We start from the raw sequence: 135237 nt of genomic DNA, 5'->3' as shown, positions 1-135237 counted from the left end.
AAAATGTGTAAAGTAGTCTAGTAAATGACTCCTGCTTCAGTCAAAAGGTGATCTGGGCTAGTTAGTTTATAAATGCAGGACATTATCTGTGGGAAATTGCTCATCTAAATGTTTCTCTTGACGGCATGCCCTGTACCCTTGAGATATGCCAAAAATTAAAGGTACATGAGTGACCATTTGGACAACTCTCAGTAATTACTTGTTTAGGTTTGTCCGAACCCGAGCGTGTGGCATTTGGTTACTGGTGGCTAAAGAAATTGGATGCTGCCCTAGGGAGTCCTAATCTGAGGGTGCTTGAGGTTATCTCATGTCTAATAAATTAAAGGGGTAGTGCGGCATTTAAAATTTATTCACTAAATAACACACATTACAAAGTTATACAACTTTGTAATGTAAAGGGAACCAATCATGCAAAAAATCACCCTAATGATAAGGAAACGTGCTGGCACATCACCCAGCACGCTTCCCAAACATCACCCTGTACCCTCCTTGCCCCCCTCTATTAGACCGTATTCTTACTTTTATGATGTCCCACGCTGTATGTAAATGCCGGGCAAGTAGTCACGGTGGGCGGATCTAGTCACGGTCCTGGGCGGTGGAATAGCTGTAATCACGCCCAGAGGGGCGTGATTGAAAGACCTGCATCACCCGGGGCTTGCGTGACACGTCGGCGGCACGGCGACATCTTTAGCACGCCGCGCATGCGCTGTACGGCGGGAGAAGATTCTGGCGTATGCGCGGCATCCTGAAGACATCGGCACGCTGCCGCCGTGGAACGCAGGCCCCGGGTGATGTCGGCAGAACGCAGGTCTTTCAATCACGTCCCTTCGGGCGTGATTACAGCTATTCCACCGCCCAGGACCGTGACTAGATGCGCCCAGGACCGCCCACCGGGACTACTTGCCCGGCATTTACATACAGCGCGGGACATCAAAAAAGTAAGAATACGATCTAATAGAGGGGGGCAAGGAGGGTACAGGGTGATGTTTGGGAAGCGTGCTGGGTGATGTGCCAGCACGTTTTCTTATCATTAGGGTGATTTTCTGCGCCCCCTCTGCCGAGTCATCAGCTGCTTAGCCGCGATTGGCTGAGCATAACTGTGCTCAGCCAATCGCGGCTGAGCAGCTGATATTACGGCAGAGGGGGCCCGGCATGAGGGACGGCTGGAGCGGTTTGGCCGGCCTCCCGAAGATGATGTCGACGACCCAAGATGGGGGCCAGGGTAGACAGCAATTCAGTAAGTGTAATGCACCACACTTCCAGGGTGGGGAGAACACAGGGAAGGGGGCCATTCACTTACATAACACACATTACAAAGTTGTATAACTTTGTAATGTATGTTATTTAGTGAATATATGTTAAACGCCGCACTACCCCTTTGTACAGGGACCAGTAGTTTAGGAGCCACATGTGTGTTTGATCCCCTATAATGTGGCTTGCTATAGAAATTCTATGCTATGACCATATGCTCAGGCAGTTGACTCTAAACAGTGCACTTAAATGGCAACACAAACAATACAGTAACTGTTCCTGCAACCTGCCATACGATCAATTAAGCTTTTTACAAGACAGCACATCAGACAGTGTAAAAGGGCCCTTAGAGCTGGCTCAACTTTCTTCAAGTATTTATCAAATCCAGTCTCATCCATTAGACTGCCAGACAGCAAAAAGTGATTTGCACTCCACAGAACACGTTTGCATTGTGTTGGCATGATTTATACCACTCCATCTGATGCTTGGCTTTGTGCTTGGTGATGTAAAGCTTGCATGCAGCTGCATCCTCATGGTAACCCATGTCATAAAGCTTCTAGCGCACAGTTTTTATGCAGATTATAATGGCTGATGAGGTTTGGGCTTTTGCAGTTATTAAGCCAGCAGAGCACAGCTGATTTTTCTGCTCTATGCACCTTAGTACATAAGGAATAGAGATGAGCGAACCGGGTTCGGGTCCATCCGAACCCGAACTTTCGGCATTTGATTAGCGGGGGCTGCTGAACTTGGATAAAGCTCTAAGGTTGTCTGGAAAACATGGATACAGCCAATGACTATATCCATGTTTTCCACATAGCCTTAGGGCTTTATCCAACTTCAGCAGCCACCGCTAATCAAATGCCAAAAGTAAGGCTTTGGATGGACTCGAGCATGCTCCAGGTTCGCTCATCTCTAATAAGGAACCTTCTCTCTACCTTTATAGTTTGTCGCTGAATTGTTTCGTTCCACTTTTTAGTAATCTCTCTCAGTTGACTGTGGAAGATCTAGGAGGGAAGAAATTTTACAAACTTGCAACTGTGGCATCCTATTAAATTTCGACTTTTTTGCAAATTTTTTATTTTAACCCCTTAAAGACTGGGCCTGAAATTACATTAAGGACCGGGCCAATTGTCACTTTTTTGCGTTTTTGTTTTTTCCTACTGCCCTTCTAAAACCCATAACACTTTCATTTTTCCACCTACAGGGCCATGTGAGGGCTTGTTTTTTTTCAGGAACAGATGTACTTTGTAATGGCATCTATCAATCTGCCATAAAATGAATGACAAAACCCCCCAAAATATCATTTAGGGGGGAATTTGGGTCAAAGAATGCAATTCCGCAAATTTTGAGGGGGCATTTTTTCTCTATTCTATACGTCAGTCTGAACACAGCGATATGCATGTTTACTAGGTTTTGTAACATTGTACTATTTTTATTAGCAGTAAGACTTTTTTTTGCAAAAAGGTAAGTTTAAAATGGCCCTATTGTGACTCCTATATCGCTTTTATTTTTTCACCTACGGGGTCATATAGGGCATCTTTTTTTGCGCCAGGATCTCTAGTTTTTATTCTAGATCAGACGTATTGATCACTTTTTATAAATTTTTTTATACATAAAAAGTAATTTTTAAACCTTTTGCCGTTCAGGAACAATAATGTTTTATTTTAATAGAACGGATGATTACGCACGCTACGGTATATTATATGTCAATAAACTTCATAATTTTTATAAGTTTTATGTATAAAATGGGAAGGGGGGTGATTTCACTTTTATCGGGGGAGGGGCTTTGGGACCTTTTATTAAAACTTTTATTGATTTTTTTTTTTTTTTTTTTTTACACTTTGATTGTCCCATTAGGGGACTTTTACTTACATACATTAGATTGAATACACTAATCACTGCTCTGTAATAGCATAGCAGGGATCAGTGTAATCTGCGATCTTCTAATAGAGCCTGCCTGTGGCAGACTCTACCAGAAGATCGGACTGCATGGAGGTAAGCAGCAGTCCTCCAGCAGTCAGGCAGTGCGATCGGGACCCCCGCAGAAACGCTGCAGGGGTCCCGATCGGTAAGTGACCGGAGATGCTGTGGTCATTTAAGGGGTTAATGCCGGGCGTCCGCAAGATCACGGTCGCCCACCCCTGAGGGTGAGGGCATGTCTAGATAGCAGCCGGTCCTCACCGGCTATGGAGCGAGCTCAGCTCGTGAGCCCGCTCCATAGCCCAGGACTGCAGCTGGGAGTACATTTACACCCTCCTGCCTTAAAGCACAGGAAGTGGGGGCGTAAATGTTTGCCCGTTGTCCCCTTTTAATTTGACCCAGGGATAGATAGATTGACACCATCACAGGGAACCCGGTGCCGTGGTCCGTTTTTTGAACCGCGGCCCAGTTCCTGTGTACGGTGCCGTTTTATCCACGGGTCCCAAGCCGCAGCTGAAGCACAGAAGGCGGGGCGGCCCGCCCCCAGTGGGAGGGAATTCCCTCCCCTGTATGACGCAGCTTCATAAGAATCAATGGAGCTGTGTCATACAGGGGCGGAATCCCCCGCCCCTGGATGACACAGCTCCATTGATTCTTATGAAGCTGCGTCATACAGGGGCGGGGATTCCGCCCACCGGGGACAGGCCGGCCTGCCTCCTGTGCTTCAGCTCAGGCCCGGGACCCGTGGATAGAACGCCGCCATATACAGGAACCAGAAGTGTGGACAGCGCTCCATGGTGTAAGGTCTGATGGCAGATAAATGAAACGGGAGTAAAAGGAGACTCTCACCTGTTGTGGTTGTGCATGTAGGAGGCACAACACTCTGTAGCGTGTGTAAGTGAACCGCAGCCACTCCCAGAGACCAAACCGGTTCACAAATAGTCAGATCCTCCACTCCAAACCCTGGGTATGATCGGGCGCAGGTCCAAGATAGGCAATATACATGGAAAAAAAACTAGAAATTTTTTTATTAAAACAATGACACAACGCGCTTCGAAGTCGTGCCGACTTCTTTCTCAAGTGTCTCATACAAAGTGTATTCTAAGATCTATAAAAAGGGGAAGTGCACATGCTCTGGAGGAGCTTTGGCACAGGTGATTTCTAATTACATGCAAAAGAAACACAAATGTAACAAATGTAATTAGAAATCACCTGTGCCAAAGCTCCTCCCGAGCATGTGCACTTCCCCTTTTTATAGATCTTAGAATACACTTTGTATGAGACACTTGAGAAAGAAGTCGGCACGACTTCGAAACGCGTTGTGTCATTGTTTTAATAAAAAATTTTCTAGTTTTATTTCCATGTATATTGCCTATCTTGGACCTGCGCCCGATCATACCCAGGGTTTGGAGTGGAGGATCTGACTATATATACAGGAACCAGGCCGCAGTTCCTAAAACGGATCGCGGCACTGGCTTCCCCGTGAAGGCGCCGATCTATCCCTGGGTTAGATTAAAGAGGATGTACCTGATGGTACATCCTCTTTAGAGGGTTAAATTATGTTTTTCTGTAATGCAGCAGGGTATTTTTTACCTTGAATCTGTCATTTTTACAATTATTCCATGTGCAGCTCTGATGTGTTATTTGATTTCCACATAATATACCTAGTAAATAAGATCGATGGAAATATTACAAAATCCTCACTCAGTTTGAACCACCACATAATTCAGTTTAAAATTATTAAAGGGAACCTGTCACCCCGGACTAGGGACAGAGCTGATACTTACCGGCTCCTGGCTGCCCGCTGCGGAGGAATCAGTGCATGACAGTCTGCACACTCAATATGCAAAATAGAAGGGGTTGGCTCGTCCTTAAAGTGTGGGATGGAGGACTCTGAAAATCTACATTCGTTATGGAGTTGTCCTATGTACAGCAGTTTTGGGAAAGAATAATTGAAATAATAGAGGAGAAGCTGTGCTGTAAAAATCCCCCACACTCCAAAATGTGTAATTATAGGGGATTTTTTCATACATTAAACACGTTACAAAGTTACAGTTGCTAAACTGCTCCTTATTGCTCATATACGGGTCATGAGGGTGTGGATACTGGCAGTAGAGCAATGGAGAAATCTTGTTCGGGTATGAGCCAATTAATTATTCTAATAGTGAAAAGGGAAGAAAGAAATTCAATCTGATCTGGGATGTATGGCTTGAATAGCATTTCCTCCACACAGATAGGGTCTAGTATGTTTTATATTATCCTTTTATTTTATTTTATTTAGTTTTTTCCTTTTCTTCGTCCTCTCTTCTCTGGCCCTGCCTTCTACAAATGGCAGGGATTGGGTGGTTGAGGGTGGGAGTGTAAATATATAGGTGATGCATGCCCAAATTATATTATTGAGAAAGTTACAGGTATACGGAGAATAGAGGAGATTTAGAGGAGAAGGGGTACACTTTTTTTATATGAGGAGTCCGAACAATTGTCAGTTCATTTCAAGACATGGAAGTATATGTGTGTAATTTACCCTGCTGACATGTAATACATATATTATGAAGTAAGGCACACAGGCATGGGAGGCGGTGCAGGGACACACCACAGAGGCGGCGCTGACCCGGCAACCATGGCGCTGAGGGCGGAACGAAAGGCAGGGGGAGGCGAGACCAAGACCACACAGGCGGCGCTTCCCCTGGGCACGAACACTCTTGACCCCGCCTCTTAGACACGGCATATACTGAAGTAAACTTTTCAGCCGAAAGAAAGTACAAACAGAGTGGACAAACATACCAGGAGAAAACACTTCAGATAAGCTACAAGCAGGTATAAGTAGTTGGGGGGGGGGGGGGAATCTGTGGATACAGAGTCGCTTTAATTCTAAAAGAGGTCCCTGGTTCTAATGGAGATCTACTGGCCAGTCTTTCCTTTCTGACCTGTTCTCTGTTTATAGTCTGTTCCTGGGTTTGGCTTCAAATCTTTGGCAGATAATCTGTCGTCAGATCTTTTGGTGGAATAGGGCCATTAGGGTCCTATTCCACGGCCCGATCAACGATGTAAACGAGCGCCGATCTGCTAGATGGGCGCTCGTTTACTGGGCCTATTCCACGGCCTGATTATTGTTTAGCGAGGGCTGCAAGCACAACGTTACCAATGTCCTTGCAGCCCTTGTTTCATACATTACCTGTCCAGGCGCAGGTCTTCTTCTTTCTCCCGGTCCCGCGCCGCAGCACCTTCGGAGCGGTCTGTTCGAACTGACAGACCGCGGCGGTCCTGGCCAGTGATTGGCTGGGCGGTCCTGGCCAGTGATTGGCTGGGCGGTCCGTCAGTTCAGAAAGGCCCCTCCGAAGCTGCTGCGGCCTGGGACCGGTAGGAAGAAGGAGAAGACCTGCAGCCTGGACAGGTAATGTATGGTGCTGCTGAAATTGTCGGTCGCCTGCCGCACCCACTATTCCACGTAGTGATGCGCGGGTGGCAACCGATGATTTTAGGTCTGAACCTAAATGAACGATCAGCCGATGACACAATCGTTTCTTCTATTCCACGGAGCGATAATCGGTCGAATCAGGACGATTCGGCCGATTATCGCTAGGTGGAATAGGCCCCTTAGGGATGTATGAGGACTAAGCATGTCTATAGGACAATTGACAAGTCTGCAAAAGGCTTTCAAGGTTCCTAAATATATTTCAGAAGTGATCATCTTCCTATTAGCTACAAAGGCAAAAACCACTAAATCAGAGAAACCCCTGTCTAACAACAGTCTCCTCTAAACAGCCAGGGTGTCAGATAAAGATTCTGTAAACTACTAGGCCCAGAAGATCTGGCAACTCCAGAAATATCCACATCTTGGCTATTAAGAGTTTGTGAAGCCAGGTAAACCAAACCATTGCATGCCCAAAAAATTGCTACTACAATAACCCAATTTCTGTCCTCCCTGCTTTTCCTCAGACCCCTGGGAATCATTCTGATAGGAGGACAGGCATATAGGAGCCCTTTGTTCTAACACTGGGAAATGGCATCTACTCCTGATGAAACATTCACGGGATTCAAGGAATAACATCTGTAAAAAAAAACTGCCACAGAGCCTCGAAAATGCCAGAAAGGAGAAAAAAAAACACCACCTCAAAAACATAAGAGAAACAGATTGCTGAACTCAGGGAGACCAGCCAAACGACAACACTGCCGGCTGCTAGTAAAAGCACTTTATGCAGTGAAGTCCTAGGTGCATTGCCCCCTGGGAAACATGAAGATGCAAAACAGGAGCCCATGGAGCCTCATTGAAGAGTCTCAAAACACAGGACTAGCCAGATATCCCTCCGGGAAGGATTCAGCCAAGGGGCAGCTCCTGTTAGGAAACCACCAAATCCACCATATTAAGTGGCCCTATAAGTCAATGTAATGACAAGGGATAAACCAAGGCTAGGTTACCATCCACATACAGTTGTTTCAGGGTGTTGCCCCTCATCAGTGTGGAGCAGGATTCTGGCTAGGTGGGAGCCATGCCTAGTAGAGCCATAAGAGAAACAGATTGCTGAACTCAGGGAGACCAGCCAAACGACAACACCACCGGCTGCTAGTGAAAGCGCTCAATGCAGTGAAGTCCTAGGTGCATTGCCCCCTGGGAAACATGAATATGCAAAAGAGGACCCCGTGGAGCCTCATTGAAGAGTCTCAAAACACAGGACTAGCCAGATATCCCTCCGGGAAGGACCCAGCCAAGGGGCAGCTCCTGTTAGGAAACCACCAAAACCACCATATTAAGTGGCCCTATAATTCAATGTAATGACAAGGGATAAACCAAGGCTAGGTTACCATCCACATACAGCTGTTTCGGGGTGTTGCCCCTCATCAGTGTGGAGCAGGATTCTGGCTAGGTGGAAGCAATGCATAGTAGAACCTCAAAAACATGCTATGTGTGTTAGACATATCCTAAACTTTAATTGACTTTCAGCTAACATCTGTCCGCTTGTGTTTTTGCAAAAAAAACATGGTGTTTTTATTGGCATTTTTTCCAGTATTTTAAGACAGTGTGAAGCCAGCCTTATGCTAGTATTATTTGGTACATGTCCTTTTAAGGGGTACTCCGGTGAAAATCTTTTGATTTCAAATCAACTGGTTTCAGAATTTTTTTTAAATCTCAAGTCTTTCAGCTGCTGTATGACCTGCAGGAAGTTGTGTTTTCTTTTCAGTCTGACACAGTGCTCTCTGCTGCCATCTCTGTCCAGGTCAGGAACTGTCCAGAGCAGGAGAGGTTTCCTATGGGCATTTTCTGCTGCTCTGGACAGTTCCTTTCTCGGACAGAGATGTCAGCAGAGTGCTCTGTGTCAGACTGAAAAAATACACCACTTCCTGCAGGACATACAGCATCAGATAAGTACTGGAAGACTTGAGAAATAGAAGTAAATTACAAATCTATTTAACGTTCTGAAACCAGTTGATTTAAAATAAAAAGATTTTAGCTGAAATACCCCTTTAATGTTTGTAGGATGTTAAAAGGTAGAGGTTAAACAGCAAATTTCGCCCTAAAATTTGAAGTAGATTTGAGGGGCCTATATATTAGGGTGCCTTTACACAAAGAGATTTATCTGACAGATTTTTGAAGCCAAAGTCAGGACTATAGACAGAGAACAGGTCATAAAAGAAAGACTGAGATTTCTCCTCTTTTCAAATCCATTCCTGGCTTTAGCTTAAAAAATCTGTTAGATAAATCTCTCTGTGTAAACGCACCCCGATGGTGCGTTTACACAGAGAGATTTATCTGACAGATTTTTTAAGCCAAAACCTGGAACAGACTATAAACAGAGATCAGGTCATAAAGGAAAGACTAAGGGGGACATTTATTAAGTCCGGAGGACTTAAAAACGTCCCCGCATCTCCAGCGCTACGGGGATTTATGTAGAGGCGGACTGCCTCTACATAAATCCCGTGGGCTCGTCCGAAAACCTACGCCAGCTGAGGACTGGAGTAGGTTTTTGGCGTATCTTTTGGCGGAACGGATGGTGAATCGCGCGGACTCTGAGTCCGCGCCCTCCGTTCCGCCCCCTTCACACCCCCTCCCCGGCGTACTCGGCGGAAAGTGCCGATTTGCGAATACTTTATTCGCAAATCGGCCATTTGCGAATAAAATAATACGCAAATCGGCACTTTCCGCCGAAAATCATCCGTACGCCGGATGATACATGTCCCCCTAAAATTTCTTATCTTCTCAAATCCATTCCTGACTTTGGCTTCCAAAATCTGTCAGATAAATCTGTCTGTGTAAACGCACCATTAGAAACCCACATGAATGTTCCCATTTGAATCACTGCACCCCTCATTGCCAGTATTAATAATGGCATTTACAAAGTTGGGTAGGCCCTTTAGGTATTGGACAGAAATTAAGGCAAAATTAAGGATTTTAAAATGTCATTTTAAGACTTTGTGTGATTATTTACATTGCCCTGACCCCCAACTGCAGATGTCTGATATTAAATAATAAAAGAAACTCACAAAAAGTGACCCCATTTTGGAAACTACACCCCCAGGCATTTATAAAGGTTTAAAATGAACATTTTTGACCCCACCAATATTTTCAGAAAATAAATGTAAAGCGGAAACTGCCATTTACTGCAGATATGCCATCTTATTGCCCAATATGCTCAGATACATACTTTAGAAGTTATTACGCAGGTTCTGTATGTGCCCTGTATGTGAATGTACAATACTATTTGGTCTCACTACAGAGCTCAGTGGCTTTTTGAGTGCCGATTTTGAGAGGCACTTTAGAAAATTTCTGTCATTATGACATTCAAAAGTTTTGATCAGTGGGGTCCGATTGATGAGACCTCCACTGATCTCCAAAATAAAATGGGCACAAGTGTTTACCTGAGTTCTTTGCTATTTTATTCTGCTCAGAATCTACCCTGCTGAAATGTCACTATAGGGCATGGGGTGAAGAGGATGAAGGTAATTTTCTTACCGTCATTGTTGGTGCCGTTCTGTGTATTTTGTAGTTTAATTCCTACGCTAATGAGGTGTTCTGGTGTACTGGGACGGGACTGCTACTGCCGATAATTTTCCTTTAACTGTAGGGAACTGGCAAAGTTTTTAATACTTTGGGAGGGGTGTTCTCTGTACAGGCTAAATCATGAGATACTTTTTGATTGTTTGAGTCATTGATACTTGATTGCTTGAGTCATTATGTATGTGATGATACTAAATAAGTGTACCTTTTTGTCTTTTTCTATACTCATTTGTAATGTGGGAAATGTTTATTTTTTGTGTCTTTTTTTTACCTTACTAGGGGATTAGACTATATGATTTTAGGCAAAATACACTGTAGTACAAATCCGTACTGCAGTGTATTATACCTGTCAGTGTTACACTGACAAATATAGCAGATCTGCTTCTGGAGCCAGCATTCGATCGATACACAGTGCTTTAATGTCGAGAGATTTCTTTGTTGAAGTCAATGGGATTGATGCTAGTTGTGTAACTTACAAAATTAGGCTTCTTTTGGCTTCCTAACCATTTCTGGTGGCCACAAACAGGCTGGAGGGGAGCAGGAAGCCCTTGATCAGAAGATAGGTGCCAGTCTCAGGGGACACTTATGTGTACCCCTTTAGGACTGCAACCTAGAAATTTCACTATATAAACTAGACATCCACATACACAGCAAAGTTCCAATGGGTACTATGGAAAACAGCAGCCAGACACGTATTGTATTATTACATTACATATTTTGGTAAGTATACAGTGTCTCTGGCCTACCTGTCAGTAACAATTTTTTTACCATCATAAACATAGTCCATTATACTATGCACTAAAGACCATAAACGTCTTTTTTGATGTACATCATAAAAACACAGTCTGGTCTTGGCAAAGCTAAAGCAACTATACAGTGTTCCAAAATATCCAGACATTACTACTTATTAAATTCAGTTGTTTTAATTTGAAGTGGCATATATCTTTGAGCAACAAACCATTTCCTAAGACTGTCATGCTAAATAATACAAAGTCAGAACTTTACTGTTGGTGACATTAAATAGGGCTCGCAATGTAGTGGTGTGATCTGTGGTTGAGCAAGATGTTTGACAGCAACATATAGGATGTGAAAGTATAACAGCTGCAAAATACAGGGGCTGTGAACTCTCCATGGTAATAGGAAATAACTAAACTTTTTCATTGTAGTTGAATTTTCAGTGTGCAGGATATATTTTTAGAGCATGTAGTATAGTACCTGATAGTGGCTGAAATTTGCAGTACTGGATAGATGAATTTTAGAACATAATGGTAACCTTAAAGGACCATTCTGAATAAAACAGATACTCTGTGTTATGTTTAATACAGGGTTTCCTTCACATGACGCTATATTTCTTTTTTTTTTTTTTTTTTTTTATTTCAAAAATATTTTATTTTCAATACATTCTTGAAAAAAGACACATAGTCATCAACACAAAAGGAACCGAGCATAAATCAACCTCCTTGGCAATATTATCAGGTCACCAAGCTATTTTCCTGATACTTCCATAAACAGCTTGTAACAAGGGGTCAGAAGGCAAAACAAATTTCATCCAGATAATCATTTACGCCAGAGGACCCATCCTGCTAGGCACCTTTACATCACTATCTACTACTATTTACAACTATGTTCACCCCTTTCTCACACCCACCCTCAAAATAACCTTGCTACGATTCCACGAACCTGGTCATGCTCTGATCGGCGTGACACCCCCTTTCCTGAATATTATATCTATTTATATATATATATATATATATATATATATAAATTTTTTTTATATTTACACTGTCTTTATAAAGACATCAACTTAAGAACCAGCACTACCAAACACAGCCATACCAGCAGAGCTTTTGGGCTTCTTGCTCCCTGTTGGGGAACCTCAGCACCATCAGATCCACTATATTCCAATTTCCCATGGTGCCCGTGACCCAGCTCTTGCGAGGCCACTCACACCACCCCGACTCCCCTGACTGATCCCCCTAACCATTTATAAAGGCCAGGCGGGCCGCACAAGGCAATCAGGTCATACCACACACATCTCTGGCTCAGAAAACGAAGAAAGGTGTTCATACTTCGTTTTACGTCGTATATACTATATAGATCAGTGTACACGCCATCCATTGCACAAACAGGTTGTCCCGAAGTCCCCGCCCTTTTTATTTACCCCAAAGGGTAACATGAAGAGCCTGCCCCTCTACCTTTATATTTCGGTGCCCAGTGGAATGGTCCCCCATTCACAAATTCTCCCTGGCCCCTTGTTCCCTATTATCATTATCTCTAGTCCAATTTAACTTATTACTTCCATCCTATATTGCCTTTGCCGGTTCCAACTACAATTCTATCCCAAGCCCACCCCCCACCCTCCACACCCTCCCGCCATCGGTGGAGAACAAACAATAAAAAAAAAAAAAACACTAACATTTTAACCAATATTTAACCCATAATTCATTATACTCCTTTAATTTGATATACCATTTCTTTTTCCTATTATGCCACAGTTCGTACCTCAAAATCATACTCACTACTTCCTTCCATCCTTTACATGTTGGTGGTTCTGCCAAAGTCCAGTTTCTAACTATTACCTATCTCGCAGCTAAAAATAACTTATACAGTACTCCTTTTTTAACCTTCGGAATCTGTTGTCCCTCCAGTACCCCCAGTATAGCACATAAGAAGTTATCGTTAGGCTTAAACCCATAAATCTTACTTACACTTTCAAAAATATCTTCCCAAAATTTACCCAACTCTCGACTCGCCCACCAGTGATGATCAAGGTCAACATTTTCAATACCACATCTAGCAGATCCCATAACTTTATTCCTACCCCATTTATTCATATCAGCAGTCGAATAGTATAATCTGTGCATATAAAAAAAACTGTGTAACCTTGTGCTTTTTATCTGTAATATTATCCCTTGCATTAATATATACATCTTGCCAAAATTCTTCTGATCTATAGCCAATTACTTTTTTCCACTTTTTCTGTGAACACATAGAAATTTAATTTGCCCATGTTTCTGATAATAGTTTATATATTTTCCCTATTAACCCTTTTTTAATTGTGTCAATCTGAACTATACGGTGAATTATTCTTGAGTTACCTATTACCCATCTATTCCCTTCCTTAACTGACCTAACAATATCTCTCAGTTGATAATACATTAATTCACATATTTTACAATTTGTACTAGTGCCCAACTCGTGACCTCAAAATCCCATTCTGAAAACAATGCCCAACATAGTACAGTCCCTTCTGTTTCCAATACCTCGAGTCCACCACCTCCTTAAACTCCGGATATTGACTATTATCAAACAAGGGGGTAAATTCCAAAGGTCCTGTAACTTTTTCAGCTTTCCTAAGGTATAACCATACATTTATTACCATCCTATAAAGTGAGTTTTTTGGATATCTGGTTTGGGCCATTACCTCCAAAAATTCAAATATATTCCGCACTCTAGCCTTCTGTTCCGCAATCCACAATACCATAAAACCAACTTCTCTCCATTTTACTAACCACGGAAGTACTGCGTCCACATAGTACTTAAAAAAATCTGGAATAGCCAGCCCCCCCCCCCTTTTCTTCTGTAAACGTTAAAGGGGTTGTCCGGCGAAAAAAAATTATTCACAGAATAACACACATTACAAAGTTATACAACTTTGTAATGTATGTTATGTCTGTGAATGGCCCCCTTCCCCGTGTCCCACCACCCCCACCCGTTTACCCGGAAGTGTGGTGCGCTATACATTACCTGTCGCGTGCCGACCACGGTCTCCGATCGTCAGCAGTGACGTCTTCTTCGGGAGCTTGGCGGATCTTCCCGAGTGCCGGCCGCCCTCTGCAGCGTCATCCGAAGCTCAGCCGCGATTGGCTGAGCATAACTGTGCTCAGCCAATCGCGGCTGAGCAGCTGATGACGTGGCCGCGTCATCAGCCGCTCAGCCGCGATTGGCTGAGCACAGTTATGCTCAGCCAATCGCGGCTGAGCTTCGGATGACGCTGCAGAGGGTGGCCGGCACTCGGGAAGATCCGCCAAGCTCCCGAAGAAGACGTCACTGCTGACGATCGGAGACCGTGGACGACACGACATGCGGTGAGTATAATGCACCACACTTCCGGGTCTAGCGTGGGTGGGGGGAAACACGGGGAAGGGGGCCATTCACAGACATAACATACATTACAAAGTTGTATAACTTTGTAATGTGTGTTATTCTGTGAATAATTTTTTTTCGCCGGACAACCCCTTTAAGTACCTTAATTTAAGCGAACTCTCTTCCGATTCCAGAACAACTCATTAATAAGGGCCTCTATTCTGCCAAACACCCTCTTATTCAGTCAGACAGGAGCATTACCCAACACATAATTTAATTTAGGAAGCCAAACCATCTTAATAAGTGCAAGTTTATTGGCCCTCGTCAAAGGGAGCCTATTCCATATCTGGGCTTGCTGCTTTAATTTTGCTAACTTTGGGGTGATATTCAGTTCCTCAAACCTTTCTAGGTCTGAGGCAATCCATACGCCTAAGTATTTAAAAAAGCCCCGCGGTGTCAGCACCTCTAGATCTATCTGAGGTACATCACTCACTGCTTGGTCCAGAGGTAAAAGTGTAGACTTTCCCCAGTTGACCTTTAGGCCCGAATACTGGCTGTATCTCATCACTTCCCCCGTTACCTGTTCCAAGCTATTCTTTGTATCTCCCAAAAAAACAACAAATCGTCGGCATATAATGCAATTTTGTCCTCTCTCCCCATTGCTCCAAACCCCGCTATCAACCTATTATTTTTTATGGCTTTTGCCAAGGGTTCAATCGCCTGGGCAAAAAGCAAAGGGGGGAGAGGACAACCCTGTCTTGTCCCCCTACCAAGTTCAAAGTACTCAGATGCTTCCCCATTAACCAGAATTCTCGCTTTTGGACTTGGATATATTATTTCTATGCACCTCAAAAAAACATCCCCGAAGCGAAACGCTCTCAGGGTCTTCTCCAGGAAGGACCACTCCACACTATCAAACGCTTTAGCAGCGTCCAATGAGAGTATGGGGTGCCCCCCCTTCCTTCCTTAACTGAATGTTAGCATAGACCCTCAGGATATGCTCATGAGTTTATTTACCCTGGACAAATCCACACTGTTCCTTACCCACCAGATTACTAACTAATTTAGCCAACCTGTTTGCCCATACCCTGGTCAATAACTTCATGTCCAAATTTAGCAAGGATATCGGTCTATATGAATCTGGTTCTATGTCTTTTTCTGCCTTGGGTATCAATGTAATGTCTGCTTCATACAATGAGTCCGGTAGTCGACCTTGTTTATATGAGTCCAAAAGGACTTGTCCAAATGCAGCTGTCCAATTAGACATTTTTCATAGTGTTTATACACCTCAGCGGGCAGACCATCCGGGCCCGGCGTTTTCTCGGAATGCATATTTCTCAGAGCTTGGATTAACTCCTCCTTCTCAATGGGTCTATCCATCCACACTTTCTGATCCCCTGTTACCTTAGGCAGAGTCAAGAAGACCAAATTTTTCTCCGTTTCCTCCTCCGAACCTTTCACCCTAGAGCTATACAAATCTTTATAAAACTCCACAAAAACCTTCATGATATCCTTGGTCTCCCTTACAATATCTCCATTCCTAGTTTTTATACCAGCAATCAGCCTCTGACTATCTTTCCCCTTTATCATGTTTGCCAATAGTTTACCTGGCCTACCACCCTGAGAGTAATATTGGGCACCTTTAACCCCTTAACGACATCGGGCGTAAATTTACGCCCTGATGCCGGTAAGGACGTTCAGAGCGGGGCCGCGCGGCGACCCCGCTCTGAACCGCGGCGGTCCCGGGTGCCGCTTGTAGCCCGGGACCGTAGGTATTACGGCGATCGGACCGTGCCCGCTAATTCAGTAATCAGATGCAGCTGTCAAACATGACAGCTGCATCCGATTACCGGATTCAGCTGTTCCCTGGTGTCTAGTGGCGGAGATCGCTCCCCCGGGATGTTATCCCGGAGGAGCGATCTCCTTTTCTGAAGCCGGCCGGGGACCGCTCCAAGATGGCGCCGTCCCCTGCTCGGCACTCAGTTACTTCCGGCTGCAGCAGCCGGAAGTAAACGAGTGCCTATCTCATGGATCTCTGCAGCATATCTATGCTGCAGAGATCTCTATGAGAGATCAAAGTGTATATAATAGAAGTCCCCTAGGGGGGCTTCTAGTATAAGTGTTAAAGTAAAAAAAAAAGTGTTGTTAATAGAAAAAAGCCCCCTCCACTAATAAAAGTCTGAATCACCCCCCTTTTCCCAGGTTATAAATAAAAGTAAATAAATAAACAAACATGTTTGCTATCGCCGCGTGCGTAATCGCCCGAACTATTAATTAATCACATTCCTGATCTCGCACGGTAAACGGCGTCAGCGCAAAAAAATCCCAAAGTACAAAATTGCGCATTTTTGGTCGCATCAAATCCAGAAAAATTGTAATAAAAAGCGATCAAAAAGTCATATATGCGCAATCAAGGTACCGATAGAAAGAACACATCATGGCGCAAAAAATGACACCTCACACAGCCCCATAGACCAAAGGATAAAAGCGCTATAAGCCTGGGAATGGAGCGATTTTAAGTGACGTATATTTGTTGACAATGGTTTACATTTTTTACAGGCCATCAGATACAATATAAGTTATACATGTTACATATCGTTTTAATCGTAACGACTTGAGGAACATATATAACAAGTCAGTTTTACCCCAGGGCGAATGGCGTAAAAACACATTTCCCTCAAATAAACAAAATGCTTTTTTTTTTTCAATTTCACCACACTTTGAATTTTTTTCTGGTTTCGCAGTGTACTTTATGCAAAAATTCAGCCTGTCATTGCAAAGTACAATTAGTGACGCAAAAAATAAGGGCTCATGTGGGTTTCTAGGTGGAAAAATGCAAGTGCTATGGCCTTTTAAGCACAAGGAGGAAAAAACTAAAACGCAAAAATCGAAATTGGCTCTGTCCTTAAGGGGTTAAACCTGGTCTGATTAAGAGACTTTTCCTGTAGAAATCCCTTCAAAGCTTCCACCGCCATCTGCCATCGAACCTTTGAATCTGCTGAGTTACTTCTAATGTGATCTTTCTCTGTATTTACAACTTCTTTCCTTAAAGCCTCCTCCCATTCACCCAATTTCTTTCTCTTCCTACCTACTTCCCTTATTAATAACCCCCTTAGATATCTCACCTCCGCGGATCCCTTATTGTCTACAAAAAAACTATCCATATCCTGGGTAAATGAGTATCCATCAAATTCAGCCAGTGTGGCTTACATCTGAACTTTCTTACTCTATTGATCTTATGACTACCCAAGACATCCACCTCTACTTTTACCGAAACCTGATCTGATAGGCTGTGAGTTCCATGCTCAACGCACTTGATATTCATGATAGCCCTATCATTTACTAATATCATATCCAGTCTTGAAAAGACTCCATATGATGCTTTATAGCATGTGAACTCGAAGCCCTCCGGATTCAAATACCTCCAGGCATCCCACCAGTTAAACTCCTCCATCAATTTCAATAAGGGGGATTTACCATATGATCCATGATAGTCCACCTCTCTTTTCCGGTCCAACTGCTCGTTGACTACGCAGTTAAAGTCCCCCATTATCATCTGAATACTTTCGGGGTATTTCAATGAAAATTTATAAAATTGCACGCAAACATCCGCGGAGAATGGCGGAGGTATATACACAAATCCAAGAACAACCAGGCGGGTCTCTAGTTTACAGGCAATAAAAAGATATCTACCTTCCACATCTATTTCAATCTCAACAGGCTCAAAGGCAATATCCTGATGGATTAGCACACTGACCCCCCTGGAATAAGTTGTAAATACCGAATGATACTGGTATAACACCCAGCGTCTATCTAGCATCCTAACCCTATCCCTATCCATGTGTGTTTCTATCATACAGATGATTGCGGGTAATTGCCTAAATAATTCCTTCAAAATTGCATAACGTTTTTCATCAATACCTCTGGTATTCCAAAATATGATCTTTACCATTTAATCAGACAAAAAGGAGAGAAGAAAAAAAAAAACATACAAACCCCACCGATGCAGCGCCCCACCCCCCTTCCCCACTTGCCCACTGACCCAAACAAAGTCAGATTGCCCTAACCTACGTGCCTTCTCGCCAATGCTGCGTACCTACTAATACATTTGCTACTGTCTATTTCATTCCCTGTGTGTCCAGCCATTCCATTACATCTGCCAGGTTCTCAAAAAAATGTGTCTGCTGGAGGTGTACCAACCGTAACTTTGCTGGATACAGAATTGCATACTTAAAGTGACACTGTCATCTCCTTTGTGCATTTTGACATCTCTACACAGATGTAAAGGGTAAATTTAGCGGTCTTCATACCTTATTTTATATCATACGTCATGGTGCTTGTTCAAGTAAAAAGGCATCTTTTATCAACTGCAGATTGTGTTAAGTGGGCGGGGCCCCCTCGCCGGCCATTGGAACAGGCTGGCCGAAAGGTCTAGACCCCACCCCCTTTACGTCAGCCAACCAATGGGCATCAAGGGGTGGGGCCAACGTTGTGAGCGGGGCTAAGTGGCATTAATGCTGCGAGGCCACGCCCACTTAATACAATCTGCTGTTGATAAAAGGACACTTTTTACTTGAACAAGCACCATGACGTATGATATGAAATAAGGTATGAAAAACGCTAAATTTACCCTTTACACCTGTGTAGAGATGTCAGAATGCACAAAGGGGATGACAGTGTCACTTTAAGTTCATTCTGTCTAAGTCTCCGCTTTACCTTTGTAAATGTTTCCCGTTGCTTTTGTGTTGCAGTAGAATAATCTGAATAGAAATAAATTTTTGATCCGTTAATCTCTCTAGGGGGGGCCTCTATTAACCTCCTCAATATCTGATCTTTGTACCTTGCACAATGAATTTTGGCTAATATGGGCCTAGGATGCTCCCCCACTGGCTTCCGTCTAGTTGTTATCCTATGCGCTCTTTCAACACAAAAATGGTTGGACATACCTTCCATACCCACATTCTCCTTTAACCAGTCCTGAATAAATGTGGTACACTTTTTCCCCTCTGTACCTTCCGGTACCCCCTACTATTCTGATGTTCGACCTTCTGTTTCTATCCTCCATTTCAACCAATTTTGTTTGCAAGACTTTTTTCTCTTTTTTGAATTCCTCTTCCGCTGACTCCATTTTCGCTATTTTAGCTTCCATGATGTCTATTTTCTGTTCCGTCACTGTCACCCTCTCTCTCACCGTATTCATGTCTAACCGAATAAGAGAAATATCTGTCTTAATCTCCCCTATTTGCGTTGTTATCTCCGTCAGTGCCACATTAGAGCGATTAACCGCCGCCAATATCTCTGTCAAAGTTGGCTCCTCACTTCTTTCCTCCACCTCCATAATACTGCCATTTCCTCCTCCTTTACTCCTGGCTCCTTCACTTAGTCTGGATGTAGCTCCCTTCCCCTGCATTGTAGGGCTCAAAAATCTCTCTGTTTTATCCTCCTTTTCAGTTCTTTTTTCCTAACCGAAGGTGATTTCACTGGTTTAGTGGAGTTAGCTGGATCCTTCAGTTTCACCGCACCCATAAAGAGGCCACAGCTCAGACCTAATCCTCTGTATTACAGTTTTCTAATGTCCTAATCTTGTTTCAAAGTACACCCTCTTCACCACCTTAAATCCAATTTCCCTTTCAGACACCGATTTGTTAGATCTTTCAAAGTCCCATCAATTTCACATCCGAAAATACACCTTTTTGAGTCTTTTCAGTGCCATATAAATATCAAATGTAAGATATCAATTTGTTAGTAAGGAATCAATTCCTTACATCCTGCAGTGCGCCAGTCATATCCCATATAGGCATTTACAGTAGTTCATTAACTCCTTTCGCACCAAACCACTCACAAAGGTTTAATATATTTTTTTAGATCTCTCAAGGTCCCCTCAATGTCTATTGAGTCTTTCCAGTATCACCTCGATATCCTATGTGAGATATCAGTTTATTAGTAAGGAATCAGTTGATTAGATCCGTCACTGTTAGTAAAGAATCAATTCATTAAGTACTTCACTACACTAGCCGTAACCTGTATGAACTTTTAGTTCATTAACTCCTTTCGCGCTGGTGCCCAAAGGTACAGTCTATTATCACATTCATTGTCCCATGAGTGTATTAAGGCCCTATTCCACCAACAGATCTGACGACAGATTATCTGCCAAAGATTTGAAGCCAAACCCAGGAGTGGATTTGAAAATAGGAGAAATCCAGTCTTTATGACCTGTTCTCTGATTATAGTCTGTTCCTGGGTTTGGCTTCAAATCTTTGGCAGATAATCTGTCATCAGATCTGTTGGTGGAATAGGGCCTTTATATGCTGATGCAAGTAACTAGGCCACTCAAAAAAAGAGGGACCTGTATTTGTTAATAATGTTAATAATCGGTGTGATGGAGAGGGATCATGTTACTCTTCCAGCATCACAAATAAGCAACATCAGAACATTCCTACCCAGCGGCTGTTCTATTCCTCCTTCAGTCCTACAGCAGCCTCTCATACATCACAATCCTCTCCACAACTTCCACAGCGTCCACTTTCTCCTCCTCAGGCTCTCCAGCCTTGCCGTCTACTCGCGGTCTTACCCGTCCTCCTCGAGTCCGATAGTACCGCTCTCCCACAGGTTCCCCGACTCCGTCACTGCCCGTACCGGCCCACAGCGAGCTCTTATATCGATGTACCCCTCGTGCTGTCCCTTCATCGTGTCACGCAGCGCGTCCCAGATCTCCACCAGCACAGCTAGTTACGGCCCCACTGAGGGATCCAAGACACCTCCTGGCTCACCATCACCGAACAGCCAAGCAATCAGTAGCACAGCTCCGGACACACATCACATGGCCTGCAGCATCGTGAGAAGCTCGGTGCGCGTGCGTCTTGCCTCATCACGCCAGCGCGTCCCCTTCCATGACCCTATATTTCTTCTGTAAGCAATTACAAATCCGTAATTACAGCTGCATAGAACCTTTTGGTTTGTGTGTGGCAATGCACACAACCGTTTTTTCCCCGGTGCTATGTATTTTCAGAAAGTCCATGAACATAGGACATGCAGTTATATGGTCCATATTTGCGGAACTGACTTGCCAATTTTTTATTTTTTTTTTGCAGTTTGGTAATCTGTAAAGCATGCATGGTCGTGTGAAGGAGTCCTAAAGCTCTGTGCATGACCCATGGATTCTCTTTTAGGTGTTGTCTGTGGCCATGGACATATGTTTTTTCTTTAAGTTTTTTTGTGGGAAGTTAATATGTTCAAAAATAATTTTGTCAAGTTTACATTTAGTTTTTATTTTTTCAATTTACAACTTTGCATTAAAATGTTTTCTTTTGGTATATAATATGTAATATCAGCTGAATGGGCAGTTAGAGCCATGCTTTTGGTAGTTTGGTTTAGTTTTTACACTTATGTACGTATATTATTTTTTCACTTAGAATTCCCCCCATGAGGTCATAAAAGATGTGGGGACATTTGACAATCTATTTTTCTCTTTAACCCCTTAGCGACCCATGACGTATCTGATGTCATGGTGCCATGCAGGGTGTTCAGAGAGGGGTCCCGCCGGGACCTCGCTCTGAACGGCACCGATCCCGGCTGCAATCTGCCGGCTAATTAAGCACTTCAATGCAGCTGTCAAACCTGACAGCTGCATTGAAGTGCTTTATGCACAACATCCCTGGTGTCTAGTGGCACGGATCTCCGGAATGACGCTGATCCCGGCTCGGCAATAGATTGCTATGGCCTGCAGCAGGCCATAGCAATCTATCACCGATCTAATCGATCTTTGCTGTGTATATACACAGCATTGATCTCTATGAGAGATCAGTGCTGTCTATATACAAGTCCCCCAGGGGGACTTTTAGTTTATGTAAAAAAAAAGTAAAAAAAAGTGTTTTTATTAATAAAAAAAATCCCCTCCCCTCCCCTAATAAAAGTCCAAAAGTCCAAAAACCCCTTTTCCCATTTTATAAATATAAATTATTGAATAAACAAATAAATAAACATATTTGGTATCGCCGCGCCCAAACTATTAATTAATCACATTCCTGATCTCGCACGGTAAACGGCGTAAGCGGCAAAAAATTCCAAAGTGCAAAATTGCGCATTTTTGGTCGCATCAAATCCAGAAATTTTTTTATAAAAAGTGATCAAAAAGTCGTATATGCGCAATCAAGGTACCGATAGAAATTACATGTCATGGTGCAAAAAATGACACCTCACACAGCCCCATAGAGCAAAGGATAAAAGCGTTATAAGCCTGGGAATGGAGCGATTTTAAGGAACATATATTTGTTAACAATGGTTTGAATTTTTTAAAAGCCATCAGATAAAAGAAAAGTTATACATGTTACATATCATTGTAATCGTAACGACTTGAGGAACATGCATAACCAGTCAGTTTTACCATAGGGCGAATGGCGTAAATGCAAAACTCCCCGAAATCAAAACAAATTCGTTTTTTTTTTTTCAATTTGACAGCGCAAATGATTTTTTCCCGGTTTCGCAGCATATTTTATGGAAAAATAATGCCTGTCATTGCAAAGTACAATTGGTTTCGCAAAAAAATAAGTGCTCATATAAGTTTCTAGGTGAAAAAATGCAAGCAAAAGCGCAAAAACGAAAATTGGCTTTGACCTTAAGGGGTTAAAACTTTTAAGTTTCCCATTGAAACTTGAGCATCCATAGGAGCCCTCTTTCATGACATTGTTCATAAGCAAATAATGTAAGACCCAGCAGCTCTGCTATCCCAAGATGCACCTGGAGATTACATGACCACCATTCTCAAAAGAGACAGCGGCAATGTCACCTCCTCTGAGTGTTGACAAGATACACAGGTGAAGGCAGTGCAAACAATACATCTTTCACTTGGTCATTCTTATGCCCCTATTCCACGAGTCGTTTGGAGGAGCAAACGAGCGCTATTAGCGCTATGAGTGCGGGAGGGGCTGCTCGGAGGATCGCTGATCGTCCGGGCAGCCCATAGGATATAGCAGCATCTGCTGCCGACGCTCCTATTCAACGGAGCGACGGCAGCTGATCGCTGCTATATCAGTCGCTTGTTTTTCAACATGTTGAAAAACAAGCGACTGCAACGATCAGCCGACATGAACGATGTCGGCTGATCGTTGCACTCTATTCCACGGGACGAATATCGTTCGTAGCGGCTGATATCGGCCGAATACGAACGATATTGCTCCTTTAAACGACCCGTGGAATAGGGGCATTAGGGTCCTATTCCAGGGCCGAGGAGGGCCCGATCAACTATGTAAACGAGCGGTGATCTGCTAGATCGCCGCTCGTTTACTGGGCCTATTCCACGGCCCGATGATCGTTGAGCAAGGGTTACAAGGACATCCTTACCGATGTCCTTGCAGCCCTTGCAGCATCATACATTACCTGCAGGGCTTCTTCTCTGCGCTGTCTTCATCCCAGGGTCCCGCGCGCTCTATCTTCTGAATGGCCGGTCAGCTGGCAGGCCACACTCAGCCGATCACAGGCCGCGGCGGTCCCGGCCTGTGATTGGCTAAGCGCTCCCTCAGCTGACCGGCCATTCGGAAGATAGAGCGTGCGGGACCCGGGGATGAAGACAGCGCGGAGGAGAAGCCTGGACAGGTAATGTATGATGCTGCTGCGCTTCTGAAATCGTTGGTCGCCCGCCGCGTACCGCTATTCAACCGTGGCGATGCGCGGTGGGGGAACGATGATTTTAGGTCTGACCCTAAATGAACGATCAGCTGATGACAAGATCCCTTAGTGCGTATGCTTTAAAAATGTGCGACATTGAATGTGTAGGCATACTAAGCATGTAAATGCGGGATCCCAGCAGAATAAACAGGCATACAATTAAAAGGTATATAATTAAAGTAGATCTGTCGTTCACACTTTTTTTTTCTAAGCAGCATATTTTAGTAAAAGGTCACCTTGGGCTAGTATGGTTAACCCCTTCCCTTTTCATACATTTTTTTGCGGGACAAGTTGTAATTTTTATTGGTACCATTTTAAAATATGTTTGACTTCCTTTATTATTCTTAACAGTTTTTTGTGGGGAACAAAATACAGGAATCCTAGAGTCTTTATTACTGTGTTTACTATGTGGCATAATTAAATAATTTTATTGTTCAGGTCGTAACGGACGCAGTAATACCTTATATGTTTATTTTTATTTATTTTATAGAAGGGAAGGGAAAATGTATTATTTTATGTACTTTTTTTATTTATTTATTTTTTTCACTTTTTTCATGTCCTACAAGGAGACTTTTACATTGATCGTCCAATCAATACTGTAATACACTGCTCTAGTCTAGGCAGGAAACACACATGGAAGTTTTTTTGAAGACTGACACTACAGTTTTTGTGCCAAAACCAGAACTGAATCCAACAGAAAAGTACAAGTCCTCCCTTTATATTTTCCATCCCATTTGAATCCACTTCAGGTTTGGACACAACTGCAGTGGCAGCTTTCCATAAAATTGCCAGCCTAAAAGATATGTAGTGCAACAAATTCTTCATGATCTATTTTGTTGTATTTTCCCAGTGTACCATATATTATTATATTCTATTTTCTTTACAGCATTATGAGGGAAGCCATCTATCCGGAGCTGCTGCAACAGCAGTTCCAGAGATTTTTTTTTTATCAAGATGCACCCGCAAGAACTAACAAAATTACCAATTGACTTTTATGTAAGGGTGTTGTGAGCATGCTGTCTGCCATCTGCAGAGGTTACTGTGTTGGGAGGGCTAAGTAGCTAAGCTGTTTCCATTACATATTGTCAATAGTGTAGTCCTATGTATCTGTCTTCAACTTTATACTAGAGGTCTATCATTGATGATAATTATAAAGCTGCCTTTAGTGTACACAGCATCAACTAAACAGGGGCAGTAAGTGTCATTTTATTTGAAAATGTGTTGGAAAGTAGTAGGAATGATCACAAAAATGGTGAAAAACAAATGTGTGACAATATTATAAGTATTATAGGTAATAAGTAATTTTCTTACGATTGCTTTTAGTTTTTTTTTTCACCGGATTTACTCAGTTAAGGAATCTAGGATACTACACACCAGAATGCTTGGGGCGGTAGAATAGTCTCATGCCTATGTAATAATTAGCATATAAGATTTCTTGGTGCAATAAAGGTCCAATATATTGAAGATTCTGTAACCCCTTAGCACAACTTCACATACATGTACGTCTCGTATTGTTGCTCATTAGCTCAACCCCACGTACATTTATGTGAATGAGTTAAAGCGACTCAGTACACACAATCTCAACCCCCCCCCCCCCCCAAACCGATTGTACCTTCCGATAGCTGCTTTGAATCCAAGATTTGTCCTGCGGTCCGTTTGGTAGGTCATGCAGTTATTGTCCTAAAAAACAACTCTAAAACTTGCAGCCCCATGCCCAACGGGCGTGGCCTAGATTGTGTATGCATTAGGCTGGCACAACCTCTCTGTCCCTCCTCCCCGCCCTCCTCATCATTAGGCACGGGCTGCAAGTTTTTAAGTTGTTTTTTAGGACAATAACTGCATCACCTGCCAAACAGACCCCAGGACAGATCTTGGATTAAAAGCAGCTATCCAAAGGTACAAGTGGTTTGGGGGGGGGGGTCAGATTGTGGGTACAGAGTCGCTTTGAGCTGTTTAAATCTGAGTGATGTCAGGGAGTGGTGACGGGCACTAGCAACCACACAGGGACGTATCATGACTCACCTCGACGGGATAGTTGAGATTGATCTGTCTTTACAGGCGGACCAATCACAGTGAGAATGACAGTCCAACTTCTGACAGCATTCTCAACCTGATCTCCGATGTGTGTGGGAGGAGTTCAGAGCTGGGAGACAGTAGCCCTGGCAGAGTACTGTAAGGTAAACCTACCCAGTACCCTGGATCCTACCCTGATTGTTGCCTCTGTCCCCTTGCTGTATCTAATCGTCGCCCCTGACCCCCTTGCTCTGCCTAATAGTCACACTCGTCCCCTGTTGCTGTACGTAATAGTCATCTCTGTCCCCTGTTGCTGTACCTCATAGTGTCTTCTGTCCCCTGTTGCTGTACCTAATAGTTTCTTCTGTCCCCTGTTGCTGTATCTGCTAGTCTACAATGTCCACTGTTGCTGTACCTTACAGTCTCCATTATCCCCTATTACTGGCAATAGTGCTGACCACTAAGCCCCCATACTGCTGAGATGCCACTATTTCATTATTGAAGACAAAGAAAAAAAAAATCTATATCTAGATTTGAACCAAAGATCCCAGAATTGTAGGAGAACAGCACTAACCACTGAGACAGACATTTCCTGCCTATGGTACAGTAGGTGGAGCTAGATTTAGAGAGTAGGGGGTGGAGCTATAGGCTTGCAGAACTGTGATGTCACTGCTGCCCCCTGTGACCAGGAAGTTTTATATGTAAATAAACAAACACAAATACAAAAAGCAGATAAAGAGGAGGCAAGAAAAAAGCCTAGAGGAAAGGGACAAATTCCTAATGATTCGCTATTCTAATAAGAAAAATTGGTCAAACAACCTCTTTAAGCTTTATTAAAATTTTGCATTGTTCCATTCAGGAGAATTGACCATGTTTGATCACTGGTATAATACACTGCACTACTTCCGTATTGCAGTGTGTTATCAGTGTATTATCTGTCGGCATATGTCGGATTAACACAGTAAGTTGTGGCAGAAGTTCAACTGTGTATAAGCTGTGCTTCTGAAACTGATCTTATGGGTACAGTGCAGTATGCACAAGATCAGGATGATGTATACATGTGTATACACTACGTTTTTGCAATCCGTTTTTTGCCCAAAAAAAAACATCAAAAACTGATGAAATAAACAGATGCAATGGATGCACACAGTTGCATCCATTTTTTTCATCAGTTTTGCAAATAACGGATTGCAAAAACGTAGTGTGAACCCAGCATAAGAATTTTTCTGACTGGGGTGATTTACAATATCCTAAAAATAATGATTGGATTTATCGCTTTCTTTTCTTCTTTTCCAATGGTCTGTTACGTAGGGGTAGACAATAGATCCGCATTGGAATAGTTCTAAAATAACTGGATACCCAAGGCCTAGAAGAGAACAAAAACAAAACCTTGATACCCACAATATGACCATATACCATAGATACCATAAAAAAATGAAAATGGCTTTCACATGCTTATTGACTGCGGAGTAAGAAAACATCTGTGGTAATAAACATTGCTTTTTGCAATCTGAGACGCTGACTAGTAAAAACCTTTGACAAACCTCTGTGAAGTAAAAAAAAAAGACACAAATAGTATATTTATATTATATAATATTATACATTAAATATATACTTTTTAAAAATGAAAAGTGGTATTGGTGTGATGGCCATTTTTTTTGTGCTTTTAAATAGAGATTATGTTGGAACCCCTGATGCCCAGTTTGTAGGCTTAGTATTAGAAAGGCCAGTGTCAGTATAGGACCAACTCTCTGAGGTCAACTTAACATGGTGAGATGGTACACTCTGTTTGATCAAATCTTTTGCTAAGAACCTGATTTAAAAAAAAAGGTTTTTCTAATGACAGGTAGAATTCAAGGGCATATAGATATATCTTTACATCAGCTGTATATACTATAGGTAACAATAATCTGAACAACAATATTTTGGCTCTACTAAATTTTCCTGTGTTGTCAGTGGAGAAGTTATCAACATTTGAAAGGTTAACAACTTAACAACAATGGGCGTAAATGTATGCCATGGAAATCTGTGCCTAAATGAGCCATAGCATACATTTATGCCATAATCTGCAGGGGCTCTATGGAGCAAGTTCAGGGGCTGACATAGCAGGCCGGTCCTCACCGTTAATGATATAACAATACTATTTCTATATATTTCTATATGGTGAACAGCGTAAGCGAAAAGAGGGAAAAACTACAGGATTGCAGATTTTTGTCACAATATTTATCAGAAAAAGAATATAACAAAAAAATATGATTCTTATAAAAACTAGAGATTTTGGCGCATAAAATGACAAACAGCCCCAAACAGCCCTGTAGGTGATAAAATGAAAGCGCTATCACTCTTAGAAGGAGGAGGGAAAAGTGAAAAGAGGAAAAAAATGTCATTCCACTGTGTCCTTAGGGGTTAAACCTGTTGAACATGTGACTTTTCTCAGTCTAAAGGTCCCCATACACCTTTTACTCATGTCAGGTGAATGCATCGCTAAGGCAAATGGGGCTCTCAAGAGCAATCACGAACAGATGATAGGGGTCAGGTGTGATGGAAATTCAGGGGCGCTCTCACTGTGGTTTACCCCTGCCCATAGAGAACACAGGAACAATCAGTGGTGCCCAGCACTCCTGTGTGTGGAGAGAGCGGATAGCGAGTGGGAGAGATAACTGGCCGTTGAATGATCATTCGGCTGTCAATTATTGAAAGTGCATACTACATATCATAGATCTACAGACTGATATACCCTACACCAAACATATCCATTTATACAAAATAATACTTTAATTCTTTATTGTTCTATTTTATGTTTTAGTTTATATGTTAACTCTTACTCTTATATGTAAGCCTTACTTGCTTAGACATTGGTTGACAGTTAACAAATTCAGATTCCTCCATCTTTCTCTGTTTTCTTCTTGTTGAATGTATTCTTGCTCCAACTCTTTTCTCTCCGTCACCTTTCTCTGTTCTTCAATGATGGCAAGCTTTATAAAATAAAGACATGTCAGGAGGGTATAATATAAGAATCTGAACATTTATTATGTAACAGGGAGAGGCCATTTATTTTGACCAGTCTGACACTGAACTGGTTTTCCCGTTCTCAGTAGATGTGGAAGTAGATGTTACAAAATCTTTATGTGCGAGCTTCACATCTTACTTTTATGTCTAAATATGTCTGCCTGAAATCACCAAGGTTGTAGAACTAAGAAATCTTATTATATCTCCCCTTCCATTTTCAGGTCAGCTACTGATACAGTGTTCATGGAAAACTTGTGTAAAGCCAATAACCCAATAATTTCACCTTAATGTTTACATCATGTCTGCTGCTAATACCTCCAATCGGTCTTTCCCAGACCAAGTCTACCATTATTCATTAATTCAAAAGAGGTAGTTTCTATCATGGGAGGTCAAAAGCTCCCTATACAGGGAGGAAATGATACTCCTGGCACAGGGGCAACAGCTGAGTGGAAAACAATAGTCAAAAATGTTAGATTGTGTGTTCATAGCGTGGCACAACTGCAAGTATGTATAAAATGCTGAGTGAGACAAATCAAACTCTACATGTAACTCTTTAAAAATCTGGAAGATACAATCCTGAAACCATTTCTCCAATGAGTTGAGCTCATTAAGTCCATTACTATGCCATAGAAGAGTATACATCATACAACCTAGCAGTCTAGCAAGGATTTCAGTTTCCTCCAGATCTCTCACATCAGAACAATAGAGATGGTATTCTTAGGTGGTCTAGTTTGGGATCCATTAAAAAAATGATAGAAACCCTCCCTTCTGAGAAGATTATTACTAAAGATGAGCGAACCGGGTTCGGGTTAGAGTCCATCCGAACCCGAACGTTTGGCATTTGATTAGCTGGGGCTGCTGAACTTGGATAAAGCTCTAAGGTTGTCTGGAAAACATGGATACAGCCAATGACTATATCCATGATTTCCACATAGCCTTAGGGCTTTATCCAACTTCAGCAGCCACCGCTAATCAAATGCCGAACGTTCGGGTTTGGATGGACTCGAGCATGCTCCAGGTTCGCTCATCTCTAATTATTCCTAATCTGTCAGGCCTAGTGTGTCCCCTAACCTGTTGGACTTGAGCCTCTACAGTGCACAGCTTAGGGTTAGGGACACCAACAACCTATTTTCCTTTTCCTTTAAAGGGTTTCTAAACAGACCTCACCAGACACCCATATCTATATCATGTCTCTCTTGGGTGGTTGCAAGACTCTCTGTAGCAGTATGAACAATCCCTTGTCTTTGCCACACCCTAATAACCTTACCAAAGAGAAACAAGAGGTTATTAAGGCTTTGCAATGTTATCCTCATATGATATGTCAGACAGACAAGGGAGGAGCAGTTGTAGTATTTTATTGTAGATTGTATGCCAACATGGCACTCACTATCTTATGCAATGAAAATATATTGAGAAAACTCAATATTGGTCCAATGAATATGAAGGAGCTGCTAACAGCCTTATATGCATTATAGTAGTGATTGGTTCCTTTTAATTCATTCTGAGTTATTGACATTTTTAGACACTTTTCCACTGTGCCCAACAAAAATGAGGTGTGGTCTCTGTAAAAGAAAAATTTTTAGGGCCCTATCACATGTAGGGATAATTGGCCACATCAAGCCAATGTCGCTCCATGTAGTAAGGGACAGAAAGTATAGCACCATAAAGACAGCCCTTTGTAATAAATGTGAAAAAATAGGCTTGATTTGTACAGTTGATAAATAAATGTTTCAGTGTACTGCATATAAAGGTTTATATTGCCACATGTTATTGTTTTATATGGTAATTTATTGCAGACCATAATTCGGCACAATATCTTACTTTGTAAAGGGGGTCATCACTACCGGTTACCAAATAAACATGAATTCATAGGGGAACATTTATGAAATCTGCGCCACTGGCGTATTCCAGGGAAAAAGCACAGATCTGCTATTGGGCCGATGGGCAGGTGGAGGGGTAGCAAGGCGGTGAGGGGCGTGGCCTCTTCCCGCACCTAATTTATCATGCTTTACGCCTGTGAGCAGGTGTAAATCATGATACAAATCTACACCTGTTAGAAGGAGAGGGCAGGTTCCGATCCGTACAGCCGCATGAGGTTAGCCTCTCATCAAACACACGCCACTGTGAGTACAATATACAAAAGGGAATGGTATGCATAGTACCAACTTCTCCTGACGAAGTTGCATTGTGCAATGTAATGTGTTGGGCCTTTCTCAAATCCCTATCCATTCTCTTTACTACATCAAAGGTTGTATGGACTTGTTATCATTTTATCCTGGCGATTCATGCATGATAGGTTGTGATATTGTTGATTTTGACTGTTTACATGTGATACTTTATGGTTGCCCAGCCACTTGCATTTTTTATCCCCAAAAGTGGGATTCCTAAACTGGTTGGCAGGGGTGACAGCACACCTGATTGAGGCTGTGCTTGGAGTGTATGTTTTTAAATGTTTTTATTGATTCCCATGTACCGATAAAACCTATGTTTTTACATTTATTACAGAGTGCTGTCTTCATGATGCTATACTTTCTGTCCTTTTTAATGAGTTTTAGCCCTATAGCACCGCAGCACCCATTTTTTTTTTATTTATGAGTACTAAAGTGCCACCCTCCCCATGTTGTTTCTATAGCTCCATTTAATTAGAACAACGATCAGCCGAAGAGCCAATCATTGGCTAATCATTGTCTTTTGGCAAGTTCAAAAATTATTGGCCGCCATCCACTCATCGCTAAATGTATTAGGTAGTGCGACTGACAGCTGATGATTGTGTGTAAAAAACAATAAAGCTTTAACTCACCTATCCAGACTACCGCAAGCTACCACAGCTGCAGCTCTGGTCCTATCTCTGAAGTGACAGGCCGCTCAGGCAATTACTGGCCAAGACAAGACAGCTCCGTGGCCAGTGATGGGGCCAGAATTGAGAGCTGCAGCTGCAGAGACCTGGGAATCCCACAGGCAAGGCCTGAGGACTCTGGGGAACATGATCAAGTAAGTATATATCTTTATTATTTACACCAAAGCAAGGACTGCACAGACACTGCTAAAGATGTCCAGGCAGCCCTTGCTGCACGATAATTGAGCCGTGTAATAGGCTCTGTAAGCTAGTGGCAATCTAGCAGATTGGTGCTCGCTTATCGTGAATATCGGGCCTTGTAATACGGCCCTTAGATGCTTCAGATTTATTAGTCTCCCTTATACACTTAGAAATACACTGATAAATCTGGTGTATTTTGAAGACTCTTGGTAGACTAATGTATATTCAGCATTATCATTATTTTCCACATTAAATTTACAAGATATAATACGTTTATCAGCAGAAGCTGGGCTTACCTCTTCTAAATAACTAAAGGATCCTGCAATGACTTTTGTTTGCACTAACTTGCTTGATGCTTTGATGGTTTCTGACCTAGAAAAGAACAGAAAAGGTAATAATTATGTCATGCGTTTTCCCCATCCTCATCTGATCATTGTCATTTTACCACTAGGTGATTATCGGCCACAGGAGCGTTTCTAGCAACGCTCCTGGCTGCTGATTGGTCAGTGTAAAAGGTCCTTAAGTCAACACAGTCTTAATAGATTAATATATCTCTCACTATACACAAATAGGAAGAGATCTTTCAGCCAGGTTCAGCAGGGTGGTTACACCGGTGCAAATGTCAGCTTGTCCCTGTTTTATGGTGCCTGTAGGTTGGACAGTTGTAATCATAGTTACTGAGGCCAAAGCTCACCCAAATCGTACCCACTAGATATAAAAGTAGTGACATGTATACCCTATATACAGTATAGAGTATTTTCTGTATCCACCCAATCAGTAGTCGTTGGCATACTGGGATCATGCACAGTATTACATAATAGCTAGAGGTAATAGTGAGTTTTAATTCACTCGCAAATACTTTTTACCTAGAGAGCTATTAAAAGTTATATTTTATTTCTAGGGGACACGGTGTGGGTGAGCTTTGGGCTTTTGACCCTAGAGGGTTGATGGTATATTCAAATCTACTCATACATACCATTAGTTTGTCTATTTGTTGGAGTAGGGCTTATATTTAAAGCATACTCCAAAAAAATGCAAATTAATACTAGGTCTTATTTTCGGGTTAGGGCTACATAGATCTATAATTGACTTCTATTTGAAAATCTGAAATCTTCCAGTACTTATTAGCTGCTGTTTGTCCTGCAGGAAGCGGTATATTCTTTCCTGTCTGGCAAAGTGCTCTCTGCTGCCACCTCTGTCAGTTACAGGAACTATCCAAAGCAGTAGAAAATCCCCCTTATACATTGATTATTCCCGGAGGGTTATCTAAGGTTAAGCTGCTGCTGACCTCACTGTTAATAAATCCTCCTGGCATTACAGAGTGCAGAGACAGACAGTAAGGCTGTTTACATTAGCTTTGCATGAGCCATCTCAAACAGAAGGGGGGGGGGGGGGGTGATAGAGTGAACAGCTCACACAGTTTTTGGTGTCTTAAGCAACAGCAGCAGCTCTGAACTGGGGGAAGGAGAAAAATAAGGTAATGACAAGTATGGGGGGATAATTCAACATGTTTTTTACCTAACCCGATAACCAGTTATGATGTGTAGGCAGAATGGTGTAATGAATGGTGTGAAGGTATAGAGGTAGCAGGATGGTACGATAAGTCCAGTAAAATGTCTGTCAGGATTTGGATTACATGTCCTTGACATAGCTTGGGGGAAATAAAGTGTAAATAAATCAAACAGAAAATGTAATAATCCTGTCCAGATCATTGTAATGTTTAGGGTACCATCTGTTACATTTAAGAAAATGCCTTTTGATAGATATTGTATGGACCTCTGTCACAGCTGACATGATACGGTAGGAACACAATTACTTTGGCCGTGGTGGTGCAGAAATTTCTTCCTTTGTCTGTCTCATGTCCGGGTGCAGAATACTTGAATGCGAATCACACAATATTTTCCTCTGGTCCTGTGAGTGACAGCACTACAAAACAAAGGGGATGAAAAGAAAGTGTGTTGGAGCATTTATATAACACCAGTGAGGCGTCCCCTAGTTGTTGGTGAGGCCCAGCTGGGGAGCCAATTTTTACAAATGTAACTATGATCTGCACAGTCCTTTTGCTGTTTGCAAAAATCTCCATTTTACCAACATTATTAATTTATTTCATACTTGCTTTATTATTATATAGAGCTTGGGAGACAGGTGAAAGGTAGCCCTGGCATTACTTTCAGCTTTTAAATGGACTTCCACCACAGATGGTGAGGCCCAGGCACCCTCTTGGTCAGCCTAGTGAGGCCCATGAGTTGCCTTGGTCTGTTGGGTGAGGCTCCAGTAGGACAAGTTTGAGAAGCACTGATATAACACATACTATATTACTATATGTTAGGAAGCTGATTTTGTGGGTAGAAGATGTTTGAAGACCATAATTTGCATACACAGTGCAGTGATGAGCTGGTACTGAGTACAGTACAAATAATCATACTATCATCTTCTGATAAAGTAGAAAAAGTAATCTGGTTAGAAGGTTAAAAATAGAGTAATGTCTGGTTATTGTTGTAGATACTGTGATAAGAAAAGGATGACCTCATTTAGTTCCACCATGTATTATAGCCTGGAATATAACAGAGCAGCCCACTACTCTATGTTCTCTCGGAAATAACCTTCACTAACTGTTTGCTCATAGTCTGAACTGGACCTCTTCAAATCATAGAATATAACAAAATCAGGAGTGCTATATTTCCAAAATCTCTCACACGTTAGCTGTACTTCACGCAAAAATTTAACACGGCATTCAAATATTAGAGGGTAAAGATGTAAGACATATATTTACTGCAGCTGGCTAGTTACAATTTAAGTTTTGTTACATTGTATATAAAAGAAAATAAATAAAAAGTGATCAAAACATCCGAGCTACACAAATATGATGTTAATAAAAAGTAAAGATCATGGTGCAAAAAAACGACACCCCATACAGCCCCATAGGTGAAAAACTAAAACCGTTATAATAGTCACAATATGGCCATTTTATTAATAATTAATTGCAAAAAAACAAAGGATTTCATAACAAAACAAAAAAAAAATAACTGAGAATTGAGAATCTGTGTAAACCTGCATGTGGTTGTGTTCAGACTGACCTAGAGAATAATGGTATCATGTGGCTTTTACCGTATAGTGTCTTGAATAGACACAGGAACCCCCCAAAGATTACCATATTGCATTTTTTTCCAATTTATATTTTCATAAATAATATTTTGGGGGTTCCATCATACATTTTATGGCAGAATGAAAGACGCCATTACAAAGTACACCTATTCTTGTAAAAAACAAGCCATCACATGGCCTTGTAGATAGAAAAATGAAAGTGCTAGAGCTCCTAGAAGGGGAGGAGGAAAAAAAAAGAAAACCAAAAATAAAAATTGGCGCGGTCCACTAAGTCATTTTGGGCTTGGTCCGCAAAGGGTTAAACATGGTAAGGTTGCAAAAATTAAAAATCACTCGGGTTAACAGAAAATTAAATTGTTGCTGATAACAGTACAATAAAAGACGATCAAGCTGAAAAACAGCACTAAATACTATCTGTGACATAAACAACTGACCAAAATCAGCTGACATACGGCAAGTAGCAAATTATTTATGATATTCCTGACAGCATTTGTAAGGCAAAGCACACTGACATAAATGTGTTCCTGCTACTTTTCCCAGACAACATCCTGCCCTAGAGACAAGTGGGGATGTCCTGGCCACTTAATTCTGCACTGGTTTATCGGAAGAACCAAGATTGTCACTTAGGTTTCTACAAACCCAAATCCATGCATCCCAAGCAAAAATCCACTAATGGTAGTGAACAAATATCTGTACACCCCCTAAAAGCAACAACTGTTACCTGGTAGTCATCTGCTGCCTAGAAGCTGAGAGTTTCTAGTGTCCCACAAAGAGATAACATGTAGCCATTGCTTATATACTGCACCCTCCTCCTTTACACAGTTGAGGGAAGATGATACTGAGCCATAGTGACTGAAAAGAGGCTGCTAAAGGATTGTTAGTCAGCTTTCTGGCCCTATTCCAACGTCACTGGATAGACAATAGACTGTCTGTCTGTCTGTCTGTCTATTAATCTGTCACCTATAAAGTCAATCACATGATTGTTTTGTAAATTAGGATTTTTTTTATTGCTGATTGTAGTGCTTTAATTGTGGCTTGGTAGTGCTTAAATTTTGATGGAACAACCCCCTCTGGATTCACCTGTTTTGTATATATGGTCTGTTAGCAGACTATATGTCATGCACTGAACTGTTGGAACTCCCTGCATCATAATCCACAGCTGTTTCAGTACTGTAGCATGGAGCTTTAACTGTTTCAGTGCTCACTGCATCATAAATTAAAATGCTGGGACTTCTGACAGTTCAGTCTGTGACATATAGACTGCTTACGGACTGTATTTACGGAACATGTGAATCCAGCCTTACATGCCTTAATAAACTATGGGGGGAAATTTGCAGCCACAAATTCAGCAGCCAGACCTAAATTAACACTGAAGGAGTGATTGTCCCATAAGGACAATCCTTTGAAAATCCTATTAAAAATGAATGCTATGCTTGAGCCATTATTTATGGAGTCCAGTCTGTAATAAAGTAGAAGGGTACTATACGATTTATTAGCATTACTCCATGCCTCCAATGGCAGATGAATTTCCCCTGATATTTTGTGATTTTTATATTCTGAAGATGCTCAGACAATAGTTACTGCGGGTGTCTGACTGCAACTGTCCAAGGTGTCAGCCTTTTAACTGGAGGGAATGTGCGAGCAAATTCCCTAGATGACCTCAGTGAATCTAAAAATATAGAAAGAACTGGGCTCATATTGTTCAGCTTCCTGTCACAACATAGAGGACAACTAACACTCAATTGCCCTAGGCCCCAGGGAAGCTACTATTTTTCTATTTGTGACAACCCTTTTGAGGCCTGATTATTCTGAATTGTAGATGTGCATGTACCAATGAATTCAGCAATGTCCAAACTATTGTCCTACATCTTCTCCAGACTAAATGCCGTATACACATATTTTAACCAGTTGAACATGTGTTCCTTTTTTTGTTTATATAATAAACAAGTTGTATCCCTGACATTCCTATTTGGAAAATAAATGTAAAATGGTGTTATGGTTTTACATGTTTTGATAGCTCACACAGTTCTGTACAATAGTCTGGAAGAAAGCAACACTCAATGTTAAGGTGGTCCAAGCAATCCACACCTTAAGGGTGCTAACACACACGACCGATGCGCAGCAGATTTGATGGTGCAGATTTGATGCTGTGTTCAGTTATTTACATCAAATCTACTGCGTATCTGCTGCGTATAGCAGCAGAAAATTCACTGCGATACGGTGTGTGTGAAGCTACCCTGACCAAGAACCTTATTGTAGAACTGTTACAGCACTCCTCCCACTTCAAAGCAAGCAACTGTAATGTATTCTGTCCTGTTCTAAGCAACGATTCAGCCCAAAAAAACTCAGGTCTAAAGAAAAAAGATACAGACAAATAGCAACAAGGTCATGGAAAGAAAGCTGAATATACCTCATAGTGTAGTGTTGGAAGCCTGTGGCACAGCAGTAAAACCATTTTGGAGCATGATTCACAAGGTAACTATGCAAAGACAGCTGTGCAAGACTTACAGGCTCATACTGCTTAGCTGGCAGCGAATGTGCAATTGTCTAGGTATTTGCACAGTTGCTGCTTCATGTAAAAGTGACGAAAAGCTATCAACTTTTGGGAAAAAAATATTTCCTAGCTAGTTTCTTATAGGCATATGTTTAATAATTAGCTATCTTCTGTGGTCCATAAGGTGCTTGACCAATTCTACCTGCTACTAGTGATCTTGGTGTCTTGTCGCCAACGTACATCCTGCTTCTCCTGATGGGTGCGCAGAGTGGCGTAGCAAGGGGGGGAGCCAGATTTACACTTGCATACATGTACGCTGATCTTAATAAATTCCCCCATGTGTAAGTGAAGCAGCAATATTAGATGACCTTTAGTGATTAATAACTTACAATTATAACTTAAGTTATTCATTGCGGATTCCATTAAGGCATTGTTACCCTTACTGTATTTTAAACTGGGGGGAAAAACATTTAAAACATATATGTGCTCCACTAAGTCTATACAGTCCATAGTAATGTCTAGGATATATGATAACCCTTTATATAATGAAGTCCTAAACTTAAACCTGTGTAAATGTTAATGTGTTTATACAGTGATAAAGTCTCGGTATTACTCAGTATAATAGGGTGTTATATACCGTATTTTCTGGCGTATAAGACGTCTGGGTGTATAACACGACCCCCAACTATTCCAGTTAAAATATAGAGTTTGGGATATATTCGCCGTATAAGACTACACCTCTTTCAACACACACCAAATAAAAATTAATAAAAAACATGAGACAGCAGCGATATCTGAGAGGCAGAGAAGGAGGTACAGTAATACAGGCAGGATACAAGGGCAGCCAGACGGGTGAGAGGGGTGTGTTTTTCTAGGCACAGCTCCTTATCTCTTTTTTCCATACCCCGGACACCTGCAGCTTGCTCTTCCCTTCATATGGTCGCCGCAGACCCTCATCTGGTTCTGAAGCTTTTCAGCACCCGCCCTATAAGACAGCACCCGGCGTATAAGATGATCCCTGACTTTTGAGAAGATTTTCATGGGTTAAAAAGTAGTCCTATAGGCAGGAAAATACTGTATATTGTTAAAATGAGGTGATATATATATCAAGCGAACAAGGTTGGGTCTGCGGAAACACTCTATTGGATGCACAGTCCTCAGGAGGTTTGGCTCTTCACCCCAAAATTCATACAAAAAAGCAGACGGAGGACAGAATCTTCTTCAAACAAGGGTTATAACTTTATTGTGCCAGTTCGCATAGTACAGTGCAACGTTTCAGCATGTCATCCCGAGCCTTTTTCATGTATGCATGAAAAAGGCTCGCTTTGACGAGCTGAAACGTTGCACTGTACTATGCGAACTGGCACAATAAAGTTATAACACTTGTTTAAAGAAGATGCTGTCCTCCACCTGCTTTTTTTTGTGTGTATATATATATATATATATATATATATATATATATATATGCAGTGTCTTTGAGTTATCTTTGAAGAAAAGAAAATGCAGGCCTTCATTAAAAAATTGTCATATCACATGTACAGTAGTCCATTAATGAGAATGGAGAAGGTGGTAAAACTCCTGACTTGTCAGCTTTTGTCTCCTGGGAGAGATGAAAATAAAGAATTTGTGATACTTAATGCCCATTGAATAATTGCTGAATTGTGAGCTTAAAGTCTTTTTGAATAAGTGAATACATTATACATGGACATCACTAAGAAGCAGCAGTTCAGGTTGCCTTGTCTGCAGTCATACAATCTGTTCTCATTGAATATTCTCTGTTATGTAATGGAATCTCTTATTTCCTGTGTATTGCTCTGGTTACTTACACCAGTGTTGTCGGTGAAGTGAGGCACATAATACACGATACTCACAGAAACACCAGGAGTGAAACATTACACAGTTTTACAGAATACATTATCATACAGTTACTATCTCTAATAGTCCATGCATGTCCTATGGAAAGTATGTAATGCCTCTAGCCACATTCAGCACTTTTAAAATTTTATTTATTATGTGTCAGCATTAAATCAAAGTGAAATCAGTTAGGCTGATCAACAAAGTGACAGCAACAAGAAGGTCACTCTAGGGCAGTGCTTCTCTATTCCAGTCCTCAGGCCTCACCAACAGGTCTTGTTTTGAGCACTTCCTTAGTATTTCACAGGTGCATCACTCAGTGCATCAGGTATTATCGCAGGTGTACTTTGTATGTAAAATCCTCAAAACTTGACCTGTTGGTGGGCCATGAGGACTGGAATTGAGAAGCACTTCTCTAGGGAATGCAGAAGATTTTAAGCTACCAAGCAACGGGGGTGGGGGGGGGGGAGGCATAAATGTTCTAGTGTGGTGCCCTGTAAGAGCCTGATACTGTCATTGGGATATGTGGAGTGATATATTGTGCTGAAGGACCCTTATTGGTGTTAAAATGGCTGGGTTCTTTTCTTCAAAGGGAGAGTGTGGAGACACCCTTGCAAGGTACAATGGGAAGTGTTATAGCCCTCTATGTGGAAAGTAACCTTGGTTTGTATAGCACTGTGATGGCTTGCCCCCTGTAGGAGAGGCCGGGGGACTGAAGGTTGTGCAGGAGTTGGTGTACTACAGGATGGGACATGCAAGGACATCTGTACACTGAGAGAGGGTATTTGCAGGAGAAAGAACAGAAACCAGAGGCCAAGAAAAAATGTAAAAACGGTATAAAGTAACTCCTAAGCTTTTGTGTCTAAATGGCAAGAACAAGGGGATACAATTAGGGATGAGCGAACCGGCTGAGGTTCGGGTTTGTATGAACCTGAACTATCGGCTTCTGATTCAAGCTTTCTGCCCGCTCCGTGGAGAGGATGGATACAAGTTTGAGGACCTCCTGGAAAACCGGCATACAGCCATAGCCATAGGCTGTATCCCAGTTTTCTAGGCGGTCCTCAGGCTGTATCCACCCTCTCCACGGAGCGGGCAGACAGCAGGAATCAGAAGCCGATAGTTCAGGTTCATACGAACCTGAACCTCAGCCGGTTCGCTCATCCCTAGACGCAATCTGAGGTTAGTTGAGGGATAAGAGATCAGAAGCAACATGAGAAAATATTACTTTACTTAAAGAGTAGTAGATGCTTGGAACAAATTTCCAGCAGGTGTAGTTGGTAAATCTACAATAACAGAATTTAAAGGAGAAGTCCGGCCCCAGAGATTTATTTTTTCAAACTTCAGGGCACAAACATAAACTCTAGGAACTTGCCTCCCCAGGATATCCAATAGAACCGACACCATGTCCCAGCTGATGGACAGCCCATTCAGCCCGTTAGTGACGGGGGCAGGTGCATCAGCCGGGATGGGCATTTTCCCTTGAGTTGTGACGTCATCACATCGCAAGAGAAAATGCCTACTGGAAAAAACCTCCCTACACATTTTGTGTCACATGTGTCATCCGGAGAGAGGTTGTTGGGGATTAAGTCATAGGTTGGTGTTTAAACACTATGGGGGACATTTATCAAAGTCATTGCACCTATTTTTTAGTTAATATATAAATTTGCGCCCATTGTTTAGACTATATTCTCTATATGAACCAGTGTCCGATTGGCAAATATTTATTAAATGCAATTTTTTTTTTATCTGTCTTTTTTTGCGAATATTCTGCAATTATTTTTATTTACAAATTTATGAACATTTGTTAAATTAGTCCTATTCAGCTGGGTAAAAAGAAACTAAGCAATACTCTGTAGAAAATATTTCACATTTTAAACATGTAAATGTCCCCCTATGGTTCTTGGTTTTGTCCATCAATAAAATTAGCCATAAATAAAATAACGACTGTCATGTAATATGGCCGCAAACAAGCATTGTGCGGACATAGCCTTAGAATGACTTGAATATGGTAAAGCAACACAAAGTTACTACTACATAAGGGAAGACAAGTCATATTTGAAAAATGGGGCTATATCCTGAGAGCTAAAATTAGATGTGTCCTTTGATAGTTAAAGATCATTACCTCACAATTAAAAGAATAAATGTAATGCTAAGTCCCAGGCTTGATTCCTTTTTTTCTTTCTTTTTTTTTTAATTCTAATTATTCATTTTCTCACCATTAGGGTCACACTCAATCTAAGATCAACAAAAACAAAGGGTAGTGTGCACATTGAATGCCAAAAAGTATTATATTCCCAGTCTAATCACATGTAAAATAAAATTACAATCTAGATATCACTGTCTTTTTTTAGCAAGAAAATTTACATTTTTGACACTTTTTTTTTTTTTTAACAGAACTAGCTGCGCGCTCTTCTCCAGGTACACTACAGAAAGCTGTCATAAAAGCCTAATTCTTGAGAATTTGCCTTGAGATAAGAAACTTTCACCTTTTCAGTAATATTTGTGGAAGTTTGCTAGGCAAACTTCCTCCTTTATGGTATGTAGTGCCATAGTTAAGAAATTCATTTTAAGGTCAATGAAAGCCTCCTTTGTGATCTGCATCTACTTTTACACTTAGTATTTGCATAAAACATGTACGTTGACAACCCCCCTCCCCCAAAATAAAACAAGCCATTTCAAGAATGAGAACATTTTGCAGGATACAATGTCACCACACTAGAAAAGAGCCAATCTCGGGCACACTCGGGTCCATCTGAAATTGTGCATGCAGCATTTGATTACCAGTGGTTGAAAAAGTTGGAAGCAGCCTATAGTTGTATCCATGTTTTCCAGGAAGCTCCATGGCTGCATCCAATTTCTTCAGCCACTGGTATTCTGATGCAGAGCATTTGGGTTCAGAAGGCCCCGAGTGTGCTCGAGATTCGCTCATCTCTACACTCCACCCATACTGTACCTTTCCCACAGTCATGGTTTTCCTCTTATTTTCCATACTGAGCTTCTTGTATCTTTCATCTGGCTGCTTTGGAAGATCTAACTCTTCTCTGCATTACAGCATCTTATGTGCTGGTGAATCAATCAATAATGCATAGCTGAAGAATCTACTGTTTCCTTTCTCAGAAAGTTCTTAGCAATATAAGATCTTCCTGGTTATGTCACCCATTTTCAGTGGATGAATGAGTCATCCAGGGACAGATAATATAAGCATAGGCTTCTGTGTGGGATAATTTCATTAATGTAAACTTGGCTACATGTTGCTAGCATGTTGCAAGCCCAATACCAATGTGGAAAAAAATTATAAATACTAATTAGATAATGGGCAATATCTGTGTATATACAGACATATTATCCGTGCAGCAGCCTAATATTTAGAGCCAAGGACAGAATTGCATCCTATGTTGTAAGATAAGGACAAAATTACAGGATAAATGCTCATCAACTTTCCGTTCGTTACTTTTGTTATTTTCCAACTTTAAATCAGGACTGTCTGACAATTTGTTCTAGTATAAAGCTAAATGTAGCTTTCTGTAGCCTAAATCTTAGGCTTATGTTTACATTTGTATGATACATATCGTTAATCTTTGTGGCATATTTAAAGGGTATAATGCACACATACTGTGACTGAATGTATAATTGATTTGTAACATACTGTGACATAGAGCAGGTATATAGAACTAAATACAATATGAAGTATAAAGAGCATAAAAGAGTATAAAATCAACAGTATTTATTATATTCCAAAATATTGAATTCTGTTACTGACAGAAGATACAGCCATAGATATGAAAAGGCAACTGTTTTAATCTATTTATCTCCCTTTTTACATTTATTTATTAAATTACATACACATTTACTATTTTGTAAACTTAGCAGAGCTATCATTTTTTTCTGAATTTACAATGGTTTATTTTCATTGTTTACTTTATATGTTATTTTGAAATATTTCTAAGAAATATTCTATCAGTACCATATACTTAAAGGGGTTTTCCATTCAAGAGCTAAAAAAAATTAAATACTCCCAAACCTAGCTGGTCTTACTCACGAGTCCCCCTGATTATTTTAAGCCATGTACCGACTTTCTAGGTGTCATTGTTCCTGATTTTCTAAAAAGTCTTTCTAAAAGATAGTCTATATCCAAGATGGCGCCATGCAGAAAACTACATTTCCCTGCATGCACCTCAGAGCCAACTCCCAAGTATCCGCCTCATCTTGTAGCATCTGCCAATCGCTGGCTCAATTTGCTTCTGCTTAACACTGTAAAAAAAATATGTTTCCATCTACATAGATGAGAAAGGGAGATGAAACAACTTTGTTTCCTTTGCCATATACTGTCACTGTTCTGTTGTTTCCCCGCCATTTGGCCAGGTGTTCACTGATTGGCATGACGTTAGTGGTGGGTGGAGTTACAAATGAGGTGTTGCAGCTTGCCTGGCAACAAAAAAAGAGATCATGTGACTTTGGTCTTAGAAGGGACAGGAGGACAATTGAGTGGAGACAAAGAGGATCAGGAAGTGAGAATTTTGAGCAGCTTCAGGGTGTGAGTCAGGATGTGCTGCAGACAAAGGGACCAAATCATGTAATAGTAACCTATTGCAAGCAAGCTTAGAATATGGGTGGGGATTGAACAGGTTTAAATCTTTCTTAAGTGAAACACCCCTTTAAAGGGAACCTGTCAGCATCAGGGCTTTACCTGAGGTTCTGACAGCGTGCTGTAATTGGCAGCCCCCTAGTGAGTATGGTACCTTTTGGTAATTTGTAGAGATGAGCGAATCTACAGTAGGAATGAAGCAAAAAGTGCTCATCAGGCTGCGGGCTTCTCTGCTCCCTGCCGCTTCCAGGACTGGATCCATCTTTTCCCAGTACCTGCGAAGGAGCAGAGCAGACTTAAAAGCCCACACCCTAATGAAGATTCACTCATCTCTAGTAATTTAAACATGCAGTGGATTATGCACAATCTCACGTCTCCTACTGTAATGAAGAGTCAATGAGGAGTTGTGCCTCAGCGTCTGTGCTGCTGTACTCTGGTGCCCCTCACAACTCATTATTGTATCATGTTTAAAATTGCAAAGAATTCCCAATTAGGTCCAAATTAGTTTACAAATTATTTTTTTTAATACATTCATGAGAAAAAAAAACCAAAAAAACTATATTTCATTTCCATCAGGGGAATGGAACCAAAGAAAATAACAGTTGCCAGTCTCTAGACAGGTGGTTTACCCCTAGACCATGGCACCCACACAGGCTAGGAGGTTCAGCTATATCTGAATACAGATCAGTCCTCTGTTGGCTGATACTGGCTGACAGCTGAGCGAGCAGGAGGCCGGGCAGCATTGATTATTAATGAAGAAGAGGGAGGAGGAAGGAGTGGTGAGGTGTACTAGAGTGATTGATAGCAGCAGGCTGTACAGTAAAAAGAGGGGGAAGGAGATGAGAAGGGATCTTTTCTCTTCCCTGCATTGCAAGGACTGATGGGTGGATTAGGAATATTCTATCTGCTCTGCGGCTCCACTAACCAGAGCATCAGTCTGTGCACTGATAAAGTGCTGCTTGTTTGTCAGACTGTGTAGCAGTGTAAATTGTACAACAATACTTACACTGATTAATTTTTGTTACTATAAAAGATCTAGAGTCATTCATTTTAGATCAATTGCATATTACACGAGAGTGACCTTTCAATTGTCTAGGACCACAAAGGAGTTGTACATTATATGTGCATTATATTTAATACATGTAATGTAAAGCTCATTTGTGATTCCAGACAATAAAAAAAGTCACTCTCATCTGTTATGTGGTGGGTATGGAGTGAATTAATCTATGACTGCGTGGCTTACACCCCTCCGCCTGGATATTGTACAGTGCTGTCTGTGCCCTCCCACCCCATTGAGGATCCCAGCTGTTTATCACCTCATATACTAAAGCTAATGACGGCATGTCCGTGGGTTTCCATAGAAGTCGGGGCCAAATAAAGGTCGGCATTTTTGCATTCGTATCACGGCTCTTTTACACCTGTTGGGCAAATCACCGGAATTGAAAGCATTATGGATCTTTCATCATAGATAGAGATGATTGAACATCTGGAAATCTTAGGTTTGATCGAACTCGAACATTTTCGAACGTGCAGCATTTGATTCCCAATGCCTTTCCAGTCGGTTGAGAAGGAGAAAACAGCCCAAGTAACTGCACGTAACTACCGCACATTGCCTCTGACCACCGCGCGCTGCCTCTGACCACCGCTCGCTGCCTCTGACCACCGCACGCTGCCTCTGACCACCGCACGCTGCCTCTGACCACCGCACGTTGCCTCTAACCACCGCATTGAGGATCCCAGCTGTTTATCACCTCATATAGTAAAGCTAATGACTGCATGTCCGTGGGTTTCCATAGAAGTCGGGGCCAAATAAAGGTCGGCATTTTTGCATTCGTATCATGGCTCTGTTACACCTGTGGGGCAAATGACCGGAATTGAAAGCATTATAGATCTTTCATCATAGAGATGATTGAATCGGGAAATCTTAGGTTTGATCGAATTAGAATATTTTCAAACATGCAGCATTTGATTCCTGATGCCTTCCTGGTCGGTTGAGAAGGAGAAAACAGCCCAAGTAACTGCACGTAACTACCGCACATTGCCTCTGACCACCGCACGCTGCCTCTGACCACCGCACATTGCCTCTGGCCACCGCACGCTGCCTCTAACCGCCGCACGTTGCCTCTGGCCTCCGCACGCTGCCTCTAACCACCGCACGTTGCCTCTGACCACCGCACGCTGCCTCTAACCACTGCATGTTGCCTCTGGCCACCGTACGCTGCCTCTAACCACCGCACGCTGTCTCTAACCACCGCACGCTGCCTCTGGCTACCGCACGCTGCCTCTTACCACCGCATGATGCCTCTAACCACAGCACATTGCCTCTGACCACCGCATGTTGCCTCTGACCCCAGCACGATGCCTCTGACCACAGCACGATGCCTCTGACCACCGCACGCTGCCTCTGACCACCGCACGCTGCCTCTGACCACCCCACGCTGCCTCTGACCACCACACGCTGCCTCTGACCACCGCACATTGTCACTAACGTATCCACCTTCAGATTGCCCGGAATCTCCTTCCCTTCTGAGCCCTGCTGTGTGCCCATACAGTGGTTTATGCCCACATATGGGGTCAAACCGCTCACCGCACCCCAAGATGAATTCTTTGAGGCGTGCACTTTCCTAAATGGGATGACTTTTGGGGGGGTTCTATTCTGCGGACACTACAGGGGCACTGCAAAGGCACCTGGCGCTCAGAAACTTCTTCGGAAAAATCTGCACTGAAAATGATAATTGGCGCTCCCTTCCTTCTGAGGCCTGCTGTGTGCCCAAACAGTGATTTATGCCCACATATGGGGTACCATTCTACTCAGGAGAACCTGTGTTAGATATTTTGGCATGCAGCTTCTCCCCTGTTCCTAGTGAAATTGAGAAATTTCAAATTAAACGAACATATTATTGGAAAAATTTTAGTTTTTCAATTTTACTGTCTTAGGCTGGGTTCACACTACGTATGTTTCAGTCAGTATTGTGGATCTGTTCACACAATGTTGAAATTGAGTGGATGGCCGCCATATAACAATAAATAACTGCCATTATTTCAATACAACAGCCGTTGTTTTAAAATAACAGCAAATATTTGCCATTAAATGGCGGCCATCCACTTAATTTCAACATTGTGTGAACAGATCCTTTCTGTGTTTTTAATCCACTCCTGGTTTTGGTTGCAATATGAGGACCACAATACTGACTGAAATATGCGTAGTGTGAACCCAGCCTTATTTTGAATACTTTCCTCTAATGCATGTGGGGTCAAAATGCTCATTATACCTCTAGATACAAGCCTTCTAAATCTAAACTTTAAAAAAAAATCAGTTTTGGAAACTTTCACGAAAATTTGATAATTTGCTAATAAATTTCTAAGCCCCATTACACCCTAAAAAAGTAAAATTTGTTTACCAAATTATGCCAGAATAAAGAAGACATATTAGTAATGTGTTTTAGTAACTAATTTATGTGCTATGACTTCCTTTTTTAGAAGCAGAGAATTTCAGAAGTTCATAAAATGCAAAATTTTCTAATTTTTCATGATATTTTGATGTTTTTCACAAAAAACACACAAAGTAGTGACCAAATTTTGCCACTAACATAAAGTGCCATATGTGACGAAAAAACAGTCTCAGAATCACTAGCATACGTTAAAGCATCACTGAGCTATAAGTGCATAAAGTGAGACAGGTCAGATTTTGAAAAATTAGCTTGGTCATTAAGGCCAAAACAGGCTTTAGAGGCAAGGGGTTAATGTGGTAGATTACCTACCTGCTGAGGACATGCACATAATGGGGGTTTACTGGGGGCAAAAAGTAGGGTGTACCTACCTACTGGGGACATTTATCAAATTGGAACAATTATGTACATAATGACTAATTAACTAACTACCTACTAAATAATTGAGAGAGGGAGATTACCTACCTTGTTCTACTTTATGGGGGATTACCTACCTAATGGGAGCCTGTCACTGGCCGATCACTTTTAATAACAGCCTAAGGTCTAATACTTACATAGTTACCACCTCAGGCAGACTATAGTAGCACAGCACTGATCTCACTGATCAGTACTGTCAGCACTTGTTCTCTATCACAACATGCAGGAAATGCCCATTCAACCAATCAGTGGCCACAGTGGTAACCCGCCTCTGGTTGGCTGAGCATGTATTTCCTGTGTGTAAGGATGGAGAAAAGAAAGCACCGACAGTGAGGACCAGCATTACAGGAACAGCAGCAGGTGAGTACAGGCTTTTTTATGTTAGAATAAAAACGTATGTAGGCTCTCTAGGAGTAAATCCTGTATATAAGATGTTTATGGAAGCAAATTAATTATATATTATATATCTGGTGTTTATGAAGGCGAATTTATTACAGGAGATATTTAAATATATCACAATTTTTATCTTATAAAAAATTAAAATTTCATAAATTCATAGTAATATACATAATTATATAGAATAAATCAAAACAAAATAAATGGTTCAGTTTATAGATGAAATAAACAATAAAATTCAACGTTTTATAGTGTAGTTCACTGGAGATAGAACGTCCGCGCAGGGCCCTTGCGCTGGTTGTCCTTACAATATAAATCACAATTTACATATGGAATGAATGTTCTTATGGTATTTGAACTCTCTGGCCTCTTGCCCCGTACCGCTTTGGAACTAGATGATATTTAGTTGTAATTCCGTGGTATTATTATAATGTTTAGATGGGGCTTAGTTTGTTTGCCCTCTATCTGATTGTACACTTTGTCCGCAGAATGTCCCATATATATACTAGATTCGTAGATCTCACTTTATGTGCATAAGAGAGAAGGGACAATCCGTTATGTGTACTTTTGCAAATACAGTGCGATGTGGTGAGTGTTTGTAATCAGCGTAGCTGGTGTTGCGTGCAAGCTGTGTTGGTGGATAAACCACCTCTCACCAGATATCCAATGTTCACTAGCCGTGTTGAGAATGGATCAGCCGGGCTTTGGAGTGTGTCTCTGTACACTTTTTTATGTTAGACTGGCACCTTGGCCACTTTTAAATGTTAAATATATCGCCCAGAATTCTCCTTTAAGTACAATCTCAAAATGTCATGAATGACATTAAATTATAGTGACTGCTAACATAGATTATCTCAGTAGTTTAACGTTACGAAAAAACACATTCAGAACGAATGCTACACTCACGCCACGAGCAATATATTAGAGAATAGGATTTGACAAGGGAAGATTACCTTTCAATTGAACTTGGAATGTAAAAATGTTTGCAGGAAAAGCTCTTATCCCAAGCTCAGCTGCTAAAAATAGTATTTGAGATGTAAAACAAAAGAATCTGTTATATAGTTGTTATATACACACATGTTCCAGACCCTGCCAGAAATGGCAACTGACTTATTAATAATTATCACAATTAGGCTTGATTGGTTATTGTTAGTCAAGTGCTACTGGAGATTGGACGTGTCATATAATATAGATGTAGACACTGGATAGTTATTGCTCTCTTTTACAGATGCATACAAATCCTAATTTGCCTTTGAATAAGCAGTAAAATTACAAAGTAAGGGTATGTTTACACTGAGCAAATGGGGTGGAATACCATGGCAGAACTCTCTGCCACGGAATGCCGCCTGCTTCAGTGTTAGACGGCATCTCTATGAGAGGGCGCACAAGCCGCAGCCGTCAGTTCAGCCGTGGAATTCCGCCCTATTTGCTCAGTGTGAACATACCCTAAGGCAGTACAAGGAATTTTAACTTACAGGTTAAAATTATATTCATCATACTTTTGATGTAGTTCGTGGTAACTGCACACATGAAATCCGAATTTTTGCAGTCCATTACATCAGAGAGTTATAGCAACGCTGCTTGTCATTGGGGAAGGACACAGTGGAAGTGCAGTGGGCACCATTGGTTCCTTTGTTAGGCAGCTGAAGTAGATATGCTTAGCCAGGGAGAATGGCTAGAGCCAGACATTTTCCTGACACTGCATAGGGTGGGGAATTCAGTCAGACTACACATAGAGTATGTACAGTGTTGAAGTGCACCACAGATTTTTTCCTCCCATAATTTATTGTCCTGCGTGGTTGATTTATGTAGGGTAATTGATAACTGTTGAGTGATATCATGCTGTTTGGCCACTGCTCTAATCTATGGGGAGACACACAACTCCTTCTTGTAACTTATGGGGGTCCTAATGGATAGACAATGAAAGTTGTTGGTGGAAAAAAAAAACTTTAAACTGGCTTTCATTATAATTGTCACTGGCTGTAATTATAATTGTCACTCCTGTAAAACATTTTCCCTATGCATTTGCTCTCAGTGTTTGTGATCCGGACAGAGAACTGCATCAAGCTTGATTGATACCCTTGACCAAAACAAGGACTTCCATCCAAACTAACAGTATTATTCAATAAAGGGATAAAGGGGGGGGGTGTTATTTGGGGCAAAGCATAGGGAAAAAAAGGTAAGAAATACAAAAAGATTCATTATATTTACCTGCTACCTCTCTGTTTACAGACACTGTGCTCCCCTATTCACATTATATACAAAACCAATTTCCTTTAGATAAAACCTATTTAAAAATGACTCTTTAAGAATCTCACTTCCTCCTAGCTCATGTTGAAGTGTGTGACAGATGGCTTTCCATCTGTCAGCTGTTGCCCTAGCGCCAATTTACTGTCTATTACTAGTCATTGATTAATAGGTTCCTAATTTTGGCATTTCCTGATAATCATATTGTGATTATATTTGCTATGGCACAGCAAAGATTGTATTAATATCTGCTCAGAATATACTAGTAATACCAAATTGTGCTAAATTACTGTTTAGGTTAATTCACATAAATTACTGGTGTTATATAGAGCTGGAAGACTTAACGTTGTTTTTATCATCTATATCACACAACCAGGTACGGAACAATGGTCCATCATTATATAGGCACTAGATTACACAAACAATTTGATAATTATGTTATTACAAACCAGCTTTCTCCATTCTTCTCATCTCCCGTATTACTGGAATTAAACCTATTTCCTATTGCTGTACTGCCATTCCAGAGAGACATTTTTATTAATAGCTGTCATTTCCAAGATTCTGAATTCTGTAGTAGTAAAAGGTAGTGTAACGTTTGCAAGGACCAACCTGACAAACATATTTCTTCATGATCAGTAGATATCAGACATGATGCAGTGTGGCTAAACTTTCCCCAATGATATTTGATATTATACTTTGTTTTATAACTAACTCTGCCCTGTATACCAAGTATATAAAGCATGACCCTCTTCTTATTCCACTTGCACAATTCTACATTGATGTCACACATTACTGATAAATATTGAAGTAACAATGTCCATTTCTTTTACAATAGTAGAACCTAATCACCCATACATACTCTTAGCGTCCAGTTCATTATGGGTCATGACATCCCATATACTTGTCCAGATACTTTCAGCTTCCATATTTTTCAGGCAGTATCCTCCCTCTGCACTGAGCCAGATCCGTTTTGCTTCGTACAAACCAAAACGAATCTGATTCGCTCATCTCTAGAGGAAACACCTAACCTTTTATCTTATCAGTTGCATATCATCCTTTACAGATTTCAATGTGACATCTATAGATAGTATCTCTCGAATTTATCCCGAACATGCGTCTTTAAATGAATAGCCCAAGGTTACAATTTTTATTACAACCTTTAGGGTTTAGAATTTAAAAGAACTGTATCCTTTGCAATAATCTAGTTTTTATCTGTCTGCTATTGCCACCTGATACTTCAATCAGTACCAACCATCTCTGCTCAGAAACGCTATGTCTAAACAAAACAAAATGTTGTGCTACAGATGTCTCGACAAATGTTCTGCTTTTTAATCATCCTCTCTTTTTCATCTTTCTACATTCTGAGCAAATGTTTTTGAATAGCTGAATTGTGCTCATTCAAATTTTCATTGCCCTGGGTGTCTGCCCTGTATACGCCATCCTGCATAGGCTTTTCAGAATCCCTTTTACTAGAGCACTTTACGGGAATGTAAGTATTTATTTAACAATTCTTTTGACTTTATTCTCATTAAAATGGCAATATATACTTCCCAGAACTTGCCAAATATTTAGAACAATAATGTGTCTCAACAGTCACATTGCGGCAACTGATTTGGAGTGCACATATTGTAATGCTTAGTGGTGCATCAGAAATGCCAGCTGTGGCTAAGGACTTTAGGCCTCTAGGCTATAATGTCATTTTTTAATGCATACTACATACTACACAGGTGCAACGCTATAATAAAGAATAGACGGATAATTAAAGGGGTATTCTTGTGGCAGAAAATTGTATTAAAATAAAAGGTAGATTACTTTCTAATGTGGTGTTATGAGTAATAGTAATGGCTTTAGTGTGCATTTGCCTGCTTCACCCCTGACAGGAAATGGAAAATCAAAGAACTAAAAAATGTGTATTGTCCCCAGCTTCCACCCCCCCCCCCCTTTTCTCCCATGACAGCACATCACCCTCAGAAGTCAGAGGAGACTTGGCTGGATCTTGTTTTTGATCCCTATCTTCTCCTCCCCCCCCCCTCCCCCCAAAGTGATGTCACCATCACTCTAAGCAGACAGGGAGTAAAAGAAGCAGGTGCTGCAACTTCACCGATTCTGGGACTCGTAGTACTAAGCAACAGCTCAACCAGGAAGTTAAACCACAGAATACAGAAGACTCCCAAAACAAATAGATTTTTGGTGGTTTGAGAACTGGAGCAGACAGGTAAGGAATGCTACATGTTACTGTAGCATGTTTCTTTTTCACCTGATGTCAGAATCGCCCTATAAAGTATATACATTTTTTAATCCTTTATTAGTTTTGCCATTAAATGCCAAATTTGTTAATTCCCTATTCCAATCACTGTGCAACAGCCCTCTAGGCCTCTTGTAATGATATTACATTCATTATTCAAATCAATCTACTGTACATGAAGATTAGCTTTCTTTTCCTGCACATATGGTACAACCTCTGAGGCCAGGCTTGCCCTGCGCAGCAAGATTTGTATCATGATTTATGCAAGCAGGCGTAAGTCAGGATAAATCCCGCATTTTCTGTGGCGTATGCCAGGGGCGCACATTGATAAATGGCGGGTGGCGGGGGCTCTCCAGAGTTTGCTTCAGGCAGCTGGGTTCGCCCCTGTTTCTGTCACATACACTTGAAAATATTTCAAATTTTCATGTCATTGGCTGCTGTTAATGACCTGATAATAGAAGAATAGGAGGACGCGTTTCGGCTAGACAGCCTTCATCAGCTGAGCTGATGAAAGCTATCTAGCCGAAACGCGTCCTCCTGTATATATTGCACCAATAAACTAAGCAGAATTCTACTTGATGTGTGCCTGGATCTATTCTTCTACTGTTCTGGGGCAAGTCCTACCACGAGCACCATCTACCTGACAGAATGCCGTCTTCTACAACTATACCAATGACCTGATAATGTCTGAAAAGTGTTAGAAGGAATAGAAATATAAAGCTTGTCAGGCAGTGGTGCCACTTTTCTGATAACCCAGCCCTGGCTTGCATTAAAACAAAAATAGTCATTGGTACCCATTGCTTAGTTGCCTATTTTATGTGTCACCAGTACATTTCAAATAACAAATGTTATATTATAAATATGCATTTAAGATGCCGGTTTCTAAGGCCATTAATGGTCTATTAATGCCAAATGTACCACTGCAGCTCCTGTTGACAGGACCACCTGCCATGGTGTCATAAGTGCATACTTTTAAAAATAATATATGAAAAACAGCAAATAAAATACAACACAATGAGGTGAATGAATAATATCTGTAATTACATAATTATTTTTATCATACTTTCCAGCTGAATCTCTTTAAGAAGTTCTCAAGCAATTTTCTTACATATTTAACAATGATTATTCTACTTAAAGGGAATCTGCTGTAATTGTTGTGTACAGCTGCCTACAGTTTCGGTTAATAAAATGAATGGTATCTGACTTGGTGGGAAGTCCAAATGTTAATTATACAGAAAAATATGATTTTTTTTATCCTGAGTGCCAAAGCTCCCTGTTCCTTCCTGATTGCTATTCAGGGCTTGGCTTATGGCTGAGCCCTGTCTGCAAATCCTGTGCCTGCACTGTGGATGACAATGGCAGTGCCCATACAGTGAGTCACTGAGGCTGGCTGCCACTGTTGAGAAATTTACTGTGCATACTGTCATCCACTGGGCGATTTGCAGGGACGAGTAGTAGAGGGCAAGAGGGGAGGACTGGGGTTACATGACCTGAGGAAGAGCAAGGAGCTACACACCAGGCTGCTGGGAGAATTAGGCAATGTCTGGGGACTGCATTAGGCCAATTAAATATGTGTATGTGTGTGTGTGGGGGGGGGGGGGGCTGTACAGCATTCATGGTGCCTCTTACAGTTTTTTTGTACAATGGGGCCCCCTGGATCCTAGCTGCGCTCTGTAAAGGTACCAACCATTTTATTAGTCTAACAGCTATCTAGCTCTGGGGTAAGTTGAGTGCAGCATTTATAAAGTTCTAATAATACCATACAGGAAATGTATGAGGGGAATCAGTGATTTTAAAAACTTTAGTTCACAGGACATAAAGCAAACAGTACTGACCACTTAGCAGGCAACAGAAATCAGATGATTGACACACTGAAATACACTGGATTGTAGTACATCTCTTATTTACACCAGATGTTCATGCTTTCTGAGCACTTATTTAAAATAATGTAACATCAAAAGTTAACAAGACATCATTATTATCCAAACTTAATGTAGTGCAGGTAAACCCAGTAAGAGCAGAAATATGTTATATAAAGTCTGTACAGTCAATATTGTGAGCAGGGAGAAATAGTAATACATTATCTAATTACATTCCCGATAAAAATAAAGGTAATAGTCTGTGTACAGGATTCCAGCGAAGTGTGGATCTGTAGAGCAGTTTGCAAGATCCTAGGAAAGAAAATATTGAAGACTCATGAGTATAAGAAAAAGACATTAACAATGACAACTGTAAGAACTCAACATATCGCCCGTTAATTATACATTATAAAAGCCATAATTCCATAGATACCATTCCAAAGTTTTATTTATGAAAATATAAAACACAGTTACTGGTTGGAAGAGACCAACATACAGTGAACAACATAAGATATTAATAGTATCCCATATAAAATATCATATAAACACCATTAGTATTAATTATGTTATACTTATTATGGCTATGTAGTATTCCAATAGTGGATAAAGCTAAGCCACAAACACAGTTGGTGGAGTAACATAATGTCCCAGAAAAACAAATGAACACACAGTAAGTAACTCAAATGTAAAGATAATTAGATAATTGGCTGACATTGTGTTGTTGCACAGCAATAATTCTCAGTAACTAATTTATCACCACAACCTAAAACAGCCCAGATCACTCATTCATGTTTTTTCTGCCTCTGAGGGCCCTATTACATGGAGTGATAAGCTCTGTGTAATAAAGATAATGATGAGCTGATGAAACCACAGTTGATCGGCTGATCACTGTCATTTATTCCAGCCCAAAAATCATTGGTCGGGCGTACAGCACTACGTTTATTAGTGAAGTGTGGCCGGCGGCTGATGACTGTGTAAAAAGAATAAAAATTATACATGCCTCTTGTCGCTCCCTGGTTCTTCTCACTTCTTCCCTCTGCCCACATTCACCACAGGAACTTCAGAGTCGGTCTCTGAAGTGACAGGCCACTCAGCCAATCACTGACAGAGATGGGACAGTGTTACAGCCAGTGATTGGCTGAGCGGCATATCACTTCAGAGACCGGCTCAAAAGTTCCCGGAGGAAGTGAGCAGATCCGAGAAGGACACCGGGATTGTGGTGAGGTATGTATAAAGTTTATTATTTTACACTAGGACAAGGGCTGCCCGGACATCACTAATGATATATATGTATATATATATATATATATATATATATATATATATATATATATATTGCCCTAGACAGGCTGTCTATGGAAGGGCTCATGCTTCTCCTCTCTTCGCTCAAAGAATTATGCCAGTTTTACTCCTTGTGAACTGGCCCTTAGAGTACATTCACACATAGATAATCCGCTGTAGAGTTAAGGGTGCAGATTTTGTCTTTAAATGGTTCACAGCAAATCTCTAATAGTGGAGGATTTGCAAATTTTATGCAGACCCCAAGAGTTAGCAAAATCCGATGCAGATTTTCCATAGCATAAATTCCAGTGGAATATATACACATGAGCCATGATTAAGAGGGTCTACCTCGCAACGCGTTGGCGTGTTTTTAAATGTTTGTTTTTTTATGTTGATGCCTAAGTGAATAAAGAAATTACGTTTTATGAAGCTGGAGATCGCCAACCTTTTTTCTAAGTTATGGACTAACGGGGAACGGCCCGCAATATAGATCTCACGTGCTTCTATCCTGGAGAGCCTTCATTACAGAGAGTGAACCACGCATGGTGAGCTGATACAACCTTTCTTTGTCAAATACACATGAGTATACATTTAAAGGGCTTTTCCAGGAAGCAACTTTAAAAAACATTGTGCTCAGATAGATGGAAAAGGAAAAAAAAGAAACACCTTCCTGCGGTTCTCACAGAGCTCTCCAGGTCCCACTACACAATACTTCTGGGATAGGGCTCACCATAAGCCACTACCTTCTCAGCCTATCAGTGGCCATAGCAGCATTCTGCCTCAGCCTTTGATTAGTATAGCAACCAATGTCTTGTGCTGATCCCCAACCACCTGCATGAGCACAAATATAAAAAAAATATAGAAGTTGCTCCACAGATTAATGGGCAATGTTATTGTTTTTATAATAGTACCTAGAGGGGTGAAAATTAAAAAAACAAAAAAAAACCAGTGATTTGCTAACATTATGTCAACAAACCTAGAAGTCCGCTGCAACAGGTACTGGAGCAGTGAGAAACTGGTGTCAGCGGGGAAACAAGGAGGGTTAATGTATGATCTTTTTTTATTTGCCCCCTCCCTGTGCACCATTATAAAAGAAAAAAAACAACAAAATTGCAACAAAATCTAAAACTCTGTACTGATTCATGTTTATTTAGATGGGAGTCAATGTTAAGAGCTCCAAATCACACGCTTCTCCTTACACATTCATACACAGAGATATTTCCATATTCAATGGATATACCTGATTAATAAGTACAAGTCCCACCTCTGGGACCATCACCTAGCAGGAGAACACATGTCCAGTGATCCATGTTCAGCAATATCTGGCTTCTGCAGTTAATGGAGCAGTAAATGTGCTTTTATGTGCAACCCTTTCAGTTAAGGTATATGTGAGTTATGGAAATAGCCCAGTAGGCAGTGCTTGTCATACAGTAGGAATATCCTAGCCGGTACTAGAGGCTAAAAACCACTGACAACTGGCTGATATTGTCAGAGATAGCTGACACTATTACAGATACCCCTGTAGCCATGCAATGAAGTATTACATTCAAATGAGTGAGAGCTGCTCTTTTCAATAGTTATCTGCTGGGTTTCTAATATATAGCCACTGATTTAAAAAGAATGTGTCTTTAGGGTACTATTACACGGAACGATAATCAGCCGAATTGGCCCGATTCGGCCGATTATCGCTCCATGTAATAAATGCAACGATCAGCCGATGACAACGATCATCGGCTGATCGTTGATATAGGTTAGACCCTATTTTTGTCGGGCGCCGACCGCGCACCGCTAAGTGTAATAGCGGTGCGTGGCCAGCGACTAACGATATACATTACCCATCCACGTTCCAGGGCTTCTCCTGCCGTCCGCTTCTCCCGGGGTCCCGTGCGCGCTCTTGCTTCACAGCGGCTTGTCAGCTGATAGGCCGCTCAGCCAATCACAGGCCGCGGCGGTCCCGGCCTGTGATTGGCTGAGCGGCCTACCAGCTGACAGGCCGCTGTGAAGCTAGAGCGCGCACGGGACCCCGGGAGAAGCGGACGGCAGGAGCAGCCCTGGAACGTGGATGGGTAATGTATGCCAGTGTAGCAAGGGCTGCAAGGACATCGGTAACGATGTCCTTGCAGCTCTTATCAAACGATTATCGGGCTGTGTAATAAGCCCAGTAAACGAGCAACGATCTAGCAGATCGTTGCTCGTTTATCGGGCCCTGCTCGGCCCGTGTAATACCACCCTTAGACTACTGTTTAAATCAAGTTTTTATATCAAAAAGGTATTCCCAGCTCAACCAACGTAGTTATATTGTAGGGCTCATTATGTTAAATGTTTTTGCAAATACATTATTTGGCAAACTCATCTCCTTCTCCTGATATGCTGCTCTATCCCTCTTTATGTTGAGGCAAGTTTTCTAAATGAATGTATATGCAAACATATTTACCTGACGTGCCTTACAAGTATAACTATGTTAGTTGAGATGGGTGTATTCTGTTAAAGCGTAACTGTCATTTTAGGGTAATTTTTCTGAAAACAATAAATATCTATAAAAATCCTATATACAAGACCACCACTTCAATGGCAAAATGTAAATCACTTTATTTAAATCACATATAAAATCACAAACAAATGGAGTAAAATTATGTGAACAAGAGGTATTGTACAAATATGCAAGAATAATAAGACAGAGTAATAAATCTATAGAAAAGAAATAAGTCTTATCTACCACTGGAGGTGGTAGATAAATCCCTCTAAATCCTAACAGATGGATATCGGCTAGAATGTATCTAGACAGACTGAAATAGCTACCTGCTATTGCACTGATCCCGGATGAACCAAAGTTCACTGATAAATAGACAGTTCTGGGTCACAAATAAAGTTCAATCCCAAAGACCAAAAACAGTACCTGATGTAAGCTGCGTGCTACCACCTCTAACGCACGTTTCGCGTTCCGCTTGATCACAGACTCCTCTGTGATCAAGCGGAACGCGAAACGTGCGTTAGAGGTGGTAGCACGCAGCTTACATCAGGTACTGTTTTTGGTCTTTGGGATTGAACTTTATTTGTGACCCAGAACTGTCTATTTATCAGTGAACTTTGGTTCATCCGGGATCAGTGCAATAGCAGGTAGCTATTTCAGTCTGTCTAGATACATTCTAGCCGATATCCATCTGTTAGGATTTAGAGGGATTTATCTACCACCTCCAGTGGTAGATAAGACTTATTTCTTTTCTATAGATTTATTACTCTGTCTTATTATTCTTGCATATTTGTACAGTACCTCTTGTTCACATAATTTTACTCCATTTGTTTGTGATTTTATATGTGATTTAAATAAAGTGATTTACATTTTGCCATTGAAGTGGTGGTCTTGTATATAGGATTTTTGCGTTAGGACCTGGACCAGGTCCGGTGGTCTTTGTAGGAGTTAATAAATATCTATAGTACAAGCGATTTTAAGAAACTCTGTAATAGGTTTTATGTACTAAAAGAGTTTCCCTCTGTACTGAAAAAGCAATCTCCCAGCCTCCCCCCTCACATCAGATGAAGCAGGATTTCTGTGTCCATTATGTGGCTATGGAGAGGGGAGGGGCTGTTAGGAGTGACTGAGCACGGAGGATTTCTGCACAGCACAACACCATGCAATCTTCTCTTAGTAAGTTCATAGATAAGTACTGACCTTTCTGACCCCAGAATCCTGCGGTTTAGGTGCCCAGAGAGTCTACAAACAGCTGACCTTCATGTCAACTCTTCCCGCTCCCTCATCTCCCTCAGCCCCTCCCCCCTTCATAGGCTTACAATGGAGAGAGCAGAACCCGTCTTCACTGGCTTCTCTGTAATGAAGACGTGTTTGCCTGATAATGCACAGATAAGAAGTCAGGGCGGAGGCTGGGAGATTGCTTCTTGAGTACAGAAGGAGGCTTTTTTGGCTGATGAAACCTATTACAGAGTTTCTTAAAATCGCTTATACTACTGATTTCTGCAATAAAAAAAAACATGACAGTTACGCTTTAAGCATATTTTCAAAGAATTTTTGGAGACATTTGTTCTAATTTTTAATTACTATTTATATTACAAAATGATGCTGCAGTTTTTATTCTGACCACTAATACATAGATAACACAGGATCTACCAGCTAAGACAAGATGGCAGCCACAGTAGTTATGTAATAAAAAAAAAACCATAATTTTACCAATCAATAAAAAAAAATGTAAACCAATATCTAGGCACCATACTCACAGGTGTTGCTTTAGTGACTTTATGCTGTAAGGTTTCTGAATTTTCAAAAATAGTACATTTCTATAAACAAATTACTTCTTTATCCTACTATATTTATAGTCTCATATGCTGGGCTATGCTCCTGATGTTTATTGTATTATGGAATGCCACATGATAATTTGAGTGAAGTCAGTAACATAGACACAACAAATCTATTAGCAGAATAACAAACACATTAGCTGTAACTCACCGGTGTGGCTACACGGAAGTGATATTCACTGTCAAACAGCCGGGCTACTGGAAGAATCCAGTGATGCTGGAGACCCTAGGTAACATCATAAAATCATAGAGTCAGTTAGTTCACATTCTTTAAAGAAGACATAAAATCATCAACCTGTTACCTCTCTTGTGAAATCAAATTTAGAGATAAGCAAGCATTGCAATTTGTTTCTGTACGCTAAGGCCCTGTTCACACGACGGAATAGGCAGAATTTAGCTGTAAACTCAATTGTTTGAGCGGAGAGGCGCAGAGAGCGAAGGTGCACGAGCCCTCCCGTTCAAAGAGATTGAAGGCAGGATTCACAACAGAGTCCACGCGGGGGGTTATCTGCACAGAATTTTGGCGGCGCTTCCGTAGTGTGAACGGGGCCTTATACTGTAGATTTGCTCATCTGTAAAGAAGATGGAATTACGATTATATTTGTCACTTTGGAAAGCAACGGTCCCTCCATTTAGACATTTGCTAATTATTTGATATGCAAACATCTTTGGAAACGAATCTCATTAAAATCAAATAAATCACTTCATTTCAAACTAAAGAAACTTTTTTTTATATTTCCCTTAGCAGCCAAAGCTGGAAAACCATTTTATTAGTAAAGTCTCTAAGGATATAATATTCGTATTGCATCTTATTTGGCCCCAAAAATGCCATTTAGGTGAATAGAATATCACGTACATGCTCCTTCCAGTAACAAAGCAAACATTGTGCTTTAAGGCTAGATACTAGATTGTAGATTTGAAGAATTGTCATAACATAAACTCTGCTAAGGTTTTGGAAGGGTAAATATATGAGTTTATTTTTATTTTTTTTAGAAGACTGCAGTGTGGGTAAAGCTCTAAAATTGAACTTGGCTCGGTTATGCTTACAGTAATATGGCTATAGAACAAGCAAATTACAACCTTCAAGAACAGGTAAAGTACATTGTATTGTATCAGAGAATATGGCTATACATATAATATTTTAGAGAGTTACCAATGCTGGTACAATAAAAATTGATTTACATAATATTACTTAGTGGCTGTATAATTTTTTTCTCAAAGCAGAAAACGGACTTTGTTGTGTGACTATGGAAATGTTATTCTTGAGCACAAACTCTTTGGGTTTTACAAACACTTTTACCAAGTAACACCAGGTTAATGCTTTACACATATAGGCTATGTTCACACACTGTCAATATGACCACCGTTTTCATTGGCCAGCTGAAATTTTATGTCAAATAACGTCCGCTATTTTAAAACAATGTCCTATGTTTTAAAATAATGGCTGTTATTTACCATTAAATTATAGTCGTCCAATAAAACGGACGTCATTTTAACAGTGTGTGAACATAGCCATATTATGTAGATAATACAAACTGGAAACATTCAGTACTACCAAAATTTGTGATTAAATCATGTATGTCATATATTTGTGGCCAATCATAAATAATTCCTGTCACAGACAGATGTGGCAGCAGACAGCACCATGTCAGACAAGAAAGAATGTGGGCATGCAGCAGATACGTACAAGAAGGCTTGAGATTTCTTAATAGGAGTAATTTACAGATCAATATAAATTGCCGACACCCATTGATTTGAAAATAATAATTTGCAAATCAATAATTTTTTCACCGGAGTACCCTTTTAAGGAGTTTTCCTATGTAAATAAAAAGCATGGCTTCCTTTCCCCTCCAGTCAAGGTGGCTGTCTTATACAAGTTGCATAACTTACATTGACATAAGTGGAAGCTGTGTACATAATGTAGCAGCGGGCGCTATGCTATATATACATAACTAGGGGATTTACCCTAAACCGCAGTTCCCCTCCGCTTGCTCAGAAATCCCTAATAAAGTGTGTGGAAATGGGTTTTCTAAACTGAACTACGGTAATTATTGACATATATATAGACTTTCTCTACCTGAGTTGACTCGGGAGAAGCATCTCTTTTTCTCCTGTTGTAAGTCCCTCGGTTGCAGATGTTTCCTAGAGTCATCTTACATTGGTATATGATCAGAGGTTCTGTAGTGCTATAAACACAATCAAAATATCAACTATAACAACTGTATGTTTACAATCTTATATTTACTTCTACCTAAAGTATCATTAAGATGACCATACTAGAAATAGCACTTCCATGAATGCATCCTTATTGTCTTAGCACTGGTGGTAACAGAAATAATTTGAAAGTCAACTGTCTCTTTGTGACTAAATATACAACTAGTGCTGTGTTTAGAACCACTTCATGTCTCCTCTAAGGGTGCTTTGTATACTGCTGTATCTCATTGGTACCCTTTTCAGCCAGCCAGAAGCACCAAGAGGGACCAGGTAATAATAACTGATGCACAGAATCTGTAAAGTAAAATGCTGTAATGTATAAGAGCCACTACACCTTAAACTGACTTATATAAAAAGTATAATACAAAGAACAGTGATTATAATTTAATATTTCCAGAAGAGTGCTTGTCCAAATCTGCATAACATAACAGGAACATACAAGAACATTTGTCAATCATTGGCTGCATCAATCGTTTTTATCAGGTTGCTGCAGACAGCCTGAAACAAATACCAAGCTGCGGACAGTGGTGGGAGCCAGAAGAGGACCCAGGCCATAAGTCACATCGCAGCAAGCTGATCCCGCTACTAGATCACCGGAGTTGGCTTCAGCTTTGACAACGGCATTTAAATGGTTAATTAGCTGGCAGGAACGAGCTGATAGGGTCCGGTAGCAGCACGGTACAGAAGGGGCTTACATAATGCCCTGTTAAAGCGACTCTGTACCCACAATCTGACCCCCCCAAACCGCTTGTACCTTCGTATAGCTGCTTTTAATCCAAGATCTGTCCTGGGGTCCGTTTGGCAGGTGATGCAGTTATTGTCCTAAAAAATTACTTTTAAAATTGCAGCCCTACGGGATTATCTGCCCTAACTTTGCACCACCCCTCCGTCCCTCCTTCCCGCCCTCCTCATCATTAGGAATGCTCCAGGCTGATTGCCTCCTATTCACCACCTGTGTTACCACAGCACATGGGCTGGATCATTAAGACACCTGTGCAATGTTCAAACAGAAGTAAATAGTCCAGTGGCATTCCTAATGATGAAGAGGGTGGGGAGGAGGGACGGAGGGGGTGGTGCAAAGTTAGAGCACAGATACTCCCGTAGGGCACGGGGCTGCAATTTTAAAAATACTTTTTTATGACAATAACTGCATCACCTGCCAAACGGACCACAGGACAGATCTTGGATTAAAAGCAGCTATCCGAAGGTACAAGTGGTTTGGGGGGTCAGATTGTGGGTACAGGGTCGCTTTAACAGCACTATGATGTACCAGGATGTCATAATGCGTCAACAGTAGATGTGAAATAAAACATGTTTGCAATCTACATACATTTTTGCCAGTTATCATGATTTAAAACAAAGCAAATAATTAATGTAGAATTTAAAAGTTATAACAACACTTTCGTTAAAAAGCAAAGATTACAATATCCTGCAATATTTTGCCATTACTGGAATTACAAGATAAGAAATGTAAAATATTTCAGATCTATTTAATGCATGTTTTTTTATAACTCTCTTCATAGTGGGAAGTTAGTTTTTTGAGTCCATTTTAAGAAACCTCTAGTCATCATAAAATGTCAATTTCATCTACACCCAGTCTTATGTAAATTGGTAACAATAATAATAATAATAAGGCCACTGGAAATAATATAAGAATCATCTTTGTAAGTAGCATTCTTTTTCTAACATTTTACAAAGAAATGAATCATGATTTCAGCTATAACCGGACTAAGAAATGGATTTCAGCATTCCTTTTCCTCAGTTCTGATAATACCATTCACATTACAGTTGTATTTTCAATATGGTTGAACTAAAATTGCAAAGAAAAAAAAGAAAGCACTAGGACACTGTGACATGAAAGATGTCTCTGGCACTGCACTGTGGTGTATGATTCACTAAGGGTGCATCCCCTTCTCATTTCCTTATGCCTGGTCATCGGGAAAGTACTTCTTCTGAGCACAGTATGAATTAGCTGTACATTAATATCATGGCCTTATAGCCTTATAGAAGTGTGACAAAGGCTCACACTATGTTTAAACGTACCCATCTTGGTGGCTGCTGTATTGACTGAAAGAATAGCACTTTAAGTAGAGCTATAATTCCTATTAAATCGAACAGAATTTAGGACAAATCCTTCAAAACAAATGTGAACAGCACCTACGATTGCCAACCTCTTTAAAATGAACCACCGCTCCATTCATCCTGTGTGGGAGCCGCCAGAGATAGCTGATCACTGTACTCAGTAATCTCCATTGGCACACATAGAGAATGAGTGAAGCAGTGGTGTGCATGCATAACCACCTCTCTCTTCTCAGGGAAGACTAGGGTTCCTGTTCTTTAGATTACGAGGTGTCCCGGTGGATGGACATCCTATAATCACTTAGTTATCCCCCTGCTGAGGGTAAGCTAAACCTATAGCCCATTTATACTACTATATGACTTCTGAAATGGCCAAAACTGACAGAACAGAGTCCTGTATGGACAGAAGCCATGGTCCAGGACTTTGATAAAGTGAAAGCATACGGCTGTCCAAAAATATACTGCCTTCCTAAGAAATAGTCCTAGTGTGTAAATCTCATCTGCTATATGACTTATAGACGGTGAAGATGACTTTTATATTCTGGAAAGTGGTGTTGCACAAGGTGTTGCTCAGGAAGAAGGGATTCAATCTGTGGTGGATTATTTCTATTCCATATTAATATATAGAAGTATATGGAATATTGCACCTCTTATATCTGCTTATTAAGCGGAGTATAATTTTCTGCAGTGCGCTATAGGACAAGAACATATATTTGTCATCCAAGCAGGGAACCTGTTTGTTTCATTTGTTCACTTTGTGTATCTGGATGAAATATTTAGTATTTTTGGTTTTCTTTAATAGATTCTATGTAACAGCCATCACATGCACGTGGACTGATGATTAGAAAAGACATTTGTCTCTACATTGCTCAGTAAAATTGCTTCCTCCCACACAGCAGACTTAGCATGGTAAATGTTATGTGCACAAATGAACTAGCCATAATTCCTAATAATCGCTCTGAAAAACGGGTGAGCTAACAGTTAGGTCAAGGGCTCTCCAGAGTGTTTTTCCACATAGTGTTTTTCCACAGAGGCTTGTAAAGCTGATATCAAACCAGGGGAATGGACTGTATGTGTTTCTGTGCAGAAATGAACAAAACAGCAGAAGTGATGGGGATTTAAATGAGAAAACAAGTAGATTACAGTGTGTCAAGAGAATGAAAAGTCTGAGTAATGGTACAATAAAAAAAAATTACGGCAAATGACAACACAGGCCAACATGCTGTGTTCTAGTGGATTACAAGTAGCAATGCAGAAAACAGGCTCTATTAATCAGTCAATCTCACTTTAAAGAGGTATGCCGGCCTATGATTTAAATACAATTATAATAATAATAATAATAAGATGCTGCTGGGGGAGCGGAGACAAGTGCTCGGTGCAGGACCCTCTGGTACATCCAATCACTGGTGGAGACGGTAAACTGCTACGGCCAATGATTGGCTGAGATGACAGGTCCTGGCACAGAGGAATTCAGATTGTAAATGGATTGAATATTAAAAAGAAATACTGCTTGGTGGGAGGCAATTGCTATAGTACTATCTTGTGAGATAATCTGTTTTCCAATATTTTTTAGTATCCATTAAAAAGCCCAAAACAGAATATTGTACGTCCTGAATGTACGTAAAGATAAATTAACCCTTTAAAGAGGACCTGTCACCCCCGGTGATGGGGTGACAGGCTCCTGACCCCCGTTAGAGCCCCCTATACTAACGTGATCCGGCCGGGTCCCACTTCTGGAGATGGTCGGGTGACGGAGATATCGGCGCTCAGAGGAGTCCAACACTCATAGAGAATGACAGGAGAGTCCAGCGCTCCGTCATTCTCTATGAGCGTTGGACTTATCTGAGGAGCGCGCGCGCCGGGCTGCAGTGGCTGAGATTTCCGTGACCCGACCATCTCCAGAAGCGGGACCCGGCGGGATTAGGTGAGTATAGGGTGCTCTAACGGGGGGTCGGGAGCTGTCACCCTGGCACGGGGGGTGACAGGTTCCCTTTAAGGAAGGAGCCAATTTTCATTTTTGTGCTTTCATTTTTGCCTCCTGGTGTTTAAAAGGCCACTGCACTTACTTATTTTCCCCTACAGACCCACATGAGCCCTTATTTTTTGTGACACCAATTATACAATTACAGACTTAATTTTTCTATAAAATATGTTGCAAAACCAGAAAAAAATTATTTGTGCAGTGATATTGGAAAAAAAAGGTGCAATTCCTTCTATTTTGAGGGGTTTCGTGTTTACACCGAAACTAACATGTTATCTATGTTCTTCAAGTCTTTATGATTACAATGATACGTAACTTGCATAACATTTATATTATTTGATGGCTTTTAAAAAATTAAAACCTTTTTTTTAAAAAAAAAGTGTTTAAAATTGCTCTATTCCCATCCTTACAGGGCTTTTATTGTTTTTTTGCACCACAATCTGTTCTTTCTTTTGGTACCTTGTTTGCATATATGCAACTTTTTGATCACTTTTTTCTGGAATTGATGTAAACAACAATGCGCAATTTTGCATTTTGGCGGGTGTTTGCGCTTACACTGCTTACCTTGCGAGATCAGTAATATGATAATTTAATAGTTCGGGCGATAACGCACTCAGTGATACCAAATATGTTTATTTTTAAATTTATGTATTTATTTTTAATTATAAAATGGGAAAAGGGGATGATTTAAACTTTTATTAGGGGAGGGGATTTTTTTTTTCAAAAACACTTATTTTTTTTTAAATACATTAATTAGAAGTCCACTGGGGGACTTCTATATACACAGCACTGATCTCCCATTGAGATTAATGCTGTGTATATAATAGAGCAATCAAGGCTTCACTTCCTGGATAACATGGTGATGTCACTTCCTGGATAACATGGTGATGTCACTTCCTGGATAAAATGGTTATGTCACGACCCGACTCCCAGAGCTGTGCAGGCTGTAACTGCTGGAGAGGATGATGGCAGAGGGATGCTCAGTGTCCCTCCAGTGCCCTGTGTTCCTCAGTGTACCCTGCCATGATCCTTTCCAGCAGCCACAGCCCGCACAGCTCTGGGAGTCGGGTCGTGACATCACCATTTTATCCAGGAAGTAAAGCCTTGATGCAGTAGTAAGTGCAGGGAAAAAAGCACTTTATAAGCATTTCCCATAATAAGTGTATATTGGAGATTTGTATAACTTTTGGGGGGTAATACAATACTTTAATAAAAATTTTCACCAGACTTTTCTCTTAATATTATTACAGTACCTCCCATTGAAGCCGTTTGGGGCCAGGTAGGATGCTGGTGCTGGGTCACCTTATTTAGTCTGACAGGAAGAAGGATATCAACTGCACACAATATATTGAATTGCCTTTTTTGTTTTTGGTTTGCATTTCAAGTTTAACAGTTATCAACACAGATGATATAGTTTAAAGAGCACCTCCATCACATGTATATATTAAAGTAAGTTGTACATTTTTCATTATTATAGAAAGAAGCCAGTTACTACCTAATCCTGAGTACAGTACTGTATGTGGGAAGAGAGAGAGAAGTGAGACTCCCGTTAAACATGTATAATATTAGTAAACGGTGGGCTTACACAATTTAAAGTATAGTAAATATATTAATTTAATATATTCAGTGTTTCCCTATGTTAAATGTTAGATCTAGTTGGGAGTTAGATAGAAATGTAGTTCCCTATATGAACCTAAGATTTTCTCGTATACACCTACTAGAATAATCACATCTGCAGCTAACAGGAGCAATTCATGTTACCAGAGGATAGCAGCTGCCCTTGCAGCTTGTTAACAAACCATAGATTTCAGGCTGACAGGTTACAGGTAAGTTGTAGGGAATTATATGTTCCTAATAAAGTATTTCTTTTCTCCAAACCAGAGACAGCTATTGTTGATCATGGTCAGAAATTATACATCAGTGTACAGTCATACCTCTATTCTTGAACTTAACCTGTCCTGGAAGGCTGTTCGAGAACCGAGTAGAGTTTTTTCATAGGAAATTATGAAAATAAAAACAGGATCCGCAGCAGATTTGATTTCACAGATTTGATGCTGTGTTCAGTTATTAAGTTACATTGATATCTGGGCCATCAAATCTGCTGCAGATCTGCACCATCAAATCTGCTGCAGATCTGCACCATCAAATCTGCTGCGGATCTGCACCATCAAATCTGCTGCGGATCTGCACCATCAAATCTGCTGCGGATCTGCACCATCAAATCTGCTGCGGATCTGCACCATCAAATCTGCTGCGGATCGGCACCATCAAATCTGCTGCGGATCGGCACCATCAAATCTGCTGCGGATCTGCACCATCAAATCTGCTGCGGATCTGCACCATCAAATCTGCTGCGGATCTGCACCATCAAATCTGCTGCGGATCTGCACCATCAAATCTGCTGCAGATCTGCACCATCAAATCTGCTGCGGATCTGCACCATCAAATCTGCTGCGGATCTGCACCATCAAATCTGCTGCGGATCTGCACCATCAAATCTGCTGCGGATCTGCACCATCAAATCTGCTGCGGATCGGCACCATCAAATCTGCTGCGGATCGGCACCATCAAATCTGCTGCGGATCTGCACCATCAAATCTGCTGCGGATCTGCACCATCAAATCTGCTGCGGATCTGCACCATCAAATCTGCTGCGGATCTGCACCATCAAATCTGCTGCGGATCGGCACTATCAAATCTGCTGCGGATCCTAATTCAATTTCACAGTGAAATCCGTTGCAATTCCCCACCTGTCACTTTCAATAGGTTTACATACTCGCAGCGGAATTGTCATCCCGATGTGAGGCCAGGTTCACACACAGTATGCACCAGTCATTCTGTGAAATGACCATGTCAGTGACGTTCATCCCAGCTGGTACTGCAGTACCAGCCGGATGAACCTTATTTCTTTAGAATCAGAATGGGGACAAATTCAGGTAAATCTATGGGACGTTTCTATGTCAGTGCCGAGCCATCCCATAGATTTATACAGGAAAGTGACTTCTGACCCCTTCTCAGAGCGCAGTAGGAATTCCCTGGGCACAAATGACTGGAAGGGCTGAAGATCTTATCCAAACTGTCAGAACATTGCCACTGGATGAAGTATGGGAGCAGGTGGCCATCTACCTTTCCTGCACTGATGTGGGGAGCTTAATAATAGGTAGGGACCAGAGTGGTCCTTGAAGGATGGGCAGTTAGCCTGCAATTCATGGGCCAGTGCTGTGTGCTTGCCCCCCAGGCTAAAATTTGCCAGCCAGCTCATGTAGGTGACACTGTCCATGGATGAAGTGAAGTGATTTTAGAGCAGAAAGAAGACACAGACAAGTTTTATACAGGTATATATCAAATGTATATCTAAGCTTGTGTATGATGTGGACATCCAAGGGTGACAGTATAATTTTAAATCAAAGACCAACCACAGTAATCCAAATATTCATTGTTTAACAACTCTCATCGGAACATTTTGTTGTTAAAGATGGCAACATGAGTAAAAGATTATAAAGCATATACTTTTGGCCTAGCTTACTCACAGATGTGATTATAAAGTTTCTGGCAGCTAAAGCTTGCAAGTATTTCAGAGCCCACGTGACTAAAACAATATCAATTAACAAAAAAAAAGAGATGCCGAGTCTCCATGCCAAGTAAATAAGTGTTTTCGCCAACTGTTTAGTACACAGAGACAAGCATTCAGTGGCTTGGAGCCAACATAATAATTGTTTTGCCACAGCAGCTACAATTTGTTAAAAGGACAAGTAAATAAATTGAACATTATTCCAGGTTGAATTTGTTTTGAAATAAAAAGGGCTAAAGACAAATGGCAATAAATGAAATGGTTAAAGAAAACTAGGCAATAATGGATTATGGCTACAGATCATTTCATAAATATAATCTCCCCAAAGCCTCACTAAAAATAAAGTCAGCAGCAGGAATTGTATAATAAATTATATATAATATTTGCATAAGCAAAGATTCTTAGTACAAATAAGCCGGACAGGAGCCATCTTATGTCCAATAAGGATTTGTGTCCTTCATTCACACAAGAAGAATTTCAGCTCACAATGTAGGTGTCACATTTCCAGGCTCATTGATGGTCAGAAGAGAACTGCAAATATTACCTGTTGTTATGCTGCATTTACAAGTAACGATTATCGTGCGAATTTGCGCGATAACGATCGAATTCAACCGATAATCGTACGTGGAAACGCAGCGAACTATCAAACGATGAGCGATAAAATTGTTCATTTTGATCGTTGACTGTGTTCTCAAATCGCCGTTGATCGTTTGCAAAAAATTCGCAGATCGTTCCGTGTGAACAGTCATTCGCCGATTTAACCAATGTGTGAGATAGGCTTAAGCGATCGCGAAACGATCGCAAAATGAATTTTCCGTACGATATATAGTACCGTCTAAACACTGATCGTTGTGAAAAAAAACCCGTTACTCCAACATTGTTAATCGTACGGTCGGGCCAATTATCGTTTTGTGTAAACGCAGCATAAGTTCAGAGAGTCCCCTGCGTGGTAATTCAGGTGGTAAGACCAGAACTGAGCGGTTTTCCAGCTGTACACACATGGGTCCTTCCCTTGCAGTACTTGTCTGGCAAATCACAACACAGCTCTTAGTGCTGGTGAATGTGCAATGGACTGAATGGGCTGGGGGGTGATTTACACAATACACTTTTATAGATTGCATACTGGGAAGAGAAGGGGTTATCCTTACACTGTGTATACAAGGTGTTATGTGAGCATAGAGGAAATAAACAGCAACAGCACAGCAAAGCAAGGGTTACACTAAGCACTGAACTGCTGCTGCTGCTGATGATGATGATGATTACAAGCCTGCAGACTAAAGGGAGGGGGAAATTACATTCAGGAGGCATAGGATGGTAGGAACACAGGAGATTTGATTTACCTAAGGAAGACAGACAGGTTTACAGATTTTGCATACACGACCCAGGCTCTCTCACTAGCACACAACACTAGGTAGCTCATATATATATATATATATATATATATATATATATATATATATATAATTTTTTTTTCTTTTCTTTTTTTCCTTATTCTATGTTTTGTTTGCATTTCTCTGAACACTGTCTGAACACAGCTCTAATCTGCTCTACTGATAGATTTATCTGCTATGGCTATGGCTGTATCCATGTTTTCCAGGAGCCTGCAGCCTGAGGGATATGAGCGCAAATCAGTTTTGCTTCGTACAAAGATAAACAAATTTGCTTCACTCATCTCTAGTAGTTACCATCTGGTTCTTTTACTCACCCTTACTGTGTCTTTTTGTTGTGTGTGTCTGGTCCAATCAAGTCCTGGATTGGGTCCCTGACCTCCTCTAAAGTGTATCAGAGCCCTGATATCCACTCTGGCTATTAGAATTTGTTAAGCAAACTTAGCAATCCTGTTACCTAACTATTTTATTGGATCGTGTTTTTGTACCTTGCTGCCAATTTGATTCTGACCCTGGCCTGTTGACCTCCCCTGTATGTGGGCCTGTCTTGTATTGTTCTGTGTTTCACTGTAGCGTCAAGAAGGGGCCGTCTCCGTGGTTGTGTGCAGTCGCCTAGGACGGTTGAGGCAAGAAGGCAGGGTGAGCTGGTGGGACCAGGCTAGGGCTCACTGTCCTACCTATGGTCATGTCATATATGCATATTCACCTTGTACTGACCAGACGTAAGCCTGCACCTGTTTGTGCGACCCAAACTTTTGGGTGAATACTTAAAACCAGCAGATTTAAAAAAAAATGCATCTAAGAAAAAATTTTGCCTGTCGAATACTGGTTCATAAATAGAACTTAGGGCCCTATTCCACAGTAACGATAATCGGCTGGATCGGCCCCATTTGGCCCGATTCGGCCGATTATCATTCGGTGAAATAGAGAGAACGATCAGCCGATGATCGTGTCATCGGTTAATCGTTCATTTAGGGCCAGACCTAAAATCATCGTTCCCCCACCGCGCATCGCTATGGTTGAATAGCGGTGCGCGGCGGGCGACGGACAATTTGACAAGCAGCAGCATCATACATTACCTGTCCACGCTTCTTCTCCGCGCCGTCTTCATACCCGGGTCCCGCGCGCTCTATCTTCAGAATGGCCGGTCAGCTGACGGAGCGCTCAGCAAATAACAGGCCAGGACCGTCGCGGCCTGTGATTGGCCTGTCAGCTGACCGGCCATTCTGAAGATAGAGCGTGCGGGACCCGGGGATGAAGACAGCCTGGAAAGGTAATGTATGCTGCTGCAAGGGCTGCAAGGACATCGGTAACTATGTCCTTGCAGCCCTCACTCAACGATCATCGGGCCGTGGAATAGGCCCAGTAAACGAGCGGCGATCTAGCAGATCGCCGCTTGTTTACATCGTTGATCGGGCCCTCCTCGGCCCGTGGAATAGGACCCTTAGACCAAAAATGGGTGAGAAATCCAATTATTCACCTAAAAATAGGCACAAAGCTCTTGATAAATTTTTCCCATAGGGCCACATGTATCATCCGGCGAATGGATGATTTTTGGCGGAAAGTGCCGATTTGCGTCTTTTTTTAAGCAAAAATGGCGGATTTGCGAATAAAATATTCGCAAATCGGCACTTTCCGCCGAGTACGCCAGGGGGCGGAAAGGGGGCGGAAAAGGGGCGGAGAGTGGGCGGAACGGAGGGCGCGGACTCAGAGTCCGCGCGATTTATCATCCGTTCCGCCAAAATGTACGCCGAAAACCTACTCCAGTCCTCAGCTGGCGTAGGTTTTCGGCGGTGCGCAACGGCGCACACGGGATTTATGTAGAGGCAGTCCGCCTCTACATAAATCTCCGGAGCTGCGGGGGCATTTTTACGTCCGGCGTAAAAAACGCCGGACTTAATAAATGCCTCCCATAGTGTTTTCCCGTACACACACAACTTTGGAACAAGTAAGTAACTATGTTTTTTCTAATCATGGATAACTCCTTTAAAGGGTAGAATAATCAATAATAATACCCTAAACCCAAATCCCTCATGTTCTATGTTGCACTTTTTTCTATTTCATCTCTCGTCTAGACACCTCTCCTCTTAATCCCATTACATTCTGTCCCTGCTGTGTCATTGTTCACTTGACCAACATTTTCAAGCACTTTCATCTTGAAAGAGATTGGTGCTCCTTATCTAGAGCCCATCATCCCTGTTACCTTTGCTGTATTTCAAAAATCCTAGAATGTTTGCTGTGTACTGCATTGGACAATTACCTCTCTACTTTCAGGTGAATTCCTTACAATCTGTTTTTCATGCTCTACACTCAAAACTACACTAACCAAACTGAATCTAATGATCTCTTGTCAGAAACATCCATTGATCAATATCCCCCCTCCTTTCTGTGACAACACGTCATTGTTCATTTGCTAGACTGGATTAGACTTGGCTAACTACCTGCATACAGAGAAAGAGATACACCAAATCCCATTTAGTGCCATGAACACCAGGAACAACACAACACATAACATTGTCTCTAAAAAGCAGGTGCTTTACTTTTATTTTTAGCAAGATCTATTTATGTATATTTTTTAGCTGTCATAATATCCCTTTAATCTATTTGTACACAATAATATAATTTCACTTACTTGATCTCTAATGTAATCCGCATATTGATAGGAGTGTACTTATTCACTGGTATGGCATAGAAGTAAATACCAGATCTACAAAATAAATTCACACAACTTATATTGGCTTAGTGATAATAAAATTAAAAGGGGTTACTTATAATATATGTGCTTTGTTTTGTTTTTATTTAGCCCTAGTATTAATAAAGAATAAGAGGGCTTTCCAGCTATTTTTTCCATAAAAAAAGACAATAAAAAATATCTTTATAGTGTCTGCTGACCTAACCATTGTTGCATGTGTTGCAATGGTGCTCAAGTCCATACATGCTTTTCTTTCTATCTGTGCAATTTACAGGGTCAATGTCACCAGTATAACTCACATTACTATCTGTGCATGGCTGTGTATGGCTGTATCATACAGTGCGCAGAGAGTGAAACAATTAGGGGGAAAGGGCGTACGAAAGGTACAGATCTAGGCACCACTGCAGCAGCACACATATCAGTGGCTGCTCTAGAAAGGAAAGAGTTTAAAATAAAAATAGTATAGTAAGCCTTTATTCTTTATGAATAGAAGAGCTAAATAAAAGAAAAAGCAAAACAAGCAGGTAGAAAGTGGGGTCTGATGAAAGGGCAGTCAGCCAAATCCATAGACATAAGATTGCTTAATACAGTAGATCCTCCTAGGATCTGTTGTTTTAACAAACTCTGCATAGATCAATAGCACAAGCGAATATAAGAAACATTATAATATATCTTATCAGACAAAATGCTTCATTATGTGCTCAAGCATCTTCCCTCTCCCCCTTCCTGCCAAGCTGTCATCCACTGTCAAAATCAGCTTAGCGCCGATTGATGTTTTTCGGTTGAAGCTAGCTTAGTGATCAGATTACAAGCTGTATTATGGAGGGGGAACGAGGGAGAGGAAGTGCCTGGGAGAGAAATCTAAAGACAACTTGCTGGAAAATGCCATATATAGGATAAATAACGACCATAGAAAAGATTATCCTGAAAAGTCACTTGAAATGTTAGTTTTTCTTTAATGTCTTTGTTCAACTGAAGGATATCTATAGACCATTGGTATACAAGTCATCTGTCATACTATCTGTGCCCTGTTGGCAGTATCTCATATTCTGTACCCTCATAAGGTCTGTTTGTATATTAAAGTCTATAAAAGATAATGTGCAAGTATCCATGAAATCATAGCGTAGTTCTGAATGACAGAAACAATTGTAGGCATTTTTAGGCTATGTTCCCATTACAAGAACATAATGGGGAAAGACAGCCTCTTGTAATATTGATAATGATCATGATCCTTAGCTCCGTCAATATTATGAGACGGCCGCCTTTCCCCACTATGTTCCCATAGTGGGAACAAGCCTTAAAGGGGTTGTCCAGAATTAGAAAAAGCACAGCTACTTTCATGCCAAAAAAAGCCCTACATCTTTGTCCAGGTTGTGTGTGGTATTACAATTCAGCTCCATTCACTTCAATGGAACTGAGCTGCAAAAACCACACCCAAACTGATGACAAGTGGGGTGCTGTTTCTGGAAGAAAGAAATAATGTTTTTTAAGCCTCAATCACCCCTTTATTCTGCCTTTATAAATTTATAAGTGGTATTGCCTTCTAATGGTAAATCATTCTCTTAACTACTACCAAGCGTACTTAAAGGGGTTGTCCAGCGAAAAACTTTTTCTTTCAAATCAACTGATACCAGAAAGTTATATAGATTTGAAATTTACTTCTTAAAAAAAAACCTCAAGTCTTCCCATTCTTATTAGCTACTAAATATCATGTTGTTTTATTTTCAGTCTGACACAGTGCTCTCTGCTGACATCTCTGGCCAAGACAGGAACTGTCCAGAGCAGCAGAGGTTTTCTATGGGGATTTGCTGCTGCTCTGGACAGTTCCTGTCTCAGCCAGAGATGTCATCAGAGAGCACTGTGTCAGACTGAAAATAAAACAACATTTCCTGCATGACATATAGCAGCTAATAAGAATGGGAAGACTGTAGATTTTTAATAGAAGTAAAATTACAAATCTATATAACTTTCTAATATCAGTTGATCTGAAAGAAAAAGATTTTCGCTGTATAACCCCTTTAATAGAGATGAGTAAACCTACAGTAAGTTTGGGGTCACAGGAACCAGATCACTCGGCTGTTGAATCCCGCCTGCCCTAGGGCTGCCTGGAAATCATGGATACAGCCGTAGGCACTCATCTCTAGTACATGATCCCAGATTCCTTGAATGACTTTGTAGTTTTGTATAAAAGAAAGGCCAGAATTACACTCTTTGTAAATCTGTGTAATCAATACGGAGAATATCTTACCCACACTGCAAGCTTTTTCTACAAAAGTGGCGGTCTAGCACTTGCTGGTTCTCCACAATCTGCATAGACCTGATTGATGTATCAATCCCTGAAAAGAAAGGAAAAATCTATAAAAGTAAATAAATATATTAAAGAGGCACTGTTGCAAAAAAAAAATCTTGATCACAAGTAGTTTTACAATATTTGAAACTTTCTGTTTAAATAAACATTATACATATTATATGGCCAAATTGTGGTCCATGCTCCTTCTATGCCGATATTTGGTCTTCTATAGGTTAAAAAAGAGACACCAAACAAAGGAAGTCCCAGTCCTTTGCACACGCACAAACAAGGGAAGACACCTGTTCATGCAGGTTGTATATTAACTAAGGGCAATTAACTTAGGCTAATTATATTATTAACTTTTGCTAATTATATTATCAACTATCCACACGTACCAGGAGACAATGCTTTTTGTTATGCAACAATTCAGTCTGTATAATGTCACTGTGTGGTTACAGGGGTTTTAGTGCTGTGTTACCAGAGAGCTGATCATACAATGCGAGCACCCCCCAGGATTTCTGCAGCTGTACACATGCACAATGAAGACATGTCCCACTCCGTGCGAGAGGAATCAATACCAAGCCATGTCTGTGAGTGTGCAAAGGACTGTGACTTCCTGTGTTTGGTCTCTTTTTTTTAACATAGAAAGGATCACATATCGGCATAGAGGGAGCATGGGCCGCAGATTAACGGGAAGGGAGACACCTAACGGCCATATGTATAACATTGATTTAAACATTTAATCGAAAACCCCTGTTGATGAAGACACACAATTTCATGTGATACATCCCCCATTGGAAAGACCGTCAGCAAATTTGTCTTTCAGTACAATCTCCAAGCTATATCCCTTTTTTCATGACCCCTGCACTCCTACAGAACTCCAGGGATTGTCTGTCTGCACGCTGTCTCAAACATCATCTCCTCTCTATATCTAAAGCTAAATCTTAATCAATTAAACATTTTGTATTTCCGCCATCTCTGTTGGTGGTACTACCAGAACCCAAAGACAGCAGGTCTGCTATCTCAGGCTATGCTAGACTCTGATCTATCTTTCTCTCCCTATATTCAATGTCTTTTATGCTCTTTTACTTCTAGAATCTGTTTGTTTCCTTACTGTTGAATTAACTGTTAATGAACTCTGACATGCTCGCCTGTTGCGGGCACGGATGAGTACAGTTAAAGTCAGCTACCCCTGGCTTTCTGCTCCACATAGACTTACTATGAACCTATACTAACCACATACATCTCTTATTATTCGCCTAGAAGGGTAGAAGACATACTGGACAAAAGTTTGTCGTAACTGTCACCAGATAGGTATACAACTTGTCTATGAATAAGCATTGGATTGTGTTGGAGCTGTATCCACCATTACTGTTTATATTATGCCAGGCAGCAATCATATTTCTTTATATGTATCCCTTATTTTATATTGAAAATCTTAATAAAATATGTTAAAAAAAACTGTTAATGAACTCTTAAGACCAGTGGGGTAAGCGAGTGCAGATCTGCTAAAACCATGCCTCCCCCCTGTGTCAGCCAGTACACTAGTTGTCCACCCAGCACAGAGTACAATATAAACTCCTCTTGCTCACCCACAAAGCTCTCCACAGTGCTTCTTCCTCATCTCTGTTTACCCCCCTACCTGTGCTCTACACCAGTGCTTCTCAAACTGAGAGGTGACCCCCTAGTTGCTGGGGGAGGCACAGCTGGGAAGGAAGTTCTTACAAAAGTGCCCCCAAGCTGCAGTTTATTCATTCAACATTCATTTGCACTATCCTTGGCCGGACCATTGTAGAAAAGAAGCACCTTAGTCTGATTTGGTCTTTATATGTGCCCTCAGAACTGTAAGGTGCTGTGGAATATTTTGTAGCTATATAAATATTATTATAATTCTTATTATAATAACAGATTATGTTTTAGGAAATAATTAGCTGAATTCCTGTTTTTCACTGATCTAAGAAATGCAATTAGCCTAAACATGCATGTGTGAATATTAGAGGTGTATGAGAATGTATGATAACTTAAATTAGCTTATTAATAAAAGGGTAAAAACCATGAAATTATGAGAAGCAACAGGAGTACGCTCAGGACCAGCGAACATAATCCCCTTATTTACGGAAAGCGCAGATGCACAAAAATAGGAAAAAACGCATGGGAACCGCTACAAGGTGTGTATTGGGTTCAACCACGCAACTGATTCAGATGCAGTAAATGTATGTTTATTTCATAAAAGCAATGCGTTTTGGCCTATAAATACAGAGTAGGCCTTTTTCAAGCTATACTCATATTCCACTAATATGCCCTTTATATAGTATAACAACCCACAGTGGTTTCAGCAATCACTTCCTGGTTACATTCACTCCCGGCTCTCCTCAAACCCTAAAGTATACGTAGGAACCGTATGCACCCACTTAATATACACCATCTCAACATTATAACAGGGAAATATAAATTGTTACCATTTCTTCATTCGGCGATCTCTCTCCCCCGTCACCCGCTCAAGAGTCTCTGTGCACAAGGGGCGGAAGTGACATCGCATCAAGCTTGTATTTGAGAATACCATCTTCTCTCTGCAGTGAACACTGCGGTGAATGAAGGTGATGCGACGTCACTTCCGCCCCTTGTGCGCAGAGACTCGGGACTGGGGGACTGGGGAGAGAGATCGCCGAATGAAGAGACGGTAACAATTTATATTTTCCTGTTATAATGTTGAGATGTTGTATATTAAGTGGGTACATACGGATCCTTAAATATACTTTAGGGTTTGAGGAGAGCCGGGAGTGAATGTAACCCGGAAGTGATTGCTGTAACCACTGTGGGTTGGTATACTATATAAAGGGCATATTAGTGGAATATGGTATAGCTTCAGAAAGGCCTACTATGAATTTATAGGCCGAAACGCATTGCTTTTATGAAATAAACATATATTTACTGCATCTGAAGGAGTTGCGTGGTTGAACCCAATACACACATTGTAGCGATTCCCATGCGTTTTTTCCTATTTTTGTGCATCTGCGCTTTCCATAAAGAAGGGGATTGTGTTCGCTGGTCCTGAGCGTACTCCTGTTGCTTCCATGTCAAACCAAGAAACTGTCTGTTTCTCTGGGTACCCCTGGGAGAGCTGCGGTGCTATATCCATTTATGCTGTCTATAGAGTTGTGCCTATCCCTTAGCACACCCCATAAGGTGAGTGTGGTACACTCTTTTTACACATTTTATTATCTAAGAAGCACTTTAATTACTACAATAGAAAGCGCCTTTCGACTGTCTTTTTTCCTCTCTATCATGAACATATGAGAGTCATCCCTCCATAGTGACTATTTAGCATTACTGATGTGCTAATATCTCCATCGTTATGCATTTGAAAAATTATTAATCTATTTCTATCCTATAGAACATGTATAAGACAAGGTTATCTAATCCGATTAAATATATTGCAAGGGTCTCCTAAGATCAGAAGAAAAATTGGGCCAAGGATCACAATTGGTATAAAATAATATATTACCTGATAAACCTCCGCTATTGCATTACTGATACCCTGGTGCTCCCCATTAGTAGGGATGATTTGCCCACCACCATTAGAGGTTATCCAGAAAATATTTTTTAATGTAGTTCTTATAGTACAAACATTTTGAACAAGATTGTTCAGTGAGGTAGTGCCCTCTGCTGGTTACATAAGAATATAACTTTTACCAATAATGTACATTTCATAACTTTTTGGGTGGGTAACTGGTGGCCTTAAAGCGTTGCTGTCATTTAAAAAAAAAACTCTTGACATGTCACCCAGGCATATTACTTGTTTGGGTTGGTGGGGATCTCCTCCCCGCAATCTTTAGATTTATCTGGGAGAAGAACACGGCTCTGCACATCTCTCCCCAGAACACTGCTCATTTAGATTCATTGCAGGAGACAAGCTCTGTTCTAAGTCTAAGGGTCCTATTACACGGAGAGATTTTTAACAATTAATGACTAACAATAAACGATCGCAAATGAGATTGTTTATCGTTAACCAGAAATTGCTCAACATATTACACAGAGCGATAGTCGTTAGTTACGATCGTTACTATGATTGTTATTGCGATCTTTACTGTAATCATTTATTCCTTCTGATCCCAGCAAAACAATGAACAATGTGCAATTACACTGAACGATTAGTGAATAAATGCGGAACTTGAGCGAACGAATGTGGAATTACAGCGAGCGATTAACAATCATTTTAGGTTCAGATCTAAATCAACGATCAACGACACTAACGATTTACCGATCGTTGCCTGCAATTACACAGAACGATTATCGTTTAAATTCGAACAATATAACGATTTTTCACACAATAATTGTCCCGTGTAATATGGCCCTAAGAAGCCTGTCTCCTGTGATGAGTTAGATTCAGCGGAAGCCTGTACGAGAAGTGCACAGCCACTCTATCTTGGGGTTAGTTGGGGTCTCAGAACTGAGACCCTGACGGATCAAAACAAATGACATATCTGTGTGAAAGGCAATTGCTATTGTAGGACCATCCCTCTGAGGTTCATCATGATGTGGTAAGATGGCACATCCTGTTTGATCAAATAGTTTGCTAAAAAAACCTCATTTTTTAAAAATCTTTAGAACAGATTTTTATCATGTGTGGAGAGTGTGATGAGTGAGTATAGCTTTGTTGTTTGGTAGCTGGGGACAGTATGTTCGGTAAGTTCTGGCACTTACGGGTTGCTGTTGCACTTTCCTGTTCATATCTGTGTAATATGTCAAGGTTTTCTCGTTTGTTTGTTTGTTTTTAACAGTACCAGTAACTGTTAAAGCTTTAAACTTTGTGCTAGAAGCTCAATAGTTGAATTTGGACTTATGTGCAGTGGTACATTTAGCCTAACCGAAAGTCAATAAAAAAAAGCTGTACACGCAGAACAAGTCTTAGACATACATGACTGACTGATTAAATCCATGCTGCTTTAGAAATTTACATTACATGATGACTTTCATAAATAAAAAAATGCAGTCTTTTCAATCTGCAATTGCATAGAAGCTAGAAAGTGTGATTTCTTCAAAGAACTCCCACACAACCAAGAAAGTCATTAACCTACAGGCAGACAGTGAGAGGAGGGAGGGGGCACAACAAGAGTTCTTTTTTCCTTTTCTGTATGAGTGGTGAGAGCCTGTGTGGTGGGATGCCCCTTTCTCCATAGACTCTGCAAGGGTGTAAGAAATTACCCAAGGACCAAATGACAATGTAGGCCTCCTCTCCCAGGAAGTTATCTGTGTGTGTAAAAGGGCCCTAAAATAGCATGTATGAGCTGAAATGTATAATTTCTAATACGTTTAATAGGTATGTCCAAGTCTCCAAGCCAGTAACAAGAAGGGAGGGCTGCTGCACTTTTGTGGGCTACAAAACACAGGACACCATGTACTTAATTAAATGTAATAAAACTGATCCTAAAGGATTCTTATTTTTCAGGGGCATAGCCACTTATTCATCTTCAGCTCAACCCTATTGAAGTGAAAAAGTTAATTCACCAAACATCAGAGTAAAAGCATTAACTTACAGTCACTTGAAAATCCTGGTTTATCAAGCCATCTCCTATTGGTTACGATTTTGCTACGATTTCCTACAAGAAAATTATTTATGTCACCAATTAAGCATATAAAATATATGTACAAATGATTAGGCGGCACAATTTGCATATAATAGAGAATAGAATTGTGATCAAACATATCACAGATAGAGATGAGCGAACCAGTTCGGCCGGTATGGGATCCGGTTCGGATTTTTCCAAAAGTCCGAGTCCGGTTGGATTCAGTTTTTTGGAAGTCCGCTCCGAATGTTTTTTTCTTTCATGCTTTCTAAAATGGCAGCCTCCATTTTAGAAAGCAGGAAGTGTTCTGGGCGGGAAAAGCGCTTTCCCATAATGCCCGGAACACATCCAATCAGCAAGGATGTTGCACTAACCCACCCCCTTTGCTTGTCAGTGACAAGACGCTGCTGATGCACGCTGCTGTACTGAGAAGATATTATACAAAACCAAACACAAACAGATTATTAGGAAAGCGGAGAGGAGAAACATATAGTGATTGAGAGAGAAAAATAGAGAGGGTGAAAGATAGATAGGTAGATAGATTAGGCATAGGAGAGCAAAGGGTGCACAGAACAAAAATGTGCTATACAGATATCCAAGTACTATACTGTCACCCTTGTGAGAGTGTATATGACATAGGTGTTTTCCTGAGGCACAAATATATACCTTGTGCATGTGTGAAGAATAAAACTCTAAAAAAAAGTGCTATACAGATATACAAGTACTATAGTTGGACCCTTGCGAGAGTGTATATGACATAGGTGTTTTCCTGAGACACAAATATATACTTCGTGCATGTGTGTAGAAAATTACTATACAGATATACAAGTACTATAGTTGGACCCTTTTTCCTGAATAGACCCTGTAATGGTGAATTTCCTGCATAGACCCTGTAGTGGTGAACATTGAAGTCTAAAAAAAAATTGACTTTGAGATATTGAAAAGATAATGATTAGAGATGAGCAAACCTGGAGCATGCTCGAGTCGATCCGAACCCGAACTTTTGATTAGCGGTAGTTGCTGAACTTGGATAAAGCCCTAAGGCTATGTGGAAATCATGGATATAGTCATTGGCTGTATCCATGTTTTCCAAACAACCTTAGAGCTTTATCCAAGTTCAGCAGCCCCAGTTAATCAAATACCGAACGTTCAGGTTCGGATCGACTCGAGCCCGATCCCGGTTCGCTCATCTCTAATAATGATGTTACTGACATGTAAAGCCCTAAATTCAACCAAATACACTACCCCTGTATCATATAGATGCTTTAAACTATGAAATCTGAAAAAATCTGAAATTCGGTTAAATCAAACTTTTCAAAGAAATCCGGAAGTCCGGTCAGAACGAACTTTTGAAAAGTTCGCCCATCTCTAATCAGAGAGTGTCAGCAAAATACGTAAACTGACCAAGGCAGAGTAGTACGTATTTCAACCAAACAACTATCACAGAGGCGTACCACAAACTAAAAACTTTTATTCAGTAATCATAAAAAAAAAAACTAAAAAAGCCACAATACATTTAAATACATCAAGGTCAGCCAATTGCTCACCTAGTGCGAACCGGATCCCAATACAGCCAAATGGAGGCTTAACACTATTTTGACCCGCAATGTAAACGATACATATTAACATACAACTAAGACTGGCTGCCATACTAAATCATCTTGCTTAACATAGCAGGGGCACAGTAAGAGGCTCAGATGAGCCATATCTTTTACACAATATTGTATTGTACCCTTCTGATGTGTGATCATTGGGCATTAGTGGGCTAACACTGCACTGTGTGTGTCTTTGTATGGACGGCTGTCCACTGATACAGGACATTATGAGTGATATTGCACCTTAACCAAATCTTAACCTTAACCTTATCTGAATGTAATTTGTGTTGCCAGTAATTTTGAGCCCTATTTTTCATATGAATTTCTTTCTATTGTTTATTATTATATGGCTAATTGGAACAGTTAACCTTTCATGAACCGCTTTTATCAGCTATAATACGGGGAAAAACGTTGGGTAGTTCCGTTTGCAATACTTAGTTGTATGTGAATATGTATTGTTTACATTGTGGGTCAAAATAGTGTTAGGCCTCCATTTGGCTATATTGGGACCCGGTTCACACTAGGAAAGCAATTGGCTGATCTTGATGTAATTAAATGTATTGTGGCGTTTTTAAATTTTTTAATAATTACTAATAAAAGTTGTTTTTAGTTTGTAGAATTGTCATCAACACTACTCTGTTACAACTATGGCACATCCGTGTGGAAGGTATCTGGTATCTCATTGATTCTGCATACTTACATAGTTATTAAGAGTCTATCAAGTTCAACCTACAGAAACTCTACCATGCTGAAGGCAAAAACCCCTGTGAGGCAGATGCCAATTCCCCCATCACAGGGAAAAAAATTAATTCCCGACTCCAATGGCAAACAGCACAAATCCCTGGATCAGCGCCTTATCACATAAAATCTAATGCCCAGAACTTGTAATAATCTATTTTTCAAGAAAAGCATCCAGGCCTCCCTTAAACTAAAAATAGTGGGGAGAATTGTACACCTTAAGGCTAGGTTCACACAATGTATAAGCAATGGCTGCTATATGGCACTCAAAACAACGGCCATTGTTTTGAGTAGTGAATTCCTATGAGCATCGGACTCATCTCTGCTCATTTCTATAATGAACGCAGCAGTGATTTCTAAACGATGGGACTGGCATCTGGAGCGGGACGGCCAGGAGTGGGTAACTATCCCACGCTTTATCCTGTGGTAGGGTGGTTTCTGGCCCACTGTCAGGGCTGACAGGTTCCCTTTAAAGCTGTCTCCTCCCTTTATCTATACGCATGGCCAGTAAAACTACATTATGTGATGATTACTTGGCACAGAGACTTTTGACATGTCCCTAGGGGATGCAAAAGTTTTTAGAAAATAAAACTTAGTGACCCATTAATATAAAAAAAAATATCATTTGCTTTAGTACATTCTGAAGCAGTGTTTCCTTATAGAAGTGCCTACTTACTTTTTTCCAAATATGGCTCTTTTTCAAAACTATTTCTCAGCTTGCTTTCCTGAATTGAACAGCAGTATACTTGATTACAGGGCAAAAGTTCACAGAAGTTTATTTCCTGTCCTTCCAATGGGGAATGTCGGGTAGTGGTAGACATAGATTTCGTTATAGCTGTTAAATGAAGACATTTATTTTATGTGATTACAAACAAATATTTGTTTAATTAGTTAAAGAGGTTGTCTGGAAAAGAATAAAAAGCCACCAAACCACAAAGCTTTATTCACTCATCATACTCTCCTGCCACTGCAACACAGACTCTTTGGGTTCCCCAATCCTCTTGGCTTCTTTATGGTTCCTGTGACATTGCAGTCCTGTGCAAGAACTACCCCACTCAGCCTATCCCTGACTAAGGGCCAGTTCATACGGAGTAAAACTGGCGGACTTCCGCCAGCCTCCGTGTCATACAGGCAGTCTATGGGAGGGCTCGCGTGCCTCCTCTCTCCACTTGGAAGAATTGACATGACATTCACATGACACGGACGCTGGTGAGATTCCACCAGTTTTACTCCGTGTGAACTGGCCCTAAGGCAGGATACTACTGTTGCCACTGGTTAATTAAATATGTTTCTGCATGGTCACAATGTAAACAAAGAAACAAGAAATAAGCCAAAAGGACTTGGGGACTGAGAGAGTTAATGCAGCACTGGCAGGGGAGCAGGACAGGTGAGTATTACTCATTCGCTATTTTTTCAAGACATCTCAGAAATGGGATTTTTTTTTCTTGCCCAGACGACCCCTTTTAAAGTGACTCTACCCACAAGCTACTCACAGCTATCCAAAGGTACAAGTGGTTTGGGGGGGGGGGGGGGCAGATTGTGGGTACAGAGTTGCTTTAAGGCCATTTTTACACAATGTTTAAAAATCCAAACAAAATAGTCCTGTATTCACTGGAACTTACCAATTGTTGTGTAAACTGAAGGTATTAGTGAACTTGCAATGTCCGTAAAATTATTCCTGATAGGGAAACAGAGAAAAATTATTTTAATTATATTAATACAGTTTAAAGAAAAAAAAGAAAAAATATCTAAAATATTATAAAAGTATTGGTTTCTGTAAGAAAAAATTGATAATGAATATGCAAAAATGAATATAAAGTACCACTTATGCAACCGGTGTAGTTTAACAGGAGCCAGGGGACCCACTGCACATTGGAAAAAGATTCCTGGGTCCAGTAGACCGGTTGTTTGGCTTACCAATTACTGGCTGTCTGTGAGGCTTCCCTGAGACATAACTTTTGTGGCGCATTTTTATGGATAAAAAAAAAACTGCCAGCAGTTATTGCTGCTTTATTTTTTTTTCTTTCTGTTTTTCTGCCATTTTGTCATTGCAGTGTAAGTTACTATAGTTTTTCTTCTTGTGTAGCATTTATTTGCCCAGTAAGTCATGCGATTCCAGGTTTTGTATTGAAGAATTGGGGGGGAAAAGAGGTAGAAAAGAAACTAGGGATGGTCCGAATCTGCCGAGGTTCGGGTTCGTATGAACCCGAACACTCTGCATCAGATTCCCGCTGTCTGCCCGTTTCGTGCAGCGGGTGGATACAGCGAGAGGACCGCCTGGAAAACTGGGATACAGCCTATGGTTATGGCTGTATCCCAGTTTTCCAGGTGGTCCTCCCGCTGTATCCACCCTCTCCACGGAGAGGGCAGACAGCGGGAATCATTTCCGAGGGTTCGAGTTCGTATGAACCCGACCCGAACCAGGTTCGGATCATCCCTAAAAGAAACCCAATATGCATGTAAACAACAGGACCTTGTGCAATTTTAAAAAACTGCAAATGCACTGAAAAAATCCAAAATTCCCTCATTAAAACGCAATAGCAAACAAACTTCCTATAAGTTTTGCAGCCTCAGAGAGACATAAGGGAGGTATTTATGAGCTTATTCTGCTATGTCTACCCCTATGTCTACTTACTGTAATGGTGGTTGGTCTCGCTCAATGGCTTCCTCTTGGACATAGAGGATATACAATGTAGATATAGTCAAAGCACTAAAAGATATGGAAACAATTTATAATCACAGCAGTAGTAAAATCAGTTACATTCATAAACAAAAGATTGTGTACATGAAGTTTGACAATTTTTGTTTAGATACAATAACCACAATGCTGACAACCCCAACCATAACATTGCTTATTATGCACGTTATAATATGACAGGAAATCCTACTAGTACAAATTTTAGGAGGTTTGCTCCTTACTAGTCCCAACTTATCAGATAGTTGTGGGATGAGATGCATCTGCAATAAAAGTCTAACATGGTAATACCCATTTATGATGTATACCTTATTGATAAATAGAAGAGCAAACTTGCCAAAAGTTAGGGTTTACACGAACCCAATCTATCAGCATCTAATTCCCTCTTCCTGGAAAAGGTAGATGTAACCAGAGGACTGCCTGGAAAACATTGATACAGTCAGCTTATATCCATGTTTTTCAAGCATCCACCTTCTTCAGGCAGTGGGATTCAAATGCCAATTGTTCGGGTTCGTGAAAACCCGAACTTTTGGCAAGTATGCTTATTTCTATTCATAAAGTATTGTGCATTTCTTTTAAAAAAAATAATTTTATTTACCAAAGTGCCATAACAGAGATCAAAGCAATTACAGTTGTTTGAAAAATCCTTTTAGAGCATTGTTGTTGCTTGGTAGGAACCTGCAAATAGAAAAAAAAGAAGCAAAAACAGAATGTATTCATGGAAAGTAACATTGCAATGTTAGTTTACGGTAACTGTATTCAAAAGGTCAGATTGCTTAGTTAACGGGCTTACAGGGGGTGTTCCGATACTGTAATGTTATCCTTTCTATATAGAATAGGGTATAACTATTTCATAGCAGGGGGTCCAACCGCTAGTGCCTGTTGGAATGAAGGTGGCTGAACATCGCTTCATTCATTCTCGATTAAAGTCGCAGAAACAGACAAGTACAGCATGTTGCAATAAACACCAAGGGGCACTAAGAAGGGCTAGGTGAGATGGACATGTTCTCTGCTCTGTGAGCTTATTTTGCAAAAAGCTGGAGCATATATTTTAGACATGCATTTAATGACACAGCCAAACCATCTTAGTGGGTACATGGATTGGTCAGTATAAAATAAGCAAATTGCTCCTAGGGAGATGTAATTAAATGAATACAATGAAGTGACAAGAGGAGGACAGCAGAGGGTGCACTAAGGGGGAGATTTATCAAAGGGTGTAAAATTTAGACTGGTGCAAACTGGCTCCAGCAACCAATCACAGCTCCTCCTTCATTTCATTGCTGTTGGCAGTTTGCACCAGTCTAAATTTTACACCCTTTATAATTCTCCCCCTATGTCTTTAAAGTGTGGTCTAAGTGCAAAGTGCAAAATCCCTTTTTCAGACCAAAGTAAACCTGAATGTTACCTGATAATACTTCATAAAGTGACAGGTGTTTGTCCTATACGTCTTAAATGCAAGCCCTGAAAATGCCCAGCAATGTCTCTTGAAATGTTAGCTTGCTAGAGTTACCTGAAGGTACTGTTCTTTTCTCCCACTAACCTTTTTAGTTTTTACAGGAGTTGCCTTTTTTTGAAGTGGGACATGATTGATCTTGCTAAATCTGTAAATAACAAAAAACAAATATTTAGTGATCTCTGACTTTTAAAAGGTGGTAGCCTCAGGTGCCCTGACAATTTACCTGCTTTCTATACCCAAAACTTAGGGGTTTAGGTATTTTGTAGGCTAAGGGGGTGTGATTAGAAGATTCATAACATCCCTTCCCTCATCATAGCATCAATGCCTCTTTTTTAAATAAAGTCCCCTTCCATGTTACAATTCAGTGGGAGTACAATTCCTATCTCAGAAACTGTGGGATATAGAAATAAACAGGAGGCTACAATGGGATATAAAAAGCTCTTTTTATTTGACTGACCCCAAGTTTAACAGAATGACACAGACAGTAGACTCACAATCTGATTTCTTCACTTTTACTTATTCACTATAGAATATATTACATTCTTACATCTCAAGTATTGCTGCAATACTTTTTTTTAATCATTTCCCAGAGTAATAACCCATGAATAATCCATGCATATTGTTTCATTGTAAGACTTTAGTGAATGTTCGCTAACCTTGAATGAGACCTTTCACTGGTGGTTTGCTTTAAGCTGCTTATTCGTTTTAATTTGGCAAGCTTTTGGTTCCACAGTTCAAGCTCCTCAATCCTCATTTCAAGGTTATTTGTCAGTTTACAGAGCTGCTTCACAGCTCCTACATTTTCCATAAAGATCTGGTCCTAACAAAGTAGTGAGAAGAGTAAATGAGGCACACTTTTCTTTGTTAATATTACGTATTGCACAGAGGTGGTCTGCAGCCAGAAGGAAAAGAGTTTACTTTCTGTTTCCACCTATGGGAAGTAGCATCCCTTCACTTTGCTCTGCACTGACAAGGTGAAAAAACTTCAAGAGATCTGGAAGACATTCTAGCTTGTATAATATTTCTCAGTATTTAAAGGGAAACTATTGGCAGGTTACCTTAATGCTGTTTTTTGGGAACTTTGTAATTTTGTAATTTATTAGATATGTAAATGAAGCCATTTGGTGCAATGGGGGGGGGGGGGGCTACAACCCTTAGTGCACCGATTCACCCTGGCTAGCCTGCCCCTTCTAATGAATATTCATCTGGCGCTCTGCAATGATGAGCACAGGGGTAATGTCATTGCAGAGCCCTGACCCAATATTTATTAGAAAGGGTGGGCCGGCTGTGGCAGTAGTCCCAGGGTGGTAGTCCAGCTTCCAGTGCACCAAACCATCTAATTTATATCTCTAATAAAGTGAAGTTCCTGAAAATGGCGCCAAGGCTTAAGATAAGAAAATTACCATCATCCTCAGAGCCCTGTGAACTATAGGGCATATCAGCAGGTTAGATACTTCTAACCTCCGTATAGTTTCCCTTTAAGGGTCAAGTATGACTTGTAGAGATGCTCCTTCCTATAAGTGTCAGCAAATAGCAAGCTCTTTTTCTTTCAATGCAAATGTACTTTACACGTTGTTTTTCCCCATTAAACATTGTTTGGCCTATATACAGTAAGTATCCAAATGCCAGTGTGGCAGTCTCCTCGATGAGATACACTACTTTCCAGTCCCACTTCTACTCCCCAGAGCCTAGCCAGCCAGCCAGCCAGTCTCTCTGTATTGATGAGATGCAACAATTCCAAAACAGTAGTGTACAGATTAACAAATTAATAGAGTAACTTTCTCTTCTGGGAGCAATTCTTTGGTTTGGTTTAAGGGGTGCTCTGACATAGGGTAAAAATAAACATGCTGCAGAATGGTATAGCAATCCTAACCTGCCTGCCCAGCTCTAAAACCACCAAAAATCTATTTGTTTGGGGGTCTTAGTTCTGGTTGTACTTCCTGGTTGAGCTGTTGTCTAGTACTACAATTCCAAAAATGCATTGCTTTCCCTCAGCTGTTCATCACAGCCATGCCACCCTGCCTCCTCTCCCCCAGCACTCCTGCCAGCGACCCCACCCACAGCTGTTGCAGAACATCTAATTTCTGATTGCTCAACCAGTGAAGTTGCAGCACCTGCTGCTTTCATGTTCTGTCTGCTCTTCTGTATGATATATTTTAATTCTGTTGTTGACTGGGGCAATTCTACAATTCTACAATTCTACAATTTTACAATTTATTTTACCAGATAGAACAGTTTTTTTGTGTAAAGTATATATATACATATATATATATATAATAACATATATTGTAGTTACCTTGTCTACCATGAGAAAGTTTTCTATTGTCTCTCCATTTTCACATGTAACATTGCCTGTTTCTTTAACAGCATGTGGCAGAACATTTCTCACTTCTTGGGCAATTAAACCTATAAGAAAGACAAGAGTTTTATTTTGTGTTTCTTATATCATGCATCTACGCTGAAGTTACAATAATTCAGTAATCTAAATCTGATTGTTAAATATGTCGGGCTATTGAACTAACTATAGAGTTCAACAAAAACATTTCTTTTTGTAAACAATGATGTTAATATAAATATAGAAAAATTGGAGGATGCACTATCCACAAATTGCATTAATATTGTCAAATTGTCTCTATTGTATCTATTGGCTAAATGAGTGTTTACAGGAACTCTCATTCCAAATAATTGTTTTGTGTAATGCTAAGTTTACACGAGGCGATTATTGGCCGATCGTACGATTAACGATTTCGAAGTAACACATTTTTTTTTATAACGATCAGCGTTTAGACGGTACAATATATCGTACAGAAAAATCGTTTTGCGATCGTGCGCCCGCAGTCCGGCCGCCCGCAGCCCGCCCCCCCGCAGCCCCCTGCGGGGGGGGGGCGGCGTGTGGGGGTGGCGATCGGAGCGGGGGTGGCGATCGGAGCGGCGGGGGTGGTGATCGGAGCGGCGGCGATGGTAGCGATCGAGGCAGCGGGGGTGTCGATCGGAGTGGCGGCGGGGGAGGCGATCGGGGCGGCAGGGGTGTGGATCAGAGTGGCGGCAACGGGGGTGGCGATCGAGCCGACGTAGGGGGCTGCGGATGAGCGGGGGGCCGGGCGGCGGGCGGCCGGACTATCGCGAGACGACTGTTTACACGGAACGATCGGCGAATTTTTTGTGATCGGCGAACAACGATTTATGAACATGTTAAAAGATCAAAATGAACGATTTTTCGATCGTTCGCCGCGTTTACACGTACGATTCGATCGTTATCGCGAAAACAATAAAACACTTGTTTTTCATTTGATGGCATTTTTTGTGTGGCCAGTAAAATTATTGTTATAGGCTTGTATGAAAAGAGGATGTGTGGCTAAAAATGATGAAGTTTAAGGTTTATCCGCACTTAGCTAACTAGCTAAACATCAAGTCAAGGAAACGTCAAGTTAAATATTTTTGCAAATTCATTCATTCATTTAGCAAACTTGCCTCCCTATATGCCCCTTTTTTCCCATTTACAGGCAGTTGTCTAGGTTATCGACCAACACACTGCTCTAAAAGCAGTGTTCTGGCTGGTGTGTATATATAGCTACAATGTAACTATATATAAATGTATAGGAGCATGGTTATTAATCTGCGCCCTGGTGTACGCCTCAGAAAAAGGCGTCGATTTTTGTGCAAACCCCCCCGGTTTGCACCTGATTTATCATGATTTACATCTGCAAACAGGTGTATCCCATGTCAGAAATCTACACCTGTTGAATTATGTGCCCACCATGCATAAGGCCATTGGTCTATCCAGTAGGGTGAAGGGGGGCTTATGAGTAATATGTATACTATCTGTGTGTGTTTATATATATATATATATGCAAAAAAGGGGTCCGTGGAGCCTCAGTTACGAGTCTCAAAACACGGGAATAGCCAGATGTCTCTCTCTCCAGAGAAGGAAGCCCATTGCCAAGGGTGCCTCCTAGTGGGGAGAGCACCAAACCACCCTGATACATAGTCCCTCAGGTCCTCACTCTGTTGCGAGCTCTGGCACCTAAATAGGGAAACACCAGGGTGGCCCCTGTAAGTCAAAGTCTTACTCTGTGGCGAGTATAACAACATAAGACAAGGGTTACCAAGGCTAGGCATCCATCCACAGACTGCAGTTTCGGGGTATTTGCCCCTCGTCAGTGTGGAGCAGGATTCTGGCTACTGGGGCAATGATAAATAGAGCAACAAAACACAACAATCACTGAACTCAGGGAGAACAGTGAAAAATTCCAATGGAGTACTCATTTACGAGTCTCCATTGATTGTCCCATACAAAATTTGAATATGCAAAAAAGGGGTCCGTGGAGCCTCAGTTACGAGTCTCAAAACACGGGAATAGCCAGATATCTTTCTCTCCAAAAAAGGAAGCCCATTGCCAAGGGGTGCCTCCTAGTGGGGGGAGCACCAAACCACCCTGATACGTAGCCCCTCAGGTCCTCACTCTGTTACGAGCTTTGGGACCTAAATAGGGAAACACCAGGGTGGCCCCTGTAAGTCAAAGTCTAACTCTGTGGCGAGTATAACAACATAAGACAAGGGTTACCCAGGCTAGGCATCCATCCACAGACTGCAGTTTCGGGGTATTTGCCCCTCGTCAGTGTGGAGCAGGATTCTGGCTACTGGGGCAATGATAAATAGAGCAACAAAACACAACAATCACTGAACTCAGGGAGAACAGTGAAAAATTCCAATGGAGTACTCATTTACGAGTCTCCATTGATTGTCCCATACAAAATTTGAATATGCAAAAAAGGGGTCAGTGGAGCCTCAGTTACGAATCTCAAAACACGGGAATAGCCAGATATCCCTCTCTCCAGAGAAGGAAGCCCATTGCCAAGGGGGTGCCTCCTATTGGGGAAAGCACCAAACCACCCTGATACGTAGTCCCTCAGGTCCTCACTCTGTTACGAGCTTTGGGACCTAAATAGGGAAACACCAGGGTGGCCCCTGTAAGTCACAGTCCCGCAATGGGATGGAAAGAGCAGCATGTCAGGAGAAGGAGGCAAGTTTTCAAAATGAATATATTTGCAAAAATCTTCAAGTTGATAAGTCCTACAAGTATAACTGTATTAGATATGGAAATCTTCTCTAGATCTTTTATCATATTATATAGCTTCCAGTCTATGACACAGCAACCATGTAAAAATGACACAGGAACCATGTAAACATTTTTATTGATAAAGGCAACTTTGGTTTTAGTTAATTGTCCATCTGATGTAATATTACCTCCTGGGAATACATACCATATCAGAATTCATATAAATGTAAAGAAAAACCATATAAACTTTGAAATTCTAATAATAAAAAATTAATACTATATATGACCTGTTTCATGAAGAGAATCAATTCCCATGACGGATGCAAATTCAGGCTTATAATCATACTCTACCAGCCTCATCCGAGCTATTCTTCTAAGCTGCTCCACTGTGTCAGCCTGAAAGAAACATCATGTAATATGTAAACCCCTTTTTCTTTTTCAGTGTCAAGTTTCATTTTATGTCTAGTAACACTGTTCCAGGATTTAGCTTTAGATATTTGTAATGATCTAAAACTACATAAGGATTCTAACATAACTTCTCAAAATAAATAAAGAGAACCAAAAAAATGAGTAAAAAAAATTTGGTTGGCAACCAATCACAGCTCAACGTTCATTTTATCAGAACTCATTGATATTTCACAGCTGAGTTCTGATTGGTTGTAATGAGCAACAAAGAATATTCTTATTATAAGACTGCTTGATAAATCTCCAACTACATTTCCCAGAATTAAATTTTTAAAGCAAGAAGGTAAGAAAGTTAATTGCAATCTTAAAGCGAAAAAAACATTTGATTCAAATCAACTGGTGTCAGAAAGTGCCAGAGATTTGAAATTTACTTCTATTAAAAAATCTCCAGTCTTCCAGTACTTATTACATGCTTTATGTCCTGCAGGAAGTGGTGTATTCTTTCTAGTCTGACACAGTGCTCTCTGCTGCCACCACTGTCCATGTCAGGAACTGTCCAGAGTAGTAGCAAAATAGAAAAACTCTTCTGCTCCCCAGACTGAAAGGAATACACCACTTTGTGCAGGGAATACAGCAGCCGATAAGTACTGGAATAAGATGTTTTGAATAGAAGTAAATTACAAATCTATATAACTTTCTGGTACCAGTTGATTTGAAAGAAAAAAAACGTTTGTTGGAGTAACCCTTTAACATTTTTTATCTAGACCAATACCTGTATCATGTAACCTATAAACTTACCACATTTTTCAGACTATAAGAAGTGTTTTTTAACAAGAAAACATATTAGATCAAAGGAATTTATCATACTGCCAGGTCATGTAATAAAACCTGCGATCACGATGGGACCTGAGACCAAAATACACTAAAAAAAAGCCAGCTTGTGTGAACCCACCCAACCTAACCTGGACAGCTAAATGTAGTAGGGTATCAACATGCACCATTGCAGTTTGTTTGAGTGGCCAGAAGATGACACTAAGGTAATAGGATCTCTCCACTGCCAATTTACTGCCTTAGGGCCCTTTTACACGGGACGATTATCGTGCGAAAAATCGTTATATCGTTCGAATTTAACCTCTTAGGGACATATGACGTACCCGTACGTCATATGTCCCCGAGAGGTGTTCAGAGCAGGGCCGCGCGGCGACCCCGCTCTGAACCGCCGTGGTCCCGGGTGCCGCGTGTAGCCCGGGGCCACGTGTATTAGCGGGCACGGTCCGATCGCCGTGACCACTAATACAGTAATCAGATGTAGCTCTCAAAGATGACAGCTGCATCCGATTACCGGATCCAGCCGGTTCCTGGTGTCTAGTGGGGTGGATTGCGATCCATGCATCCTGCTCCGGCCGGGGTCTCCGCCAAAATGGCGCTGATCCCAGCTTGGCACTCAGATGCTTTCGTCTGCAGCAGCCGAAAACATCCGAGTGCCGATCTCATTGATCTTTGCTGTATATCTATACTGCAAAGATCTCAATGAGAGCTCAATGCACTTATACTAGAAGTCCCCCAGGGGGGCTTCTAGTATAAGTGTGAAAAAAAAAAAAAAGTGTTATTATTAATAAAAAGCCCCCTCCCCTAATAAAAGTCTGAATCACCGCCCTTTTCCCATGTTTTAAATAAAAGTAAATAAATAAACATTTATCGCCGCATGCGTAATCGCCCGAACTATTAATTAATCACATTACTGATCTCGCACGGTAAACGGCGTCAGCGCAAAAAAATCCCAAAATGCAAAATTGCACATTTTTAGTCGCATCAAATCCAGAAAAAATTTAATAAAAAGCGATCAAAAAGTCGTATATGCACAATCAAGGTACCGATAGAAAGAATACATCATGGCGCAAAAAATGACACCTCACACAGCCCCATAGACTAAAGGATAAAAGAGCTATAAGCCTGGGAATAGAGCGATTTTAAGGAACATATATTTGTTAACAATGGTTTGAATTTTTTACAGGCCATCAGATAAAATAAAAGTTATACCCCAGGGCGAATGGCGTAAAAACAAAAACCCCCTAAATAAAACAAATGCGTTTTTTTGTTCAATTTCACCCCACTTTGAATTTTTTCCTGGTTTCGCAGTGTACTTTATGAAAAAATTCAGCCTGTCATTGCAAAGTACAACTAGTGACTAGTGACTAAGTGCTATGGCCTTTTAAACACAAGGAGGAAAAAATGAAAATGCAAAAACGAAAATTGGCTCCGTCCTTAAGGGGTTAAACGATAATCGTTCTAATCGTGTAATTACAGGCAACGTTCGAAAAATCGTTCATATGTCGTTGATTTAGATCTGAACGTAAAATTATCGTTAACCGTTTGCTAATCGGTCGCTGTAATTCCACATTTGTTCGCTCAAGTTCTGCTTTTTTTCACTAATTGTTCAGTGTAATTGCACGTTGTTCATTGTTTTGCTGGGATCAGAAGGAATAAACGATCATAGTAATGATCACAATAAAGATCGTAGTAACAATCGTAACTAACAGCCATCGTTCTGTGTAATATGGTAATAAAAGTCGCTAATTGTTAAAAAATCACTCCTTAGTTATTTAAGTAAATATTTTGCTGTTTTCACTTGTCTAAACCGGGGGGGGGGGGGGGGGTCTTATAGTCAGGTGAGTCTTATAGTCTGAATAACATATATCATATATGTATATATTTCATATGCCATAAATACAAAAACTGTTCTATGCTCATAGAAAACATCACTATACTGTTAAATGTGATGTGTGTAAATGCTAAACATCTTTTATAAAAAAAAAAAAAAAGTAAAGCATACCACTATTAAATGTCTAAGGCTATGTTCCCACTGTGGGAAAATATCAAGGAAGGCGGCCATCTAGTAACATAAACGGCCGCTAATAAGGATTATGATCATTATTATTGGCCCTATATTTAATGAGTTGGCCGCTTTACCTGATACTAATACGAAGTGGGAACGTGGCCTAATATTGCTATTGCCACTGTAGAAAACATGGAAGATTTCCCAGTAGTGTATAAAAATACTGTAGTAGTATATAAAAATTACTGTTTAGTAAAGATGTACAAGACAAAAGTAAAGTTTTGGTTTATAGAAAAAAATGACCTTTTATAGGTCAGTATGTGGGAAAACGGACATTCTTTGTATTCTACAACCTGCTGACTACAGTATTAATGTGACAATATGTATGTAAACAGACACAAATATTATCATTGCCTTTATAGTTGTAGAAGACAAAGCTGTAGGAACACTTAGGGAGATTTATCAACAGGGGATTTTTCTAGGTGTGGTCTATTTCTGCTTTGGTAAGAACAGACTGGTCTATTTAAAGTGCAATTTAAAGTGGTGCTGATTTGTTTGGCTCAGAATTGTCTCTAAATACTCTCAGAATTGTCTCTAAATAGTCTCATTGGCCCTGGTTCACCTCCAAGGTAATGAGCATTTTCTTCTCCCTTTCTTTTTCAGATACCGGCATGCAGAGGATTACGGCAGATTTGTTTGGACTACGTCAATGACCGGCGGACTTTAATGTGCAATAAAATGGTCAACGAGGGGTGTGGGGGTGTTTTTATTTGAATAAAAAAATTTCTAGGTGTATTTGTGTTTTCTTTCATTACTTTATAGGCTTAGTAGTGGAAGCTGTCTGATAGACGGAATCCATTAATAAGTCAGGGCTTAGTGTTAGCCACTATAAAATGGCTAACACTAACCCCCCATTATTACCCCAGTACCCAATGCCACCAGGGGTACTGGGAAGAGCCGGGTGCCAGTGGTCCCGGAGCATCAAAATTGGCACTCCTGGACCGGGCGGCAGCAGGCTGGTAATATTTAGGCTGGGGAGGGCCTAAACCAATGGCTCTTCCCACCCTGGTGTTACCAGGCTGCTGTTGCATGGTTTTTAACCCGGCTGGTTATGGAAAGGGGGGGACCCTATGCAGTTATTTTTTAATAAATAAATTTAAAATAACGCATAGGTTCCCCCCCTTTTCCATAAACAGCCGAGTTAAAAACCAAGCAACAGCAGCCTGGTAACACCAGGGTGGGAAGAGCCATTGGTTTAGGCCCTCCCCAGCCTAAATATTACCAGCTTGCTGCTGCCCAGTCCAGGAGCGCCAATTTTGACACTCCGGGACCACTGGCACCCGGCTCTTCCCAGTACCCCTGGTGGCATTGGGTACTGGGGTAATAATGGGGGGTTAGTGTTAGCCATTTTATACCGGCTAACTCTAAGCCCTGACTAAGTAATGGATTCCGTCTATCAGTCTATATAGTAATGAAAGAAAACACAACACACCTAGAAAATGTTTTTTTATTCAAATAAAAACACCCCCACACCCCTCGTTGACCATTTTATTGAACATTAAACTCCGCCGGTCATCGATGTAGTCCAAACGAATCTGCGGTAATCCTCTGCATGCCGGTATCTGGAAAAAAAGAAAAAACACAAGCAAAAACAAACAACAAGTAAGGGGTTAACCCCCTGGGAGCCAGACTGTAACTCCCATGCCCATGCTGCAGATCACCCAGCGTTCCCAACATTTTGTAAGGTTAACCCTTACAGGACCCTGGGAAAGCTGGGTGATCTTCAGCATGGGCATGGGAGTTACAGTCTGGCTCCCAGGGACTTAACCCCCTGGGGACCAGACTGTTCTGGCACTGCACCTGCACCAGCAAGGAAGGGGGTTAAGTGCCCCCTTCCTTCCTGGAGCAGATACAGTGCGCTCTCCAATGAGGGGGGGAGGATGATAGGGGCTGGGGGTTACCTGTTTCTGCGCCTCCATGACAGTAAGCCCCGCCCCCATCACGGGTCGGTACGGGGGCGGGGCTTACCCGGACTGCCGAGGAAGCAGCAACAGGTAACTCCCAGCCCCTACCATCACCCCACCACCATCACCACCTTGAAGAGTGCACTGCACCAGCAAGGAGGGGGCACTTAACCCCCTTCCTTGCTGGTGCAGTACACTCTCCGAGGGGGGTGATGGTAGGGGCTGGGAGTTACCTGTTGCTGCTTCCTCGGCAGTCCCGGTAAGCCCCGCCCCCGTACAGACCCACGGAGCAAACTGGCTCCACAGTATAGGGGGTGAAATAGACCACCTCTAGTGTGGAGTGAGTTAGCGACACATGTGCGACTATTTTAGATAGTCGCACATGATAAATCATGCCTACTTTCAGCTTAAGCTGAAGTAGGCATGATCAGTCTAAGTAGGTGAAATGTCGCAAATTTTGCGCAGCTATGCAGGTGCACAAAATTTTGCGACATTTTCACTCCAAAAAAATGGTCTATAATGATGATAAATCTCCCCAACTGTATGCATCACAACAGAATGCTTCTTCTTAGGTATTCGCTTATATCGGTGTATTAAATAAGCTATATACCAAACACAGCCGTGTAGATCAGAATAGCATAGCAGAAGTTCCTGGGGCTCACCTCCTGGATGTTCCTCTTTGCTCGACTGTCAGACGGATGCATGACTGTCCCCATCACTTTCACATTGCCGCAGACAACCAGGGCTTCATCTGGTGTGTCAGTGTTAATTCCAACTCGACCATGAGATACCACTGTCTCTGGGACATGCCCTCTCTGCCACAGGACATCATTATCATTCTCAAACTGCCCGGGGTTCGATGCCTAAGATGTAAAGCAGAAACAATATTTTCCATAATACATGACAAGTACATGCATTCATGCTAAGTAGTTATAGGTCCTGTGTAGCTATACTGTATGTGCAGTGTGTTCAATGGTTTCCATGACCAAGCACATACAGAATATTTCATCAATAATTAGTTAAATTACTTTTGTAGCAAACTGTTTCTATTTAATCCAAAAGCTACAATATAAGGCTATGTCCACACAACGTATATTTTCGTAAAAGTACGACCGTTGTTGCGACTTTTTTCGAAAATATACGTTGCCTTTCCTTCTATGGAATCTCGGCCCCGGAGCGTATACACATAGTATATGCTCCAACGGGGATCTCTCGCTGCGCTGCGGCCGCACTCTCTATTGTGTGCAGTGGGGAGTTCTGATGCAGGCAGGCACGGATGCGCCTGCATCAGAACTCTGCGGCCCTAAAGATCATCCCGGGATGATCTTTTCAGAGACCGGCCGTTCCGTGACCCGGACAGGTCACAGAGCGCTAAATCTCTTACATAGTCTGCACATGGCCTTAAAATGTAGATTTAATAATAATGAAAACAAAGTTGTTTTTTAAGGGAATCTGTCAACTTCTCTTAAAGATTCTCTTAAAAGAGAAGTCCCATCAAACTAAAAATCATCCGGCAGCCAGGGGGTGGTGAGAAAATAATAAACAAGTAAACTCACCTGTGCCTGTGTTGTGCCAATCCCAGGTCCTGTTCATTGCCGCCAGATGTCATCTGCAGCTGGAAACCGGGTACATGATGTACCCGATTCTGCTAGCTGCAACGTCACAGCCCGGCTGAGGAATTGCCCACTCAGCCAGTCAACTGGTTGGCTGAGTGGGCAATCACTCAGCCAGGTATGTGATGTTGCAGCTAGCAGAGCTGTAGGTCACTGGCGGCTCGAAACTATGTCCATGCAGCCCCTGCTGCCCAATTAGCAGTGTATGGGCTCAGTAAGTGAATGCCAATCTGGGGGATTAGTGCTTGCTTACAGAAAATCTTCCGGTCGTGTAATAGGGCCTTAAGACTTATGCATCACTTGGGAGCAGTCTTGGCTATTTATTGAGCTTTACAGCTATCAGAGATTAGAATTTCCAGATACAGTGGTACCTTGGTTTAGGAGTAACTTGGATTAAGAGTGTTTTGCAAGAAGAGCTCACAGTTTGTAAAATTGTGACTTGGTTTAAGAGCATTGCTTTGGTTTAAGAGCTCCCTGTACTGGGTGGGAGGGGGATTGAGAGAGGAACATGGTCGGCATAGTGTGGCCTATAGCTCTGTACTCTGACCCAGGAAGTCTCCCTCACCTTTCAAATCATAGCAGATCCACTTCAGGCTAGGGCTTGCATCAGGGGACAGGACTGTGGAGGTAATCTCTTCATACAGTAACTGTAACCCCTCTATCCCCGGACAGAGAGTGCTGATATACTATGCCCACATCTGCCCTGCTCATTCCTTCATGCTCCCTGCAGTCTCTGTCAGCCCTTGTGTTTCCCATCCTCTATATTCCTGCTATAATCTGCCTGCACTCACACTCAGCTATACACACTGCTGTGTATAAAGTTTCAGACCCCTTCCCCGTTGCTGTCATGTACCACACAGACCTCTGACAGCAGCCCTGCTTCTCTATTCAAGCCTGTTGTACTACGCTACTGCATTATGGGGATCTGCAGTCCCATCCTGTAAACCGCTGCTGTTTATTCAGGGTTATGCAGTTACTATACATTATACACCACATGCTGATTGCTATACTGTACAGTGACTTATAATATCACATATTCAGCTGTTTCTCATTGTTTGTTTTATCTGTTCTACATGTTTTTCAGAAAGAAAAATCATTATTTTTGGGGTGTGGAACCAATTGTCTGCATTTCAGTGATTTCTAATGGGAAAATTTGCTGTGGTTTAAGAGTGATTTGGATTACAAGCACGGTCCCAGAACAAATTATGCTCGTAATCCAAGGCACCACTGTACATATATTTGCTATTAGCTTTGACTGCAATTTTCCCCCTGCCTCATTTTCCAGACTTGACCCTATTTCCATTTCGGCATCTTTGATCTTTTGCAGGTCTTTGTATTTCAAGGACAAAGCAGGGTTACTATAAGCTCATGTATTTCTTCTTTTGGCAGATGTAAACTCTGTGAAATATCTTGATGACATCTATTCTTTAACATCCAAATCTGATTGATGGGGCATCACATGTGCTTACATAATCTCCATCACAAAAGAGAGTGTCTTTAAGAGTTAGTTGTCTTGTCTGCCGGCTGGCATTTGCAGGTTCATGCATGTTTACTAATAATATCAGTATTGTAAATTACTATTGTACAACATACTTCAGCATGGCTATTTATAACTAGCAGCATATGGCAACATTATTGGTGTCAGAAAGTTATATATATTTGTAAATTAATTATAGTGCTTGCAAAGCACTATATTGTAATCCGTATTTTTCTTCCGTTTCTTCTTCTTCTTCTTTCTTTCTTCCAGCCATTTTTCTGCGCGTAATACAGCCCGAACCGCTTTGCGCACAGACGCTGTTCAAACTGTGTTTCGAAGCCCTCAGCGGTGTGAGGTGTGCTATTTTTCGTTTCGATCGGATTTTTCGTTTTTAAGAAATTTACGTTTAAAGACCCCTAATTTCCCATAGAAAATAATGGCCCATTGGAAATAATGGCCACACTCTTAACGATAACAGCCAATCACAGCACATATGCAATATAGCAGCCAATAGGAACTCTAAGGTCTTGTCAGGCAATGTCTACAACATCCACACAGTCACATGTCCACTATTGGCCAATAGAAGATGTATTATATGGAAGGTCCTTAATCCTTAGAGGACCGGGCCAATTTAAATTTTTGCGTTTTCGTTTTTTCCTCCTTGTGTTTAAAAGGCCATAGCACTTGCATTTTTTCACCTAGAAACCCACATGAGCCCTTATTTTTTTGCGTCACTAATTGTACTTTGCAATTACAGGCTGAATTTTTTCATAAAGTACACTGCGAAACCAAAAAAAAAATTTAAAGTGTGGTGAAATTGGAAAAAAAATGCATTTCTTTTATTTGGGGGATTTTTGTTTTTACGCTGTTCGCCCTGGGGTAAAACTGACTTCTTATATATGTTCCACAAGTCGTTACGATTACAATGATATGTAACATGTATAACTTTCATTGTATCTGATGGCCTGTAAAAAATTCAAACCATTGTTAACAAATATATGTTCCTAAAAATCGCTCCATTCGCAGGCTTATAGCACTTTTATCCTTTGGTCTATGGGGCTGTGTCAGGTGTCATTTTTTGCACCATTAAGTGTTCTCTCTATCAGTACCTTGATTGCGCATATGCGTTTTTTAAATCGCTATTTATTACAATTTTCCTGGATTTGATGCGACCAAAAATGCGCAATTTTGCACTTTGGGATTTTTGCGCTTACGCCATTTACCGTGTGAGATCAGGAATGTGATTAATTAATAGTTCGGGCGATTACGCACGCGGCGATACCAAACATGTTTATTTACTTTTTTATTTATTTTATAACATGGGAAAAGGGGGGTGATTCAAACTTTTATTAGGGGAGGAGGCTTTTTATTAACAACAACACTTTTATTTGTACTTTTACACTTATACTAAAAGCCCCCCTGGGGGACTTCTAGTATAAGTGCACTGATCTCTCATACAGATCTACTAGGGCTGGGTTCACACTACGTATATTTCAGTCAGTATTTGGTCCTCATGTCAGGTCCTCATAGCAACCAAAACCAGGAGTGGATTAAAAACACAGAAAGGCTCTGTCCACACAATAGTGAAATTGAGTGGATGGCCGCCATATAACGGTAAATAACTGCCATTATTTCAATACAATGGCCGTTGTTTTAAAATAACATCAAATATTTGCCATTAAATAATGGCCATCCACTTAATTACAACATTATGTGGACAGATCCTTTCTGTGTTTTTAATCCACTTCTGGTTTTGGTTGCCATGAGGACCTGACATGAGGACCAAATACTGCCTGAAATATACTGTGTGTGAACCCAGCCCTATGCTGCATAGATATGCAGCATAGATCGATGAGATAGGCACATCGATTGCTTCCGGCTGCTGCAGCCGGAAGCAATCGAGTGCCGAGCCGGGATCAGCGCCATTACGGCGCTGACCCCGGACGGGGTAAGATGTGTGGATCGCTCCTCCCCGCTAGACACCAGGGAATGGGCCGCATCAAGTAATCGGATGCAACTGTCAATTTTGACAGCTGCATCCGATTACTTTATTAGCGGGCATGGTGATCGGACCGTGCCCGCTAATAGCCACGATCCCAGGCTACGAGCGGCAACCGGGACCGCAGCGGTTCAGAGTGCGGCCCCGCTTTGAACAAATGGAGGCGGCCCTGGACGTACGGGAACGTCCAGGGTCGCCTAGGGGTTAAAGAGTCACTGTTGGGTTTTTTTTTTTGTTTTTTTTTGCAGAAATCAATAGTCCAGGCGATTTTAAGAAACTTTGTAATTGGGTTTATTAGCCAAAATATGCCATTATCTGCCATCTATTTAAAAAGACTTTTCCCAGGTCTCCCCCCCCCCCTCCTCTTTTCCATCCACTGCAAAATATCAGGAAATTGTTGCTTCAGACACAACCCTGTCTGTTCTATAGAGAGGGGAGGGGGGAGGGAGTTAGCAAACAGCAGAAAGCTGAGAACAAAGGATTACAGGCACGGAGCTGGGTGACAGCTGTAATCAGAGCTCAGAGAGGTCAGTGCTGACTGTCAGAGGAGATAGACTGTGATGTATTTGTAGATTAACTCTTAGTTGTCCAGTTTTGGTGTTTTATTTAGCTCTCTTCATAGGAGAACAATGAAGACAGGGGGGGAGAGCTTCAAACTGCTTTTTCATGATAAAATTTTTTGGGCTAATAAACCTAATTACAAAGTTCCTTAAAATTACCTGGACAATTGATCTCTGCAAAAAAAAAATTACAACAGTGACAGTGTCATGGTAACCGAGCAATAATCTTTACCATTATAATACCCAAGTCGCTCTTAAAGGGACCCAGGTCGCTCTTAAAGGGACAGGAGCCATGTCACTCTTAAAGGGACCCGGGTCACTCTTAAAGGGACCCAAGTCGACCTGGGTCCCTTTAAGAGCGACCTGGGTCCCTTTAAGAGCGAAATGGGTCCCTTTAAGAGTGACCTGGGTCCCTTTAAGAGCGAAATGGGTCCTTTTAAGAGCGACTTGGGTCCCTTTAACAGCGACCTGGGTCCTTTTAAGAGCGAAATGGGTCCCTTTAAGTTCGACCTGGGTCCCTTTAAGAGCGACCTGGGTCCCTTTAAGAGCGACCTGGGTCCCTTTAAGAGCGAAATGGGTCCCTTTAAGAGCGACCTGGCTCCCTTTAACCTCTTAAGGATGCATGATGTACCCGTACGTCATGCGTCCGCAAGAGGTGTTCAGAGCGGAGCCGCGCAACGTTGTCCCGGAGGAGCGATCTCGATCTCCGTGTCTGGTGCCGGCCAGGGTCTCCGCCAAGATGGCTCTTAAATGGATGGAAAACGCAAAAACGAAAAGTGGCTCCGTCCTTAAGAGGTTAAGAGCGAAATGGGTCCCTTTAAGAGCAACCTGGGTCCCTTCAAGAGCGACCTGGGTCCCTTCAAGAGCGACCTGGGTCCCTTCAAGAGCGACCTGGGTCCCTTTAAGAGTGACCTGGGTCCCTTTAAGAGCGACCTGGGTCCCTTTAAGTGCGACTTAGGTCCCTTTAAGAGCGACTTGGGTCCCTTTATGAGCGACCTGAGTCCCTTTAAGAGCCACCTGGGTCCTTTTAAGAGCGACCTGGGTCCCTTTAAGGGATCCATGGCGCTCTTAAAGGGATCCAAGTCGCTTTTAAAGGGGTCCAAGTGGCTCTTAAAGGGACCCAAGTCGCTCTTAAAGGGATGGGACCCATGTCGCTGTTAAAGGGACGGGACCCAAGTCGCTTTTAAAGGGACGGAACCCATGTCGCTGTTAAAGGGACCCAAGTCACTCTTAAAGGGACGGGACCCAGGTCGCTCTTAAAGGGACGGGACGCAAGTCGCTCTTAAAGGGACAGGACCCAGGTCGCTCTTAAAGGGACGGGACCCATGTCACTGTTAAAGGGACCCAAGTCGCTCTTAAAGGGACCCAGGTCGCTCTTAAAGGGACGGGACCCAAGTCGCTCTTAAAGGGACGAGACCCAAGTCGCTCTTAAAGGGACGGGACCCATGTCACTGTTAAAGGGACCCAAGTCGCTCTTAAAGGGACGGGACCCAGGTTGCTCTTAAAGGGATGAGACCTAGGTCGCTCTTAAAGGGACGGGACCCATGTCGCTCTTAAAGGGAAAGGACCCAAGTCGTTCTTAAAGGGATCCAAGTCGCTCTTAAAGGGATCCAAGTTGCTCTTAAAGGGATCCAATTCGCTCTTAAAGGGATCCAATTCGCTCTTAAAGGGACCAAAGTCGCTCATAAAGGGACCCATGGCGCTCTTAAAGGGATGGGACCCAAGTCGCTCTTAAAGAGATGGGACCCATGTCGCTGTTAAAGGGACCCAGGTCGCTCTTAAAGGGACGGGACCCAAGTTCCTCTTAAAGGGACGGTACCCATGTCGCTGTTAAAGGGACCCAAGTCGCTCTTAAAGGGACCCAGGTCGCTCTTAAAGAGACGGGACCCAGGTCGCTCTTAAAGTGACGGGACGCAAGTCGCTCTTAAAGGGACAGGACCCAGGTCGCTCTTAAAGGGACAGGACCCATGTCACTGTTAAAGGGACCCAAGTCGCTCTTAAAGGGACCCAGGTCGCTCTTAAAGAGACGGGACCCAAGTCGCTGTTAAAGGGACGGGACCCAAGTCGCTCTTAAAGGGACGGGACCCATGTCACTGTTAAAGGGACCCAAGTCGCTCTTAAAGGGATGGGACCCAGGTCGCTCTTAAAGGGACGGGACCCATGTCACTGTTAAAGAGACCCAAGTTGCTCTTAAAGCAACGGGACCCAGGTCGCTCTTAAAGGGATGAGACCTAGGTCGCTCTTAAAGGGACGGGACCCATGTTGCTCCTAAAAGGATAGGACCCAGGTCGCTCTTAAAGGGACGGGACCCATGTCACTGTTAAAGGGACCTATGACGCTCTTAAAGGGACCCAAGTCGCTCTTAAAGGGACGGGACCCAAGTCACTCTTAAAGGGACGGGACCCATGTTGCTCTTAAAGTGACGGGACCCAAGTCGCTCTTAAAGGGATGGCACCCAGGGTTAAAGTTTCTCTTAAAGGGAAGTCACTGTAAAGGGGCGCTCTTTTCAAGCACTATGTATTTTCCTGGAAATGCAAATCTAGTTTCATATAAAAATCTCAGTCTTTCCATTGTTTATCAGCTGCAGGAAGTGCTATATTTTTGAAACGGTGCTCTCTGCTGACACTTCTGTCTATGACAGGAACTGTACAAAACTAATGGAAGGCCTAAGATTTTTTTTACTAGAAGTAATTTACAAATGTGTATAACTTACTGACACCAGTTAATTTGAAAAAAATTTTTTGTCCAGAATACCCCTTTAAGGCGCTATTCAGATTAATTTAAAAAGTAAACTGCATTTTCTCAAATGAAAATGTGGAAAAAGAGCCCCCACTCTTGAGGCTACATGCACACAACGGGGGATATTTTTCAAACTTGGTGTAAAGTGAAACTGGCTCAGTTGCCCCTAGCAACCAATCAGATTCCACCTTTCATTCCACAGACTCTTTGGAAAATGAAAGGTGGAATCTGATTGGCTGCTAGGGGCAACTAAGCCAGTTTGACTTTACACTAAGTTTGATAAATCTCCCCCAACATTTTTTCAATCTTATATTACAGCTCAAATGTCCTGTAGATGGAAAAATAAGAGTTATAGCTCTTAGAAGGCGAGGAGGAAAAAAACGAAAATGCAAAAATGAAAATTGGTGCAGTCCTTAAGGTCAGTTTGGGCTCTGTCCTTAAGGGGTTAATAATCATGATTATTAATAACAGCCATTGTTTTTCTCTTATTTTTACATTGTGGAAACATAGCCTATAGGTGTAAACTTAATGTGTATGTATAAAGAGCCATTTTATCATTAAGTTCAACAAAACTCAATAATATAAAAGGTCATTTAAGGGTGTTGCTTTTAGGCTCTTTTACAGCCAAAAACAACTTAAAATATATGCAACAAACAAAACAGCCTAGGTGTTTTGTGTCTATTTATATTTATCTTTAACATGTGTTTCCTTTTTCTTTTTTTTTTTGCAAAGACGAAACTGCAGTTACTTTTATTAAAATTGTGATTTGGTAGTAATGCACTCATGCATACATTTTACTTTACTGTCATGCAGATTTTAAAATATAAAGTAATATTAATGACATACCCTTACAATGATCCTTTCAGAGACATGTGCGACTATTAGGTAGGTCTCCTCCTTACTTACAGCATACAGACCAACCACCAACATGAAATACCTGTAAAAATGGCAACCAGGAAAGTGTCAGCAAATATGATTAATGCAAACAACAATGAAGTTGTGTTTTCATAGTAAGGTTTTCTATGTAATTTATAAGGAAAAGGCAGGGAAAAATGAGGCATCTCATTCTTTCCTTTATACATGTCCTGCATTTATGATCCTTTTCTGGCTATGTCATAGTTGCATAATTTACTGACTGAGGGAGCAAAGTGCAGATATAAGATCCAATGATGAGACATAGTAGCCATTTCATTAAGCATTTGTACAGTACCTCTGATCTGGATTTGGTTTTCCTTTCTTCCTCATGTTGTTTGCTGTAGTTTCACTAAAATGTAACCTACCCAGGGTTACTTTAGTGACCTGATCTGGGGGCAAATTTACCCTACAAAAAGAAGTAATGGATTAGTACACTTGAAACCTGAAATTGCAGTATTGTCATACTTTCCATTGGTTCTGGCTATTATTACACAAAACCTCAACATTGTTTAAGAGGTGACATTGTGAGAGGTGTTATCCCAGATGTTATGTGCATTTCAACAGTGTATATGAAAATAAGATGTTTGAAGCCAAAGCCAGGAACAGACTATAAACAGTAAAGCATGTCATACAGGAAAGACTGAGATGTCTCCTCTTTTCAAATTCATTGCTGGCTTTGACTTCAAAGATCTGTCAAGTAAATCTCTCTGTGTAAAGGCACCTTAAGAGGGAGATGAGAAAGGCACTTACATAACCGGATTAAAAGGTCTCTTAGTGCGGTCAGACTGAGACTGTTCAATGGTGATTGTCTGGTTTACAGCTTCTACCTATAACAACATTTCATGTTGACATACTACTATCATATACAGGGTACAAAGAACATTTATATATTGTCCAAAGAAAAAACAAACATAGTGGAAAAAATACATACAAACTCACACATAATATATATATATATATATATATATATATATATATATATATATATATATATAAATAAATATATATATATATATATATATATATATATATATATATATATATATATATATATATATATATATGCTGTTTGTGTCTACATTTCTGTTTAGTAAAATACCCTTTGCCTCTATGGGTTTGTTCAAACATCAAATTGCAAATTTTGGAAAAGAAGCAGAAAACATGAGGTTGCACACGATTAATGCTCCTACAGCCCCCCAGAGCTGTGCGGACTGTGGCCGCTGGAGAGGATGATGGCAGGGGGATGCTCAGTGTCCCTCCAGTGCCCTGTGTCCCTCAGGGTCCCCTGCCATCATCCTCTCCAGCAGCCACAGCCCGCACAGCTCTGGGAGTCGGGTCGTGACATCACCATTTTATCCAGGAAGTGAAGCTTTGATGCAGTAGTGCAGGGAAAAAAAGCACTTTATGGGTACAAACCCACTTGACGTATTTGCTGCGTGAATCAGTCTTAAAAATAAGCAGGCAAAACGCAGGTTGGCTTTATACAATTGTTCTGCGTTAAAATACGCAATTGCGTATTTTTAAAGCGTGAAGCTTGTTGTTAGCAAAGCATCAGTTGTTGTTGTTAGCAAAACGCGTGTAGCTTCACGCTTCAAAAATACGCAATTGCGTATTTTAACGCAGAACAATTGTATAAAGCCAACCTGCGTTTTGCCTGCTTATTTTTAAGACTGATTCACGCAGCAAATACGTCAAGTGGGTTTGTACCCTATAAGCATTTCCCGTAATAAGTGTATATTGGTGATTTGTATAACTTTTGGGGTGCAATACAATACTTTAATAAAAATTTTCACAGGACTTCTCCTTTAAAGTAACAGACTTTACAATATATACAGCGGTGTGGAAAAATCCTAGACTCTCGGAACTGTTCAGTCTTGAGGGGTTTTCTCCATGGGTATGAATGGAATCAAGTCTGGAAAGATGGATCAGTTGTTCAATTTGACCAACTCTGGGAATCCTATTAGCTTTCCAATAGCAATTTCTACCAATAACTCCAGCTCTGTGCCTCCATGCCTTGCAAATGCAATCTGGGAAAACTCCACTGCTAATCATTTCTCATCCATGGCTTCTAGAGGTTGGTAGTAGAGGTCTATCATGGGAAGCTATATCATATGCATATACCTACTGTAACTGATGTACAGATAGAGGCAGTATGATATAGAATTAGTTATAAGGAGGCTCAAATAGGGAACCATTGTGTCACAACGTGATAGGCGGGACTTCTTATATTGGCTGTCTAAAGAATTGTGATTTAGACATGTACTGGAGGGGTAGGTGCGATGTTAATTTAAGGGGTTGAATGGCAGAAAAGTAAGGTTGGAACAGATATTACCACACTAGTATTGTCTAATTGTTTATTATGGTTTCATGTTTTTTTTAACCCTACCTCAATTATTTTTTATTCTGTTTACTATTTTATTTTACTTCCCTCACATCTATGTCTATGCTGACAATATGACATCTCATGTTTTGTATTATTCTGTACCTGATAACTGTGTACAAAAAGAAAAGAATACACCCTGCAAGGTGTCAAGCTGTAATCTTTTATTTTTTAGTTTATGCACAAAAAAACTTTAATAAAAAATAATCTGATTAAAAAAAAAAAAAAATTTCTTGTAAGGCTGGGTCCACACTACATTTTTTTCATCCGTTTTCTGCAAAAATGGATTGGAAAAAGGATGCATTCATATACCATGGTTTTAATGTTTGCCATATTTAAAAAAAATCCTTCTAGAAACATAACTATGCATGGAATGCAAATTACCTTCACGCCAAAGACTTTCAAATAAAAGCTGTCAACAGGATTTATGCCCAGCGGTGTTTTGATAAATTTGGGGTTTCCAATCACTCGGATGTGAACTGTGACCTGAAAGTGGTTCTTTTTCTGGCATACATATGCATCATCCACTGTTGAAAGGTTAAATCCTTTGTCGGTGATCACTTGGTATCCCACGGCAGGACTATAAGAAAGAACAGGGTGATCTGAAATATCTAAAAACTGTTAAATAGAAACATAAGCTGAAAAAACACTACATAGTCTAGTCTTCCCTTATGTGATTTTTTTTATTATTTTAGGATACATATATGTTTTTATGTTATCCCAGGCATGTTTGAATTTACCTACCATATCTGCAGGAAGTTTGTTCCAAGCAGTAGTGGATTATAATAGGGGCGTTCCGGGTGGCCCATGACCACCCAAAAAGACTTTTAGCGGTGTACTGTCTCCTGGCTACACTTCCACCATGATTTGCAAAAAATCTGTTTTTTTATCAGGACATCATGACATTATCTATCCTGTACTATGAACGCCAGGCTAGTGCTTCCATAGTTACAGTGGGGTGGGGGGCCCAGGCTTGGTGAACAGCCCGGGGCCTATGGTAAAGTTAATCCGCCCCTGGTTCCAAGCATCTATTACTCTTTCAGTAAAATATTATTTTCTCATGTAGCTTATGATCTTCTCCCCAACTAACCTCTTCTTGTTCTTGAGTTCAGTTTCTTATTAAAAACACTTCCCTCTTAAACCTTTTTTAAATACTTCCTTCTTTTCTCCAGACTATACAAATTAAAATCCTTAAGTCTTTAGACCCCCCACCATTTTTGTAGCCCGTCTTTGGACCCGTTCTATTTTATCAATATCTTTTTGTAAGTGAGGTCTCCAGAACTGGACACAGTATTCCAGATATGGTCTCACTAGATCTCTATACAGAAGGATCACAATCTTTTTTTTTTCCTAATGGTTATTATAAAACCTGTAAATTTGTTAAATTAAAAATACAGTAGCTTCTGACAGATCACAGGTCTTGCTCCCCAAACCTCAGCAATCAAATGATATTAAAGGGGGAATACAGTATTACTTCAAATAAATGGCCAACCATGGCAAAGTCTGCCAGTACAAAAGTGGGTGGTAGAGGTGGATTGTAAGTTGGGGAAGCTCCCTAACAGAGAATAAGACAATCCACAATACCATAAGCCTATACCCACTTCTACGGAACTTCCGGCAATTCTATCAGATGTTCCATAGGCTCCGTTATAACCATAGTCCGCTCACATTAGAAGTTTAGAGCAGAGGTGAAGAGGCAGAAGACACACTACTGAGCGTGTCTGCCCCTTCATTCTAGCAAGCGGCGGGGGTCTCAGCGCCCGCACCCCCACCGATGCAAACTTCTGCCATGTTGCTATGACATGTCAGAGGTTTGTTAAAATAAAAGGTACACTTTAAAGCTTTCTGTATAAATTGTATAACTGGGAAGTTGCAAGACAACCCAATCAAAATGGCTCCATTGCCTACATAGACCTTATGTCCTACAGGCATATAATTCCAGACTTTAACGAGGAGATAAAATTATTAAGACCGTCATGTTTAAAACTGTAACTCTTTTTCCTGATTTGGAATAACTCTCTTACATTTGCTCAGAATGTGCATTGTAAAGGCTGTTCCAGTATGAGGTCTGGAAGGGCTTCCATGTTAGTGATTGATAATTTTTGTCAATAGAAGATACTGTCTGCCCATCACTTTCATATCCATGCACGTCCATCATGCAGTCAGCAGGTGGTGCTACAATAAGAATAACATAGGTTGATTAAAATACATAGTCACACATAAACAAATAGCTGCACATTAAATAGCTATAAAAATCCTTTTAGTAAAATGGAGCCTAGCATACTTTGTCTTGTGTCCATAGTCCAGGTCTGTGGTGACCATTTCTCACTTTCTTCCAAGTGTGCATGCTTTCGCTTCTTAGATGAAGAAAATGAGGACCTTGAGAGCAAAATGACACAAATGTTACTCAAGTATAACCCTAGTATTAAGTTCTATAAGGGTATGGCTGTCCCTATAATAAGGCCTCATTCAGATGTCCATATTATTGTTCCCACATCTCCTACAGGTTGAACAACCAGAGATAAATTACCATAACACTTGGTCATCTTAAGTAGGTTATCTTAAACCACAGGAGGTCTGGGTATTGTGGCTATAATATGGACACAATATTGTGTCTAAATGGCGCCTAAGGTATATACTATGTTTGGAGAGTGCCTGCCTTTTGTATGTTTATATTTATTCTCTATTCACATTTTTTTCCACGTTAACCCCTTTCTGATCAGGGCTGTTTGGGCTGTTTTGGTAACCAAAGCAGAATTTAACTTTTTGGAATGCTGCATTCTAAACTTTTTTTATTTGTTAAAGTTTTTATTTAGTTCTTTTTTTTCCCAGATTTTTTAAACTGTTTCATGAAGTAAATTAAATTTAACACAAAAATGTATCCACTAGTTCTTCCCTGCATAGTGATGCCAAATATGTGTACATTGTGTATAAAGTATAATGTCACTATAGTGCCAAATACAATGGCCCTATTTTAGCTTTAAAGCATTACTGTAATTTTGAAAAACCGTGACATGACACACAGACATGAAAAGTTTGGGTTGGTTGGGGTCTGGGTGGTAATGCACATTCCTGCATGACAGGAGCATGTTAACGCCTGAACACCTTATGGCTATGCAGAACATGTTTGTGTCATTTAAGACTTCTGAAATTGGTGTGAGTGTAAATATTTCTTCTAATTTTATTCATTTTTTAATTCATTGTTAGTTACATTTTACTTTATATTATTTCTTTACTATGGGGATCAGGTTAGCAGGGAACATAATTTCTATGTGTTCCCTACTGTTGCCATGTACAGATCACTACTCTACTATGAAAAGCTCTGTGAGGTCATTAATCACATCATGGGCTTCACAGCAACAAACCCTCTACATTTGGGAGCACAGCTCTCAATATAGGGTTGGTTTTTACTGAAAGGGAACTGTTCAATCCTGCCAATGGTTCTGCATGCAAAAATGTGCAGGGCAGTCAAATTCAAAAACAGGTCTTTATAAGTATCCTCTATTATCTGTTCCTGGTATTCTATTTAGTAATTGCAGTTAAAACCCTGAATATGTGAACCTACACTGAAAGTAATCAGAGGAGAAACCTGCCATAGGCTTGTGCAAACCAGCTGAGTATAGTTTTGTGCAGGGCTATAGAATAATATCGACATCCCCACAAACCAGCTTAAAAACGTCTTTTTTAAGGACAAAGAAATTTAAAGTGGGCCTGTACCTAACCCCCCCAATAAATAAATAAATACAATGTTATTATAATAAAATAGCTGCAGGTGCCCTGATTACACACCATTTTACTGTTCGTTTAGACGCTCTTCCGTTCCTGCGATATGTGGGTTTTTAATTTGTCTGACAATATAGTCAGATGGACATAAAGATGGACTTTATTTTAATAATGAGAGTGAATAACAGCTGATGGATGCAATTACACAGCCAGACATTGTAAATGTTTTACAGTGAGGGACGTGTATGCCTAATATACACCCTTTGACTGTAGAATCACTCCATCACCCACTTTATAAAAATTAAGTTCATGCCCACTTGTGTATTTACTGAATTGTTAGAGAAAATATAAACCCATGTATCTCAAAAACAGAAAGGCAAGTCAAGAAATTAAAAAAGGTGTGAGACCAGGACACCCTAAACTATTTAATGATAGTAACATCATTTTTTTAACTACAGAAGATATATTACTAGTGATATAATAACACGTACGCTGCCTTAATTTCTTTGTAACATATGATCAGGAGAGATGTCCTGATTCTGAATGTGATAAAATAATTTTATTCACTGACAGCAAACATTGATCTTTAAAACTGGGCGTAAGGTTTAGCAAGTGTCAACACTATTCATTCTTAAATTAATAAACTTTATTATTTATATAAAACACTTTACAAATCAACCTGGATAGTTACATCACTACATTAACTATGGTACAAAATGTTAGTTATTCTATTGGATGACAAAAGGATTTCACATGGATGACATTATGGGGTTGTGAACTGTGATCATGGGTGGGATAATCACATCTGAATGCTTTAATGCAACCTGTTGCTTGGGGAGACCCTCTGTTGGTTATATGGATAACTGTATTCCATGCAAGATGGTGGTGGAGAGCCATTCCATGCTGTGCCTTGGTTGTTCACTTTAATACAGCTATCCTGTGTAGCAGGAAGGGAATGAACACCAGTGGTTGGAGATTGTTCCATGTATCTGCAGGATCCTGAAGAATGTGTTAAAAGTGAAGATTGCAGCCCATTGGACCAGCAAGTAGGGTGAATTCGACCTAAAAAAGAAAGTCATGCTTTAATTGTTTGCATACAGATAAATGGTTAACTTTCTTTCTACAAAGTTTTCTTTTTATTTAAACTTTTTTATTTATTTCAAAATATATTCCTGTACAACATAACACTAGAGGATATGTACATTGCATCCATCTCTTCTTTTAAAAGTATTCATTTAAGCATTCCCAGCCGAACCCCACCCACATCCCCATGAGGAGAGAGAGAGAGAGAAAGAAGGAGAGGAAAAAAAAAAGGAAGGAAAAAACCTGGTCATGATCATTATAGTTATACTACTCCACAGAGACATTCATAAAGACATTCGCCCAATCGGGTCGATTAATGGCCCAGCTTGTCGTTCCATTTACCCCACATTTTATTGTATCTTTTTTTCCCTATTAGACTATTGGCCACACTTATTTGTTCATACTTACTCATTTCCTTATAAGATTCTCCCATAACTTTATATGCGGGACTTGCGTGGATATCCATAACCTTAAGATTACTACCTTGGCAATCATTATTAATTTTAAAGTGATCTTCATCTTACTATGCATATCGACCCCGGTTCTCAACCCAAGGATTACGACTTTGGGATCCCTCATTATTTTATTGCTCAAAGTCTTTTCTATTTGGTCTATTACTTCTTGCCAGAATTCCTGTATTTTAGGGCAACTCCACAATAGGTGTAGACTATTGGCATCTTCTACACTGCATTTAGGGCAGTTAGCCTGACCCACTAATCCCATCTTCCGTAGCCAATACGGGGAATAATACAATTGGTATAAAATTTTGAGTTGTATAAGCTTCTGATTCTGATTAATAGATACGCCATTGATACCATCAACGATGGTTCGCCTTCCCACTTCTGTTTTATCCCAATCAGTGCCTTCTCCATTTTAATGCTAATTATAGCTTTACATATTTAACTTATTTCTCCTTTCCTTTCTCCACTTATGTTATTTAACATATCCATTACTACATGTGAGTGTGTACATAAATACTTCTTATCCTGTGTATTTCTTACTGCATGTGCTAATTGATTATAATAAATAAAGTGTTTGTCTTGTAAATTATATTGTGTCTGTAATTGTCTAAATGTTTGTATACACCCATTTTGGTTAACTTTCTTTCAACAAAATTTTGTAAGAAATATTTAAAGTTACCAAAATTGTATTACAGCAAATAATGTGAAATGGTTTAAAGGTTCAAAAATGAGTTAAAGGGATTGTCGGGAGAGCAGAAGATGTCTAAAGCCTTTTGCTTCTGCATGTTCACTTCCACAATTCCACATCTTGGAAATAGGCCTTCTGAGACACATAGAGGTGTTAGCTGTCTTCTGCTCCCCGGAAAACTCATCGAAAAACATAAACATTTTATATTTGACCTCAAAGCAACAACAGTATAAATTTCTGATTTTAACAAGGTTTTTTTGTTTTGTTTTTTTTCCAGGGAAGACATCAAACACAGCTGCTTTGCAGCACAGAAAGCAAATTTTGGTCTGATCAGGAGCAACATGTAAAAATATTACTCCACTGAAAGATTAGTTGATGTTTGTAATAAATATCAAGCAGATGTTGGGTGTAAATCTACAATAAGTGAATGTAGACATACCTGGGGTAAACACTTATCTATCTTAAAGGGGTAGTGCGGCGGTAAAGAATTATTCACAGACTAACACACATTACAAAGTTATACAACTTTGTAATGTATGGTATGTCTGTGAATGGCCCCCTTCCCCGTGTCCCACCACCCCCACCCGTGTACCCGGAAGTGTGGTGCGATATACTCACCTGTCATGTGCCGACACCTGTCTCCGATCTTCAGCGAGTGACGTCTTCTTCGGGCGGACGGCAAACAGCTCCGACTGTCCCGAATGCCGGCCGCCCTCTGCAGCGTCATCAGCCGCTCAGCCGTGATTGGCTGAGCATAACTGTGCTCAGCCAATCGCGGCTGAGCACAGTTGTGATGCGGCGGAGGGGGGACGGGCGGCAGCGACTCGGCCGTCCGTCCAAAGATGACGTTTGGCACAAGATGGCGGACGGTCCTCGACACGGATCAGGTAATGTATAATGCACCACACTTCCGGGTACACGGGTGGGGGTGGTGGGACACGGGGAACGGGGCGATTCACAGACATAACATACATTACAAAGTTGTATAACTTTGTAATGTGTGTTATTCTGTGAATAATTTCTGAGCGCCGCACTACCCCTTTAAGATAATAAGTAAGGAAATAATAGAAGGGCATGATGTTCCTACCAAGTGTTATTGTAACCAGCAGTAAAGTCCATATAAGAAGCTTAGGCAGTAAAAATGTTATATATTAACAAAATGAATTATGATTTATATTATGTAACTCTTCATGCACACTCTTTACGAATAATTGTAAGTGTGATATTACCGGAGTACTGTAACAAACATGAGCCATCAATGGGGTCCTCTAGCCTCCAATTCATACAAATAAAGACAAATTATTGCACCTCCTTAACAAAATCTCCAATCATTAACAGTGAATAGAAACATTGTTCTGTGCATTTACAGACTGAAAATAGTTCCTTGTTTAGTGTCACTGACACAGAGAGCATTATTCTTGGTCAATAGCTTATTCTCTAAAGTTTCACAACTTTAATGTTTTAGTAGTAATAGACTGCTTACCATTGATCTGTGGGGGGGAACATGGCTCTGATCCAGAATCAGGTGGCGAGTCTGGTAATCTAGTTTATAGTAGAGGATAGGATTATGATTAGAAAACTCTATAATGTAAATAAAGTGTACAATGGATTACACAGTTGCATCTAGAGAAATCAATTAGTGATGGTACATAATCTTACAGACTATGACATTGCCAAGGTCTTTGGAGATAGTCTTGTACTTTTCAGGCAGTTTACACTTGGTAAAAATTGCATTTCTGGTCTCCCATGAGGGCTCTATTGTTGTTTCCATTAAGAACACGAAACAAGGAAACTTGCATCAAAGCCACCAATTGTAAACTATTCATTGAAAATAATCAACTACACTCACTTCCTTGGCTCCTGTATCACCGCCAGTATCATACCACTCTATTCCGGCTGTGCATCTGCTTCTGGGTTCTGAAGTTGTGACCCTGCAGGCCCCCTCAGCCAATAAGCAGCTGAGGTGGGGGACCACTGCAACCACTGACTAGCTGGACGGGCCTGCAACACCATGACCTCTGAACCTGTGAACCTGTAAGTGGCAGCAGAGTAGGTACAGACTGGGAATATATCAGCAATGGCGCAGGAGACAGAAAAGTTATTTTCAATCACCACCTCCCTGGGCATATAGTAAAGAAGCCCCCTGTCCGAACAACCCCTTTAACATTAACAGATTAACACAAATGTTCAGGGTTGTAAATGCGACCCCACTTAATGTGCAGAACTGTTGAAACATGTTATGGGGCTTTGAATGTAATGTTATACAAAATTCTCTGTAAAGTGTTTTAAAACAAAAATAAATAAATAAATAAATAAAAATGTAAACCTGAAAATAAATGTTATTTGTGTGACAGATGTGTTTATTTAAAAAACCATGGAAGTTGTGACCCTGCAGGCCCCCTCAGCCAATAAGCAGCTGAGGTGGGGGACCACTGCAACCACTGACTAGCTGGACGGGCCTGCAACACCATGACCTCTGAACCTGTGAACCTGTAAGTGGCAGCAGAGTAGGTACAGACTGGGAATATATCAGCAATGGCGCAGGAGACAGAAAAATTATTTTCAATCACCACCTCCCTGGGCATATAGTAAAGAAGCCCCCTGTCCGAACAACCCCTTTAACATTAACAGATTAACACAAATGTTCAGGGTTGTAAATGCGACCCCACTTAATGTGCAGAACTGTTGAAACATGTTATGGGGCTTTGAATGTAATGTTATACAAAATTCTCTGTAAAGTGTTTTAAAACAAAAATAAATAAATAAATAAATAAAAATGTAAACCTGAAAATAAATGTTATTTGTGTGACAGATGTGTTTATTTAAAAAACCATGGAAGAACCACACGATAGTAACTGTGGACAGCTAGAGCCTCTATTGCTAAAAACTTTTATTTCAGGGGCAGACTATTCTAAAGAATAATCTCACAAGTTGTATTTTATACACATATACATACACATAGTAGGGCATTTATCAAACGTCCACCTGAGGCATACGCCAGGAAGAAGGTGCAGATTCGCCCCTTCTCCCTGGCATACGCCTGCTGTACGGCCCACTCGCCCAATGGGCAGGCTGGGGGGGCTTGGAGGTGTGTGACAAGGCGGGGAGGAGGCGTGGCCTCCTTCCGCGCCTCATTTATCATTATTTATGCCTGCTCACAGGCGTAAATCATAATCCAAATATAGATTTTGTACGCCGGGCGCGAGTTCGGGCGCCCAGCCGGATTCACTTAGGGGCGTGCGCCTCTTAGTGGATCCTGCCGGGGAAAAGGTGGCGAGGCCTAATATAAGACATGCGTACTGTACGCCGGTCTTCATAAATCCTCCCCATAGTGTGTATCACAGGAAAGGATTAGGCAAAATAAACAATGGATACAGTGTTATATGTGTCACAAATGCACAAGTATGTTCACAAGGGACAACATAAAGGTATATAGTGCTTAGACTGCTGCCAATAAATATACTAGCACTGTGAAATAGTACAAAGAATAAATCAACATAATTGCCAACAAATCCTATACACCCTATGAGCACTCTACCAAAAGCAAAGTGACCTGACACTGGAGCCCCACCTTGAACAATGACGTGCGTTTCGCCAGGTGGCTTCTACAACGCTCTGGCGCATCGGGCAGAAGTCCAAAGCAGCCATCTATGTGATCATGTCTCCTGCATCACCTGCCATTCACATGCTACACTCCTAAACCACTGTAGCACGCAACGAAAAGAGCACATGAGCAGTTGATGGAGAATAAAGTGATCGCAATTTTTATAAAGGTAGCCAATACCCACTGTATAGGAGGATTAAACATCTTTGTTTAAAGTCTCATAAATTAATAAAACAAGATTATACCATACCAATTGCACAAACCTATACCATGCATTAAAGTATACAAAAGCTGACATGAAAGAAATATATGTATAGCATCAGATGCCACCATTAAGGATACCATAGCACCACCTAGTGGTGCATGTGAACTTAGCATGGGTCACATTAATATAGAGACCTAGCATCACCTAGGAGGCTCATTAACAAAATACTTGCAGATTAAACAACTCATGAGGGAAGCCTACAGACCAGGCTTAGTTCAGGTTTTCGAAATACAGCAGCAGCCTTATTTAGGGATTTCAGTGAGAGTCATGGCTTAGCTCAGTTCAACCTTTCTAAGTTGTCAGGTTCTTGTCTTTTACCTCCTATACATATACTGAACTGACCGGCAAAAAAGGGGCTCTCTTCTCTGATAATACGGGCCGCTGTCCCTGTCTCTCTCTAGCTGATCCCTGTTTTTCTTTTTTTCCGCCAAAACCAATTGCATCCTAAATAAGAAAACTACTAAAGAAAACTTATCTTTTTGCATCCAATCCTGGTTTTAAATTTAACCTCTTAATGACCACCTTTCTACAGAAGCTTGCAGGCTGTATCTTGAAGCAAACACCTGCCTGTTACTACTGGGAGTGGACATCAGTCTGGTCCATCCAATGATTGAATATAAATGCTCCCTAGGGGGACTTTAAACAAATTTTTTTTAAATATACTTTTTCAGTATTAGGTTGTGTTCACACTACGTACGTTTTCGTAATAATCAAGGCTGTTGTAACAATGGCCGTGATAACTACAGAACTTACGTAGTGCTGCCTTCTAAGGAATCCCGGCCGGAGTGTATACACAGAGTATACACTCTGGCCAGGATCCCTGGCGGCACCGCAAGAAACTGACATGCCAGTTTTCTGAGGCCGCTTTTCAGTGATTAGTGGCCGCCAAAAACCTGTCTGAATTCAGCGGGGAATTTGGATGCGGGCATTCGAATTCAGCGGCAGTGAAGATCATCCAGCCGGCCGGGTGACGGAACAGCCGGTGTCTTACTACATGGGAACATGGCCTTAAAAAGTACTTCCTGTAAATAGAAAAAAGTTTAAATCCCCACTTTTTTTCAACAAAAAAGTAAATACAAAAATTTACATATTTTGTATTGCCACATACAGAATAGTCCAAACTAATAAGATTCCCATCTATACCAAACCAGAACTAAGAAAAACTAAAGATCACAGCCCGCAAAATGAGTTACCATACTGCTCAATAGATGAAAAAAATAAATAAAACTTTATAGTGGTCAGAATATGGCAATTCAAAGCTTTTTTTCCAATTTTGTGTTCTTTTAATTTTTGAAAGTTAGTCATAAACATTATATAAATTATAGTATCAATGTAATTCTACTGACCTGCAGAATAAAGATAACTGCAGTGTTTCACTGCAAAGTGAACACCGTAAAAACAAAATCCTCCAAATGTCGGAGAACCCCTGGCTGGTGGTCTTGTTAAAATAACAAACCAGTTATTCCATTCTGCTCCCTCACCACTACTGTGCCAACTCTCCTGGTTCCCTGATCCTCTCAATGTCTTCCTGGTTCCTGTGATGTCACGACCATGCAGGCATTACTCTGCTCAGACAAGTACTGACTGAGGTGGCACACCTGCAGCATCCCACAGATCCTGCATGTGGTGGTGTCACACAGACAAGAAAGGAGCCAAGAGGACCAGAGAACTGTGAGAGTTGTTGTAGCAGCAGCGGCAGCAACAGGACTGGTAAGTATAGTTTGGCATGATCCCTAGTAATTTAGTTTTTTCAGCACAACTCCCTTAATATAGTCATTGTACGGAATCTAAATGTGTTAACCATTTTTTTTTTCAATATGAAATATTATGAAAGCAAACATTTCAGATAAAACTCCCTTCCAATTTACAATGATACCTTAAACAAAGGAAAATGCATACATGACACAGATATCTACAATGTACAGAAAAACTAAAACAAGTTATAATCACTTACAATGCTCCAAATGCATAGTCACTACCAATATACTCCTCCAGCATGGTCGTATCAACCATAGGATTATCCAACGCTCTGTGTACATCCTGACCTGCAAGTTTACAAAAATGTTGTCAGGCAAACAGTGTTCAGTGTAGCATCAACCAGAAAGTTCAGGAATAATATGTAATGCCTTTTCTATGTGGCCAGTTTGGTACATGCTTAGAAATTGTCTGAACAACAACTAACCCTCTGAGAAAGACTTCTATCAGAATCACATTATACTGTAATCTATGACTGATTATCCTGATTTTCACATGTTACTTCTTTACTAAGGACTTTGAGATATATGGGGGACTTAGACATAATTAATATACCTTATATCTTCAAAAAAAGATTCATATGGGCAGCTGAGTGCAGGGGCATCCGCAAAGCAATATTCATGGGACTATCCAATGCCAAAGGCCGAAACTCCAGCAAAAATACTAATTTACTTGGTCTGTTGATCAAGTGCATTTCTGATTATTATGGATCTGTACCATATTTTCTGGCGTATAAGACGACTCCTGACTTTTAAAAAGATTTTCAGGGGTTTGCCTTATACGTCGGAAAATGTTAACCCCTGCCTGACCGCAGCAGGATTTACTAGCATTTACTAGGGGTCAACTGAAGTTCAACAATAAAAAAAACAAAACAATTCACTCATCTGCGTCTCCCGTCACATTCCCGGCACAGGCAGTGTGATGCACACTGACTGCGCCGAAGGTCCCCAAAGCTCTCCCAGCAGCCAAGCGTCTCATCTGAGAATCTCAGAGACGCTCAGCTGGCGGGAAAGCTTCAGGAAAATGACAGAGGCTTCGGGAACTTCTGGCACCTCTGCCATTCTCCCGAAGCTCTCCCGGCAGCCGAGCGTCTCCAAGCTTCTCTGATGCCGGGAGAGCTTCAAGGACCTCCAGCACAGGCAGCGTGCATCACACTTCCTTCACCAGGTCACAGGTGAGTTGAATAGTTTGTTATTTTTCAGGGGTCGCCATATACGATGAGGATGCGGCCGTTTTTGTGCTCCCCCACCGTATAAGACGACCCCCAACTTCTGTGAAGATTTTTCGAGGTTAAAGATTCTACCCTGACTGGTGTGAGAATGGGGTCTAACTACCATAACTACACAATAAAAACAATAGGACCCAGAACAGATCCTTGTGGCCTTGTATTGTATGTATTCTGAGCACAGACTGGTTCAGCCAACTACAAATTCACTAAACTATTCAGGGATTAAGTTCAATTTTCACTACGTTCTCTATCAGCTTTTTCTGGAGAACTGTATCAAAGGCTTTGCTAAAGTCCAGATATAGACTGAAGTCCAGACATAGTAAAAGAATATCTATGAGATTAGTCTGACATGATCTGCCCTCAGTAAAGCCATGCTGGTTTGGATTAATCAAGTTGTTTCTTCATTCAGAGGAGTTCCCATCATTTTTACAACTATAGATGTCAAGCTAACTGGCCTGTAGTTACTGGGCTCTTCTGTACTACCCTTATTGTGGATGGTTATAATACTGGCTGTTCTCCAAATATCAAAAATATCTTTTGTTTGAAAGGGATTGGTTATACAGATCAGTCAGGGGGCGACAATCACAGGTTAGAGTTCTTTAGAAACTCTGGTGTCTTTTTAGACTTTTATGTGCAGCATGTAACATGATCCCTTGGTGAATTAATTAACCGATTTTAGCACTTTTAAAAGTGAATGATGGCCAAAGGAGGGAAGTGGAAAGAGGAAAATATTCTACTAATTAGAAATGAGTAATGTTCCTTTAGCATGTTAATTACATTTGATAAAATCTTATCAATTTCGTGACTCTTAGAGTGCCCTTACACACAAAAAAAAAGGCAAGAAAAACGCTAATGCTGCACATGGTGTGTTTTTCACGCATTTGCATTGTTGCCGTTACTAGCGTTTTTGACTCGTTTTATATATCAAATATCTTTTTTTGTGGTTGAGGCGTTTTTGTGTGCTGAACCTTTTTCCTCTGCCATCACATGACCTAGTTGTTGGACCACAAAAGGTGACAAAACTTCAGGAAAAAAAGCCATACACACAGCAATGGCGTTTTTGAGACAACCAGAACAATCTAATTGAAGTTTATGCAGGAAAAAAACACCACAGTTTGCCTAAAAAACGCCAGACCCTCAGCATGCTGCATTTTGGAAATGTCATAAACTTCCATTGACCTCTCCGATGATGTTTTTCTGCTATGTGTGAACATACCCTTAGACACAATTTTTATGGTACCTTGGTTAAAGAATAACTTGGATTGAGAGCGTTTTGCAACTTGGTTTTGTAACTTTTGTAACTTGGTTTAAGAGCATTGCTTTGGTTTAAGAGCTCTCTGTACTGGGTGGGAGGGGGAGTGGGGGAGGGGCATGGTCTGCATAGAGTGGCCTACAGCACTGTACTCTAACCCAGGAAGTCTCCCTCACCTTCCAAATCATGGCAGATCCACTTCAGGCTGGGACTTGCATCAAGGGACAGGACTGTGGAGGTAATCTCTTCATAGCTGTAACTCCTCTCTCCTTGGACAGAGAGTGCTGCATATAATGTGCCTGCACTCACACTCAGCTATACACACTGCTGTATAGAAAAGTTTCTATCACTGTCCTCCTGCACAGCTCTGTGATTCTCACTTCCTGATTTGTCCATGCTGAACACACACTCCTCCCCCTATTGCTGTCATGTGACCACTTAGACCTCTGACAGCAGCCCTGCTTCTTTATTCTAGCCTATTGAACTACACTACTGCATTATGGAGTTTATCCACTAATTATACATTATACTCCACATGCTGATTGTTATACTATACAGTAACTTAGATGACATTCAGCTGTGTTTAAATGTTTGTTTCATTTTGCATTTCAATGATTTCTTATGGGTAGTTTTTGCTTTGGTTTAAAGAGGATGTACCATCAGGTACATCCTCTTTAAAGGAGAAGTCCAGCGAAAATTTTTATTAAAGTATTGTATTGCCCCCCAAAAGTTATACAAATCCCCAATATACACTTATTATGGGAAATGCACAAAAAGAGCTTTTTTCCCTGCAATTACTACTGCATCAAGGCTTCACTTCCTGGATAAAATGGTGATGTCACGCCCCGACTCCCAGAGCTGTACGGGCTGTGGCTGCTGGAGAGGATGATGGCAGGGGGACACTGAGGGACACAGGGCACTGGCGGGACACTGAGCATCCCTCTGCCATCATCCTCTCCAGCAGCCACAGCCCGCACAGCTCTGGGAGTCGGGTCGTGACATCACCATTTTCTCCAGGAAGTGAAGCCTTGATGCAGTAGTAAGTGCAGGGAAAAATTCCTGTAATAAGTGTATATTGGTGATTTGTATAACTTTTGGGGGGCAATACAATACTTTAATAAAAATCTTTGCCGGACTTCTTCTTTAATCTGAACCACAGAACGAATGGCGCCGTCACGGGGAAACTGGTGCCGTGGCCCGGGACCCGTGGATAGAACGGCGCCGTACACATTTTTTAGATGCAACTTTTTTTTAATCTGCCTGTTTTGAGTATTCACCCAAAAGTTCGCCTAATCTGGGATTAGCGCCCAATTTATCATTGGCGACTTTTTAAAAAGTCGCACAAACACATGCAGGCTTACGTCTGGTCCGTACCAAGTGAATATGCTTGCGCAATTTTTGCATTTGTGCGACTTTTTAGTCAGATATATTCACTATGGTAGTGCTACATGTTAATAAATCAGTCACAAGATATTGGAACAAAATATACACCAATCCCCATTGGAATAGTTGCAAACATTAGACTCCGTAGTAAATGGAGTCATAGTGTAAATGTGTCATAGTGTTTAAATGGAGCCAAAGCATGCATGCTTGACTGATGCTCCCATCAAATGTTATCAATATCACCAAAAACACTCAAGGCACTTTAGGCTATGTTCAAACTATGTAAAAACAATGGCCATTGTTATGAAATACAGCTGTTGTTTTTACATAGTGTGAACATAGCCTTAAAGTGTCACTGTTGTTATAACTTCCAAAATCTAAACCAAAAGTAGATGTGATATAAAGCAAGTTTGCAATTTACATTCATTTTTTTTCAGTTATCATTGAAAAGATCGGTTTTAAAAAAAACAGACCTTCCAAAGCAGTATATGGAAGCCATGGCACTAATGTGAACAAAGTCTGACAGATTATATCTAAATGATTATTTGCTAAATACTTTAAACACAGTTTTGTTAATATGCACTATGGACAACAGGTATACATACAATCAATTAGATGTACAGAGCCTTCTGGAAAGGGATGCTGAATTACTATAGAAAGGACAAGGTAAGAGCAGAACGTTACCACATGTAGGCTGATAAAACAAAAAAGAAGAATTATATTACAATTAAATTAAAAAGTACCTTCAAAGAATTGCTGCAATGCCTCATTTTCCCCTAATACATCCAGCTGGTCCATGACAATTTCCTTGGCGATTTTTAAAGACAACAATACTGGGAAAAGTAATTAGAAATCCGGGTCAGCTTTAGTAGGCCATACTTCCTAGTAGGGATGCATTACGCATGGTCGTGGCTCTTGGTAGTATAGCAGAAAAACTGCTTACATCCACTTCGTCTACATACTTCATCACCTCTTGAGAGCCATGTTAGGCAATTCTAGCAGAATATCCTGAATACCAGTTAAAATATGTTTTTAATCCAGCAGCAGATTATACCATGACCGTCCCTTCCTGGTTCTAGAGACCTTTGCTCTATGAGCTGAGTATAGCACATGCGTAGACACTAGGGTAATAACCATTAATTCTTATCTAACATTGTCCTTCCAAGCAGCAAAAATATTTTTACAATGTATGCAGTCAAGGATCATGATACACCCCCTGAATACTATTGGGATGACACAGCAGAAGGATGATGTTAAAGGAGACAGAAGTAAATTCTCCGTAGAATTCTTGGAAAACTCTAAATTGGTAATCCAGAATATGATGTAATCTGGTCCCCAGGAATGAACCTTAGAGGCATATGGTAGAGCCATTTTTTTTCTTCTTTCATGTATCCACACAGCAGTCTTCATCGGTGTGGTATATACACAGAGATCAATGTACACAGTCATTTTGATATTTTTTCCCCAGGGAGGAAAAGGAATTCTCTTCATTGTGATTTGAGATGAGCAACTGGGGTGCCATTTCACCCCAGGTGGATAGAAAAGTTGAATCCAGTCCTGGGAAACTTCCCCAAGGACTGGATCCAGCCTTTCCAGCCACACAGGGCTGAGAGGCATGGACTTTAACCCCTTAAGGTCAAAGCCAATTTTCGTTTTTGCGCTTTTGCTTTTTCCACTTTATGTAAGGCCATAGCGCTTGCATTTTTTCACCTAGAGACCCACATGAGCCCTTATTTTTTGCGACACCAATTGTACTTTGCAATGACAGACTTTATTTTCCCATAACATTTGCTGCGAAACCGGGAAAAAAAAACATTTGCACTGTTAAATTGAAAAAAAAAAGGAATTTGTTTTCATTTCAGGGAGTTTCGTGTTTACGCCGTTCGCCCTGGGGTAAAACTGACATGTTATATATGTTCCTCAAGTCGTAACGATTACAACGATATGTAACTGGTATAACCTTTCTTGTCTCTGATGGTTTTTAAAAAATTCAAACCATTGTTAACAAATATACGTTCCTTAAAATCGCTCTATTCCCAGGCATATAGCGCTTTTATCCTTTAGTCTATGGGGCTGTGTGGGGTGTCATTTTTTGCGCCATGATGTGTTCTTTCTATCGGTACCTTGATTGCGCATATGCGACTTTTTGATCGCTTTTTATTAAATTTTTTTCTGAATTTGATGCGACAAAAAAAATGCGCAATTTTGCACTTTGGGATTTTTTGGCGCTTACGCCGTTTACCGTGCAAGATCAGGAATGGGATTAATTAATAGTTTGGGCGATTACGCGCACAGCGATACCAAATATGTTTATTTATTTGTTTATTTATTAATATTTATAAAATGGGAAAAGGGGGGTAATTTGGACTTTTATTAGGGGAGGGTTTTTTTTTTTATTAATAAAAAAAAAATTTTTACTTTTTATTTTTAATGTAACTGGAAGTCCCCCTGGGGGACTTGTATATACACAGCACTGATCTCTCATAGAGATCAATGCTGTGTATATACACAGCAAAGATCGATCAGATCGGTGATAGATTGCTTTGGCCTGCTGCAGGCCAGTGCAATGTATTGCTGAGCCGGGATCAGCGTCATTGCGACGCTGAGGCCCGGCATGGGCAGAAGACCGGATCTCCCCCCTGCGATCGCATCACGGGGCGGAGATCTGACCTACTAGACACCAGGGACACTGGGAGCAAAGCCTCTAAATGCAGCTGTCAGGTTTGACAGCTGCATTTAGAGGCTTAATTAGCTGGCACGGCAACGGGACCCGTGCCGGCTAATAGAGGTGCTCCCCAGCTGCAGATATCAGCCAGGAGCGGCACCGTTCAGAGCGGGGTACCGGATAAGTCATGGGTTGCTAAGGGGTTACAGAGGTTATCCAATGAAAATCTTATTCTTTCAAATCAATTGGCTTTAGAAAGTTATACAGTGGTACCTTGGTTTAAGAGTGTTTTCGTTTAAGAGCTCACAGTTTTTCAAAATTGTGACTTGGTTTAAGAGCATTATTTTGGTTTAAGAGCTCCCTGTACTGGGTGGGAGGGCGAGTGAGTGGGGGAGGGGCATGGCCTGCATAGCGGGGTCTACAGCACTGTACTCTGACCCAGGAAGTCTCCCTCACCTTCCAAATCATAGCAGATCCACTTCAGGCTGGGGCTTGCATCAGGGGACAGGACTGTGGAGGTAATCTCTTCATAGCTGTAATCCCTCTCTCCACAGAGAGTGCTGCATGTATGTGCCAACATATACCCTGCTCATTCCTTCATGCTCCCTGCAGTCTCTGTCAGTCCTGATTGGTCCATGCTGATCACACACTCTTTCTCCGTTGCTGTCATCACATATTCAGCTGTTTATAAATGTTTGTATTTGTTTTACATGTTATTCAGAGTATAAAATCATTATTTTTAAGGTGTGGAACCAATTGTTTGCATTTCAATGATTTCTTATGGGAAAATTTGCTTTGGTTTAAGAGTGGATTTGGATTACAAGCACGGTCCCAGAACCAATTAAGCTCGTAATTCAAGGCACCACTGTATATATATTAGTAATTTACTTCTATTTAAAAATCTCAAGTCTTCCCATACTTATCAGCTGCTGTATGTCCTGCAGGAAATGTTTTCTTTTCAGTCTGACACAGTGCTCTCTGTTGCCACTTCTGTCCAAGACAGGAACTATCCAGAGCAGGAGAGGTTTTCTATGGGAACTTGCTGCCACTCTGGACAGTTCCTCTCTCAGCCAGAGATGTCAGCAGAGAGGACTGGAAAGAAAACAACATTTCCTGCAGGACATAGACAGGACAGGAAGAGATTTTTAATAGAAGTAAATTACAAATCTCTATGACTTTCTGAAACGAGTTGATTTGAAAAGAAAAAGATTTTCATGGACTTTAACCCCTTAAGGTCAAAGCCAATTTTCGTTTTTGCGCTTTTGCTTTTTCCACTTTATGTAAGGCCATAGCGCTTGCATTTTTTCACCTGGAGACCCACATGAGCCCTTATTTTTTGCGACACCAATTGTGAGTGAGCGTTGCAGTATTGATTATATAGTAAAGCAGCAATTTTTTTCCCTTCTAAATCAACTTGTGTCAGAAAGTTATAAATTTGTAATTTACTTCTTGTGTTCTCAGGTTCAGTCACATGACCACTCAGCTTGTAATGTCACATTCAATATCTGTTTCCTGTTCTTTCCACTGAACATGATCACAGGTGGATGCATCAGGTATAGGGGCAGGTGTCTCTCCCATTGGCTGGCTGTAATTTCCCATTGACTTTAGCCTTATCCTTGTAGACGGAGCTAATATTGTAGCTCAGAAGAAGCTATAGCAGAAAGGGCAGCATGAAATAGAGGAGAGCAGGAACTGATAGCTACTTTATGTCCAACACTACAAAAGGCTATCTACTGTGCCACCCACAAGGTAGCTATCCGATCTGCTCTCTCCATCTGATGCTTGTCCTGATACGTCTTCATACATCCTTAGCAGAGCCATGGATCGTTAAGTGTTAAAGGCAGGGGTGAGGAACCTTTTTCCTGTCATGGGTCATTAATGTCTAAACTGTTGGTGAAAAAATGAGTACATTCTTAGAGTGACCCAGCCCACCAAACTGCTAGTTCCATCCATATGATGAGAGTAAATCCTTACTGGTCATGTTTAAGTGTGCCTGGTGCCTTGGTTAGAGCAAAAAATGATCTTTCATAATCTGTAGCAGGCAAAAAAATCCTGCCTGGGAGTGTTTCTAACAATGAGGAGGGTGGGGAAGAAGAAAGGTGAGGCATTGCAGACCTGGGCTAAGACACTCTAGGCCACACCAGTTTGACGTGCTACAGATTGCTACAATTTGGCCTGCTACAGATTAAAAGATCATTTCTTTGCTCTAACCAAGGCACTAGGCACATTTTAAAAGACATAACTAGTCAGAATTTACTCTCATCAAATGAATGGTAATAGCAGTTGGGTGGGTTGGTGGATACAGAGTCACTTTAAGTGAAAATGGCCAAATTGTGACCAATTAGCCATTTTTCCTCCCCAGTGTCATGTGACTCAGTGTTACAAGTAGTGTTCAGCAATGCCGAACTGTTCGGGGTTGGCAATATTCTCTGAACCTGAACGCTCTGGAAACCATGGTTACAGCCTAAGGACCCTTTTACACAGAAAGATTATCTGCCAAAGATTTGAAGCCAAAGCCAGGACTGGATTTGAAAAGAGGAGAAATCTCAGTCTTTCCTTTATTACCTGTTCTCTGTTTATAGTCTGTTCCTGGTTTTGGCTTCAAATCTTTGGCAGATAATCTGTCAGATAATCTTTCTGTGTAAAAGGGCCCTAAGGCTATGTTCCCACACTGTATTTCTGCTCAGTATTTAGTCAGTATTTTGCAACCAAAACCAGGATTGGATTAAAAACACAGAAAGGCTATGGTCACACACTGTTGAAACTGAGTGGATGGCCACCATTTAATGACAAATAACTGCCATTATTTCAAAACAGACGTTTTAAAATAACAGCAATTATTTGCCATCCACATTTCAACAGTCTGTGAACATAGCCTGTGTTTTCAATCCAATCCTACTTTTGATTGCAAAATACTGAGCAAAAATATTGTGTGTGTGAACACTGCCTATGGCTGTAACCATTTTTTCAGGACTCCCTAGGGGAACGTTCAACTACTTTAAACATTAAATGCCAAGCGTTTGGGATCAGAGAAGGTTGTCAAACCCGAACAGGTCTGCAATAGGGATGAGCAAACCGAACCATAACGAACCAGATTCATTACGAACTTTGCAAAATGTTTGGTTCGGCACCGAACCTTGAGAAAGTTTGTAACGAATCTGGTTAAAATAACAATAATAAATAAAATCACAGAATAGACCAGGATACAAGGGATTATTACTCCTATAATCCCTTGTATCCTGGTTTTCTGTGAATATCAAGATGTGTGCCGTCACCCGTTAGGGTGAGACCTTAAAGTGACTGTACCACCAGGCCCAGGCAGAAGCACTGGAGACAGGCCGACCCACACTTAGTGGGAGGAAACCCTAGCCCCTCTATGATAGGGTTACATTGATTCTAATGGAGTCTCATCATGTAGGGGCTGGGGTTTCTTCCCACTAAGAGTGGGTCGGCCCGCCTCCAGTGCTTCTGCCTGGGCCTGGTGGTACAGTCACTTTGTTAGTCTCCTCAGATATACCTGGGTGCTGCCTAATCAAAAATGTAATGTGACAGCTGTCTGTGAGTATCAACCAAGACACACGAAAGAAACTTCAGTGTTCAAGCTGATCTACTTTATTAAGTGAAAATCTCAGTTCATATCTTTACAATAAAAAAAAAAAAAAAAAACAGTCCAAAAAAAAGTGTCCCATCACTGTCCCAGAAAAAAAAAGTCCCATCAGCTGTCCCATCACTGCACAGTTGTGTAGAAAAATGTTGGTGACTCATTGGGATTATTGGTGTTCAAGACCATGCACCCCAGTGCTGATGTCTGGTCCTTTAATTATGGGCAAGGGCAGTACATGTCTGTTACTGCCCATTGAGTCAACATTCCCCCAGAAGACCATCAGAAAGTTGTCCCACTGTCACCTTGCCACTGTCACCTCATGGTGCTTTAGGGGGCCAGTTCTGCAAAAGTTCTGCCTCCACCAGCTTGCAACCATCCACCGCTTTGACTGCAGTCCAACCTGCCCCGGTGTCTTACCAACGATGTCAGGCCCGACGCTCTCAGGCTGTCCTGCATTTTGTGAGCCTGGGTGAACGAAGCCACAGTGGGCAGGAGCTCCTCCGGACCATCAGGGAGGAGATATATGATTGGCTGACCCCAAGTCAACTAACGGTGGAAAGTGTTGTAGCCCACAAAGGGAGGAACATTGTCTCTGCAGTTCAGCAGGGAGGGCTGAGTCATACACCTTGTATGGCACATGTAATAAACCTCATAGTGCACAGGTTTCTTTGAACATTTCCTGCCAATTGTTGATCCCTTTTGAGGACGCGACTGTGTTTGTGAGCAGGCATGACTATGGATTCAACGACATCATCCCACTCGTCCGTGTTCTGGAAATTGCGCTGAACAACATCAGCGAGGATTCCCAGGCTACCACTCCAAGGCTGAACATCCTCCTCAGTCAATTGTCTGTTCTCAACCATACTGGCCTGGGTTCAATCAGGTACTGACGCCTCCTCCTCCTCAAATAGTCTGTATTCAACCATACTGGGCTGGGTGCAATCAAGTGCTGCTGCCTCCTCCGTCAATTGTCTGTTGTCAACCATAATGGGTCCAATACAGTACTATTATTGGTGCTGGTTCCACTGTCAAATGTCTGTTTTCCACCCTACTGGGTCCAAGGAACTTTGTGTCCTATGTCCCATGTAATCACTTACACCTTGGCAAATTTTTTTTTTACTTAGATTTTTTTCCACTTTTTTCATTGAAATAGCAACTGCACTTAAACAAAACTATACCCTATCAGACTTCCACTATTGTGGCTGCAATTATTCAGCCGTTATATAGCAAGGTTCATTTTAGGTTTGATTCGTACGAATCCGAATTTCATGAAAGTTCGCCGGATTGAACCGAACTTTTCAAAAGTTCGCTCATCCCTAGTCTGCAAGTCTGATCAACACTAGATACTGTACAAGGACTCAGGTGTTAATGAGGAGCAGGTATGTTAAATTTGTTATCACTCTTACACTGGACACTGGAAGTTCAACGTTGGGAAACCACTCTAGAAGGATCTGAACAAAAATCATTTTTATACCCCATAAAGATAGCCTAGGCTATAAGATTATTGACATTTTGTACCCCATAAAGCTCCTTCTAGGCTATAAGATGATTGACAACACCTTGAAACTGAGCTGCAACACTGTGGCCCAGACCATACAGTGGTTTAACAAGACAAGTTCCACTCAGAACAGGCCTCGCTATGGTCAACCAAAGGAGTTAAGTGCACATGCTTAGCATCATATCCAGAGGTGTTTTTTCAAAACAGATGCCACTGTTACATCCATTTGGAAAAGACCACCTATGGATATGATGCAGAGGCTAAAGGGCTGGGGGTCAGCCTGTCAGTGTGAGATCGTATGCCACACACTACAAATTGGTCTGCATGGCTGTCGTTTCACACGGAAGCCTCTTCTAAAGATGATTCGCAAAAAAACCTACAGTTTGCGGAAGACAAGCAGACTAAGGACATGGATTGCTGGAACTGATGTCTGTGGTTCAGATGGTGTAAAGTGTGTGTGGTGGCAACCAGGTGAGGAGTACAATGTGCATGTTGGCTACAGTCAAACGTGGTGGTGGTGGGCGCATCATGGTCTGGTGATGAATGAGTTTTGCTGGCTGTGCGGAGCTACAGTTTTAACAAGGAAACCATGAATGCCAACATGTACTGTGATATACTGAAGCAGTATAGGGCCTTTATTCACTCAGAATTTACCCCAGGATCATGTAGGACATTACACATCAGTGCTGCTGAGCCTGATCTGCTTTACCCCAGTGTGATAAATAACTCCTTTGGTGTCTGACTGCCAATTTATGAAGGAGCTGGAGTCAGTCCCTGATAAAATCAAAAGTCGGAGTTAGAGTCGGAGCTGCGGCTTGGGCTGGGTTCACACTACGCTTCTGCAATCCGTTTTTTTCATCAGTTTATTGCAAAAAAACAAAAACAAAAAACAGATGCATGTGTATCCGTTTTTCCATTGACTTCCATTATTAAAAAAAAAAATGAATTGTTTGAAACGGATCGATCCGTTTTTTTCTTTAACAGACAAAAAAAAAATGAGGTTGACTACTTTTTTCTGTACGTTAAGAAAAAAAATCTGTTTTGATTTTTTTATAATGGAAGTCAATGGAAAAACAGATCAAAACTGATGCACACAAATGTATCTTTTTTCAAGTTTTCTGCAAAAAAAAAAAAACACTGATTGCAAAAACATAGTGTGAACCCAGCCTTACCGACTTCGCAGCCCTTAAAAATACTGAGCAAAAATACTTTGTATGAACATAGCCTTAAGATGTAACAGCAAAAACAGAGTCCAATGAAACACTGAAATTGAATTACATTCTGGAATGCAGAACCTGGTCATCAGAAAGGCCTTTAAAAGGGAACTCCGGATAAGAAAAACTTGTTTACTATTAAAAGTACATTAAAAGTTAAATATATGTGTCTATACAATATATTACTGTATCTGTACAGTTCTGCCACACTGGTAGCTGATAGAAATCCAGGAAGTGAAGAAAAATGGCATCTGTGCACATCCACATTGTCTCCTGCTCCTTCTGCTATCCTCCCTTAGGAGACAAATCTTACATGCCTCTGTCTCACATTGTGTGTGTTTGCTGAGCACAGGCTGATGATACAGACAGGGGGCAGGGCGTGATGTCC

At 41.0% G+C, this 135237-nt stretch overlaps 1 protein-coding gene across 3 annotated transcripts; it reads right to left on the bottom strand.

The window, feature by feature from the left end:
• Nucleotides 1–53785: 53785 nt before the first annotated feature.
• MYRFL (myelin regulatory factor like) lies at nucleotides 53786–126944 on the bottom strand. Of its 3 annotated transcripts, XM_069975134.1 has the most exons (26): nucleotides 126612–126944; nucleotides 126474–126518; nucleotides 122205–122295; nucleotides 117865–117923; nucleotides 114974–115211; nucleotides 112711–112805; nucleotides 112451–112601; nucleotides 110811–111006; nucleotides 108797–108873; nucleotides 108342–108452; nucleotides 107978–108068; nucleotides 99406–99606; nucleotides 93826–93934; nucleotides 90776–90885; nucleotides 89136–89299; nucleotides 88564–88624; nucleotides 87622–87701; nucleotides 86964–87038; nucleotides 85951–86006; nucleotides 85005–85163; nucleotides 81966–82028; nucleotides 76387–76474; nucleotides 74079–74153; nucleotides 62291–62399; nucleotides 60365–60439; nucleotides 53786–54936 (listed from the first exon to the last, which is right to left on the bottom strand). In XM_069975134.1, the coding sequence occupies exons 1-26, from the start codon at nucleotides 126664–126666 to the stop codon at nucleotides 54850–54852; spliced, it is 2721 nt and encodes a 906-aa protein (XP_069831235.1). In that variant the 5' UTR covers nucleotides 126667–126944; the 3' UTR covers nucleotides 53786–54849. The 3 variants fall into 3 exon arrangements, with proteins under 3 accessions (XP_069831235.1, XP_069831245.1, XP_069831254.1); XM_069975144.1 differs by lacking the exon at nucleotides 126474–126518; XM_069975153.1 differs by lacking the exons at nucleotides 117865–117923; nucleotides 122205–122295; nucleotides 126474–126518; nucleotides 126612–126944 and having other exon boundaries at nucleotides 114953–115065.
• Nucleotides 126945–135237: the final 8293 nt, after the last annotated feature.

The sequence above is a fragment of the Dendropsophus ebraccatus genome, chromosome 1 (assembly GCF_027789765.1).
Source record: "Dendropsophus ebraccatus isolate aDenEbr1 chromosome 1, aDenEbr1.pat, whole genome shotgun sequence".
Taxonomy (NCBI): domain Eukaryota; kingdom Metazoa; phylum Chordata; class Amphibia; order Anura; family Hylidae; genus Dendropsophus; species Dendropsophus ebraccatus.
The sequence above is the reverse complement of the archived record's forward strand: the minus strand, read 5'-3'. Positions and strand labels throughout refer to the sequence as shown.

What these genes read in the sequence shown, in the direction of transcription:
- MYRFL (XM_069975134.1), bottom strand. Translation starts at nt 126,666, where the DNA reads ATGGACCAGCTGGATGTATTAGGGGAAAATGAGGCATTGCAGCAATTC. An exon ending in TTCCCCCCCACAGATCAATG is followed by an intron (nt 115,212 to 117,864) that starts GTAAGCAGTCTA and finishes TTTCTTTTTTAG; the next exon opens with GTCGAATTCACCCTACTTGC. An exon ending in AAACCAAATCCAGATCAGAG is followed by an intron (nt 108,069 to 108,341) that starts GTACTGTACAAA and finishes CCATTTTTACAG; the next exon opens with GTATTTCATGTTGGTGGTTG.